Below are 143838 nucleotides of genomic sequence, written 5' to 3'. Positions count from 1 at the left end.
GAGAGGGAGCCTAAGAACCAGCAAACGGGCCTGAAGTCACATTCTTTTCCCACTCTGCAGCGCAGCATCTGCCTGAGGTCTATGGCACCACTGAAGAAAACATAGGAGCCTGGTGGGGGGGATAATAACCCCTCCCCTCAACACCTCTCAACTCCTCTAAAAGATTTTGGGCAGATCCAGCTTCCTCAACTCTCTGTTCTGAGCCCTAGTCATTGCGGGGATGTTAAATAGCCTTTCTTCATAGATTCCTGGGAAGTGACACAGTCCCAGACAAAGGACCATAAATCCCCAAGCAAATGGACCAGGCAAAGCAATCTCCCTGCCTGGGCAGACTCACCATTTCACTCTCTCCACGGAAAGGGAAGGTCAATTCAGCAGAGCCCGCAAATACGTTCCAGCTGCCCAGACCCAGCTTTGAATTTAGTGTTGATGTTGGATTGGTTTTCTTTGTTGTTGTAGTCGTTGTTGTTTTCAGTGGCATTTCTTAAGCACTTACTATGTACCAGGAACTTCACTAAGTGGTGGGATAGATACAAGCTAATCAGGTTGGACACAGTCCACTCTCAGTGGAAAGAGCCCGGGCTTGGGAGTCAGAAGTCATGGGTTCGAATCCAGCTGTGTGCCTGGGGGCAAGTCACTTAATTTCTCTGTGCCTCAGTTACCTCATCTGTAAAATGGGGATTAAGACTGTGAGCCTCACGTGGGACAACCTGATTACCCTGTATCTACCCCAGCGCTTAGAACAGTGCTCTGCACATAGTAAGCGCTTAACAAATACCAACATTATTATTATTATCCACGTGAGGTTCACAGTCTTATTCCCCAGTTCAAAGGTGAGATAACTGAGGCACAGAGAAGTTAAGTCACTGGCCCAAGGTCACACAGCAAACATATGGCAGAGCTGGGATTGGAAACCAGGTCCTCTGACTCTTAGGCCAATGCTCTTTCCACTAGGCCATGTTGCTTCTTCAGGGGACAATTGGTCATTGGATCACCCATTTGCAAGATTCCTCATTGTACTGTGGGGGCTGAGGTTGGAGGATAAGCAACTGGTCTGTAGTCACCGTCGAATATACTGTAGGTGAAAGTGAGGAGGATGGTGGAGTTGGAGTTGGTGTTGTGGGTGATGGGGTTGATGGCAGTACAGGTGGTGATGGTGGTGATGATGATGGTGATGAGGAGGGATGTAGTGGTTATCGTGACAGTGGTACCTCAGACAATTAATCAATCATATTGATTGGGGGCCTGCTGTGTGCAGAGCACAGTATTAAATGCTTGGGAGAGTAAAGTAGAAAAGCAGCATGGCTTAGTGGAAAGAGCTCAGGCTTGGGAGTCAGAAGTCATGGGTTCTAATCCCGACTCTGCTACTTGTCAGCTGTGTGACTTTGGTCAAGTCACTTAACTTCTCTGTGCCTCAGTTACCTCATCTGTAAAATGGGGCTTAAGACTGTGAGTCCCACGTGGAACAACCTGATTACCTTGTATCTACTCCAGCATTTAGAACAGTTTGTGGCTCATAGTAAGTGCTTAACAAATACCATCATCATCATCATCATCATCATTATTATTATTATTATAAAAGTATATCATAGTTGATAGACATGTTCCCTCTCCACATTGAGCTTACAATGATAGTAAATTCACAGGGAGGGTGAAATTCAGCATTCATTCTCCAGCAGATCATTCAACTCTTGGGTTTGAGATTCTAGAGTATTGGTTTGGGCATGGTGATGTGGTGAATGGATTTATTTTGATGAAATGTAAAAAAAAAAAAATGGTAGCTTAGCCCACAGGTGTGCTTGCACTATAAATATGAAGGCAATCTATGCTTTCTTTTCCAGTGCCATTTCACTGTGGGAATTACAGCATCTGTTTTTGAAATAATAATGGTATTTGTTAGGTACTCCTTATGTGCCAAGCATTGGGGTAGATAAGGTCCCTGCCCCACATGGGTCTCATTGTCACAACAGAAGGGAGAATAGATCTTTAATGTCCATTTTACCAATGAGGAAACTAAGGTACAGATAAATTAAATGAATCCCCCAGGGTCACACAGCAGGCAAGTCCTAAACTTGGGATTAGAACTCAGGTCTTTGGAAAAAAGATCTATGCTCTTTCCACAAGGACATAGTTTCTCAAAGGAGCACTTTGGTGAAATATAGAAGAGATGAGATAAGAAGGTCTGTGAACATGTGAGATCAAGCATTAATGGTCATGGAAAAGCCCAAGACTTGCAACTTCCAAAGTTGCAGGATGTTGACTGGTGAAATAGTGAAATTCATCTTACTATTATTATCATATTAAGCGCTCACTACATGTCAAACACTGTTCTCAGCACTGGGGTACGTACACAATAATCAGGTCTGACACAGTCCCTGTGCCACATGGGGCTCACAGTGTAATGTGAAATAAGAGACATTTCACTGTTTTCCTCCTCAATAATCATGTTTCTCCTCTTCCACACCTTTTCCTTTAAAAGATGCCACTGCAGGTGAGAACTGCAGGTCTGTAGGTGTTAATGTATAAATTCCCCAAAAGTGTTATTGGCCTTCAGCTCTTCCAACCCACACCCTGTGGAAAATTCATAGGCAAAATGCTGCAGCTTCCAGAATCCCCACCCCCGGCGGCCCCTCTTCCCGACCCACCGGGATTCAAAAGACAAGGTATGAGCTGACTAAACTTCAGGAGAAGGACTTCTGAACAAGAACTAAATGTGAGAGAGTTTTCCCAAGTCCTGTCTGGTCTATGGCTTGACAAGTAAAGACAGGTTCATCATCAACGGTATTTTTTGAGCACTTACTGTAGGCAGAGCACTGTTCTAAGCACTTGGGGAAATACAATACAACAGAGTTGGTAGACGCATTCCCAGTTAACAACGAGCTTACAGCCTAGATGTTCAAGTGCTGTGGCTGTTGCACTGCTTGGGACAGTGAGCTGAATCACCAGGGAGAATATTTCCATCTAAGACCAAACCAGACTCCAAAACTCTTCCCACAGCAGCCTTAGAGGAAAGGGGAAAGCAGAACTCAGGGGAAGTGATATTAACTTTAGCAGTGTTGTTTTTTGAGAACCTACTGAAAGCAAAATACTGTAGAAGCTCTTGGGAAGGTACATCAGAAGCATGAAATGTTCCCTGCCCACAACGAGTTTGCTTTCTAAATGGGGGAGACAGACATCTGGTATTTACTCTGATAATTGCCCCACTTTTTGCATGATTTTTACAACGACCCCAGCACTTAGTAAATAGTAAGCGCAGAACAAATACCATTATTATTATCATTATCTTTTCTTTCTTCTTCCAAAACTGGGTTGGGGAAATCATGCAGCAGGGGCAAGTAGTGCAAGTAACTATGATAAAAGTATTTACAAACAGTGAGAGAAGAGTGAATGCACTGAACATTCAATCACAATTCACATATGCATACAGAAGGAATTAAGGAGAGGGGATGGGGGTGGGGGACAGGTGGCCACACTAAACCTCTCCTCCCCTTGAAGTGAGGGGTTTCCAGTGCCAGCCAGTGGCAGGCACCCCAAGAAATACGCAGTACGGCAGCTTGTTCAAGAATAGGGTCAGGAATCAATTGTTACACAGTGATTCCCATTCTAGAATCGGAACTCCCGCCCCTGGATACAGGTCTTCAGGGGGAACTGCCAGAAATCCCAATTAAGAGAGTGGCGTGCCCTGATGGTTCAGTAGGCAGCGCTCCCCAGCTGGCCCAAGGGAAGGCAGGAAGATGCTGGAAGCTGGGCCGAGGGCAAAAACTGTGCAGGACTAAGTGAACAGCCAGAATACAGAATGGTACCCTGGGATCTGCCACTCCCAGGCTGAAATTTTACCTTGGTTGAAGATGTCCCAAAAACAGCTGAAATGGAAACTGAACGCTGAGCACTTTGTGTAGTGGCTGAGGTGTAAAAGACGAATCCAAATCGAGCCTATTAGCACAGGGCAAGCACACAGTTTTTGGACTCTCTTTTTCAATGGAAAGCCTGGTTTTTTGCCCCAGATCTCTAAAAGATAAACCTCCTGATGGTGCCTGCTTCACTTTCAAGGTGCAAGTAAAGCCACCATAAGTAAAGCCATGTTTCTGGATCGAGAGGTCACTGGCTCTGCCACCAACTCCCCAGGAACCCTGAGATCGACACACATATACACACAAGGTGACCATCCTGCCTGCCCCTACCTGCTCCTGCCTGCCCTTAACTACCCCTAACTGTTCCTACATGCCCCTAATAATAATTAATAATTACGGTATTTGTTAAGCACTTACTGTGTGCCAAACACTGTTCTAAGCACTAGGGTAGATACAAGTAAATCAGGTTGGATACAGTCCTCATCCCATATGGGGCTCATGCTTTTAATCCCCAATTTACAGATAAGGTAACTGAGGCCCAGAGGAGTTAAGTGACTTGCCCAAGGTCACATAGCAGACACGTCGAAAAGTCAGAATTAGAACCCAGGTCCTTCTGACTTCTAGGCCCGTGCTCTATACACTTAGCCATGCCACTTTCTTCCCTTCCCGGTCGCTACCTATTCCTTCCTGCTCTGACGGTCTCTGCCAGCTGCTGCCCACTGCATTTACCACAGGCAATCAGGGACTGCACACGGAGAAACTTTCTCACAGGACTCCAGACTTGTCTTTATCCACAAGCTCAAACTAGAATGTTCCAGATCTACAGGGATAAACAGCTCCAGGTTTTCTCCCATCCTTTGGCTAGTGGAGGAGTAGGGTCCTTCCCCTCAATGGAGGAATAGAAGGAACTCATGACCTTCACCCCCGCCTCATCACAGTGCTCACTTCTTACCCCTCTGCACATATGCCCCAACAGACGATAAAGAAAAGTTTCTCCTTGGATTCAGCAGCTGAGACCGAAGAAGAAGGAATTTCCGGGAAAGAAGAGAGGGAACTCAGCTGGCAATATCTCTGACCTTTCCACGACACTTTGCTTAGTACAGTGCTCTGCACATAGTATGTGCTCAATAAATGCCATTGATGATAACTTCTTGTATCAATGCCATTTTCTGGACTCGATCCATGAGGAAGAGGCCCTATGGACCAGGAACTCCTCCTGGTCCATCTGGATCAAAACTATTAGCCCAGGAGCCAATATATGGTTTTGATCCTGGTCTGTGAAGCAGTAGTATTCCTATTATTATTAGCAGTAGTAGCAGTATTACAATCATTATTAGTGATACCAGTAGTATTCCTATTATTATTAGTGGTAGCAATAATATTATAATTATTATAAGCAGTAACAGAAGTATTCCTATAATAATAATAATAATACTGTTGGTATTTGTTAAGCACTTTCTATGTGCCAAGCACATTTCTAAGCACTGGGATAGATAGAAGGTAATCAGGTTGTCCCATGTGGGGCTCACAGTCTTCATCCCCATTTTACAGATGAGGTCACTGAGACATTCATTCAATAGTATTTATTGAGCTCTCACTATGTGCAGAGCACCGTACTAAGCACTTGTCATATCCAATTTGGGAACAGATGGGGACAATCCCTGCCCAATGGCGGGCTCACAGTCTTGCCCAAGGTCACACAGCTAAATTGCAGTCAGGACTCAAACCCATCACCTCTGACTCCCAAGCCCATGCTTTTTCCACTCAGCTATGCTACTACTCCTTAGTAATAGGAGTAATATTAAAATTAGTATCAGTGGTGGTAGGAGTGTTGCTATTACTATTAGTGATAGCATTAAAATTATTATTGGCGGTAGTATTCCTAATATTAACGGTAGTACTAATAAGATTATTATTAGCAGAAGTATTCTCTAGACTGTAAGCTCATTGTGGGCAGGCAATGTGTTTTTTGTTATATTGTACTCTCCCAAGAGCTTAATAAAGTGCTTTGCACACAGTAAGCACTCAATATGATTAAATGAATATTCCTATGATTATTAGCAGTAGTAACTATGTTACCATTATTATTAGTGGTAGTAGGAGCATTCCTATTATCATTTGTGGTAGTAGTAATATTAAAATTAAAATATTTTAATTAAAGTTTAATTAAAATTAAAATATCTTAATTGAATTTTAATTAAAATGAAAATATTTAATTAAAATGAAAATACTTTAATTGCATTTTAATGAAAATTTAAAAATTTCATTAAAATTGGAATTTTTGACTGAATTGTACTTTCCAAGTACTTAGTACAATTCTCTGCACACAGTAAGCACTCAAATACGATTGAATGAATGAATTGAAATGATCACCAGTGGAAACAAGAGTATTCCTATTATTATTAGTGGTAATAGTAGTATTACAGTGATTATCATGAGTGGTTGCGGGAGTATTACTATTGTTATTAGTTAGTGGTAGTAGCAGCATTCCTTTTATCAGGTGTCCCTGATAGGTGGGAAGCCTATTCTTGCCGCTGTAAAAACCCACACAAGCAAGTCAATCCGTCCCTTCTCTGCTCCCCAAACCTTCCTCTCCCAAGGCAGTGGAAAGGGACTGTGTGACTTAGACTGTTTACTTGGGGATTTGGGCTGAGTGGCAGTGTTTAGTTTGTCTGATTTTGGGGGTATCTGTTAAGCACTTGCTGTGTGCCTGACACTGTACTAAATATTGGGGTAGATACAAGCTAATCAGGTTGAACACAGTTCAGGCCCCACACGGGGCACTCTGTCTTAATCCCCATTTTACAGATGAGGTAACTGCAGTGCAGAGAAGTGAAGTGACTTGCCCAAGATCACACCGCAGGTAAGTGGCAGAGTGGGGATTAGGACGTAGGACCTTCTGATTTCCAGGCCTGTGCTCTATCCTCTAGACCACCCAGCTCTTTGTTGTGGGCAGAGGACATGTCTACTAACTCTGTTGTATTATACTCTTCCAAGTGCTTAGTACAGTTCTCTGCATATAGTGAGAGCTTAATAAATATGATTGATTGATTGATTGATTGATTGAAGGGGAATTAAATGGGACCAAGGTTTTCCTTCAGACACTGATGGTAAATAGACAAGCAGAGTTAACTACCAATAGGCGTTCAGAGACAACCTGTCCCCAAATTACTTGTAGAGCTAGTGGCAGACTGCAGAAGCAGATATCTCTCAGGGCTGCTCTGAGGTCACTGAATTTTTGAGTCATTTCCCTTCCTGCCCCACAATCCCCTTTGCTCCAGCTCTCGCTCTCTGCAGAAGCGTTTGTACTCCAGGACTGTCTGATCTCCCAGACGTTAATGCAGCGTGTGTCTGCCACAGATGTTTGAACAGCATGAACCTCCTCTACATTGGAGGAGTCACCTTCCTTATTAGAAATTCAAGCAGCCCTTTGCTAACATCAAGGTCCTAGGTGAGCTTTGTCCTGTCACCTCCTTGATAGGGAAGATTGCAAGCCCAACCCAAGAGTCCAGGGCTAGGACATTCCAGGGACATTCCCAGGAGACACAATAGATTCCCCAGACCAGGTGAGAAACAGCATGGCCCAAGGAGAGGAGCATTACTAGACTGGAAATGCACTTGGGGCAGGGAACGTGTCTCTTAATTCTGTTGTATTGTACTCTCTCAAATGTTCAGCACTGTGCTCTGCAAGTCAGGGCTCAATAAATACCATTGATTGATTGTTGCCTCTGGGAGTTAGAGGACCTGGGTTCTAATCCTAGCACGGCCAGTAGCCTGCTGTGTGATCCGGAGCAAGTCCCTCTCTGGATCTCAGTCTTCCCTGAAAACTGGGGATTACGGGCAGGGAACATGTCTGCTAATTCTGTTGTATTCTCCCAAGCTCTTAGTACAATGCTCTGCACATAGTAAGCACTCAATAAATACCATTGATTGATAAAAGGAGATAAGCAATGTTAAAGCTGTCTGGAAAGCGAAAGGGTGGTTCAGATTCCAGGTCCTAGTATTGTTTCATGAACCCACCCTGCCAGGTTCAACTATCAGGGACAGTGCTTGGGAGATCAAAATTGTTCACTCTGATCAGAGGGTTTGGATGGTGTCTGGAAATCCTGGCCATCTCGCTGGAGGGAGGGGCAGGAGAGGGGGCAGAAGTCAAAGTGGAATTAATCCTGTTCTGGGAAAGTTTCCCCTCTGCTGTTTCTCCTGGGGAAGGGAGGTCTGGGGAGTGATGGTCACAAAGACTTTGCATTAAAGATCCATCTTTTGGACTTAGCAAGATCTGTCTTTCTCTGTTGATCTCTTTCACCACCCCCCTCGCCCCATTCATCCCTCCCTCAGAAAGCTAAAGTCCAGTTTGGGTCATAACTGAGGTTGATTTGGGCAGGGGTCAGGCCATAGGGTACAGGTAGGGGAACAGGAGAGATGGGGGAACAGAAATTTCAAAACAGTGCGGGATGATCAGGAATAGGGATCGAGATGGCCAGCGAGATGGATGATCAGGAATAGGGATCGAGATGGCCAGCGAGATGGCCAGGATTTACAGACACCATCCAAACCCCCTGATCATAGTGAACAATTTTGATCTCCCAAGCACTGTCCCTAATAGTTGAACCTGGCATGAGGGGTGGGAGAGACAGGGGTGAACTGGATCAGGGGACAAAGCTGTGTTTAACTTGTTTCATCTAGGCAGCCATACCCTGGGCCTGCGAGCCCTATGTGGGACAGGGACTGTGTCCAACTCAATCAGCTTGTACCTACCCCAGCGCTTAGTACAGTGCTTGGCACATAGTAAGCCCCTAACAAATACCATAATTATTATTATTTTTATTACTTTTTTAAGATATTTATAGAGGGCTTACTACATGCCAAGCACTGTACTAAGCAATGTGGTAGATATGATCCCTATTTATTTTGTTAATGAGGTGTACATCCCCTTGATTCTATTCATCATGATTATGTTGTCTTGTTTTTGTCCATCTGTCTCCCCCAATTAGACTGTGAGTCCGTCACTGGACAGGGATTGTCTCTATCTGTTGCCAAAATGTCCATTCCAAGTGCTTAGTAAAGTGCTCTGCACATAGTAAGCGCTCAATAAATATTATTGAATGAATGAATGAATATGAGTTAATTAGGTTGGACCCAGTCATGTCCCACAAGGCGCTCACAGTCTTAATTCCCATTTTTCAGATGAGGTAAATGAGGCACAAAGAAGCAAAGTGACTTGCCCAAGATCTCATAGCAGACAAATGGCAGAGCTAAGATTAGAACTCAGGTCCTAGAACTCAGGTCCTACTGACTTCCAGGTCTGTGCTCTATCAACTAGGCCATGCTGCTTAATCAATTTTTACTGAGTACTTACTGGGTGCAGAGCACTGTACTAAGTGCCTGGGAGAGAACAACATAACAAACTTGATATACCCATTCCCTGCCCATAGCTCCAGAATGTGTTGAATCAGAGCTCTTTCCCAGCCTACCGTGGCATTTCTCTCTGGGCAGATCTTCTCCAAATGTCTCTTCTTTTTCCAGGATTTCTGGGATTCGAGCTGTTTTCCATTTTGACATTGTCAAAGCTGATGACCTTTCTCCTAAATAGGTCACTTCACTGTGCAGCCAAAAAACTTGGTGTTCCGGGGATTTTAGCCCAAGGACCTTGAATGTGTTTTGATCTGGACGAACCCATATGTCAAGCGGGAATTTCAGCCTGTAGCTGCAAACCTTCAAGGCCACAGACCATTGGAGGAGAAATCAAATAATGCAATAACAGATTCCGATTTAGAGCCAGTAATAAAAAGATTAAAATGTAAATAGGATTAGGAGAAACAAGGCTTTCCAACACCATGAAATGCAATGGGAAGTAAAACTTTTCCTTAGGAAAACTCCAAATTACATCAATATTTTTCCCTTCCCTTTGAAACTCTGAAAGCAAAGATTCTGTTTGGATGTAAATATATGATATGTGCGTATGTGTGTGTGTATATGTAGGCAAGTGTGATATTCCCAGGTGCTTCTGGCTTTCGCAGTCAAAGCAATGGACTTCCCACCTTGGCTTTCTCATTTGCTCCAATGCTCAGCTCTCGTCCTGCCACCTCCTCCTCCTCTATCTCCCCTTCTCCTCTACCTCTTCCTCCAGCCCACCCACCACCAGCCCAAGATTGTTTTGGAGCCATCGCCAAACCAACCAGTGCTTGGTGCTAACCCGGGGGCACATACCCCCACAGAGAGCTCATTTCTGCCAAGCACTTAGTAGAGTGCTCTGCACATAGTACACACTCAATAAATATGACTGATTGATTGATTCTGTTACCCAGCATCCACGCACTGCTAGAAAACATGGTCCCATTCCTGAAGTGGTACCTGGGTTTTGTCACCACCCTGTTCCCGTAGCAATAGGCCATTTTGTCACCCTACCTATAATGACTTCAGAGCAGAATAGAGAGATGGGGATCACTGAGCAATCGATCAATCAATCAAGCAGCATATTTATTGACCACTTACTGATACAGGCCAATGTACTAAGCTTTCAGGAGAGAATAATATCACAATATTATAGAATTGATGGGGAGCCCACAGCAAGCTAATCATCCAGAAGAGAGAAACCAAAACCTTTCCTTGCCTCATGAATGGTTTGAACAGCACAGGTGGCCCCAAGAAGGACCAGACTAGCATAACACTGGAACTCCCAGTGTCTTTTCCCAGAATGAAATAGCCCTGAGCCTCAGAAGGTTTTGAACAAAGGAGCTATGTGAGGCTGCCTTCCCTCTGACCCTCACAGTGGGGAATGAGGGCCCAGAATCAAAATGAAGTGGAAACTCCAAAAGACTTCTATCAAGGAATTTTATTATCCTGATACGCTCCATGGAGCATCTGAGAATTGTACCGCCGGAAGAAGCCACAGAGGCCACCCTTCCAGCCCTCAGGAAGAAATGCATTTAAACTATCCTGGCCAATACCTTATCAGGACATCAACAGGGTAGCTAAAACTCTTACTCGTGTTCATTCATTTTTCAGGCCTACTATTCTACAACAAATAGTTGAGTTCTGCACTATTAAGTCCCACTTTGCCACAGTAAAATGCTAAGCCTGAACTTGTGTTTCGATTAGGTATTTCAATCAATGAATGGCATTTATTGAGTGCTTATTATGTGCAGAGCACTGTACTATGCACTTAGGAGAGTATAAGCAACAGAGTTGGGAGACAGATTCCCAGCCCACAAAGAGCTTACAGTCTAGAAGGATCTGATTTGGTCAAGAAGACTGTGATCTAATTGTACCATATCAACCCCAGTGCTTAGCAAGTGTTTGGTGGCACATAGTAAATATTTAAGAAATACCACAAATCTTAGTATTTTTAGAAGTCTGCCTGGAAGCCGAATAAGAACTTGATAAGCCACAGGTTAGAGATATATCTCCATCCAGCCAGAAGATTCTGTGAGCAGAATGGAGCTGACATCACCTAGATGCTCAGTAGCCTAGATGACCACTTCCACTGCAGACACCAAGGCCACAACTTTGTGCCCTGGTCTTTACTGTACAGTCTGATTTGTGTGGCTGGGTGTGGGGTCTGCTCAGTTTAAACCCATCGTAGGTTTACCAGTAATACAAATTATGTGGCATTTGTTAAGTGTTTACTATGTGCCAAGCACTTGAAGCAGCCAAGCAATTGCTCAGGCCCCAGAAGGAATTGAGAAACAGTATAGCCTAGTGGATAGGGCCCGGGAGTCAGAAGGGCCTTGTTTCTAATTCTGGCTCCGCCGTCTGTCTGCTGTGTGATCTTGGGCAAGTCATTTTACTTCTCTGAACTCATCTGCAAAATGGGATAAAGACTGTGAGCTCTATGTGAGACAGGGACTGTGTCCAACCCAATTTGCTTGTATCCACTCTAGTGCGTAGTACAGTGCCTGTTACACAGTAAGTGCTGAGCAGATACCACAATCATCATTATCAAAAAATAGGAGTCATTGGCCTTCTCTGTGGTCCTTCCCTCATTGAGCAGTCCTAGTGTAGATCCAAAGTCCCCTGGCCGCCAAGAAGTGTGCATCCATTGCAGTGATGAGAGAACAGACTCAGTAAGCCACCTGCTGACTGTAGCCCTTTAGAACTGAAAATGAATCAATCAATCGGTTGCATTCATTGAGAGCTTACTGTGTGCCAAGCACTGTACTAAGCACTTGGGAGAGTACAAGATAATAATATAACAGACATGTTCCCTGTCCACAAAGAGCTTACAGTCTAGAGGGGCTCTCTGGGACCCTATCCCTGAGCCCCGGTGTGGGCACTGGCCGAGCTGGGTCTGGGTCTGAAAAGCTGCAGAGTTCAAGGAGTGCCGACCAGCAGCTCTGATTTTTGCATCTTCTGCAATCCGGGCTCTCTGCCAAGCACAGAGAATCATGGTCATCGCCGAGGCCAGGAGAGGTTGAGCTCTATTACTTCAGAGGGGAATTCAGCAGCACTGGACTCTGCAGCGCAGAGCCCCGCATTGGCCAAAATCCCTATCCTTCCCCACTCTGCCCAATGACAGCCCCCACCTCCATCCAACTTGGGAACATCCAATGACCTGTTCTGAATCAAACTGAGACCAGTTGCAGTTCTACTCAGACAAGGGGAATGGGAAGCTGAGCTCTCAGTGATGGGAGGGCATCGTTATAATTCAGACGAGCAACCCCGTGTTTTTTGGAGTAGCAAGTCTGTCTGGGGCTTTGGGGAACTCTTTGCCTAATGATGGCTGTGTAGATCTGGTAAATGTGGGCCACATTCTCCCTGAAGAGGGTGCTGGAATGCTGCTGTCTCAGTTGCGGAGGGATGGGGATGAGGCTGTGGTCTCCCGGGGTAAAGAATGGATTCCTGCTCTGGCCAGGTGGTCATTGGCTCCCCTGGGAGGGAGATGGGTACATCCCACCGCTGCCCACTGGAAAACTATTGCATCCTGGGTTTTTTTTAGGCCTTGGGTTGATTCAGTAGCATTTTCTCTGCAATGTAAATCCATCCAATCCTGAGTAACATCACCCCGGATCTCCAACAGCAGGACAGGACTTCCTTTCCTCAGAAACCAAGTCCTGAAGTGAGTTTGGAGCTGCTGGGAGCTGAGGGGTGTGGGATATAGAATTCCCCCTCTAAAAAACAGGGACTGGAGCCAAAGGTTCTGGTGGTGCCGGCTGCAGCAGGGTGGACCTTGAGACAGCCTTCCTCCTCTTAGCTCTCCCTAGTCTAAGGTGCATTGTACTCTCCCATGTGCTTAGTATGGTGCTCTGCACATAGTAAGCGTTTATTACATACCATTGATTGATTGATTGTAATCTCCGATGGAGGGTGTGCCCTTCATGACCCCCACTCCCCCCACCCTCTCCAGGTCCTGAAATGCCAGTCTCACGCATGCCCCAGGCCCACAGGTGGATTCCACTCTGACCTGGGGCATTTTAACCAACCAGGCAGCTTCCGAAGAAATTGCAGATCTATTGGCTTCTCTCAGTCTCCCATTTTCCTCTCACATTTTTCCAGTGGCTCGCCTTCCTGAACTGGGAGAGAGTAAACAGGAGGCTACAGAAGTGGCTTTACACAGATGTGCATCAGGAAGGCTGGGTGGTGAATGCCTTCTGTCCTCAAAACTTCACAGGAAGAAATGTAATCTTCAGGCAATCTCTCAGGCACTTAGTAGCATGCTCTGCACACAGTAAGCTCTCAATAAACACCACTGATATATCAATTGATTTACCCCCTTCTGAGGCCCACTAGAAGTCTCTAACTGCCCTTGTTGGGGAGATAAGGGAAGGTGCCACTCTGATACCAGGGAGTCTATTTTACTTGCAGGAGAGCACATAGTAATTGCAATTTACTACTAATTTTTATATCTTCAATCTGGCATCTTCTGTATCTCTCCCTTCTTTGAAATAAGTCACCATTACACCCATGTTTCAGTGTTCCATCTGCGTTTGCCATAAGTGTGTTTAACTGCAGCTGGGACGAATTATGACAATGAAACAATAAAAGGAAGGATGGAACTCAACAATGGTCAGTGCCCACTGTGTCACCCCAGTCATCTTTAAACTAAACTGGCATTATGTGTATGTTGATTGTATAATTCATCAAGAGTGATTTCACATTCATGGATTCACTGAAAATGGTCAATTTATGCCAGAATGAATTTTTCTTTCAAAAGGGATTTACAAAATCGTTAGTAGGCCTGGCTGAGTCCAGATTGCTCTTTGGGAGAGGGCCATAGAGGTGCAGTAAAGAGGTGAGATGAACTTGGCCTGGGGTGCCCTGACTGACTGACTGGCTGGGCGAAAGAATCACATCAAACCTGCCCCATCAGTGACAAGGAACCAGATGTTCCCAAATAGATTTGTCCCTAGAAAGTGTGATTATAGTTGGACTGCCCCTGTCATCCATTTTGAGGTCAGCAGAGAGACTGGGAATTAATTGGATCAATTAAGGATATTTCCTAAGCACTCACTGTAAGCAGAACATTGTACTAAATGCTTGGGAGAGAACAATACAATAAAGTTGGTAGACACCAACCCTGCCCACAAGGAGCTTACAGTCTAGAATCTTATTTTGATTCACATGCACTACTTAATAATTCACTTGTTGGTTCATCTACTTGTCTGTGGTATTTATTATTTATAAACTGTTTATAAAGAAATAAGTATTTATACCTGTCAATTGTATTTATTAAGTACTTACTGAGTGCAGAGCACTGTACTAAGCACTTGGGAGTGAACACAGTAGAGCTACAAGGAATTTACAACCTACTGGATTGCCTAGTCTGGGCACTTGCTATTACTGTCTCTTTTTATAGTACTTGTTAAGTGCTTACGAGTGTCTTCTCTTTATTCTTCCCACTTCTTCCATTATTTGTAGATCATTTGTGTCTTCCAGTCTCTCCCTTAGATTATAAATTCCTTGGGGGGGGTTCATTTTATTTACTCTTGAATCTCAGGAGTCTAGTACAGTGCTCGGCACACAGGTGCTCAGTGAAGGCCATTGACTGACTGACTTACTGGCTGGTTGGAGACATAAATGACTCTCAGTTCTCTTTGAAATTCTGGCCTTCTGTCAGGCTGCACACAGAAGAACTTTTTCTAGTGAGGTTGAAGGGGAAAGATGCCAGGAAGGTCAAGCCAGAAGCAGGCCAGAAATCTCTATACAATTAACTTGTCTGCTGTGTGATCCTGGGCAACTCACTTAATTTTTCCTCTGACTTAGTTTCCTCATCCGTAAAATGGCGATTAAATCCTCCTCCTTCCAATACTTGACACATAGTAAGTGAAACCTGACACATAGTAAACATACTTGACACATAGTAAGCACTTAAATGCCATTTGAAAAAAAAAACTTCAGCCCCACCAAAGAGTGCAGATGAACCCATCAATATCTCAAAGCTATAATCTTGACAGAAGGCAAGCTCACTCTAATCATTTTTCTGACTATGCCTTCCACCAATGAGGGGGAAGCCTTTTGAAGTAAATAGGTCAAAATTGTGGAATCATAGGGTTCTGTGAGAAAGGGTTACAGTTCACTAAACTGCAATATAAGCTCCTTGAAGGCAGGAATTGGTCCATTAATTCTATTTTTCTAATCCCAAGTGCTTAGAATAGTGCTCTGCACATAGTAAGTACTCGATAAATGCCATAATACCATTGATCGATTGAAGGGTTCTTGGTGGGAGGAAAGCTGAGCATAGGGTTTCTCCAGTTTCTGTCCCAATAAGCACGGGTAGAGCCCTGCTTTGTGCCGTTTGGAACTGGCTCTCTTCCTGGGGACACGGGGCAGCCCTTCTATGGGAATCCACCTGATCATTTTGGCTAACAAAAGTGACTGGGAGAAAAGGTTAAGCGTGTAGTACAGTGCTCTGCACCTAGTAAGCACTCAATAAATATGATTGAATGAAAAGGCTGTTCATATTTTCAGGAAGCAACTGTGGTGATGGTGCTGAAAATGGGAATCCATTTCTGCCGGTTATGTTGTAAGAATGCTTTTCTAAACCATCTTTGGGTTTAACAAGGCTCCCCTGCTTTCTGAGAACTGGAATGGTGTATTAGTAAAACACAAGTTAGGAAGGAGTCGTGGATCTCTTTTGTGTGGTGAAACAAGTCTTCCTCGGGCCCAGAAAAAAGTATCACGACCGTCTGTTTCTGAAAGGTCTTCCCCACTCTGACCCGAAGAGATGCCTGGAGTAGAGTTCTAAAACAGAAGGGCTGGGCTCCAGTGACCTGGCCATTTGACCCTCAGCCCTGGGGCCAGCCACAGGGGGGTTACCTAAGCAGAGGGAATGTATGAAGATGGAGACAAACTCATCCCTGAAGATTTAATAGCAAAGAAGCTAATTGTCAAGGGAGAATTCAGTGCACAAAGAAGTGGAAACCCTGGAGACACAGGGACTCAGACTCTGCAGGATTGTAGACTGTCTCTAGCCTGTAAACTCATTGTGGATAGGAAACTTTTCTACCAACTCTGTTGCCTTGTACTCTTCCAAAAGCTTAGTAAAGAACTATGTACTCGATTGATGGATTGGTTGATGGATTGATTGATTGATTGATTGGAAAACAAAAGAGCAGTGGTTTGCTACTGCTCAGGGAAACTCAAATATCCTCTGGGTTTCCCCTGTCCCATGAAGGGTGTAGCCAAGATCTATGCAGACAGCATTTTGCCCATAGACTGGGTGGACTGAGTGATCTCAAGACTGTTCACATGTGTGGCCCTGTGGAGAGAGCACAGGACTGGGAATCAGGGAGGCCTGAATTGTAGTCCCTATTTCTCTGTCCCAACAGGAGCTCACAGTCTTAATCCCTGTTTTACAGATGAGGTAACTGAGGCACAGAGAAGTGAAGGGACAAGTAATTGAGCTGGGATTAGAACCCAAAATCTTCTGAGTTCTAGGCCTATGCGCTATCCATTAGGCCATGCTGTAAACTGTAAGCTTTCTGTGGGCAGGGATCGCCTCTTTTAACTCTGTTGTATTGTATTCTACCAAGCCCTTTGTACAGTGTTCTGTGCACAGGAAGGACTCAATAAATAATAATGATAATGGTATTGAGCACTTATTATGTGCTGAGCACTGTACTAACCACTGGAGTGGATACAAGCATATCAGGTTGAACACAGGCCCTGTCCCACATGGGGCTCACAGTCTTAACCCCCATTTTACAGATAGGGAACTGACGCACAGAGAAGTGAAGTGACTTGCTCAAGTTAAACACAGCAGACAATGCCAGGGCTGGGATCAGAACCCAGGTCCTACTGACTCCCCTATCCCCTAGGCCATGCTGTTTCTCTAAATACTGTTATTTGAGAATTGAGAATACCATTTTTGAGAAACTGAGAATTTCCCAGACGAGGCCCTCATTTCTCCATTTGCCCTCTCCTCTGTGTCAACTATTACCTTGGCTGTGAACCCCTTAAGAATTTTGATATTTACCCAGCTCCACAGTACTTATGTGAATATCTTTACACTCTACTATTTCCCCTACCCCTAATCTATTTTAATGTCTGTCTCTGGTATATTGTATAATCCCTGGTATATTGTACTTTCCCAAGGGCTTAGTACAGTGTTCTGCACCGATTAAGTGCTCATCCCAAGGGCTTAGTACAGTGCTCTGCACCCATTAAGTGCTCAATATTTTTGATTGATGGATGAGGAAAACCAGTGCAGGCAGTGCAGGAAGACAAATCAGTTCTCCCATTTGTACTGCAGGAGATTACTGGTTTGGGAGCACTAAGCGGTGCTTGAGAAGCAGGGAAGGACAACCCCATCATCCCGCTCATTCAGTGGTATCGACTGAGTCCTTACCGTGTGCAAACCAATGTACTAAGCACCAAGTGCCGTATTAATAAAGGCCTTGAACTTGGCAAGACCCTTTAAGGACAGACCAACCGACAGCTCCCGTATACTGGAGCAAATGCATTATCATCCTCTTCTACCTGCCCCTGGTCTTTAGCCCCAGAAAGATGACCCTTCAACCTTGTGGCTTCCTGCTGTGAGATAATGTTTCTCTGCCCAGTTCAGTCCGGTTTTAAACATATTATTCTTTCCCTCATCCAGATTTGTTGTTGCTATGAATCAGGTTATAGTTTATTTAATTAAACCAGCAATCTGTCATCCATCCTAATTAATCCATTCTATCTTAATTACTTTTCCATTTCCAAGCTGGGCATCATCCACTAACACAAATATAGGGATTTCTGAGTCATCCTGTGATGTCTCAGGTAGCCCAGAAACCCAGTGGGGCAGATGTAAAACCTTCCTACTGGAGTTCTCCTCAGGGTTGGAGAGAGGGGGTGGAAAGTGGTGGGGGACAGAGAGAGTGTCTTCCTGCTGGAACCAGAGGCTGGCAAGGGCCAGAGCACCCCAGGGAGCCATAACACTCTGCCCAAAGTCAAGCCATTTCCCCAGGTACGGTGGCTCTTGTGGTCGCACCCAGTGGAGCTGATACCAATCCTGAGAAGCCACGAGGCCTAGTGGATAAAGCACAGGCCTGGGAGTCACAATAATAATACTAATAACTGTGGTACCTGTTAAGCAATTACTATGTGTCAGCCACTGTAATAAGCACTGGAGTGGATACGATCAAATCGGGTTGGACACAATCCCTGTCCAATGTGGGACTCATGATCTCCATCCCCATTTTACAGATATGATAACCGAGCCCAGAGAAGCAAAGTGGCTTGCCCAAGGTCTCCCAGCAGACAAATGGCAGAGCTTGGATTAGAACCCATGACCTTCTGAGTCCCAGACCCATGCTCTATCCACTACACCACGCTACTTCCCTGGGTTCAGAAGATCCTAGGTTTGAATCCCGACTCTGTCATTTGTCTGCTGTGCAACTTTGGGCAAATCACTCCACTTCTCTGGGCCTCAGTTCCCTCAATTGTAAAATGGGGATTCATATTGTGAGCTCCATGTGAGAGATGGACTGTGTCCAACTTGATTAGCTTCCAACTACCCCAGCCTTAGTACAGTGCCTGGAACATAGCAAAGCACTTAACAAATGCCGTTAAAAAAAAATTGTCACCTAGTTCCATGGGTCCCAGACCGCTAAACTGTAAGCTCCTTTAGGGTAGGGTTCATGCCTACTTAATCGATTGAACTCTCCCAAATGTTGAATACAGTGCTCTGCACAGAGTAGGTGCTCAGTAATACCAATGATTTAGTTGCTTTCCACGGTATCCAGCTGGTGCTTACTCTTCACCCATTTCTTTAGGAAGGTCGAGGCTTAAGACCAAGTGGTTTCTCTAGCTCTGTTCCTGCCTTCCATCTCCATACTAAAGCAGACTGTGACATATGCTAGGTATACACAGATTCACACATATTTAGGCACTATGGAAATACACGAATAACACATGGGGAGGCACACAAACACATATACAGAAATATTTATGATGTATTTGTGACAAGAAAGCAGTGTTGCCTAGTGGATAGAACATGGGCCTAGAGTCAGAAGCCTGGGTTCTAAACCTGGCTGTGCCACTTGTCTGCTGTGAGACCTTGGGCAAGTCACTTCACTTCTCTGTGCCTCTCTAAAATGGGCATTAAGACTGTGGGTACATTGTGGGGCAGGGACTATGACCAACCTGATTAGCTTGTATATACCTGCAATTAGAACAGTGCCTGGCACATAGTAAGCTCTTAACAAATACCACACAAAAAGTACACATTTTCCCCAGAAACGCAGAGAAAGGCAGAAAAACAAGACAAGAATAGGCTTTCACCATCATTTGCACACTGACCCAGATATACTCGAAATAGCATTCCCATTTTAAATTTGCTCTGTCCTTAAAATAGTTGACAAACTATTCACTTTAAAAAAGCTATGAAAAATCTGAGCTTTAAACAATTTATCATTTACTCAGTAACTCCAACAGCCCAGTTCACTCCCCAGGTTCATTTTACACAGTGTTTTCCCAATAATTCCAAGAAATAATGATAATAATATTATTATCACTACTGTACTTTTTAGGTATGACCTATGTACCAAACACTGTACTAAGCACTGGGGTAGATTCAAGACATTCAGGGCATACGTAGTCCCTGTCCCATTCGGGGCTCTCACTCTAACATGGCGGGAGTTGGATGTAGCTCCCATCTCACAGATGAGAAAGCCAGTCTCTTGGTTTCCCCATCTTCATGAAGGTTTGGCTTAAGGGGTAACTCCTCTCTCAGTCAGTCAGTCAATTATATTTATTGAGCACTTACTTTGTGCAGAGCAGTACTAAGAGCTTGGGACCGTACAATATAACAATATAGCAGACACATTCCCTGCTTACAATGAGTATACAGTCTAGAGGGGCAACCCCCAGTTGCTGCCCACGATGCTGGTCTGTTCAACTCTGTGTTGAACTATTTGTGTTCAACAAATAGTCCACTGTTAGGTTACATTGCTGGCTAATTGTGCTTCTTCTTCTCTACTCAGATACTGGAGCTGAAAGACAAGCCCTGAGAGAAAATGTCTACCCTAAACTGAGAGAATTCTGCAGAGAAAACTATGGCTTGGAATTCCAGGTAAATGTGATGTCATCCTCTCATTTCACTCTGACAACTGACTGTGATCCTGTAATGATTTGGGGCAGTAAAAGGCAATGCGCTACAATAGATATTCACTCTGCCCCCAAACCCGCAGCACTTATGTACATATCTTTACATTTTATAAGATTAATTATTTATTCATATCAGTGTCTGTCTCCCCATCTAGACTGTAAGCTCATTATGTCGTGGGTAGAGAACGTGTCTCCCAACTCTGTTATATTGTACTCTCCTAAGCTCTCAGTACGGTGCTCTGAGCCCAGTAAGGGCTCAATAAATGCAATTGATTAATTGACTGATTGATGGCATAGTAGCAGACCTTCGCCACTTGCCTGCTGAGTGACCATGGGCAAATCACTAAAACCCTCAGGGCCTTAGTTTCTTCATCTGTAAAATAAGGATAATAGCACCTGCATTCCTGCCTACCTCACAAGGTTGTGGTGTGAGCAAAAATGTGGTAATATGAGAGCGCTTTGGCAATAAAAATGCCATTCAAAAGCCAAAATATCACTTTCATTATTGATAGCATTTATTGAGTGTGCACTTGGTGCGGTGCACTGTACTAGGTGCTTGGGAAGAACAAAATGATGAAGTGACATGCTCCCTACCCACAAGGAGCTAATTCTAACAGGGGAGACAAACATAAAAATGTATACGACTCGAGTGGTTTAGCTAATTGAGAACACATATGTAGTAAATTGGGAATACATACGTTTATAAGTACAAAGTAGAGGGTAAATAGGTTCTTAAGTACTAGAGCTAGCCAAAGGTGCTGGCAAATCAATTGGGGAAGGACTTGTTGGAAGAGATGTTATTTTAGGAAGGTTTTGGATGTGGGGAGAGCTGTAATCTGTCAGATTGGAAAGGCAAGGGAGGGAAAATAGGAATCTTTCCTCCAAACAAGAGATCACCCCTCTTTCCTAGCCTAACTCGAGTAATACTTCCATCCCATTATGTTTTTCCTGTGATATATTTCTATATCATCCAGTTTTTCTTCATCATTTCCATCCTTATCACAGCAGTCCTGACCAAGTCCTGGAGTGCTTAAGTAGGCATTTGGGGAATTGACAAAAATAACAGAACTTAAAAGTAGCATGGCCTAGGGGAAAGAGCAAGTGCTTGGAAGCCAGAGGATCTTGGTTCTAATCCTGGCTCCACCACATATCCACTGTGTGGCCTTAGCCAAGTCACTTAATTTCCCTGTGCCTCTGTCCCTCATCTGCAAAATGGGGGTTCAATATCTTGTTCCCTCCTACTTAGAATTTGAGCCCCAAATGGAACCTGATGATCTTGCATTTATCCCAGTGCTTAGTATAGCGCTTAACAAATACCACAGTTATTATCCCTGGCCCTCTGGGAGATTGCAGTCTAAAAGGAGAGATGAGGAAGCGGAAATAGATAAAAACACAAAAGTTATAACAGCATGAGGAGCCCAAGTAGATTAATAAACCAGTAACAAATAAAAAGTTGGTGAATAGGGAATCTGAAGAGGCTAAGGAGCATGGAGTGGGTATAAGAGACATTTAATTAGGGAAGACCTCCTGGAGGAGGTGACCTTTTCTGAGGTTTGGAAGGAGAGGAAAGGCTTTAATGTCAAAGTAATATAAGGCTCTTTCATTCATCAAAGAAATGCCAACCAAAGGAGGTGGTTTGGGATTCAAGAGCTCAGAGTTCAGGCAGAGATGACATTAGTTTCCATCAGTAATTCTGTTTGCCAGGGGACAAATATGGCCCACAAACTCAGAGCATATATTTGGAGTCCAATTATTTTTATAAATTAGTAAATAATAAGTCCAATTACTTATTTTATAAAGAAAATCAAACCTAAAACTGATGGCAGCCTTTTTTATGGTATTTGTTAAGCACTTACTAGAAGCCAGGCACTGTACTAAGCACTGAGGTTAATACAGCTAATCAGATTGAACACAGTCCATATCCCACATGCACTCACAGTCTTATTTTATAGATGAGGTAACTGAGGCACAGAATAGTGAAGTGACTTGCCCAAGATTACACAGCAGACAAGTGGCAGAATTAGGATTAGAACCCAGGTCCTTCTGTCTCCCAGGTCCGTGCTCTACCCACTAGACCATGCTGTCTTCTGCCTGATCCACATGTAGATCTCACATGTTCCCTAAGATCCCCTCCGCCTGGCTACTTAATGCAAAGTGCAAAGGCCACAACTGTGAGGACAAAAATGCCCTTGGAGTTTGGAGAGGAGCGTGGCCCAGAGGAAAGAACTTGGGTCAGGGAGTCAGAGGACCTCAAGGTTCTAATCCCATTTGCTTGTTGCGTGATGTTGGGCAAGTCACCTAATTTTTCTGTGCCTCAGTTCTCTCACCTGTAAAATGGAGATTAAATGTCTATTCTCTCTCCTACTTAGACTATGAGCCTGACGCGGGACAGGGACAGGGTCTGACCAATTTAACTCGTAACTACCCCAGCACTTAGAACAGCATTTGACACCTAATAAGACCTTGACTCCACTCTCAGGGACTCACCTGCAGAATTTCCAGTACTCTACCAGTCTCGACTATGGGAGGGAGAATCAAGCAGAGGCCTGTCCATTCCATTCCTAGCTTGGGCAGTGGCTAGAGAGTGGAAGGCCATCTGCTGCAAGTCGAAATTCACCTGTGCTGGGCAGCAGCCACATGGGAGAGAGTCTAGGACAGAGATTCCCTTTACTGCGCAGAAGGAGGCAATGAAACCACTTCCGTATTTTTATGGAAAATAGAAAACTCTATGGATACACTACTAGAATGATTGCATATGGAGGTGGAGCGTTTTGGGAACGATGTGCCCACGGTGTCACTATGGGTCGGAGAAGACTCGACAGCATAAGGCAAGAACTCCTTGACAAATACTTTAAAAAAAAAAAACTTGGCCAGAAGTCAATATGCTTCTTTCCAGGGAAGAGTCTCAACTTCCCTGACATTTTCCAGTTTGCTGGCTTAATATTTTAAAAGTTATGAACTGGATTCCCAGATCATCCTCCAGTGAACAGCTATCATGAAAAGCATATTGAACCGCCCATCACTAGTCCCCATTTATTTGATAAATCGGTAACTTAAATTTAATCCATTACAATATGTCTGGGGTCCCAGCATCTGGTGCTGCTGATAACTGGATCTCAATTGTTCAAAAACATCAGATCTGTCAGCTTTCCCAAAGTGTCAGATATACTCCTATAGGGCTTAGACACCAATGTTGGGGAAACAACTCAGCCTACATTAATCCCATTTCTGATTTAATTTTCCTTCGTGTCATTCATTAATATGCTTTGCCCTTGAACTATAGTCAAAAACCTGTGAAAAAACAGAGTCCTATTTAGGAGTAAGAAGAAACGGTTAGACTGACCAAAGTATGGTGGTTGTAGGTTTTAATTTGGCACATTCTATTCATCATTCGCTTAGGGGCTATTTGGGGCTATTTGTACTATTCTGGGTTTTTCCAGAAGTGAGAAGCTCATTTATAATAATGTATTTCCTCAGGATGTTTGGTCAAACTGTTAATTGGTTCATGTCCATTACCGTGTTCCTGGGTCCATGAATTCACTGGGCACAGAGTCAAACGACTGAGCAATGCCCAGTAGGCAGGGAAAGGAGTCCAGAAGACTGATTCCCATCGGGACAGTCATCACAAGGCTTGGCTTCTCATTTGCCCTGGGTTTGGGGTTCTGCCGACTTCAGCTATCTGCAGGGAACCCTGGAACAAATAAACACCCCTGAAAAGTCTTCCAAACATGGACTCCCTCCCTTTTCACCTCCTGCAGAGTAATAATGACAGTAATTGTACTTGTTCAGTCCTTACTTTGTGCCAAACACTGAAGTGAGAACTGGGGTGGAGACAAAATAAGCAGATCAGGCACAATCCCTGTCTCACGCTAGGACTGGAGAGACAACAGTATCCCCACTTTACGGATGAGGAAAGTGAGGCCCAGAGAAGTTAAATGATTTGCCCAAGTTTACCCAGAAAAACCAGGATTAGAATGCAGGTCCTCTCACGCCCAGGCCCATTAATTTTCCACTAAGCAGAACAATGTCCTCCCAACTTCATAGACCTGTGAAAATCACATCTCCTCCAAGAAGCCTTCCCTGGCTAATTATCTCATCTCCTCATCTCACTTCCCTTCCAACTGCATCATCTATGTGCCTGAGTTCATCCCCCTAAGCACCGTCATTCATTCAATCATATTTATTGAGCACTTACTGTGTGCAGAGCACTGTACTACGCATTTGGCAAGTACAATTCAGCAACAAATAGAGACAATCCCTCCCCAACAATGGGTTCACAGACTAAAATAATAATAATAATGTTGGTATTTGTTAAGTGCTTACTATGTATCAAGCACTGTTCTAAGCACTGGGGTAGATACAAGGTTATCACATTTTCCCATGTGGGGCTCATAGTCTTAATCCCCATTCTTCAGATGAGGCAACTGAGGCACAGAGAAGTTAAGTGACTTACCCAAAGTCACACAGCTGACAAGTGGGATTCAAACCTACGACTCCTAAACCCGTGCTTCTCTGGCACATATCATTAAACTCAGACACTTTCCCTAAATGGAGTTCATTTTAGTGTCTGTCTACCCAAACCACTCTGAAATCTGCCACAGTTTCCAGCCACACAATGTCCTCTGAGAATGGATTTCAAGCACCTCTTCCCACATTGGTGAAGGTGGCTCCAGAGGAAATGGAATGGGTGAGATGGTGAAAGAGGCAGGGTGGTCTAGTGGAAAGAGCACAGAGTGAGAGGACCTGAGTTCTAATCCTGCTCTGCCACTGGTTTGTTCTGTGACCTTGGACAAGTCACTTAACTTCTCCATGCTTCAGTTTCTTCCATCTACAAAATGGGATTCAATCCCTATTTTCCCTTCTCCTTAGACTCTGAGCCCCCTGTGGGGCTGGGACTGTGTCCAACCTGATTGTCTGTACCTCCCCTAGAACTTAGTACAGTGCTTGGCACCACATAGTGAGTGCTTCACCAATATCATCATCATCATCACCACCATGCGTCTTGCCAAGCTTAACCACCAGACTGGACCCATGTTTCTTATTCACTGAGTGACAGGTCACACTCAGACCACAAAAGAAACAGACTTAGTCCCTAGAGCTTCATTCAGCTCAACAATACAGCCCCATTTTTCATCCACAAACCTAAACAGATTCCTGATCTCATCCTCCCCAATACTGTACCACTTTCAGAAGTGAAAGGGTTTCTGCCTGGTGTCTGGGAAATGGATTGCCTAAAGATCTGGATATGACAATGATAACATTGCTAATAATGATATAACACTTGTATTTGTTAGGCAATGGGGCGTGGCTTAGTGGAAAGTTCTGGGAGTCAAAAGGACGTGGGTTCTCATCCCAGCTCTGCCACTTGGCTACTGTGTGACCTTGGACAGATCACTTAACTTGTCTGTGCCTCAGTTACTTCATCTGTAAAAAGGGGATTAAGACTGTTCTTAATCCCAGGAGAGGTGTCTGTGGTGGGTTTTTTCCATGCGATGGAGGCAAGAAGCAACTGGATGGTATTATCTGTGCCAGGGGGAGAAACTGAAAGCAAATCCTGGCCCAAGCTAGTTTCTCAGGACCTATGAGGTGGAGGATTTTCAAGGGAGAAAAACCTTTTGGAAACCTCCAATCTCCAGTCCCTTGCGATCAATAAATGCCGGTGGACAGTCATTTGGTTTGGTTTGGAGGGCAGATCCTTGCACTGCTGTTTCTCAGATATATGACTTTGATAGTCATAAGAATGTACTCCAGTCTACTTTAGCCACATAATGATGAGCATGAGCAATTAGGTCCCTCAGAACCATCCTTCTTGCCTTTGAATCGGCTGGATTTCAGTGAAAAGACTGCAAATCAGATTACTCTCTCTGGCTTTTGAGCTTAATGATGAGACACGCAGAGGCACATAAACTGTCCTGCCATCAACTTAGTCCTTAGTTAGATGGCGAATCAGATTTCAGCTATTATACAAGCGAGACATTAAACACGGCCAAACTGCATTGTTTAAAGATGTTCTCATAAATCTTGTCTCGGTAAACAGCTCAGGAGAGAAGAATTCAAAGTGCTTTTTTGTCCATTACTGACTGTGAGGAAATCACATGATCCATTGCCTGCCACACTAGTGCCTGAGTTTGTGGTGAAGGGGGATCACATTCAGATTCTCTTTGACCCTCTGCTGCCAGGGCTGCCCATCGGAGGTTTAGATCAATTGTAAAGCTTCTCTTGACACTTTGAAAACTTTTCCCCTCCACACTGCGCCTGCCCAGCTCTCCCTCTATCAATCAATTGTATTTATTGAACACTTACTATGTGCAGAGCACTATACCACATAATTAGCAGCTTACAGTCTAGAGAGGGTTTATCCCTCTCAAATGTGAATACTTGTTCCCTTCTCCATTAGCCAGGCTATTACTAAACTTGTTTCCTACACCCTCACCATCATCATGAATGGTGAGACATCATCATTGACATCATCATCTTCATCAATGACATCATCATCATCACTAGAACACTGGACTAGGTGCCTTATGACTACCAAATACTGTACTGGACTCCGGTGTAATAGGCAGCCCTATATTCAGAAAAGACTGTACCCCTGGGAGTTTCCTGGTTGAGGACAAACCTGCAATGCCAACAAGAAGGGAGCGATTCTCTTTGACCAAAAGAGAAACAAGGAGGCAAAAGAGAAAACAGCACCAGGCCCTACAAATAATAAGCACCAGAACACAACAGACAACATTTTTGTGTGTCCAATGTGTTCAGAACTGTAGGTCTGACATAAGCCTTTTCAGCCTCACACACACATGCACTCTTTCTTTTTAATGGTATTTATTAGGTGCTTACTATTTGCCAGGGTAGATAACCAGGTAGAACACAGTCCCTGTCCCACATGGGGCTCCCAATCTAAGTAGGAGGGAGTAAGATTTAATTCTAATTGACAGTTGAGGGAACTGAGGCCCAGAGAAGTTAAGTGAATTTCCCAAGGTCACAAAGCAGGCAAGTGGCAGAACCAGGATTAGAATCCAAGGCCTCTGATTCGCAAGCCTGTGCTCTTTCCCCTAGGCAACACTGCTCCCCTAGGTGAACTTCAGTGTCAGTGGACATGACAAGGTTCCTACCTTTGAGGAGCTTACAATCCAGTAAGGGAAACAGACAGTTATAGATTGTATAGATACAATGGGAACAAGAGGGAAAGCATAGAGACTTGGTTAGCAACAAAAGAAACAAAGAAAGAAATCATGAATAAACTTGTGGAATAAATACGTTGTTATTCACTAAGTGTTGAGGGTGACTGATGAAAATACCTGCTCAGGGAGGTGGCATTTTTAATTAAGGACAGCCTCATGGATGAGGTAGCTTTTCTGGAGACTCTGGAGGTGGGGAGGGCTGGGCTTGGTAAATTCAATGGAGAAGGAAATTTCAGGCAGTGGGGAGACTTTCCACAATCAGTCTTATTTACTGAGTGATTACTGTGTGCAGAGCACTGTATTAAGTGCTTGGGCAAGTACACTTTAACAGAGTTTGTAGACACCTTCCCTGCCCACAAGGAGCTGCAGTCTAAGGGAGTACAATGTAGCTCCTTGTCTGATCTTCTCCTGAGAAGCTGAAATCTCAATACCATTATTTTAAAAAGGAAACTCTTCAGCTGTAAGCTTTCCACAATAAAACTTTTCCCTTCACTCCATCCCTTTTTTCGCAGCATATGGAAACATGACCAGACCTGACTCTCCTTAGCTAGAGGTGCCGAGGAAATCATAGCGTGATTACCACTAAGGAAAAACACACAAGGAAAGCCTCCTCCGTTACATCATTCCAAAAGCTAAATCCATGCCATTTTGTCATTGACTTCCAGGTCATAGACTTGTACTGGGGAATCGAGCCAGAAGAATGGGACAGTCCAGAGTTGCAGAAGACACGGATGAGGCTCCTGGAAGATTGCTTGAAAACTTCTGCAGGTCCATGTTTTGTTGTGGGTATAAAAATGATGCTTTCCATTGATTCACTAGCATAGCGCTGATTGATGTTCACTGGTTGAAGTGTTTTCCTGCAAAGATGTGTTTTCTTTTATTTATAAAATGTCTTCCCCCTTTCCATCTGTATGGTGAAACATTCCCACTCCCACCTGGAGTCTCTCACGCCCAGTTCCGCAAGTCGGCTGATGCTCTAAGGGGGTCACGGAGGTGACTGTCTTTGTGAGGGGCCATGTTGGAAGATCTTTATGGGTTCATCCAGTGGGTCCCCTTGGCCGTGAATGGGGCCACAGGGTTTTCTGTGGGAATTCGGCCCCGCCTCTGGCCTGGGGGCCCAGTGGCACCTGCCGCATTGGGTTCAGAGGGAGCGGTTCCGGGTGAGGAAGGTGTAGTTGTAGTAACAGAAATAGTACTAGTGGAAGTTAGTAGCAGCAGCAGTGGTAAGAGTCATAATAGTTGCAGTGGTAATAATAATAATAATTATGTTGGTATTTGTTAAGTGCTTACTATTTGCCGAGCACTGTTCTAAGCACTGGGGTAGATACGAGGTCATCAGATTGTCCCACCTGAGGCTCACAGTCTTCATCCCCATTTTCCAGATGAGGTCACTGAGGCACCGAGAAGTGAAGTGACTTGTCCAAAGTCACACAGCTGACAGATGGTGGAGCCTGGATCAGAACCCATGACCCCTGACTCCTAAGCCCGGGCTCCTTCCACCGAGCCACGCTGTGTAGAAGATGTAATAGTAGTAACAGAAGTAGTAGTAGTAGTAGTAACAGGATTTATTGAGCACCTACTGTGTGTGGTGTCCTATACCAGGTGCTTGTGAAGTCCAGGAATAAAAAAAAAGTGGCTCATTTCCTGCTCCTAAGGAGCTTACACTCTAACAGGGGAGACAGACATGGAAATATTTACAAGTTGAGTGGTCACACACAGCAGTGAGATGGAAACAGAGGGCTTGTTGATGGCATGTACCAGACACCCAAAGTCAACTTAGTTGGGAATACAGGCTGGAAGTCAACGCAGACAGATTATGGTATTAATAATAATGATAGAAATAATAATAATAATAGTTGGGGTTTTGTTAAGAGTTTCCTAAATGCCTAGCACTGTACTTTTTTATGGTATTTGTTAAGTGCTTACTATGTGCCAGGCACTGAAGTAAGCGCTGGGGTTGATACAAGTTAATCGCCAGACTACTTGTTTTGTTTTGTTCTGTTTTGCTTTGCTGTCTCCCCCGTTTAGACTGTGAGCCCGTCATTGGGCAGGGATTGTCTCTATCTGTTGCCAAATTGGACATTCCAAGTGCTTAGTACAGTGCTCTGCCCATAGTAAGTGCTCAATAAATACTACCGAATGAATGAATGAATCAGATTGGACACAGTCCCTGCCCCACATGGGGCTCACAGTCTTAATCCCTATTTTACAGATGAGGTAACTGAGGTACAGAAAATTTAAGTGACTTACCCAAGGTCCCATAGCAGACAAGTGGCAGAGCCAGAATTAGTACCCAGGTCCTTCTGACTTTCAGGCCCATGGTCTATCCACTAGACCACACTGCTTCTTGTTCTTAGAGCTGGGGTAGGTACAAGATAATCAGGTTGCACCATCCCTGTCCCGCTTGGGGCTCTTGTAGTAAGGTTCCCAGGCACATTGCTCCTTTTTAATATGGGCTGTTCTGAGCCTGTTGGATGGTCCAGGAAATCACCAAGAAACAGAGCTGGAGTGGTAGAGAAGTGCTGCTGCCTTCACAAATCTGTTGTCATCTCCGGGGAAGCAGTATTAGTGAATAGACCAGGGGCCTGGGAGTCAGAAGGTTATGAGTTCCAATCCTGGCTCTGCCACTTGTCTTCTGTGTGACCTTGGGCAAGTCACTTTACTTCTCTGGGCCTCAGTTCCCTCATCTGTAAAATGAGGATTGAGACTGTGAGCCCTGTGTGGGACACGGAGTGTGTCCAACCTGATTTGCTTATATCTACTCCGGCGCTTAGTACAGTGTAGAAGCAGTGGGGATTAAGACTGTGAGCCCCACATGGGACAACCTGATTACCTTATATCTACCCCAGCGCTTAGAACAGCGCTTGGCACATAGTAAGTGCCTAACAAATACCATCATCATCATCATCATCATTATTATTATTATTGTTACAATGCCTGGAACACAGTAAGAACTTAACAAAAGCCATAATTATTATAATTATTAATAACTACTGACACAGTATTAGTAGTAATGAATTGCGAACATCTTGAGGGCAGGGATGGTGTCTACTAACACTATTATACTCTACCCAGCACTTAGTACACTGTCCTGCACTGAGTATGTTCCAATTCTTAATTAATAATCTGTAAAATGGGGAGTCATTTCCTCTTCTCCTTCCTACTTAAACCTTGAGCTAGTACGGGGTAGGGACTGTGTCTGACTTTTATCTACTCCAGTGCTCAGCACCTAGTAAGGACCTAACAAACAGTACAATTATTATTATAATCTGGATGAGTTCTAAGTCCAGTCCAGCGTTTCCTATATTAAATCATTTCTGCTCTTTTTTATACCTAGCAATCTCTTTTCCCTGGAAGGGAAATTACTTGCCGATTAATATGATAATTGTTGTATGGGGATGTGTGCTAATTCTGTTGGATTGTGCTTTCCCATGTGCTTCGTACAGTGCTCTACACATAGTAAGCACTCAATAAATACAATTGACTGATTTAAGCCCTTACTAGATGCCGAGCATTGAACTAAGCACTTATTACAGCACTCTAAGCAGCACCGTAAATTAGAAAAGTAACGTGGTCCCGTGGATAGAGCACAGGCATTCAGAAGGATCTGGGTTCTAATTCCAGGCCATGTGTGACCTTGGGTAAGTCATTTAACTTCTCTGAACTTCAGTTCAGTCATCTATAAAATGGGGATTCAGACTGTGAGCTCCACGGGGGACAGGGACCATGTCTGCCCTGATGAGCTTGTATCTATTCCAGCACGGCATACAAAGTAAGTGTTTAGCAAATACCAAAAAAAATTAAAAAATATTGCTGATTTATTTATTGATCGATACAAAATAATCAGGTCGGACACAGTCCCTGTCCCACACGGGGCTCACAGATTTTACCGGTCCAAAGTCCAGGAGTGTCAACTGGTTGTGGGCAGAATATGTGTCTGTTTACTGTTGTACCATACTCTCCCAAGCGTTAAGTACAGTGCTGTGCACACGGTAAGGGCTTAATAAATAAGATTGACTGATGAGGTTCAGACAGAGTTGGAAGATTTCCCTCGAGGTCTTGTCTTCAAGCCTTCCCTGGGAAAATGGATTGAAATCCCTTTGTAGAAATGCTGCGGTTCCATCTAGTGGCCTGGTTGAAGGCAGTCCCTGTTTGCGGCTCCCTAGGCCTCAATGTCCGACGGGGATTTATATCTGAGATGACCAAAAGACGGCATGGCTGGCGGGGATCTAACTGATGCATCCTTCTCAGAAAACCAATGATGTTGACGGTATTTGCTAAGCGCTTACCGTATGTCAAGTACTGTTCTAAGAGCTAGGGTAGGTACAAGCTAATCGGGTTGGACACGGGCCCTGTCTCTCATCGGGCTCACAGTCATAATCCCCATTTTACAGATGACTGAACTGAGGCACGGAGAAAAGAAGCGACGTGCCCCAAGTCACCCATCAGACAAGTGGAAGAGCCGGGATTGTTTTCCTTTGGTGTGGGAAATGTTTCCGATGGTACTGGGGAAGGTGCTTACAATCCACTGGACTGAATGACCCCCTAATAATTGTAGTACTTGATATGCCCTTACAGTGAGCCAAGCCCTATTCTGAGTGCTGAGGTAGATACAAGATAACCAGGTCGGACACAATTCCTGGCCCACACAGCGCTCACAGTCTTAAAATGGAGGAAGAACAGCTATCGAGTCCCCATTTTACAAAGATACTGAGGCACAGAGAAGTTAAGGGACATTCCCAAGGCCACCCAACAGTCAAGTGGCAGAGCTGCAATTAGAACTCAGGTCCTCTGACTCCCAGTCCCGCATTCATTTCACTAGGGCACACTTCCTTTTCTTCTGTTTTGAAATAGCATTGTAAGCACTTACTATGTGCCAGGCACTCTACTAAGCGCTGTGGTAGATACGAGCAAGTCAGGTTGGACACAGTTCATGTCCAACATGGGGCTCACAGTCTTAATCCCCATTTTACAGATGAGGGAACTGAGTGTCAGAGAGTTGTGACATATCAAGTGACACACATTTCGCTCTAATACCGAATTACATTCTCCCCATCTTCAAAGCCCTAGTAAAATCACATCCCTTCCAGGAAGCCCTCCCTGAGTAATCTTTCATTTCCCCACTATGTTTTCCCTTCTCTTGGCATCACCTATGCCCTTGAGTTCTCACCCACTAAACACTAACTTCACCTTCCACCCCCACAGCATCTATCTGTACATCTTTATATCCAGTTGCTTCCCCTACCTATAATTTATTTTAATGTCCTTCTCCCCCCACCTTGTAAGCTCCTTGAGGGCAGATCTTGTATCTATATTAAGCTATTGTACTTTCCCAAGTGTTTAGTAAAGTGCTCAGCACAAAGTAGTCAATAAATAAATAAATAAATCAACCATTGATTGTTTGACAGGGGGCGGGGAGGGGCACAAGGATTAAAGCACAAACCTGACAATCTCACAGTTCCTCATAAAGGCGGACCAACAAGTCACGGCCGGACCAACAAGTCACGGCCCTTGTGGTGGGAGACAGTGTAGTTGGAATCAGGGAGTGAGAATCAGTGGGGCCTAGTAGATAGAGTACAGGCCTGGGAGTAAGAGGACCTGGGTTCTAATCCCAGCTCCACGACTTTGCACAAGTCACTTAACTTCTCCATGCTTCAATTACTTCATCTGTAAAAATGGGGATTAAGATTATGAGCCCCGTGTAGAATATGGACTGTGTCCAACTCAATTAGCTTGTGTCTACCCCAGAGTTTAGTGCAGTGCCTGGCACATAGAGAAGCCTTCATATATACTATTAAAAAATCAGGGGATGGCTGGGAAAGTAGAGAGGAAGAGGTGAGACCAGGACAGTTTATCAGTAAGGAATAAATACGAAAGGAATCCTCCTCTCCTATAATGGGTTTCTTGAGGCATTTGCTTTTGTGCTAGGCTTGCCTCGTGACAAATAGTGAGAGTGCTCAGGTTTTCTAGTGGGATTTAGAGCAGAACTGCCCTGTAACAAGCAGGAAGCAGAGGTCAGGATGGGTGCCCCCAGCATTCGGCTACACACTCGATCCTATTCGAGGGCAAAGATTACCCAGAAGTTGACCCAAGGAAACAAGATGGTAGATGGCAGCACCGGAGAGGGTTGGGATGGCCATGGTCAAAGACTGAAGGCTTCTCAGCAAGGTCTAATGGGATGAGCACAGGCCAGAGAGTCAGGACACCTGGGTCCTAATGCCAGCTCTGCCAGTTCACCTGCTGTGTGACCTCAGGCACTTTGTTCTCCCTCCCCCACTCAATTTTGAGCCCCACTGGGTACAAGAACTGAGTCTTATCTGATTATCTGCCAAGCAAAAAACATAACAAATGTTTAACAAATGCCACAAGGGTTATCTTACTAGAAGACTAATTGGAGAACATGGCATGGTTATTTATCGATTATTTATTCTCTTCCTGATTAATGCAAGTCAGACTCCGAACAAGCACCCGCATGCAAATCTCTTCTCCTGAGGCTTGTCGGCAGCTGCTTCACGAGTCTGGTGCTGCACTGCCAAGTTGCCGAGGGCTGCTTCCCTCAGGGACGACAGTTTGCCCCTACCCTATGTGGGAGGTTCGAGAAAGTGTGGTCAAGGCTTGGCCTGGGAAACAGGAAGTGAAGTGAACATTCACCATGAGAAGCAGGGTGGCCCAGTGGATTGAGCAGGAGACTGGGAGTCAGAAGGATCTGGATTCTAATCCCAGCTCCACCACTTGTTTGCTGTATGACCTTGGGTGAGTCACTTAACTTCTCCGTGCCTCAGTTACCTCATCTGTAAAATGGGGACTAAGACTCTGAGCCCCATGTGGGACAGGGACTGTGTCTAACCTGATTAGCTTGTATCTACCCCAGCACTTAGAACAGTGCTTAACACACAGAAAGCACTTAACAAATACCATATCATTATTATTTATGATTATTATTTCAATTAAACCATTCAGCCATCTGAGACTAGCCAAGAGACAATGGCTGAATAACCGATCAGTGGAATTTACTCAGCCTTTCCCGAGTGCAGAACACTGTACTAAGTGCTTGGGAGAGTATGATAGAGTAAGTAGATACAATCCTTGCCTCTGAGGATCTTCCAGTCTAATGTGATTTCCTGCCACAGGAAGAGGAAAGATAAACGGACACCTGAGCTTTTGAGTTCTAAAGCAAAGTCATCTTTCTTGGGTTTCCAGCGGGAAACTAGGGCAGTTACCCCATCGAGTCTTCTGGGCTGGCTGGTTGACCAGTGAGCTGGTTGGACCTGGATCTCCATAGCGGAATCACATGCCTAGGGACGTCAAACCAAATCCTGAGAGTTGCAGGGCAAAGGAGAAGGGAGGGTTCTATTAGAACTGGACAACAGGTGGCAGTCGGGCAAGGAAGCATCTTATCCTCCACCCTCTCCCACAAAGTGGCAGGGGTGGGACAGGGGCGGAACACTAAACCAGCTTCCTTGCTGATCCACAGGGGCTGTTGGGGGAGAAATACGGGAATATCCGGATTCCGGGAGAAGTGGAGGCATCGGAATTCGAAATGATTCTGGACGCGGCCGTGGAGGCCAAGCTAGAGACCAAGCTTCTGGAGGAGTGGTATTGCCGGGATGAGAACTCGGTGCCCGCCACCTATTACCTCCGGCCCAAGGCGGAAATGCTGAAGATACACGCCAAGACGGTGAGTCGCTCCTGGATGCTCCGTGGGACATCCCGGATCTCTCTCCGGCTGCCTGGTTCACCAGCTCAGCTCACACTTAGAGTGCCAGACCAGAAAACCAGTGCAGGCCCAGAAAAATCAGTCCAGGCCCAGAAAACCGGTCCAGGTCTAGAAAACCGGGGCAGGCTCAGAAAACCAGTGCACAGACAGAAAATCAGAAATACCCAGAAAACCAGCACAGGTCAAGGAAACCAATACGCCCCCAGAAAGCGGGCACACACCCAGAAAACCAGTACATACCTAGAGACCCAGCACAGGCCCAGAAAACGAGTATACTCCCAGAAAACCAGTACACGCCCAGAAAACCAGTACACTCCCAGAAAACCAGCGCAGGCCCAAAAAAATGGTGTATATCCAGAAAAACAGTGCACACCCAGAAAATCAGCACAGGCCTAGGAAACCACTGCACAACCTGAAAACCAGGGCACACCTAGAAAATCAATGCAGGTCCAGAAAATCAGCGCTCAGCCAGAAAACGAATGCAGACCCAGAAAACCAGCTCAGATCTAGAAAACAAATGCCCACCCAGAAAATCACAGCCTGGAACTGCAGAAATAATCCAAATGTGAACACGTGAATGTGAACAAAATTCCAGTTCTTGTCTCAAGAGCGAGGCGGTTCTTACTGATGGCAACTAGACAGTGGTGGTGTCCAACCGGGATGCCGGCAGGGTCACAGGCATGCAACATACCCAACGCAATGGCCACCGAGCCCTCCTTACTTTTCAAACCCACCGCGGGTTAGATGGACCAGGGGCATTATGCTATTGGGTCCTTTTTAATTTTTTTTTCTGGTATTTGTTAAGTGCTTACCAAGTGCCAGGCACTGTACTAAACATGGGGGTAGATACAGGCTGATCAAGTTGTACACATCCTTGTCCCATCTGGAACTCACAGTCTTAATTCCCATTTCACAGATGAGGAAATAGAGGTACCAAGAAGTGACTTGCCCAAGGTCACAGAGCGGACAAGTGGCATAGCCGGAATTAGAACCCGAGACCTTCCAACTCTCAGGCCTATGCTCTATCCACTGGGCCACATTGCATCTCATTAAGAGTATATGATCGAGCACCCCCGAATCCACCATAATCCCAAGGACCTGGTGCTTGTTAGGGGGCTGGGGGTGGGGACAGTGACAGCTCTGATGTCTGCAGTCACAAGCCTCATTTAAGGATGTGTTTGAGAAACAGCGTGGTTTAGTGGAAAGAGCCCGGGCTTGGGAGTCAGAGGTCATGGATTCTAATCTCGCTCCGCCATTTATCAGCTGTGTGATTTGGGGAAAGTCACTTCACTTCTCTGTGCCTCAGTTACCTCATCTGTAAAATGGGGATTAAAACTATGAGCCCCACATGGGTCAACCTGATTTCCTTGTATCAACCCCAGCACTTAGAACAGTGCTTTGCACATAGTAAGCACTTAACAAATACCATTATTATTGAGAAAAAGCTGGCTCCTAGACTGTAAGCTCATTGTGGGCCGGGAATGTGTCTGTTATATTATTGTGTTGTACTCTTCCAAGGGCTTAGTACAGTGTTCTGCACACAGTAAGTGCTCCATACATATGATTGATTGATTGATCAGCCTCTTCTACTTGTTTTTCACCTTTGAATAGACCTGCAATGGTAACTCCATAGCCTGAGGCCATCCAGATGGCTGGTGCTTGGGTAGTGAAAACACCAGGAGAAGGCCCAGTGTCTCTCACAGGGGCATCATTTTGTGTGGGCGATGAGCGGAGTTCTGTGATCCTCTCATCCCGCTTTTTGGAAAACTAGCACCTGTTGCTCTGGTGTCGCCTAGTGGAAAGAGCATGGGGCTGGAAGTCACAAAACCTAGTTGTAACCCCGCTCTGCCTTTGACCCTTCGTTGTCCTTGGGCAAGTGGCTAACTCATTCATTCATTCATTCAATATCATTTATTGAGCGCTTACTGTTTGCAGAACACTGTACTAAGTGCTTGGAAAGTACAATTCTGCTACCCAGCAATCACCCTCTCTGAGTCTCAGTTTCCTCATCTGTAAAATAGGAATAAGATTCCTGTCCTCCCTGCTTCTTAGATTGTAATCCCCACGTGGGACAGGGACGGTGCCCGACCAGATTACCTCTGCCAACACCGGTTCTTAGCCCCGGGTTTTGTCACTTAGTAAGTGATTAATACACTATGCATTTACAATACTATCCCCTTCCAGGTGGATCCTCCTGGGAGTAGTGAGAGGGAGAAAAAGTGGCAGGAGGTATCGGAAGAGATCAAGAAGATTTTTAAGACAGCGGTGAAACTTCTGCAAGACAAGGGGAAGATGAAGCAAGGCCAAGCCAAGAGATACCTCTTTTCAGGTAAAAGCGGCATCTTTTCTCCCAAACATCAAGTGGCAAAATGTCAGCCAAGTTCCAGGTTCCACAGTCTTCCCATCCAAGGTCCAACCACTCATTTCTTTGGGAAAAGGTTTCCTCCCTGATCTGCTTCCCCAACCTTAATTGTCCACTGTCTGTCCCCCAGTATGTCCCTGACTCTATTACTTCCCCTACACGTAATTTATTTTACAGTCTGCCTTCCCCAGGTAGCTTGTAGATTGAGACTATGAGACCTGCATGGGACAGACTGTGTCCAACCTATTTTGTTTGTTAGTACAGTGCCTGGCACATAGTAAGCGCTTAGCAAATACCATTATCATTATTATTATCATTAATAAACATCACAGGCATGGGAGTCAGAGGATCTGAGTTCTAATCCCAGTCTGCCACACATCCACTGTGTGACCTTGAGCAAGTCACAACTTCCCTGTGTCTCACTTGACTCAAGCTCCCTCTACACTGTAGGCAGGGAACGTGCCTACCAACTCTGTTATATTGTACTCTCCCAAGTGCTTAGTACAGTGCTCTGCACACAGGAAGCGCTCAATAAATTTGATTGATTGATTGATCTCCAAAATGAGGATGCAATATCTGTTCTCCCTCCTATTTAGACTGGAAGCCCCATGTGAGACCTGATGATCTTGTATCTACCCTGGAGCTTAGTACTGTGAATGACATATAGTAAGCACTTAACAAATACAATTTTTAGTAGTAGTAGTAATATCTAGTATTTAGTGCACTGTACTAAGCTCCGGAGAAGTCCAAAACGAGCAGGTGACACATCCCTGTGCACAACAAGCTGACACTCGACAAAGGGAGTCTGAGGCCAAAGTATTTATAGTGAGATTGATTGATTATTGATTATTCGATTAAAGAATCTGCCTCTCTCCGAGAGAATTTCTGATGTCGCCGCCCTGGTAGGAGGAAAATAAACTTCCCTTACCTGCACTGTGACTCTGTTTCAGCTATCGAGGATGAGTTTGACTTTGCCCTCGGAAACCAGACCCCGGCGTTCCTGAAGAAGTGCGTGTGCTACATCCGGAAGATCGCCAACATCGAGCGCTTCGTGAAGATCCCGGAGATGGGCAAGTACATGGACCTGGCAGGGGCGGAGCCACGGGTCATCCGAGACCCCGAAGCGCTGGAGAAGCTGACCAGGCTCAGGGACGCGTTCGTTCCCACCATCGTGGCCTCGTCCAACCTGCGGGTCTACACGTCCGTGACGCATTGCGACATGAAGCTAGGCTACTCCCGGGATGTGGAAAACCACTACATCGAAGGGCTCTGCAAGCAGTTCTACGAGGACATGATCGACATCATCCAGGCCACCGTTCAGCAGAACTTCGACACGGAAACCGACGTCCTGTACGATGAAATCCTGCAACACACGTCCCTCTGCAGGACTTACGCGTCCTTCTTTGAGTACCAGTGCGACGCCCTAGCCAGCGTGCACAGATACATCCTGCCCAGGAAACCGGGCCCCGTCCACCCGCTGGTCATCTACGGGGGGCCCTGCACCGGAAAAACCCTCCTATTAGCTGAGGTTGCCAAGAAGGTAAGAGTCTGCCACTTTCCTCTAAACTGTAAGCTCGTTGTGAACAGGGGGGTTGAGTCAGCCAACTCAGTTGTTTTGTACTCTCCCAAGTGCTTAGTACAGTGCTCTGTACACAGTAAGCACTCAATAAATACCACTGATTGACTGACTGATTTTCCACAATGGCACTGCCAGGCTTTGGAAGGAAGGCAACTCGAGATAGATGGGTAATTGTTAGTTGCCATGTTTGCTTGAAGGATTGCCCCTCTTTGGGGGCAACATTTTTGCAAACCTGAAATGGGGAAGGGGCTATAACGAGGGCAGTCAAGTCTAGCAGAGGGGAGCAGGAGAAAAAGGAGAAGAGGACAATCAATTGATCGATCATATTCATTGAGGGCTTACTGTGTGCACAACGCTGAACTAAGCATTTGGGAGAGCGCAATATAACAATAAACAGTACAGTAACCTTTCTCCTTTAGACTGTAAGTTAACTGTGGGCAGGGAATGTGTCTGTTATATTGTTATTTTGTATTCTCCCAAGCATTTAGTTCAGTGCTCTGCACACAGTAAGTGCTCAATAAATACAATTAACTGACTGAGTGACCTCCCTCTCCTCTTCCTCCCCTGGAGGCTCTTAAAGAAGCAATTCCCCTTCCCTGGGTGAGCCTGCCTACTGCCTTATCAACTTCTGACCCTTCCCCTTCCTGTCCGGACCATATGCATTTTAAATAGTACTACTAATAATGATCATTGTGTTTGTTAAGCATCATGTGCCAAGCACTGTGCTAAATGCTAGGGAAGATGGACTAAAAGAAGGCACCTCCTCTTGGCAAATTACCATGTTCTCCTACCCCAGATCCCACCACTATCACAGCTGACAATTATCCAAGTAAATACAGTAGACTGAGACCCACTCTAAGTCTTTAATTAATCACTAATTAGAGTCCTAAACTCCCAGGCCATCTGTAGGGTGCTTTGCTACTGAATCAACTTTATAGCATCTTAAACAAATCCCCAAATCTTGGCTTTGACTACATCTCTAGTGTAGGATTTGGTCCTTTAAAGGGAACTAGGAACATGTGGCTAGAGATAGATTGTGGAATCTGTTGAGCACTTAGTGTGTGCCAGGCACAATACTAAGTGCTAGGGTAGATAATCAGATCCCATATGCGGCTCATAGTGTAAGTGATAGGGAGAACAGGTACTGAAATGTCATTTTGTAGATGAGGGTCCTGAAGCAGAGAGAAGTGAAGTGATTTGCCCAAGGTCACACAATAGACAAGTGGTAGAGCCGGGATTAGAACCCAGGTCCTCTGCCTCCCAGGCCTGTGCTGTTTCCACTAGACCACACTACTTCCCTATGTGAATTAACCTCAGAATACGAGACTGTATTTTATGCAAGAATTTTCCGGTAGGGCCATCCATCATTTGGCTTTCCTTTCAGGCTGCCCTGTTATTTGGGCTGAGTTAGCCTGGAAAGAAGTCATACATGGAAGCCAGGAGTTCTGGACTCTAACCTGGATCCTCCCAACTGTCTAACCATGTGACCCCAGGAAAAACCTCTTCCTCAATGGGCCTTGTTTTCCTTCTCTGACTGGTGGAAGAATGCCCCCTGCCACCTGCTACCTCCCCGAGACAGTGCGAGGACTTGATAAAATAATAATAAAACAGTGGTATTTGCTAAGGGCTGCCTATATGCCAAGCCCTGTGCTAAACACTGGGGTAGATCAATGCAATCAGGTCTACACAGTCCCTGGCCCAAATGGGGCTCAAGGTCTAAGAGTAGAGGGAGAAAAGGTATTTTTTTAAATGGTATTTGTTAAGTGCTTACTGTTCACGAGTCACTATACTAACAGCTGGGGTAGAAACAGGCTAATCAGGTTGGACACAGTCCCTGACCTACATGGGGCTCACAGTCTTATTCCCCTATTCACAGATGAGGTGACTGAGGCACAGAGAAGTTAAGCAAGTTGTCCAAAGTCCCACAGCAGGAAAGTGGTGGGGTCCAAATTAGATTCCTGGTTCTGGACCCTTTCCACTAGGCCAGGCTGAATTAAATTGGATTAAAATGGATTAAATTAAATTTAATTGGAAATTAAATTGGATTAAATTGGAAATTTGAAAGTGCTTTGCGATCTCTGGAAATGGGGGTCACACTTTAAACTCCAGCCACCGCAATAGAGAAACCACCGGAAGTGTCATCCCAGAGCAGTGTACTGAACTCGGGGGTAGATACACTGTAAAGCAGTTTGGACACAGTCTCTGTTCCTCACGGTCTAAAGGAGAGGGATGCTAGGTGATTTAATCCCCATTTTACAGAGGAGGAAATTGAGGTCCAGAGAAGTGAAGCAGCATGGCTTAGTGGAAAGAGCACAGGTCTAGAAGACAAAGGACCTGAGTTCTAATTGCAGTTCTGCCACTCGTCTGTTGTGTGGGTAAGTCACTTCAGTTCTCTGTGCCTCAGCTACCTCATCTGTAAAATTGAGATTAAGACTGTGAACCCGATGAGGGACATGGACTGTGTCCAACCTGATTAGTTTGTATCTACCCCAGTGCTTAGTACAATGCCTGGCACACCGTAAGCACTTAACAAATACCACAAAAATCAAAAATGAAGGGACTCACCCAAGGTCACCCAGCGGGCAGGTTGCGGAGCCGGGAATAGGACCAAGGTCCCCTGACTTCCAGATACCGTCACTGCCCCCAGGCTCTCACCCCCTAGGCCCCATCCCTCTCTGCAGCTCCATGACTAAGGCCTTGGACAGCAGGTATCATCAGTCAGTCACTCGTATTTACTGAGCGCTTACTGTGTGCACCGTACTCCACTAAGTTCAAGGGGGAGTGCAATATAACAATATAACAGACACATTCCCTGACCACAATGAGTTTACAGTCTAGAGGGATGAGTTTACATGTCCACTAAGTCCATTGTCTTGTCCTCTCCCAAAGCTTGGCACACAGAGGCCTGTACGGATGCCATCGAGCCATTGCTTGGTTGAAGTCTTTCCGGGAGGCCAAGATTTTATATTTCCTTTCCTGGTATTTGATAAACTCTTACTTTTCTTTTTTTTTAAATAGTATTTGTTAAGTGCTTAGTATGTGCCAGGCACTGTACTAAGCGCTGGAGTAGAAACCACCTAATCAGGTTGATCCCCATTTTCCAGATGAGGTCACTGAGGTACAGAGAAGTGAAATGACTTGTCCAAGCTCACATAGCAGACAAGTGGCAGAGCCAGGATTACACCCCAGGTCCTTCTGACTCTCAAACCCTGTGCTCTATTCCCAAGGCCAAGCTAATTACTCTCACTCTGCATCATGCACCGTTCTAAGCGCTGGGTCAGAGGTACGTGTTAATCGGGGGTCTTCCGGAGGGCTGGCAGAGGGGGCTCCGTCCCCGTGTTTGCTCTCCGCGCCTGTGTCGGTGGCCGTTCTGAACTCCGCTCCTGGCTCCTAGGCGTACAGCTGGCTTCACGAAGAAATGGGCCCCGAGTCTGACCCCGTGGTCGTGGTGCGGTTCTTGGGGACCACGGACCTGAGCACGGACCTCAAGAGCCTCCTGCAGAGCATCTGCGAACAACTGGCCGCCAACTACCGCCGCCCGGTCCAGAGCTACCCCAAGAAGCCCCACGACCTGCGCGACCTGTTCGTCAACCTCCTGAACGAGTCCTCGCTCCAGCGCCCGCTGGTCCTGGTCCTGGACGCGCTAGAGCAGCTGGCGGAGAGCGACGACGCCAGGAGGCTGTGGTGGCTGCCTGTCCACCTGCCCCGCTCGGTCCGCGTGGTCCTGTCCACCCTGCCCAACAAGCACGGCCTCCTGCAGAAGCTCAGGAGCCTGATCCCGACCGCCGACCACTACCTGGACCTGGTCCCCGGCGACCGGCGGCTTTGCAGCCGGGTCCTGAAGCAGCAGCTGCTGCGCGTCAAGAGGAAGGTCACCTCTGGCCAGCAGATCTACGTCAACGAGGCCCTGTCCTGCTGCGCCCTGCCCATGTTCGTCAATCTGACCTTCCGGGAAGTGAGGAGCTGGAAGTCGCACAGGGACGTGGACGGGTCCTCCCTCGGCGTCACGGTGCACGAGGGCATCGAGCAGCTGTTCCGCTCCCTGGAGGAGGCGTGCGGCCCCCGGCTGATCGCCCGGGCACTGGGCTACCTCACCGTGGCCAAGGCGGGACTGAGCGAGATGGAGCTGGAGGACGTCCTGGCGCTGGACGACGGGGTCATGGCGGAGCTCCGCCGGGACGGCGGGCCGAGCGACCCGCTGCGCGTCCCCTACTTGCACATCGCCCGGCTCAAGGAGGGGCTGCGCGGCTACCTGATCGAGCGCCACGTGAGGAATGTGACGCTGCTGGTCTGGGCCAACAGGCACCTGCAGCTCGTGGCCCAGAAGCGCTATCTGCAGGACGAGGCCGACCTGCGGGAGATGCACGCCGTCCTGGCCGACTACTTCCTGGGGGTCTGGGCGGGCGGGCGGAGGAAGGGCCTGGGCGGGGGCGGCAGGGGCGGCGAGGACCCCGCCGTGGCCGGGGGGAGCCGGAACTCACGGGTGATGGAGCGGGTGGAGGAGGAGGAGGAGGAAGAGGAGCAGTTCGTGGAGCGGGCCGCCTTCGACCGGCAGGCCCCGGACCAGCCCTGGGTCTTCCAGTGCAACCCGCTGGAGCCCGACATCTTCTTCGTCAACCACCGGAAGATGACGGAGCTGTCGCACCACCTGACCCGCTGTGGGAAGACGGACGACCTGCTCTACGGGGTCATCATGAACTTCAGCTGGCTGTACACCATGATCAAGATCGGCCGCTTCGACGGGGTCCTGGCGGACATCGACCTGGCCTACGGCTGCTCGCAGGAGAAGGAGCTGAAGTTCCTGGCCAGCACCCTGCGGGGCATCAAGGGCAAAGTCACGGCCCGGCCCGGCTCGCTGTCGGCCGAGCTGCAGCAGCGGCTGCTGCCCGTGGTCGGCTCCCTGCCCAAGCTGCGCCACCTACTCCTCGAGTGCGACCGGGACGGGCCCAAGTACTGCTCCATCGTGCCGCTCCACTCCTCCGTGGACGTGGCCTACAGCCCCGAGAGGCTGCCGCTGGCGGCCAGCCACGTGCACGTGACCGAGGTCCTGCCCACGGGCCGCCCGGGCACCGTCCTGGCCGCCCTGGAGGACGGCTCCATCAGCACGTGGGACGTGGAGTCGCGGCAGCTGCTCCGGCGCATCACCACGGCCCAGTCGGTGGTCCTGGGCATGAAGCTCAGCGGCGACGAGAGGTACCTAGTGGTGGCCACGGCCCACAACACCCTGCTGATCTACGACCACGCCAACTCCCGCCTGCTCTCCGAGGTGGAGGTCAAGGGCGCCCGGCCCGGGGGCGGCACCCGCCTCATCAACGGCTTCGCCCTCTCCGCCCACCACGCCCTGGCCTGGCTGGAGGCCAGCAAGGCGGTGGCTGTGGTCGACCTGCTCTACGGGTGGCCCCTCTACCAGTTTCACTGCTGGTACGAGGTGACCTGCGTCCGGTGCTCCCCCGACGGCGTGTACGCCTTCTGCGGCCAGTGCCTGAACACCACCACCATCTTCCACCTGGGGAGCGGGGAGAAGCTGTCCACGGTGACCTCCGAATTCTCGGGGGGCTTCGTCCAGTTCCTGCTGGTCCTGGATGCCGCTCGGGAGCTGGCCATGGTGGACAACGAGGGCAGCCTGTCCGTGTGGAACACCGAGGAGATGAGCAACCCCCGGCTGACCGACGACTTCGACTGCCGCCGGGGCGACGGCGAGGTGGTCGGCCTCGAGCTGTCCGAAGACCAGAGCGCCGTGCTGATCTGCAAGGCCCTGGGCCTGGAGCTCCTGGACACCGGCGCCTGGAAGGTGGCCGAGAAGTTCCGGGCCCGGCACGGCGAGCGGTTCGCCTGCGCCGTGCTCGCCCGGGACGGCCGCTGCATCATCGCCGCCATGGAGAACACCTCGGCCGTCTTCTTCTGGCGGAGGGACACGGGCCAGTGCCTGGCCAACCTGCAGGAGGTCTCGGGGAACGTGGTCAAGCTGGTCAAGTCCAGCCACCACGACATGCTGCTCTCCCTCTCGACGGGCGGGGTTCTCTCGCTCTGGGACGTGGACCTGATCACGGCCGTGTCCAACGTCGACAAGACCGGGCGGCCCATCCGGCGGCTGGTCCTGCCGGCCCGGGGCGAGTCCGTCTACTCCCTGGATGGCTCCGAGGCGGTGCACAAGTGGCACCTGGGCCACGGGTTCGTCGAGGCCGTGTTCCGGCACGAGGGGGCCGCGGAGCACTGCGTGCTCACCTCCGCCGGGGACCTCATGGTCTCCGCCGATGACCGCTGCAGCCAGTACGTCTGGCGCACGGGCAGCGGCGAGAACCTCTTCCGCATCAGCGGGCAGAGGATCTCCCAGCTGATGCTCACCCACAACGACCAGTTCGTCGTCTCGCTCTGCGAGGAGAGCGCCTCGCGGGTCTGGCGCTTGGCCACCGGCCACCGGGTCTGCCGCATCCTGGCCGCCCTGCGGGACGCCTTCGTCACGGCGGCCAACACGTTCGTGGTTGGCGTGGCCGAGAACAAGGTGCTGGCCGTCAGCCTGTGGACGGGGAGCATCACCAAGCGCTTCTGCTGCGAGGACGGGGCCTCCATCGTCGACTTCAGGCCCGTCCCCGACTGCCCGGATGTGGTGGCCTTCATCACGTCTGCCGAGACCGTGACCCTCTGGAGCCTGACCGACGAGGTGGTCTGCCGCCGGGTGCAGCTCCCCGGGGACTTCCTCAGGGACCTGGGGGACTTCGAGGTCTCGCCCAACGGCCGGCTGGCCGTCCTGTCCCGTGGCGACGAGAAGATCCACGTGCTGGACCTGCACAGCGGGAAACTCCGGGTGGTGCCCGCCTCCGGCGGCGTCTGGCGGCAGAAGCTGTCCCGCGACGGCCGCTACCTGGTCTACGTCTGCTTCCGCCACCCTGAGGAGGACGAGGATGGGGACGGAGAAGGGGACGGGGGCGGCCCGTCCAGCCTGGTCGTCGTCAGGCTGGCCGACGGGAAGACCATCGGCACCTGCTCGCTCTACAAGATGCCCACCTTCCTGGCCCTCTCCCAGAGGCACCTGAACATCATCGTGGGCTTCGAGGACGGCAGCCTCGGCGTGTACACCGTGGTGGACCGCGTGGACGCCGCCCTCAAGATCAAGATAGCCACGTCCAACAGCCGGCAGCTCTTCGGCGGCTCCACGCAGCCCGCCCGGCCCCGCCGGCGCAGGCACGGCTTCAAGGCCGCCGCCGACTGCGTCTGGCGGGAGTCCACCGAGGTCTTCGCCCGGGACAGCCCCGTCCCCGTGGCCCATCCTGGGGAGCCCCCGGAAGGCACCCCCTCCAAGAGACACAGCCACGGCTGCGACAGGGCCGGCGCCACCCCTGACGTTGGGACCTCCGGCTTCTCCGCCGACGAATGATCGGCCCGGGGTCCCGGAAACCCCGGCCCCGACCCCCCCACCCCAACACCCCCACCCCAGCTTGGGAGAGACAGTGTTCCCCTCTGAAGGAGAGAGAGAGGGAAAGAGAGAGAGAGAGGGGGATTCCCCACCAACAACTCATCAGCACGGGGTCTTGGATGCCCCAGCTCTGGCCCCAGCCCAGCCTGCCCCCCCAGCTCGGGAGAAACAGTGTCCTCCACTCTGAAGGACAGAGAGAGAGAAAGATAGAGAAATTCCCTGCCACCAATTGATCAGCCTGGGATTCCAGATGCTCCAGCTCCAACCCAGACTGCCCCACCCCCGGCTTGGGAGAGATGTGGAAGAGAAAGAGGAAGGGAGTGTGGGAAAAAGAGGGAGAGAGAGAGAGAGAGAGATTCCCCAGTGACAGTTGATGAGCCCGAGGTCTCAGATGCCTCTGCCCTAGTCCGGCCTGCCTCCAGGCTCAGGAGAGACCATCTGCACCTCTGAAAGAGAGAGACACACACATTCCAGGTGTGGAGGTGGGAAGGAGGGTGCGAGGGCCCTGAACGTGTGGGAAAGAGGCAGGAAGAGATGGGACGTGGCAAGACGTGGCAGGGAGAGATGAGTCAAGATGGGATGAGGAGGGATGGGGCGAGACGAGAAGGGACTTTCTCCGGGCTGGAGTCCTGGCTGCATCCTCATCAGTGCCTTCCCCACCATTCACAACACTTCCTCCGCAGCCTCGGTGGGGAAGCCGAAGAACGACCTCTCAACCGGTCGACCTCTCAACCGGGTCTGGATCCACTCGACCAGTTACTTCCGCCCACAGGTAGGAGTCCAGCCATGTGCCCCACCTGCCCCAGCCACGGGCCGTCGGCCCGGACTCCTTCCTGGATAAATCAGGTGCCCCCAGGGGACCGGGATGGGCCACAGAGCCTCCGAAGAAAAGCCCCGGGCTTCCCCCTTGCCGTAAGATGGCAGGCAGGAGCGAGGGCACTGGAGGCCAGCGAGTGTGAGGGCACTGCATTAACCCAGGACTCGACCCGGGCACGGATCCCCTGTGCCTTCCTGAAGTTAACACCGCCAAATCCGCAGCCTCGGATTCTCCCCACAGAACTCTCAGCGAAAGATATCTCCCGCCCTGATTGACCACAGACAAGTTTCAGATAGCCCCAGCGTGATGTGTTTTGGGTTTTTTTCGGTGACTTTCCAACCACCCCTTTGTTCAGGAATTCAGAGAGGGCATCGCAAAGAAAATCAGGCGGGCACCGGCCGGCTCCATCAGGTAAAGGGGCACCGGGGCGCTGGCCAACGGCCATTCAGAAGTCAGTCCACAGCCCCTTCAGTCCACAGCCCCCCAAAGGGCGTGAGACAAGTAGGTTTTTCAGACATGCCGTGGATTCGATTCCGAGAATATTTGCCTTACGATCATTTCTGAGCTGAATGCAGATCGGATGACCAAATTCTCTGGGATGACCAGAATATGCCTGTATCTGTGCTGAAATGTTCCAGCCCCTTTGGGGCCATTCCCATTTGTCATCGGTTTCTCACTCCCTTGTGCCGTGCGTGTGCTTTGCACCCGCTCCACTTCCTGCTTTAAGACTGTTCCCAGTCTGCTCTCCAGGGCTATCCTTTTCGAGGCAGCAGCCGGGAAAAACTGAGTAGGAAGTCTTTTTATCCCTCTCCCATCAGATGGATAGAAACGAGCACTTCCGTCTGTCCAGGTGAATGGTACCCCTTGCTCTCCTTGGCCCTGGCTGGTCCTAGGTCAACAGCACAAGGACTTAGCTGCCTATGGCAGGAGACACATTCCCCAACAGAACCCTAGCCTAGGAGTCCCAAGGCCTGGGTTCAAGTCCCGGGCCCCCGCGGTATCCCTGTGCCGAGGTTCTTAATCTCCTCTGGGTTCTGCTTCCAGCGGGTAAAATGAGGGCATTTCTTTCCCTCAAAGGCTGTAGGGAGCCAGAGTGAGGAGACGGGGAAGCACTCTATGAGCTGAAGGCATTGTTCATATTATTATCAATCACCGGTTATGAGTCTATTCTCTGCCTGCCTGGGATGTGGTCAATGGGGAGTTAGGAGGGGATGCTGGGGGTGCTCTGGGGAGGATGCAGGGGAGAGTACAACCTGTGCCAAGTGGGGACAGGACAAGTGACCTCCCTGCACCAGGAATCCCAAGTGGCAGTCTGGGGCTGGCGAGGTCTGAGCGGGGGTAATCCAGTCAACAGAGCAGATGGACCGTGGCACACCCTGCTTCCAACTCCCCAGTTGGTCCCACTGGGAACAACTCCAAGGGCAGCCCCTGGGGATAGGTGAGGAATTGGCTTGGGACAGGGAGGAGAGGGCTAGGACCTGCCCTCCCTGCAGGGGGGCGGGCCCTAGACCCCTCCTGGAACTTTGGGTACCGTGCCCAGGATCCAGGGGGTCACCGGTCACCTCGACCGATTCGGACAGGGAGTTCTCCCGTGACTTCTACTGTGGTCATCCAGGCCCCATTCCTCTCCGCCTCCCCAGGGATCCATGGGGAATTGAGAACCCAATTAGGATAGCCATCATCCTTAGTACTAGTACCATTATGGAGGTGAGACCACTGAGCCACACCATTTCCAAGAATCAAAGGCCAAGCTGCATTAGTGTGTGGGTGACTGTTTTCCATTAAGCTAGTCCAGTATTCCAAGTGACTTAATGACTTTTCCTAACTCGTTTGCAACTAATAGTTCAGACTGAATGTTTTTATGTAAACTTTGTATCGTGGGAAGCAATGACCCAATCAGAGATTTATATTTTCATAAATGTTCAATTTAGTTAAATTTTGTTACGGAGTTGTTATCTAGAAAACTATTTCAGTCTTCAAACAATATACCGTCTTGTGGATGCATTGTTTGTATGAATAAAAGACCAACGGACCACTCTGTTTACTTATTTTTTTCTCACGAAAGAGTCGGAAGGTGTAGGTGAAAAACACTGAAGAATAAAGAGTAAAGGAACATTTCCCCAAAACACCCAGGCTTCTCTTTAGTTCTGGAAGAGTAGTCCTTTCAAGTGAAAATTTCCAGAGAGTAACACGGGAAATGGAAGAGAAGTGGAACTAGGTGAACCTTGAATTTGCCTAAGTGCATTTTATTTTCCTAAGCACTTTCGCATGACTTGTCTCAGTCTCGCCTCCCTCTGAAATAGAGAGAGAGGTATTTTAACCTCGATTTTTCAGTTTAGGAAACAGAGATTTGAAGAGGTTTAGTAACTAACTTGAGGACCCTCAGCAACATAAAGGCAGAGGCAAGATTAGAATTTAGATCTCCTGACTCCCAGACGTTTTGTCTTTCCACTAGACCAGACTGCCTTTTATCTAGATGCTAAACTCATTACGGGCAGGGGATATGTCTGCTAATTCTGCTGTATGGTACTTTCCCAAATGATTAGTACAGTGCTCTGCACATAGTAAGTGCTCAGTAAATACCAAGATTTGATTGATTGATCTGTGCCAAGCTGAGGTTCATAGAAATGAATCTCTTCTTTCTTTTTAAATCTAATGTGGGGAGCAGCCCAAGAGAACTATTCAGTTCTGAGCAAGGGCAGAGTCAAGTTCAGTTGGTACTTTGGAATTCTCTTCAACTGCCCCATCCCCACCTAGACTGAGGTCATGACACTGGAAGTGATTGGCTCCTATGGAGCTCCCAGAAGCCCCGATGACCAAAGCCCTTGATTAGCAACAATTCTTTTCTCTCCCCATCCAGCAGAAACCATCCTGTGACTTAACTGGTGGTTTGCAAGTCTGATTTCCTTTAAGCTTAGCCCAGGTTCTTGAACCCTCTTCTCAGAATCTGCCTAATCCCTGGGACTAGACATACTATGACAACATTTAAGTTCTTACTATGTGCCAAAAACTGTGCTACACCCTGAAGACTCCTGCCAATCAAATTGGACACAGGTCTTGCCCCATCTGGTCTCCCTCACATCTGTTACCCCCTTTTAGACTGTAAGCTTATTGTGGGCAGGGAATGTGTCTGTTTATTGTTGTGTTGTACTCTCCCAAGCGCTTAGTACAGTGGTCTGCATACAGTAAGCGCTCAATAAATATGATTGAATAAATGAATGAATGAATAGTTCATATTAATTTTAAGAATGAGAAAACTCAGGCACAGAGAAGTTACAGGACTTGCTCAAGACCATAGAACAAGCAAATGGCAGAGGTAATATTGTTTGTAATACACAGAAGACCAAGGGGAAATCACAATGGGATGATATTAGATCAAGTACAAAGTCGGAGAAGGAGCAGGGTTTCCCTATGCTTGGGCTGATGGTCTGGATGGAATGTATCCATAGGTGGTATTTACTGAGTTCCTACTGTGTGCAGAGTACTGTACTACATGCTAGGGAGAGTACAATTCAATAGAATTGATAGACACAATATCTGTCCTTATGGAGCTGTGTGCTCTCATTAATCTCATGTCACCTCGACAGGATTTAGGGTGAGGAAAAGAAATTCCAAAAAAAATTTGCCATTCCCTACTTTGTTATCCATGAGCCTCTGGGGCCTTTTGGGGTCCTGCAAGTTTTTCCTGTTGTCAAGGTAATCTTCTGCCCCACCCCTGGGGTCCCCAGGTGGTATTACTAGACAGAAAAACTTGTGGTGCTCACTTTACAATGCCACCAACTCCCTGGACACCCCCACCCCAAGCTCCTCCTCATCCCCCACAGGCTTTTCTCTTCTTTAAACTTTTATATATATATATATTTTTTTTACTGCCACTGCTGCCTCCGGTTCCTCTGTGGTGTGAATGATTCTCACCTCTGGGTTCTCCAAAACCTGGGGGATTAAGCCAGGTTCAAGCAGGGATTGGGGGGTGGAGGGGGAGAGAGCAGCAGCAGAAGCTGCAGGGGAGAGTTGGGGGTGTGGTAACCATGAGGGTGGACCCACCAAATTAGGGTGCCAGATAGGAAGCAGGAAAGCTGTGAATCAAGAGTAGTGATGGTAATAATAATAATATGTATTAAGCCTTTACTATGTACGAAACACTGTCCTAAGCAGCGGGGAGGGTACAAGATATTCAGGTCAACACACAAGGGGCTCATTGACTAAGTGGGAGGGAGAGCAGACCAGGGAGTTCAAGACAAAGGGAGTTGCGTGGATTTAGCTTACCATGAGAATCTGCAGACACTGAAATCTGAGCAACACGATCACTGTTGCAGGAAGTCATTCTGAACAGGCTGACATGAATCCTTCAGATCTGAGCCTGTGAGAGGAGAAGGCAAGAAAGATGTAGAGACAGAGAGGGACACACAGAGAGAATCGAAAGAAAGGCAGACACACCAGCAAGGGAAAGACACATATGGATCCCAGACACATTCACACACAAAGTCAAGGGACACACCCATGGGGGACAGACACAGCCAAACTGCCACAGCTTGCTTCTTCTGCTCCTGCTCTCATGTAGCTGAGCAAGCCTGGAGGGAATCCAGGCTCCGGGCCAACTTCTCCTACTACAAATTCACACTCAGAGCCTTTTTTTAAATGATGTTTGTTAAATGCATACTGTGAGTCAGGCACTGTACTAGATACAAACTAATTAGGTTGGATACAGTCCATGGCCCACATAAGGCTCACAATCTTAAAACCCATTTTACAAAGGGTTGTAACTGAGGCACAGAGAAACTAAGTGAGTTGCCCAAGCTCACACAGCACACAAGTGAAGGACGCAGGGCTAGAACCCAGGTCCTTCTGACTCCCAGGCCCATGCTCGATCCATTAGGCCACCCTGCTTCTAGACTTCTCGCTCAGTGTCTTCTGCTCAACAACTTTTCTACTCCTCCCTCATTGACTCCAATGCCCACAGTCCCCACAAGCTCTTCCATTCTTTAATCTCCCCCGTCACCCCCTCCCTCCCTCACCCCTGATGACCCCACCAACTAATTTGTTGGCAAAACCGACTGTCCAAATTACAAACATTAAAGTAATCAATCAATAATATTCACTGAATCCTTACTGTTTGCAGAGCACAGTACTAAGCACTTGGGAGGGTGAAATATAACAGAATTGGCAGACACATTTCCTGCCCACAGCGTGCTTACAGTCTAGAGGGGGGATAAAGTAAGTATTGATAGCAAGATTTGGGGGGAGTTCCGTCAAGGTGCAGTGGGTTTACAATCCTGGGTTACAACTGCCTCAGCTGCCCCAATGCGCTAAACGCTATGACCAATTCTTAGAGCCTTCTGCAAGGGAGGCACGCCTGTCTGGGAAGTGGACAACTCCAGACAGGTCTGGGAATTAATTGTACTATATGTTAAGTGCTGACTATGTGCTAAGCACAGTGCTTGGCTGAGCACTGGGGTAGGTACAAGACAATTGGATGAGCATAATCCCTGATCCACCACAGATGAGAAAGCAGCGCTCAGCTCAGAAGACGACACAAATGTTACCGAATGAATGATCCGCCTGATCTGGAAGAAAGGGCCATGCTTACAAGTACTTACAAACTGCTTACAAATCCCATCAATATCATTAACAAGTAATAAAATAATAATAATAATAATAACAATGGTTTGTGTTAAGTGCTATGTGCCAAGCCCCGTTCTAAGCACTGGGGTAGATTCTAGGTAATCAGGTTGGGCACGGTCCCTGCCCCATATGGGGCTCATAGTCTCAATCCCCATTTTACAGAGGAGGTAACTGAGCTGCAAAAGTTAATTGACTCACCCAATTCACATAGTAGACAAGTGGCAGAGCCTAAATTAGAACCCACATCCTCTCGACTTCCAAGACCGTGCTCTTGCCATCCACTTTCAGCATTAACAAATACATGAATTCAATGATTCATTTGGTCTCTTCATCCCAATATATTGATGTTACTGACCATGACATCCTTGTTCTTGCTCCTGCTGATTGACATCTGTTGCCCCACTTCGCCCACGGCAGGAATCATGGTTTTTTGCACATGGTTGTGCATACCAAAAGAGTAAGCACTAAAATATTATCTACTGATTTGATTAACAATTAAACTCAACACAGACCAGTGCAGCCAGAAGGTCCTGCCTGGTTAGAACTTTGCTTGTGAACCAAATCTCTAAGAAATGTGACTTAATGAACACTTTAGCATTACTTAGAACCACAATTGTTTTTCTCTTGACCAAAGAGGTCATTTCTCGGCAATGAATCCCCAGTTTTCTCTTTATCTAATAGTATAGTTCAATAAACATTTTGACTGAGCCCAAATTCAATAGTCCCTTATATTCAAATTAATATCAAAGTCATCCACCTATTGAAAATTGGAATCTCAAGAGGTGACCTAGTCCTCCTATCTATGAGCCCGCTACGTTCAGCTGTTGGGTTTTATGGAGCTTCAGACCTGACCTAAACTCCAAGCATCTGCTGCAATAAGCATGTGCTTGCTTTAAAGGTCCAATACACAGCTTCTGATGACGGAAGCTTTATTTGATTTCCAGAAACAGCCTTCCATCATGGCTACACAAATTCCACCACCTTTCAATGGGAGCATGATGACCTGCTGAAATTGCATACAACTGTTCTGAGGGGCTAGATACCTGGCAGATGGAAGCAAATGAGCCACTGGGCAACCTTTCTATTTGAGTAGGACCCATCCTTCTTCATTTGGAGGACACTCGAGGAGAGCTGAGTTGGCTCCAAAAAACCTCTTCCTCCCAAATTCTGGTGAAACGAGGGACACCATTATCTAGAGCTTGTTCTCAGTCACTCAGTGAGTGACCCAGGATGGTGACCTGACCGAGCCAATTGATGGCTCTGGAGAATTGACAAGATTCTACACCTTTCAACATAAGGGTTGAAAGGAGTGTAAACCTGATTCAAAGAATTTCTCCCCAGAGTGCAATGTAATTTGGCAGTTAAAGCAGTATTGACATTGACAAACATCAATAGTGATTATGACTAGTGTACACAACTTTACACTAACCGAAACAAAAAACAAAATGCAGTATTGATACTGACAAACTTCAGCAGCTAGTGTAAACAACTTTACACTAATCCAAACAAAAACAACACCAACCCACAGATTGTTTTCTATGCTTGGATTACATACAGATCTAGCCTAAAAGTTAAAGCCCAAAAATTGTTCAGTTTAATTTATCTATCACAACACACCCGAGGTCACAATGGAACTTGGGAAGTAAAATGACTTAGCTCAGTAATAGTGGATTTCTTCATATTATATTTTATTGAAACTATAACATTATTCCCAGGGCTTCATAATTTGATTCCAGCAGTGCAAGATATGGCCTGCCTCCCAAAAATAATACAATATATTTCAGATAAGGGCATGTGTTAGGGAGAGTAATTGGTTTCCAAGAATATTTCACCTCTGGGGTGAAAGCATCCTTGGGTTCCCATTACTACTAGTAATTATGGTAATTGTTAATAGTTTATTATTTACCAAGCCCTCACTGTATTAAAATCTGGGGTAGATACAAGATACAAGATAACTCGACTGAACATGTTCCATTGTCCTAGATGGGGGCTCACAGTATAGGTAGGAGAGAGTAGGATTTAAATAATAATTATGATATCAGTTAAGCCCTTATTATGTGAGAGGCACTGTTCTAAGCACTTGGGTGGATACAAGTAAAATTGGATTGGGCACAGTCCAGGTCCCACATGGGGCTCACAATCTCAATCCCCACTCTACAGTTGAGGCAACTGAAGCCCAGAAAAGTGACTTGCCCAAAATCATACAGCAGACAAGTGGCAGAACCCCTATTAAGAACCCATGACCTTCTGACTCCCAGGCCCGTGCTCTATCCACTAAGCCACACTACTTCTGTTAAAGGTCCACTATGCATGTGGGAAAAGTCCATTTTACAGATGAGGAAACTGAGGCCCAGAGGCTAAGTGACTTGTCCAAGATCCCACGGTAGACAAGTGGTGGAGCCGAAATTAGAACCCACATCCCGTAACTTCCAGATCCATGCTCTTTCAATTAGAGCATGCTGCTAAACAACTTGAGGAAATACAAAATTTGAGAGTCAATTCCTTACAAAGGGAATTCAACCTACATGGAACAAGAGCTATTGCTCCAGCTCCCTAGAGCACGTAATTGCAGAATTAACTTCTTCAGATATCTGCCGTATTTTAACAAATCTCTAGACTATAAGCTTGTTGGGGGCAGGGAACGTGTCCACCAACTCTTTTATTCTGTACTCTCCCAAGCTTTTAGTACAGTGCCCTCCATACAGTAAGTGCTCAATAAATATGATTGATTATTATTACATGCAAATTATCAGCTATCTGACCAGATTAAGTCCATCGGTCACTTAGTGGCAGTAAAACTCTAGGGCAAGGACTCCTATTTCCTGGGGTAGTTATTCAATCAATCAATCAATCAATCATTGGAATTGATTGAGTGCTTACTGTGCACAAAGCCAAGCGTTAAGCACTTGGGAGAGTACAATACAACTGAGTTAATAATAATAATAATAATAATAATAATAATGGTATTTAAGCGCTTACTATGTGCCAAGCACTGGTCTAAGCACTTGGTAGATCTGGCCTGCTTCAGTCCCACCCTCTATAGTTTTCCCTTTCACCCCGGTCCCCACCCCACCCCTCCCACATACACCCCAGCGATGTCCTAGAGAGTCTTAGACATTTTGCTACCATCCTTGTCCTCCTGAATTGGTATAGTTGCTCCAGAAACCTCAGAACAGTCTCTGAAAAGTAGACAGACATCTTGGTCTCCTTTGTACCTAGGTTTTTTCTTCCAGCAGGATCTTGTTCCCTAAAGTTCATTTTCTCAATCTTGATGACCCCTGCCTCCTTTCCTTGAAGACTTTTAAATACAGTCAGCGTGTGCTCCTTCCCATCAGGATATCCAGGTCCCTTTAAATCCTCCTTGCTATTAAGGAGTAAATGGGGGAAAGGAGGGAGCCTTAACTGCCATCCTATTTCCTCTACTTTCTGCTCCAGGAAATTGGCCTTAAAGCAAGTAAATATTTTCCTGACTAGCTGGGCCGAGAACAGGGGAGGGGAAGTCTTCCATTCAATTTTTCTGAAAGCAAGCAACTGATGCTTATCTCACAGGGCATTGGAAATCAGGTAGCTCAGAAGGGTAAATGTTCTCCTTAAACCTCTCTGCCAAGGAGCTCCTGCCCAGGGTCGTTTGCCACCAGGAAGCACTCAGGGAAGATCTGTGAGGGTGCAGTGTGGTCTAATAAGAAGAACCTGGACCTGGGTTTCAGAGGACCTGGCTCCTGATCCCAGCTCAGCTGTGTGACCTTGGGAAACTCACTTTGTTTCTTTGTGCCTCAGTTTCCTCATCTGTAAAATGGGGGTTTGATGCCTGTTCTCCCTCCTACTTGAATCATGAGCCCAATATGGAATAAGACTGTGTTCAAGCAGATTAACTTGTATCCACCCCAGCTCTTAGAACACTGCTTGACACATAGTACTAGCTTAATCAAAGAGTGGTGTTTACTGAGCACTTTTTTTGTGCAGATCACTCTTTTAAGCACTGGGGACAGGAAAATACAACAGAGTTGGTAGACACCTTCCCTGTCCACAACAAGCTTACAGTCTAGAGCTTAACAAATGCAATAATAAAGACAAAAACAACAATAATAATAATTGTAACTGTGTTTTCGCCCTGAGGCCCTCATCCTGAACCCAGCTCTGGTCAGTGAAGACCTCTCGGGGGGATAGTGCCTTGAGAGACATTTCATTCCAGCAAAAATTCTCGGGAACTGTTTGTCAGAAGCAGCATGGCCTAATGGCTAGAGCACTGATCTGGGACCCAGAAGGACCTGGGTTCTAATTCAGTCTCCATCACCGGTCTCCTCTTTGACCTTGGGCAAGTCACTTCACTTCTCTGTGCTTCAGTCACCTCATCTGTAAAATGGGGATTTAAGACTGTGAGCCCCACGTGGGACATGGACTGGGTTCAACCTGATTAGCTTGTATCTACTCTAGCATTTAGGACAGTGCCTAGTACATAGTAAGTGTTTAACAAATACCATTACAAAAAATGCAGTTCTGAAAATCAGAACCTAGATACTTGGGCTCCCCGTCACAGAAGAAAGTAGTCATCAGTCAATCAGTCATATTTATTGAGTGCTTACTGTGTGCAGAGCCTTCTATTAAGTGCTTGGGAGAGTACAATACAACAATAAACAGAGCATTCCCTGCCCACAACAAGCTTACAGTCTAGAGGGGGAGACAAGCATTAATATAAACAAATAAATAAGATATGTACGTAAGTGCCTTGGGGCTGGAAGTGGGGGGTGAAAAAAAGGAGCAAATCAGGACAACGCAGAACGAGTGGGAGAAGGTGTATCATTTCAAGGACCATGGAAATGGAATCAGTGGCACGTTTCTTCCCTTGGGGAGTTAGGCAGAGTGACCAATTAGTGATGATGTGGGCCTCAGGGCACCACTACAGCCCTGGGCATTGCTGGCTGAAGCTTCATGCTCGGTGCTTCCGCTCCAGGGTCTGCGCTCAAACCAGACAGTGGCTGTCCAACGAGAGGCCAGCCAGGAGAGAGGAAGGTGAGCAAACTGATGAAATGTTCAGCCTGGGCTTGTGGGGGACAACCCAAGCCTTGTTTCTTTGGATTGCAGGTGGCTGGAGTGTGCCCATCTCTTAATCTGTGACAGCCCTCTGTCTGAGGCCCTGGACCCAGTCTTGATGAGTGGGAGTGCTTTGGCAGAATGGGTTCAGGGAGAGGTGGGGGAGGGGTGCAGTTCTGCTACCCTTAGCCACCACTTGTCCCCTGCCTAGTTCCCTGAGGGCAACAATGCATGACCGTTCCCACTTCCATAGCCGGATCCCATGGGAAATTGCAGTCCTGTGAGCTGGGACCCTGAAATTGAAAAACGGAAGCAGGGGACTCAATCGGGAGAAGTTCACCTTTAGAACCACCTTCCTATGGGTCCGCTAGGTCCAGAGCCTCCGTCTACAGCCCGTCCTCTTCCAAGGGGCCCCAGAGCTCAGGGTTTGGGGCGGGGGTTGGCTCATCCCCATCTGCTCACTCCCTGGGCGGGGGACACTAAGCTGCCTTTCTAGGGACTGGAGGAAGCGCTGGACCTGGCTGGGGAACAGCTCCCCTTGCTAGATTGTAAACTCCTGGAGGGCATTGCAATCAGTGGTATTTGCTTACGGAGAAAGCTCACAGTTGCCAGAGACTGTGTCTGCCAACTTGGTGGTTTGTACTCTTCCAAACACTTGGTACAGGGTGCTTTGCACACAGTAAGAGTTCAATAAATACGACTAAGTGCTTACCGTTTGCAGAACACTGTGCTAAGTGCTTGGAAGAGTACAATGCAGTAGTTAGTAAACACATTCCCTACCCACAACGAGTTTACAGTCCAGATGCAACACGGCTTGGGAGTCAGGGGACCTGAGTCCTAATCCTGGCTCTGACACCTGCCTACTAAATTTCCCAACCTCTCTGTGTCTTAGTTTCCTCTCCCGTTAAATAAGAAAAAGATTCCTGTTCTCCCTCCCCGTTAGACTTTGAGCCTGTGTGTGACCTGATCTGCAGTTACCTCAGCCATTGGGACATAGTGGAAATAACAAATTTCTCAGTGATTATTATTGTACTCTCCCAAGCTCTGCACGGTCCCCTCTAACCTATAAGCTTGCTGTGGGTAGGGAATGTGTCTGTTTACTGTTATATTGTACTCTCATCCGTTCATTTACTCAATTAATCGTATTTATTAAGCGTTTACTGCGTGCAGAGCAGTGTACTAAGCATTTGGGAAAGTACACTATGGTCATAAAGAGTGACCGTCACTCTCCCAAGCGCTTAGTACAGTACTCTGCACACAGTAAATCCTCACTAAATACAAGCGAATGAATGAAGGACTAAGAGCTCGATTCATCAGCTGTGTGACTTTGGGTAAGTCGCTTAACTTCTCGGTGCCTCAGTTACCTCATCTGTAAAACGGGGATTAACTGTGAGCCTCACGTGGGACAACCTGATTACGCTGTATCTACCCCAGCGCTTAGAACAGTGCTCGGCACATCGTAAGCACTTAACAAATACCAACATTATTATTATTATTAAGCAGCGTGGCTCAGTGGAAAGAGCCCGGGCTTTGGAGTCCGAGGTCATGGGTTCGAATCTCGGCTCGGCCACTTGTCAGCTGCGTGACTTTGGGCAAGTCGCTTCACTTCTCGGTGTCTCAGTTACCTCATCTGTAAAATGGGGATTAAGACTGTGAGGCCCACATGGGACAACCTGATTCCCCTGGGTCTACCCCAGCGCTCAGAACAGTTTTCGGCACATAGTAAAAGCTTAACAAATACCCACATTATTATTCCAGAGTGCAATGCCAACTTTGAGGGGTTTTCTGGTCCCCGGCCGTCACATGACAGCCAGGTCGCCCAATGGCACCGGGGCAGCGCCTCTCGGGCAGGTCGTGCGAAACCCTCCGACCGGCCGGGACCTCGGGCATTTTTCGCCTTGCGGTGCAAACGGCCAACGGAGGCATGAGCCGTCGCCGCGGGAGCCCGGTCCGGCCCACCGGACCCGCGTCTCCGGACCCGCTGCCGGCCTCCAGGTAGGAAGAGCGCCGCTAAATGCCCCGCCCGGGCTGGGCCGGACCGGACCGGACGGGACTGGACGGACAGGACCGGACTGAGCCGGACTGGGGTACACTGGACCGGGCTGGGCCGAACCGGGACCATCTGGCTGGACCGGACCGAACCCGACTGGACAAGACGGGACAGGGCTGAATCGGGACTGGGGTACGCTGGACCGAACCGGACGGGGCTGGGCTGGACCGAACCGGGACCCGACTGGACTGGGAAGGACTGGCCTGAATCGGACTGAACCGTGCAGGGGTAAGCTGGACCGAACCGGGGCCGGACTGGCTGGACAGGACCTAACCGGACTGGGGTACGCTCAACCGAACCGGACGGGGCTGGGCTGGACCGAATAAGGACCGGGCTCTGGCTGGACCGGACGGGACTGGGCTGAACCGGGCTGGGATAAGCTGGACGGGACCGGACCGGACCGGGCCGGAGCGGGGTGGACGGCGGTGGGCTGGGCTGCGGGGGCTCGGGGCAGCCCGGACTAGGCTGGACTGGGGAGGATGGGCCCGTTGACCTCACCTGCGTTTGGCCCCGAATCATCCCCTCGCCCCCTCTCGGCTGCAGAAGCTCCCGGCTTCCTGGGGAGAAGGAGGTAAAACTAACCAGGTGCCTCGGCATTTGTTAACCGCTTATTATGTGCGAAGCACTGTTTTAAGCGCTGGGGGGGCGGGGATACAAGGCGATCAGGTTGTCCCACCTGGGGCTCACGGTCTTAATCCCCATTTTCCGGATGAGGTAACTGAGGCCCAGAGAAGGGACGTGACTTGCCCCCAGTCACACAGCTGACAAGCGGCGGAGTGGGGATTAGAACCCATGACCTCTGACTCCCAAGCCTGGGCTCTTTCCACTGAGCCACGCTGCTTCTCAACGTGCTCGGCCACGTGGCTGGCCAGCCCCGAGCCGCACAAGTTCCCCCGGACGCAGGATCCTCGAACCCAGGACCCCCGGCTCCCGGGGGGGGGGGGGGGAGCCCTCGGGGGCGCCGTCACCGGGAGCCTTCCAGGATTGATTTTGGCCAGGAAGATGGGGGTGGGGGAGATGGGGAGGGCCGCACATGCCGGAGAAGCTCGCCAAGTATCCCAGAGTGCTGGCTGGTTAAATATTGACCGGGAGGACCTTGGCCGGGCTGGGTTGGGGGTGGGGGCAGGATTTCCGAGATCTGACCCCTGCTTTCTCCATTTCCCTCCCCATTCATTCATTCAGTCGTATTTAGTGAGCACTTACTGTGTGCAGAGCACTGTACTAAGCGTTTGGAAAGTGCAATTCTGCAACAGAGGTAATCCCTACCCAACATCGGGCTCACTGTCTAGAAAGGGAGAGACAGCAAAGGGCAGGGACTGTATCTGTTACCGATTTGTACATTCCAAGTGCTTAGTACAGTGCTCTGCACATAGTAAGCGCTCAAATACTAATGAATGAAAAGAAAACAAAACAAGTAGACAGGCATCGATACCATAATACCTTAATAATAATGTTGGTATTTTTTAAGTGCTTACTTTGTGCCGAGCACTGTTCTGAGCGCTGGGGTAGATACAGGGTAATCAAGCTGTCCCATGTGAGGCTCGCAGTCTTAATCCCCATTTTACAGATGAGGTGACCGAGGCACCGAGAAGTTAAGTGACTTGCCTGAGGTCACACAGCTGACAGGTGGCGGAGCCAGGATCAGAACCTTTGACCTCTGAATCCTAAGCCTGTGCTCTTTAAGTCATGCTGGAGAAATAGCGTGGCTTAGTGGCAAAACCCCGGGCCTGGGAGTCAGGGGATGTGAGTTCTAATCCCACCTCCGCCCTTATCTGCTGTGTGACCTTGGGCGATCTGCTTAACTTCTCCGTGCCTCGGTGACTGCATCTGGAAACTGGCGGTTAAGATTATGAGCCCCCACATGGTACACCCTTATTACCTTGTATCTACCCTAGTGCTTAGAACAGTGCTTGGCACATAGGAAACTCTTAACAAATACCATCATCAATATTATTATTATTAATTCATTTCAGTGACTAATTCTCCAGAGAAGACACTAGTGTTAGAAAAGTCCAGGGAAAACGTGGAAGAGGTAGACCGGCAGCTAGATGGACAGAGACCATAAAAACAATAACAGAAGAACCATTAGGTTGTGGACTATGGCAGAGGACAGGATGTTCTGGAGAAAATATATCCATGGAGTCAGTATGAATCGGAAATGACTCGATAGCACAATAATAATAATAATAATTCAGTGTTCATTCACAGATGGCCTCCCTTCCTGCACCCCATGACCGATGATCCCCCCTTCCGCTCCTTAGATGAGTCCAGATCCTCAAAACTGGGGTTTACCTGGGATGGGAAAATCAGGGGTAATGGGGCGGGAGCTCAAGCAGGTGGAGGAGGGGGAGGTCTTAGTTCCACACTGGTGGGAAATGCTCGGGAAGCCCCCGGAGGGTGGGAAGGGACATCAACCCACCCATCGCAGGGCTGGTGGGACTACCAGGACTGTCTGGGCCAGGGCCAGCACTGCAGATTTTGCTCTTAGATGGGAGATTAAATAGGTTGCCTCAGCCCCTCAGCCCCTCCCCCACAAAATGGCATGGCTCTGTGCATCACCCAGTGGCCATGAGTCAGTCACTGCTGCCTCCGTGATGCTGAGGGGCCCAATAAGATCGTGATGGTGGTGATGATGATGATTTTGGTATTTGTTAAGGGCTTTCAGGCACGGCACTAGGCACTGAAGTCTGTACAGGTTAATCAAGTTGGACATAATCTATGTCCCACATAGGACTCACAGTTATACTTTCCAAGCGCTTAGTACAGTGCTCTGCATACAGTAAGCACTCAAAAAATACAATTGAATGAAATACGATTGAATGAAGTAGGAAGGAGGCAGGTATTTAGTCCCCATTTTATACAGGAGGAAACCGACACACAGAGAAGTTAATCACGTCACTTCTTTGTGCCTCAGTTTCTTCAGCTGTCAAATGAGGACTAAATACCTGCCTCCCTCCTACTTAAACTGTGAGGCATTTGTGTAAACTTCACTTGATGCTCAACCTCCCAGTGGACAACAGCTGTGAGTAAAGCCTCTGGGTTTTTCCAAGGGAGCTTTCTGCCTCCTGGCTTAGCAGCCCCTCTAGAATTTCTTGGGGTGTGCAAAGCCACTGATGTTAGGTGGGGTAGGACCCCGCACCCCATGAACTGTGAGGCAAAGAATCCCATAAGCAATCATCCAATCCCATGCCATATAGGGAGTAGTCACGGTGCCACTCAGTAGCTATATATACCTCTCTTTAGTCAGTGCTTCACAATTCCTTCATTCACTCGTATTTATTGAGTGCTTACTGCTTGCAGAGCGCTGGACTAAGTACTTGGAAAGTACAATTCGACAATGAAGAGGAAGAGGAGGATGGAGAAGGGAAGGAGGAAATGGAAAGGAGTTGAACCAATGAAGTGTGAAGTCAAAGTTTCATTCAGGCAATTTGTAAACTTCTAGATTGTAAACTCCTGCTAGGTTGCATGCTCCTTGAGGGCAGGTATTGTCTCTACTTACTCTGTTGTACTCCCAAGTGCCTAATATAGTGCCTTGCACAGAGTAAGAGCTTAATAAATACCACTGATGATGACGATGATGGATGGATGGATTATCCCAGCCCAGTTTCATACGCTTTCCAAAGTGCCACCAGACTCCCCACAGATGCACCTTTTCCCTCTGGACTGATCACTGAGCCATTTACCATAACAATAACCGAAGAGCCGTTAGCGAGGTTATGGATTATAACAGAAGATAGTACGTTCTGGAGAAAATATATCCATAGAGTCGCCATGAATTGGAAATGATTCGACGGCATTTGATGATAATATCCCAGTGTTAGAGCAGTGCTTGACATGTAGTAAGTGCTTAACAAATACCATTAAAAAAGGAGATAAGATGAAGGCAGAGTAGGTTAGGTGAGTAGGTTGGCATGAGAGGAATGAAGAGTGTGAGCTGGGATGTTGTGGGAGAAGAGAGGATAAGGGGAACAGAGTTGTTTGAGTGCCCTGAAGCCAAGTTGAGTTGTGGGGAGATGTGCATAGAATGACTTTTTAGAAAAAAAAAAAAGGAAGTATGGTCTGGAGAGAGAAAGGAATCAGTGAGGGGACAGTTGCAATACTTGAGTGTTTGGAGCAGTGTGGTGGCCATTTGGATGGAGAGGAAGTGGTGGATCATGGCAGTGTGGAGAAAACCAGACAAGAATTGGCAACAGACTGTCTTTGGGGTTTGAAAGAAAGAAAAGAGTAAAAGGAAATGCCAAGGTCACGGACTTGAGGGATGGAGGTGCTACCATTTGTGATGGGAAGGGAGGCAGAGGAGAGGATTTGGGAGGGAAGATGAGCAGCTGTGTTCTGGATGTGTCAAAGTTGAGGTTCTGGTGGGGCCCCACAGATGACTTAAAGGCAGAAGGAATCGCACGATTATAGGGAAGCACACGATTGTAAAGGAGGAGCAAGGTTGCGACTAGCAAATTATATGTAGCTGGAGAACGGTAGCAGAACATTTAGCGTGCCATGTTTCAGAAATCATTCCAGCAAGTCAATAATCTCCTCTGCTTCCCAGGGCCAGACGTGATCTCTCCCAAATTCCTGAGTGCTACTTTCTGGGCAGGAGCATTGGTTCGAGAAGACATGAGCAGTGTTTCCAGACCTGGTCTTTCCCAAGAGCTTTCTTCCTGGCGTCTAGGGCTTGATCTCACATAAAGATCAGAAGCACTGAGCATGGTGCACAGCCAGCCTCTGTGCCCCAGACTTGAAGGGGACAGAGCCCTGGGGCACGCTCGGGCAATCAGTCAGTAAGTCATTTGTATTTATTGAGCGCTTACTGTGTGTAGAGTGCTGTACTAAGCGCTTGGGAGAGTGCAATATAACAATATAACCGACACATTTCCTGCCCACAGTGAGATTACAGTCTAAAAGGGGAGACAGGCATTAATATAAATAAATTATGGATAACTTATGGATATGTATGTAGTGGGACTGGGTAGGGGGATGAATAAAGGGAGCAAGTCAGGGAGATGCAGAAAGGAGTGGGAGAAAAGGAAAAGAAGGCTTAGAGAAGGTCTCTTGGAGGAAATGTGCCTTCAATAATGATTTGAAGGTGAGGCGAGAGTAAATGTCTCTCGCATATGAAGAGGGAGGGAGTTTCAGGCCAGAGGTAGGACATGGGAGAGAGGTCCAGCCACAAAATGGACAAGATCAAGGTTAAAGTTAGAAGTTAGCATTAGAGGGGTGAAGTGTCCAGCCCACAGGGAGCCCTGTCCACTGCAGGCACGAGCAGTGGACGGAATGGTCCCACTCACCCTCCAAACCCAGGGGGGTGACTGATCTGGCTCAGGGTCACTAATCAAATCCCAGCCCCATGAGGAAGAAACACTGCCGGTAGTTCTGGGGCCCTTTCTACTCAGATTAGTGAGCATTTTTTTTGTGTTTCCTTAGTTTTTGTTTTTTTGGAGTTTTTTTATGGCATTTGTTAAGCATTTACTATATACCAGGCATTATACTAAGCGCTGGGGTAGATACAAGCTTATCAGGTTGGATACAGTCCCTGTTCCACATGGGCTCACAGTCTTAGTCCCCATTCTACAGATGAGGGAACTGAGGCGCAGAGAAGTGAAGTATCTTGCCCCAGGTCACATAGCAGACAAATGTCAAAGCTGGGATTAGAACCCAGGTCCTTCTGACTCTCAGCCCTCTAGGCCACACTGCTTCTCACTAGGCCACACCGCTTCTCCGTGTTTCATCTTGGATTTCTTTCAGAACAATTTTAGAAAAATAGACCCAATTCCCAGAAAGAGAACTGCCCTGCATAGGGTGTTTGGCCAACCGGGCACCAATTCCAAATATATATGCTTTGATATAGACTACCCTTGCCTCCCCAGGCTGAAGTATGCCCAGTGTATGTCCAGTCTAGGAGCCAGGCATTCTAGGATTTGTAGCTCAGATACCAGGGGATTGTAACCGCACTGACTCCTTCCTCCAAAGCCCTGCCTCTCATGGTTGTGTAGAGGGGAGAATCCAGTTTTCAACAGCATGGAAACCCTCCTTGGAACTGAGGCACAGAAGCCATATTGTCCGCAGGGAGGGAGAGAGGAAAACTGAAGGAGAGGGAAGGGAGACAGAGAAGGTGCATAGAAGTTGTAGAGGAGACCAGAGAAGAAAAGAGCTGAGGAAGAGGGGGAGAGGGAGCAGAGAGAAGGAAGGACAGAGAGCAGCGAGCCTCCCTCTCTGGGGTCATATCACCAGCCCTGCCCTTCCCCGCCACGGTTCCAGCTCCCTCCACATCAGCCGGAAGGCCGGAGCCTTAGGAACCTGAACAAACTTCCTGGTTTCATGGAGTTCTTGCTGCAATTATTGCTAAATCACGCTCACCCTGGCCAGCTGCTTCCAAGAAAAGGAAACTTTTCCCCTACCTCTCCTGCCAATCTAGCATTTTATGAATCACTCAGATATTGTCATGGCTTCTCCTCCCCGAGCCCCCCCAAAAAGCTCGGTCTTGGGCGGTTGGCGTGTGTCGGGGTGCACGTGCTGGCTGGGTCTCAGCCCCTGGAACCACGTCCGTCTGCCTTGGCTGCCCGGGCCGCCACCCGGCTGTTTGGGGCACCACAATCTGTCATAGCCAGGGTCACCCTCCCCCTATCCCCGACTTCCTCCCTGGGCCTGGCTGCCTACATTTTCCTGTGCAGACAGAGGTCCCCTCTGAGCGGGCTCAGTCCCCCAATACAAGCTGGGGCAGGTTTAGGGTCTCTTAATGAGATTTCTGGCGGTAATCCTACAAAATGCCAACTCGGAGCAGGAAAAGGCATGAGGATCTGTCATTGAATCAGAGGCTCCCTGTAGCAGTGTGGCGGAGTGGATAGAGCACAGGCCTGAAGTCAGAAGGACCTGGGTTCTCCTCCCAGCTCTGCCATGTGTCTGCTGTGTGCTGTGTTAGGTGCAAGTCACCTAACTTCTCTGTGCCTCAGTTATCTCATCTGTAAAAATGTGGATAAGAGTGTGAGCCGCATGTGGTTCAGGGACTGTTTTCCACCTGATTAATTTGATTCCATTCCAGCTCTTAGAATGATGCTTTCATTCATTCATTCATTCATTCATTCAATTATTGAGCACTTACTATGTGCAGAGCACTGTACCAAGCACTTGGAGTGGACAATTCGGCAACAGATAGAGACAATCCCTGCCCATTGACGGGCTTACAGTCTAATCGGAGGAGACAGATGGATAAAAACAAGACAACATAATCAGGATAAATAGAATCAAGGGGATGTACACCTCATTAACAAAATAAATAGGGTAATACAAATATATACAAATGAGCACAGTGCTGAAGGGAGGGGAAGGGAGAGTGGGAGGAATAGAGGGAAAGGGGGCTTAACTGAGGGGAGGTGAAGGAGGGGAAGGGGGAGGGAGCAGAGGGTGGAGGGGGAGCAGAGAGGGAGCAGAGGGAAAAGGGGAAGCTCAGTCTGGGATGGCCTCTTGGAGGAGGTGAGTTCTCACTAGGGCTTTGAAGAGGGGAAGAGAGTTAGTTTGGGGGAGGTGAGAAGGGAGGGCATTCCAGGGCAGCGGAAGGACGTGGGCCAGGGGTCGACGGCGGGCGGGATAGGCGAGAATGGGGAACGGTGAGGAGGTGAGCGGCAGAGGAGGAGCAAAGTGTGCGGGCTGGGTTGGAATAGCAGAGTGTTGAGGTGAGGTAGGAGGGGACAAACAGATTGAGCTCTTTAAAGCCCAGGGTGAGGAGTTTCTGTTTGATGTAGAGGTGGATAGGGAACCACTGGAAGTTCTTGAGGAATGGGGAAACGTGGCCTGAACATTTTCGGGAGAAGTCGAGCTTGGGGGTGGGAGGAGTCCTCTAACACAAATCAAGCGTTCAAAACCCGGCTGTTATTACTCCTGGGGATGGGATGTCAATTGCATGGGGGGCCCTGCGCAATAAACTTGGAAACGGGAGGGAGTGTTGGCCCTCCGGACAAGCTCGTTGTGGGCAGGAAACGTGTCCACCAACTCTGCTGAATCGTACTCTCCCAAGAGCTCAGTACACTCCTCCGCACACAGCGCTCAATAAATGCGACTGATTGAGCATGTCATTTAGCCGGAAGCTGGGGTGGGTAAGGTGGCACTAACCCCGGGAGTGGGCAGAAGAGGAAACAGGTGGGGTGTTGGGGCCGGGGCCTTGGCACATAGTAAGTGCCAAAGAAGTACCATAATATTATTATTACCCACCCATCATGGAGAGGGCTGGAGACGAGAGAGGGGCTGCTGAGAACTGCAGCCTGAATCCGAATGTCCTGCTGCTCATGAGAACAAGAGTCCCACAGGACTTTGTATCATACACTCCAATGAGCTCAGTACAGTGCTTGTGTTGGTATTTGTTAAGCGCTTACTATGTGATGAGCACTGTTCTAATAGCTGGGGTAGACACAGGGGAATCAGGTTGTCCCACGTGAGGCTCACAGTCTTCATCCCCATTTTACAGATGAGGTAACTGAGGCACAGAGAAGTTAAGTGACTTGCCCACAGTCACACAGCTGACAAGTGGCAGAGCTGGGATTCGAATTCGTGACCTGTGACTCCAAAGCCCGTGCTCTTTCCGCTGAGCCACGCTGCTTCTCGCTGCTTGTGCACACAGTAAGCACTCAGTAAATACCACAGATTGATTGATTCCTCTAGAAGGTAAGCACACTGTGGACAGGGAATGTGTCTACCAACTCTGGTATATTGTACTCTCCCAAGTGCCTAGTACAGTGCTCTGGACACTGCAAGTGCTCAATAAATATGATTGATTGATTCAGTCTTAGAGCTGGACAGGATTCAGGACCAAATAATTCCAAAGCTACTCAATCAGTCAGTCAATTCCAGTTCTCCAGAGCACCTTCACCTCCCTCCCTCCCATACCTACTTGGGGTTATAGTGGTGCAGTGTCGAGGTCTGCTGTGGGTCCAGTGAGAATCAGGAAGCCGGACTGTAGTCGTCACTGAGTTTTAGGTTAAGTGTTTGCGCTTGCTGTGTGCTAGGCCAGAGGGCTGCAACCTTTTTTGTGAGGAAGAGTCACCTTGGAAAAGTTGGTGGGCCAAGAGCCAGTCCTAGAATGCAAACAGAGGGTGGAGAGAGGAGAGGAGGAAAGAAAAGGGTGTGGGAGGAAAGAAAATGGGTGGAGAGTGAGAGAGAAAGAATGAGAAAGGGCAAACATTCCTGGTTCATTGGGGGGTGGGTGCCAGAGTGACAAAGCTCTATGCCTGTTGTTGTTACCCGTCCTTGCTATTGACCCCTGTGCCTGCTGTTGTCACCTGGGCCACCACCACTCCAAACGTGACTGGTCCAGGGCAGCAGGAGGAGGGGAAGGAGAGGAGGTGAATCTTTTCCTTCAGTGCATGGGAAGGGCAAAGCCCAGCAGAGAGACTTCTCATGCCTGCCCAGAGTCCAGCTCAGAGGTGTATCGTGCCAGCTCATGGGGGGAGCAGCGCTTACCATAGGGACCCCTGCCCTTCCCTGGCCTGCCTACAGCCAACCACTTCCACCACCTCCTTGGGTGGCTGAGGAACTCTGTCTGTTTACTGTTCCTATTCTTTCAGCCATGTTGCTTCTTCCTACCTGTCATTTATTTTTGTGTCTGTCTCCCCGGGTAGATTTTAAGCTTCTAGAAGACAGGGATCATGTCTACTAACTCTACTGTACTCTTCCATACATTTAATACAGTGCTCTGCACACGATAGCCTGAAAGGTCCCTAAGGAACTATACTATCCTTTCCCAAGAAGGTGAGACCTGGTGCCCTGCTTGGCACCGGCTGCTGAGCTCCTGGGTATCTCAGGACACAGAATTTAAATGAATCAATCAATAGTATTTATTGAGCACTTACTATGTGCAAAGCACTGTACTAAGCACTTAAGAGAGTACAATACAAGCCTGATTCTCCCTTTGAATGAGACTTCCCAGTCCTGGGTCCCATTACCAGCCTGGTGATTAACCAGGGTCTGAGGGTCTGCTGTGTGGGAGTAATAATAATAATAATAATTGTGGTATTTATTAAGCACTTACTATGTGCCAGGCACTGTACTAAGTGCTGGGATGGATACAGGCAAATCGGGTTGAACACAGTCCTATTCCACGTGAGGCTCACAGTCTCAATCTTCATTTTACAGATGAGGTAAGTGAAGCAAAGAGAAACTGAGTGTCTTGCCCAAGGTCACACAGCAGATGAGTGGCAAAGCCAAAATTAGAACCCAGCTCCTCTGACTCCCAGGCCCGGTGTCTTTCCACTAGGCCATGCTGAGTAGAGAGCCACTACTGCCAAGGCAAGAAAACTTTCAGCTGGGTAGAGGCCCCGGGAGGTGGAGATCCTGGTTCAGCCACGAGGACAACACTGACAGGAAGGGCCTCTTCAGAGTCCAGGATTAGAATCCAGGTCCTCTGACTCCCAGGCCCGTGCTCTTTCCGCTAGGCCATGGTGTTTCCTCTTAAGTGGGAAAGGGATTCCGGGAGAACATGGGTTCAATCCAACCTCCACGGAGTGACTGCCCCAGCCTCCCCTGCCACCTCAACAGTGAGGGAGAGAGGGACCTCGGGAGACGGGGGCATTTCCGTGCCCATAGCCAGGGGCCGGACCCCAGTTAGCTCTTCCCTGGAGCCGGGACTGGCAGGAGAGGCCAGGTTCAAGGAGGTTAGGCCAGACACACACATATACTTTCTCACTTTCTTTGTTTCTCTCTCTCTTTTTCTCTCCCCCATCCCCCTACCCCCAGAGTGGGGACCAGCCAGAGAAGCCAGGCTGAGGGGGGCTAGGCCAGACAGACACCCATATACACACACACACATTCTCTCTCTTGCTCTCTCACGGTCTCTCTCTCTCTCTCTGGATCTGGAGGGTCCTGGATTCAGCGAGCATGAGCAGTCTGAGTCCCCCTCACTGAGTTTCCCTCGCCTCCAGCACGGGCCTGGCCTGAGGCCCGAGTCCAACCAGCCTCTGCTTGATGGGTCTTGGGGAAACTGCCACTGGAGCTGGGCCCCAAGTCGAAATGGAAAAACTTCATCCACACTTCCAGGACTTCCAGGATTGGGCTGAAAGGAGAGGGCAAGGGGAGATGGGTGGCCGGCTACTAGCAGGTTTGACTCTGAACACCATGAGGGTCAAGCTAAAGGGATGGACAGAACCTTTCCCTGGAGAGAGCCGCTCGGCACGAAAGCCATCCTTCCTCCCATCATTTCACCACTGACCTCTGCTGGGTGTCTCATAATCACTGTGTACTTGTTAAAGGATTTACTCCGTGCCAAACACTGTTCTAAGTGCAGACATGGGTATAGGATACAGTAGATATAGGAGAAGCAGCATGGCCTAGTGGAAAGAGCATGGGCCCGGGAGTCAGAGGATCTGGGTGACCTTGGTCACAACTTCAATGCCTCAGTGTCCTCAACTGTAAAATAGGGATTCATTCCTACTCCCACCTACTTAGATTGTAAGCCCTATGCAGGACAGGGATAGTGTCCAACCTGACTGACTTTCATTCATTCAATAGTATTTATTGAGCGCTTACTATGTGCAGAGCACTGTACTAAGCGCTTGGGATGAACAAATCGGCAACAGATAGAGACAGTCCCTGCCCTTTGACGGGCTTACAGTCTAATCGGGGGAGACGGACAGACAAGAACAATGGCACTAAACAGCGTCAAGGGGAAGAACATCTCGTAAAAACAATGGCAACTAAATAGAATCAAGGCGATGTACAATTCATTAACAAAATAAATAGGGTAACGAAAATATATACAGTTGAGCGGATGAGTACGGTGCTGTGGGGATGGGAAGGGAGAGGTGGAGGAGCAGAGGGAAAAGGGGAAAATGAGGCTTTAGCTGCGGAGAGGTAAAGGGGGGATGGCAGAGGGAGTAGAGGGGGAAGAGGAGCTCAGTCTGGGAAGGCCTCTTGGAGGAGGTGATTTTTAAGTAAGGTTTTGAAGAGGGAAAGAGAATCAGTTTGGCGGAGGTGAGGAGGGAGGGCGTTCCAGGACCGCGGGAGGACGTGACCCAGGGGTCGACGGCAGGGTAGGCGAGACCGAGGGACGGTGAGGAGGTGGGCGGCAGAGGAGCGGAGCGTGCGGGGTGGGCGGTAGAAAGAGAGAAGGGAGGAGAGGTAGGAAGGGGCAAGGTGATGGAGAGCCTTGAAGCCTAGAGTGAGGAGTTTTTGTTTGGAGCGGAGGTCGATAGGCAACTACTGGAGTTGTTTAAGAAGGGGAGTGACACGCCCAGATCGTTTCTGCAGGAAGATGAGCCGGGCAGCGGAGTGAAGAATAGACCGGAGCGGGGTGAGAGAGGAGGAAGGGAGGTCAGAGAGAAGGCTGACACGGTAGTCTAGCCGGGATATAACGAGAGCCCGTAATAGTAAGGTAGCCGTTTGGGTGGAGAGGAAAGGGCGGATCTTGGCGATATTGTAGAGGTGAAACCGGCAGGTCTTGGTAACGGATAGGATGTGTGGGGTGAACGAGAGGGACGAGTCAAGGATGACACCGAGATTGCGGGCCTGCGGGACGGGAAGGATGGTCGTGCCATCCACGGTGATGGAGAAGTCTGGGAGCGGACCGGGCTCGGGAGGGAAGATGAGGAGCTCAGTCTTGCTCATGTTGAGTTTTAGGTGGCGGGCCGACATCCAGGTGGAGACGTCCCGGAGGCAGGAGGAGATGCGAGCCTGAAGGGAGGGGGAGAGGACAGGGGCGGAGATGTAGATCTGCGTGTCATCTGCGTAGAGATGGTAGTCAAAGCCGTGAGAGCGGATGAGTTCACCGAGGGAGTGAGTGTAAATGGAGAACAGAAGAGGGCCAAGAACTGACCCTTGAGGAACTCCAACAGTTAAAGGATGGGAGGGGGAGGAGGCTCCAGCGTAGGAGACCGAGAATGATCGGCCAGAGAGGTAAGAGGAGAACCAGGAGAGGACAGAGTCCGTGAAGCCAAGGTGAGATAAGGTATGGAGGAGGAGGGGATGGTCGACAGTGTCAAAGGCAGCAGAGAGGTCAAGGAGGATCAGAATGGAGTAGGAGCCATTGGATTTGGCAAGAAGGAGGTCATGGGTGACCTTAGAGAGAGCAGTCTCGGTAGAGTGGAGGGGACGGAAGCCAGATTGGAGGGGGTCTAGGAGAGAATGGGAGTTAAGGAATTCTAGGCATCGATTGTAGACGACTCGTTCTAGGATTTTGGAAAGGAAGGGTAGTAGGGAGATAGGACGATAACTGGAGGGGGAAGTGGGGTCAAGAGCGGGTGCCAAAGACTTGCATCGACACCATTGCTTAGAACAGTGTTTGATGCATAATAGCATGGCTCAGTGGAAAGAGCACGGGCTTTGGAGTCAGGGCTCATGAGTTCAAATCCCAGCTCTGCTACTTGTCGGCTGTGTGACTGTGGGCAAGTCACTTAACTTCTCTGTGCCTCAGTTCCCTCATCTGTAAAATGGGGATTAAGACTGTGAGCCCCACGTGGGACAACCTGATTCCCTTATGTCTACCCCAGCGCTTAGAACAGTGCTCGGCACATAGTAAGCGCTTAACAAATACCAACATAATGTGTTCAACAAATACCATAAAAAAAAGAGACAGCCCTCATCTCTCACAGGGCTCTGAGTCTCAGTGGGAAGGAGAAACTAGTAAATGAATCCCCATTTTACAGATGAGGAAACAAGCACAGAGAAGTGACTTGCCCAAAGTCACACAGCAGGCAAGCATCAGAGCCAAGAGTAGGACTCAGGTCCTCTAACTCCCGGCCTGTGCTTTTTCCACTCAGCCTCGTGGCTTCTGGTTAGTAAATCCCCGGTGACGTGGCCCTGCCCCTCCCCAAAGCCATGGCTCTCTGCTCAGAGAAGGAGCTAGGCTCTGCCCTTCACCACCATCCCAGCCAGCGGGAGAGGAAAATGAAAACTTACCTAGGCAACGGGCTCTCTCCATGCAAATCAAGCTCCAGCATGCTGGGTGGAAAAATACATGAAAACTCCAGTCCTTGGGGAGTGCTAACTTGGGTCAGAACATCCTGGTTCAGTTATTTCCGATGTTTTATTGTGGGTGGTGCTGGGGGCTACAGAATCCTCACTACCAGGGCCAGGTCCAGAGGACAACAGGGTGCAGGCCAGGCAATGGCAGGAACAGGACTGATAGCCCCAGCTGTCTGCTAGCCTAGAGATCAGTCCCAGCCTCCCATAGAGAAAACCCAACCAAAACCCAAATAAAGAGGCAAAGGTGGTCGAAACAGCTAATTCAACATGAAGAGCCACTCTCCTGTGTGCATATGTTTTTGTGCTCCGTTACTTCCCCTTCCTGTAATTTGTTTTATTGTCTGTCTCCTGAACTGTAATCTCTGGATGGCAGGGATTGTGTCTACTTTCCCTATTTGACTCTCCCAAGCCCTCAGTCCAGTGCTCTGCACACAGTAAGTTTTCCAAGAATACCACAGACTGCAAGATCGATCGTATTTATTGAGCATCTACGGTGTGCAGAGCACTGTACTAAGGGCCTGGGAGAGTACAAAATAATAGAGTTGTTAGACACATTCCTTACCCACAACAAGCTTACGGTCTAGAGGGAATAATGTGAGATGATTACAGCTGCCTCTCCCACACACCCCTAAACCCTGGTGGAAGGTAATCAGCTTCCCCTGACCGGATGTAGGTCTTGGGACCCCGGAGGGAGAAGAGAAGTTGCAGGGATGGTTGTGCTGACTGGAATCTGTGGGGCGGGACTCTGCTTGCCAGGTTGTCAGCGCCATGAATGCCAGGGTGAAGAGTAGCCGCCTGACCCACCGGTCCCAACTTCCAGGAATTGGGACTGTCAACGGTGGGGCAGGTTTAGAGCACACGTGGGTCCAGAGCCAACAGGGGACGGACTCTTACCCTCTGACGAGGGAGGTCAAGACTTGGCTCATTCGGCCCGGCTCGGCCCCCGGGAGGGCTGGCAGGCTTCCCGGGGCATCGGCCAGGCCCGATGTGGGCTCAGGTGCCCGGTGGAGGGCCCTAAGGCTAAGCAGTGTACTCCTAGGCTCTTCCCTAAGCTGACTGATGTCTCCTGGCACCGAGGTCTCTCCGGTGAGCAAACGGCTGAGGGTGGGGCAGACTTTGTCTAAAAATAATAATAATAGTGGCATTTGTAAAACACTTACTATGAGCCAGGCACTGTACTAAGTGCTGGGGGAGATACGAGATAATCGGGTCAGAGTCCCCGTCCCACGTAGAACTCACCGTCTTAATCCCCATTTTACAGATGAGGTATAACTGAGGCATAAAAAATTGAAGTGATTTGCCCAAGGTCACATAGCAGAAAAGTGGCAGAGCTGGATTAGAACCCAAGTCCCTCTGACTCCCAGGCCCGTGCTCTATCTACTAGGTCTACCATACGCTCCCGCCGAGGAGGGGCACGGAGCCACCGGACAGCTGCCTGGCAGAGGTCACCGTAGAGACAAAAGCCAAAAGGCTCTTGTGAACAATTTCACGGGGAAAACGGGGCTTTTGCACAGAGCTGCGACACCTTCTCCGGCTTTGCTGGGGACAAGCCCCGAACCACCTTCACTCTAGCAAACGACCTCCTCATGTCCTGCTCTGACCACGAGTCATGGGAACATTTCCCGGCACCGCTTGACCGAGCTCCAGGGTCAGGGCTTTCCTTGCCGGGGTACCGTGGGCTCGCTGCCCGCCTCTCTGCCCTGCCGCCTCACCCTTGCTCCCCAAAGGAATCCACTTCCATCTCCCAGAGAGACCAGGAGGCTCCCAGGGGAACGGTGGGAGGGCCAATCTGCCCCAAACGATGGGCAGGGAAGGGTGGGCCCGGTGGGCGTGTTGGAGGGAGGTCCCCGCCAGCCGACGGTGGGTTACTCCTTCTCTGGGAGTCTGTGCCCAGACGGGGGTGCAGCTCTAGGGATGCAAATGATTTCTGGCCATTTGCTTGCAGGATGAACACGGGCGGAAAGCAGAGCCTTTAAGAGGATCCCGATGGAAACCCTCCCCAACAGGTACAGAATCTATCCTCCTTCTCTGCTCGGCCCAAAAGACACCGGGGCCTCTCCATCTGCCCACGTCTGCCAGGACTGTGTTTCTGCTTATAAAATCTGCTAAGTCGGCTCTCCCTCACCTCACAGGGAAAGTCGTTTGACCTACTGGAAAGATCTTGGGCCAGGAAGTCAGAGGACCCGAGTTCTAATCCCAGCTCTGCCACTTTCCTGCTAGGTCACCTTGCGCAAATCACTTAACTTCTCTATGTTTCCGTTTCCCCAATACTTGTCCTCTCTCCTACTTAGATGGTCAGGCCCATGTGGGACTGGTATTGTTTGTGACCTGATTATCTTGTATCTACTGCACTACTTAGTATGCAGTGTTTGGCACATGGTAAATGCTTAACAAATATCACAATAACGATAATAATAATGATAACGTGGGTCACCCTGAATAAAGGGAGGAAGGACCAGAAGAACGTGTGCTCTAGGACACAGGGGCAGGATTCATGAAAGTAGAAAGGGCCTGTAGAAAGAGGGAAAGTGTTAGATGAAGGGAAAAGTGTTTTGAATCAGAATTCTGTTCTATTTGTTACCAGTTTAATACAAGACTGGTCCTTGCAAGTGGTCTACTGAAACCCACCCAGGTCTGTAACTGAGGTGTCTGATTGTGTTCTGAGCTGGGAAGCCCCAGGGAACCGGAAACCAGGGGGAGGGGAGACCCTGTAGCCAATCTCAGGGGTGAGGGCAGTGGCTGTCGAGATTCCAAATGATCCCCTTGCTTTCAGAGGAGCACTAGGCTGAAAAACAAGGTGGTGATGATGTCCAAGGGGTACAGGAGTGGGGTTCTCTAGGCAGGGTGCCCCAATTTTGCCCATCCTGGAAGCGGAGAGATGGAGATCTTTAGGACTCGGGGCATGCTATAAGAGGTGCAGGGACTCCTGAGTGACACCCCGTGTTCTCTCAGCCCAGATTTAGGGTTGAGAGGCTTCAGCACACATAGCATCCAGAAGGCCTCTGCACCAGCCACTGCTGACTTTGGGCCAGTTGACTACAACCTGGGGCTTAAGGCTGGGCCACCCCCAAACCCAGCCAAGCTGGGACATAGAATCTGAGGGCACTTAGGGGGCCCCCCATTCTCTGGGCCTGCTGGGAGTTAGCAGCAGCCAGCTAACAGGACAGCACCTAAGGGAGAGACACAGGCCCAGCTCCTGTCAGGGACCAGAGATCAAGAAACCAATTAGAAACCACCTAGGAAAGGCCAAGGGGCCTTCTGTGGAAAGTAGTGTGGCCTCCTGGAAAGAGCACGGGCTTGGCGGGGCCAGGGGACATGGGTTCTAATCCCAGCTCTGCCACTTGCTTTCTGGGTGATCTTGGGCAAATCACTTAACTTCTCTGGGACTCAGCTTTTTCATCTGTAAAATGGGGATTCAAAACCTATTCTCCCTTTGCCTTAGACTGTGAACGCTATGTGGAACAGGGACTGTGTCCAACCTGAATATCTTGGGTCTACTATCTCAATGTTTAATAGCATTTTGCACGGAATAAGCACTTACATAACCGCAATCATTACTTAATCTAACATCCCCACATTGCCGCCGCATAACCTGAAACCCATCTTGAGCTTTGAGTGGCAGGCAGAACCCCCAAAAGTCTGGCAGCCCTTCTCAGAGAGGGACACGTGTGCACCGTGCCACAATTCTAGCATTCTATACTGGTATCAAGGGTCAGGAGTCAAGAAGATCAGGTCTCTGATCTCGGTGGATGGGAGCTCCCTGATTGTCCCTAGCAGTGGAGGTGGGTGTTTATGTGGATTTCTAGTTTTGGGGGAGCCGGGTCCAGGGCCCACACGAGCTCACAACTCCATTGCTAGGGACAATGAGGGAGGTCCCATCAGTTGAGACCAGAGACCTGAACTGAAACAAGGGACTCATCAGAATCAAGATCACTGCGTGAAAGAGCCAGGACACTTGGCATAGGGACCCAGCCTGCTTCCTGGGCAGGGAAACTACGAAGCAGCATTCCGGGAACCCCCCCCCACCCCCCCGCCCCGGCCCCGTGGCGATCCACACATTTCACAAGATAATTCCTCTCCAGGAGGAAGCTGGCGTCTTCGTTTCCCCGAACCCTGAGCTGCCCCAGAGCTGACCCTCACCTTTGCCCTTTCTCTTCCAGATGTTAAGCAAGAATCATCCAGATGGGGTGCAGGTGCTGCAAATTAATACAAAGGTAAAGTAACAATCAACCAGTGGTATTCATTAGGTCACCTACTGTGTCCAGAGCATTGTCCAAAGCACTTGAGAGAGTACCATGCAAGAGAGTTGACAGCCATGCTCTCCACCCCGCAAAGAATTTTCAGTCCGGTCAGGGGCCGTTGGGGGATGGTGCAGACAGAAATGTTGTTCACTGAACCGAAGCCCGAGACCCAGCCATCAATCCCTGAGACCATTTGCCCAACTGACCCCTCTGTCCATTCAAGTCAGGACATTCGGAGATGAGCAGAAGTTGCTGGAGCGAATGTGTATGTCAGAGCTTGGCCTAGGAAGAGCACTGAGGGAAAAGTGGACAGAGTTCTCCTTCTGGCTCCATCAGCTATCGGGACAGCAGCTCTGGGCAGCCAATGCTGCCACTAGGCATGTGACACTGCATGCCCAAGCTTCATCCACAACCAGAGGGCCCAGCCCCCACACAGACTGCCTCTGCAGTTCACCCCTCTCCCCTGCCCCAAAGGCCCTCCTTCCTCCTCCTGTCCTACAACCCAGTCAGCCCCACTGGCAAGGCCCAGAGGGTGACGACAGCAAGTATTCCCAGCTGGTGGCATTGAACTCTTTGTGTGCAAGTGCCTATGTCTGCACGCATCTGCATTTGTCTGTGCCTGTATCTGTGTGTATGTCTGTGCATGCAGCTGTGTAATAAGTAAATAATAATTATGGTATTTGTTAAGCACATACTATGTGCCAAGCACTGTTTTAAGCACTGGGGTGGTAGATTCGAGTTAATCAGGTTGTCCATGTGGGGCTCATAGTCTTAATCCTCATTTTCCAGATGAGATAACTGAGGTAAAGAGAAGTGAAGTGGCTTGCCCAAGGTCCCACAGCAGACAAGTGGCAGAGGCAGGATTAGAACTCACATCTTCTGACTCTGAAGCCCAAGCTCTGTGGGTCTGGGCCTGTGTGGGGATGTCTGAATGCACATTTGTCTTTAAATGGATCTGTGCATCCCTGGGTCTAGGGACACATTTTTGTGTACAAGTGTGTGTCTATGTGCACCTATATACACACATATGGGTATTTGTCCTGGGGGGACAGGTGGCTAGTTTGGACCAAATTTAAGTTTCCAAGCAGACTGGCCAGTGCTGACACCCCAGCTAACAAGTTTTCCAAACATGTGCGCTCAGTGCAGGAGCAAGAGAATGCAATTGATGTCACTTCCAAGGGTTCAGCAAATAGGAGAGCCAGGACACTGGGTTAGACACTCCCTGGGGGAGTTACAGCAAAGCAATTCAGAGCCTCCCTGCCACTCCTCCCTAGGCCTGGGGCACTCCGACCGGTGTCAAAGATGGGGAGGTGGGGCACAGGGGATGCACAGAAGGACAATGAGAATCTTTCAAACCCAGTGCAAACAGGTCCCAATTCCTCCAGAAAAATCCCAGCAAGAAAACCCCCTGGGTCAGCGCTGCTCAGACAGAGCTTTGCCCGGAGCCTTGCCCGGCCACAGGGGAGAGGCTCAATTAAGATCCAACTCTGGGGGCTGGATAGGGGCTGGGGAGAGGCAGGATGGAACTGGTCAGTGGTCAAGTGGTTACCACCTTTGTATCCTTGCAGTTACCTGCTGGACCCGGTGCAAGCGCCATCGCCCGCCTACGTGGCCGAGCTGACCAGCCGGGGTCCCGCAGAGTGCATCGTGCCAAACCCCAAGGCCCCGCAGTCCGGAGGAACCCAAGGACACAAAAGCCAGCTCTATATCGAGGAGCCGGCGAGCACTGACATCCAGGAGGAAGAGCCCTCCCCACCGGGAGAGGTGCAGTTGTCCTGGGTGCCTGCTGCCCCAGAAGAGGCCACCGGCACCGAGGACTGGACTGAGGAGGCCACTAATGGCATCGGCCTTTGCCTGGGCGGACTCCCCGGGGGGGACCCCAGTCACAGCCCCGCCGGCTCCCCTACAAACAGGGACAGCCCCACGGTGGGCCAGGGTCAGCCCGGAGCGAACTTGGAAGGGTACAGTGGGCCCCGAGTCCTCAGCGGTGCCCAAAGCCCCCAGCCGGGCACATCCCAAACCAGGGGAGAGGACGTTTCAGGCCATGACGCCGGGCCACTCCCAGCCGCGGACCCCCCTGGCGCCTCGCTCTCAGCTGATGGCCGGCCCGAGGGCTCCTTCGACTGGCCCCGCCTCGCGTCGGGGCCGGCGACCCTCCCCATGGTTGGGGATCACTTCTCTGGTCGGCCCAGCGCCAGGAGCGGGAGGCAAAACTCACCAGGGGAAGTTGTTGAGGCCGAGGTCGTGATGGTCTCACTAAGCACAGAGGGGCCCAGCCGGGCGGGCAGAGGCCAGTGGGAGCGAGCGGGGATGGGAGAGGAGGAGGATGATGTGGCCGTGGCGGAAGCCCTGGCAGCACTGGAGGCTGCTACGGCCGGTGAGGAAGTAGGAATGGACAAAGAGTAGATTGCTCCGACCTGGACCCCGGCCTGTCCTCCCCTATCAAGGTAAGGCCGCACCTCTTGGGCCACAGTGAGCCCGGTGGGGGTGGACACAGGCCCTAGTGCACTCTGGGACAAATACGCACCCAATCCAGCTGTAGAGGGCTGCGCCTGCTCCATATGCAGAGAAGTCACACGCTAGGATTTCTAGCAAACAGGTACTGGAGAGAAGTGGTAATAGCCTTTTCCCACCGTGCCCACACCGACTGGACCCTGCAGCCAGCCTGACACACCCTTGACCCTGTGGGTTGACCCCCCCCCCCGGGACGGGGAGGGGATTCCTCCGCTCTCCCCACCCCCATTTCAACAATTAATTTCCCCCTCCCCGGGAGATTAAATTCAGAACCAGTTAGCTCCAGTCAACGTCTACTGGAAGCCATTAGCGTGACCCCGAGACCCCTTTCCCTGTTGGTTTTTCCACTAGCCAAGGGAGGGGCCGGGTGGCTGTTCAGGATAAAGCTGAGGTGCTCCCGTGCCCCCAGCTTTCAGGGTGCCAGAGGTCCTGTCCATCACAAATCGCCACCCTGACCCTCGCCCCACTGTTTCAACCGACCATGCAACTAAACCACACAATTCTGAATGGCTGGTTTCTTTTATCTTCTTACCTCAAAAGGGAAGTAATTTGGGTCACTCCAGACTGTTAGCTCCTTGTAGGCAGGGAACATGTCTACCAACACTTTTATATGTACTTTCCCCAATGCTTAATACAGTGCTCTATGCACAGGAAGCACTCAATAAATACTAATGATTGATGGATCAATTGGCCCAGCCTAGATGTGGAGGCATCCACTAAGCTCACTACTAATCGCTCTGTGACCTTACAGAAGTCACTATTAAATCGGATTCCCAGAATAACTGAGTGCCAAATCTGGGAAGGGAAGTCAGAGCAGAGTGCCACAACCGGTCTGATATCTGGACAGTGATCTTTGGAAGACGGAAAAAAGTTACCCTGCTGACAGAAATCTGTGCAAAGAGCAATAAACAATGGAATGCCCCTTTCACACCTATGTAAAGGTGGTGATATCAGACTCCTGCACCCCAGAATGCTCAGTGAAGTCACTTGGCTCTGGAAAGAAGGAGCCCCAGGGAGGAGTCCTCCCCTGTCCCCAGATCGGGGGACATAACTGAGCCCATTTGGAATTGGGGAAGTATGGGTGCAGCTCCTCTCCTGGGATCCTGCTGAGGAAGGTGGGGGGCGAGGGGGGAGAGGGCAGCATCATAATAATTACTTCCAGGACTTGGGAATGACATTTCCACCTAGGTTCCCTTCTCTCAGCTCCCCTGTCCTTGTTGGGCTCCACACCCTTATTTGAGAGCCCAAAGGGGCAGGGGCGCTGCAAGCTGGAAGCAGAAATAAAGGCTGGGAGGAAAGGGGTCTGCCTGCTAGGTCGCCATCCCTCGACCCCTTTTCCCTATCCCTACACTGCCTCCTAGTAGCTTGGAGCTCTGCTGTTCTCAGGAGCAGAGGATCACTCTTCCAGGGAGGGAAGGGTTAACAAGAGGAGCCCACTAGGCCCCAGGCCTGGCAGGAGGCTGGATGCAAGCAGTCGCAGAACAAGTGGGAAATCGCAAGACTTTACTCGGTTTGAAGGTCATTTGTGCCCTGGACAGAAACAACGTAGGAAGGGAAGTGGCTCTACGTTTTGGTTTGGAACAAATTTATCCCTGTGGAAATGTGAAATTAAATATTCATCACTGCACAATGCAGCTTGCTGCTGGTCTGGGGTGGTGATTGCCTCCGAAAAGCCAGGAAACTGGAAGGACCCTAGCCCATCTTTGGATGATGACCCCTCACACTCCCCTCCGGCTGACTGAACACCGGTTCCAAAACACACACCAGACTAGCCACCCTGTACCTCAGCTGCGCCTGCACACTGTCCACCCATTATACCCACACCTGACTGTCCACTCATCACACACAGTACTCACACCCAACATTCACCCATTGACTGTCCACCTTTTACCCTCCCACCCAACCCTCACCCTCAGACTGCCCACCTGCTCCAACCAGCACCCAAAGACTGCCCACCCACCCCGACCCTCCCCCACTGACTGCCCACCCACTCCAACCTGCAGGCCTCTGGTTGGAATACTTAATACTTGGAATACTTAATAATACTTAATAATTATGGTATTTGTTAAGTGCTTACTATGTGCCATGCACTGTACTAAGCACTGGGGTGGATACAAGCAAATCAAATTGGACACAGACCCTGTCACACATAGGGCTCACAGTCTTCATCCCCACTTTACTTTCCAAGTACTTAGTACAGTGCTCTGCACACAGTAAGAGCTTAATAAATAAGATTGAATGAATTTTACCGATGAGGTAACTGAAGCAGAGAGACTTGGCTTGCCCAAGGCCACATATCAGACAAGTGGTGGATTTAGGATTAGAACCCTTGACCTTCTGGGATTCGGTGGTGCGTATAATGGGGGATCATGGAGGATGACCTTGGGAGGAGCACTGTAGAGCACTATGGGGGGCAGGGGAGGGACAATGTGGGTTTAAGACTGAATCAAGTCCTCAGCCTGGGAGGGGGCAAAAGAAAATGTCCCAGATCCAGTATGGAAAGACTGGAACAAGCACCCAGACTCCCTGACCTGGCCTAGATTCTCACAGGGAAAGCGGGACCCCCAAGGTCTCATGAAGGGCGGCTTGGGGTGACCTGTCTTTTGAGGGACAGATAAGGGGCAGAGAATTGGTTTAACTGACTCAAGCCCTGCCTCCCCTGCAGGGAGACCTGGGGAGAGGAAATGGAAAGGAACAATGGCACTCCACTTCCTTTCTGACTTGTTAATCAGCCACAACTTAGAATGTAGAACTTCCTGTGAGACGGACTGTTCAGCCAGACTTTTCTCTCCTTGGATTCCTCATTCCACTGAGTCAATGCCCAGACCTCCAGAGACATCGCTCAGATCCCCAAGGACAACATCTGGACTGCAGAAAGACAGCTTGGACCCCTGAGACACTCCCTAGACCACACAGAGACCACCCAGACCCCTGACTAATCTGGGTGACGACGAGATGATGCCTGGACCACAGAAACACCACCTAGATTACAGAGACATCACCCGGACCCCCAGAGACTATATCCAGCCCCGCTAGAAACACCTCCGTGCCCATGGCTCCAAGAGCTGGATACTGGTTGCTCACCTGGGCCTCCTTTCTCCCTGGTTAAGAATGAAACAACCAACTTTCCTAACGTTCCCTTCTACCTCCATAATATTTCCCCCTAGTGACAGATCACAGATCCGTTGTCATTTAACCTATCCAGCCTCCCTTTCTCTCGTACCTATCCAAAAGGAGACTTGGGTTCTAGTCCGGCTTTGGTCACCGCCTTGCTGTGACCTCAGATAAATCACTTAACCACTTGGGCCTCAGTTTACTCATCTATATATTCGGAATAATAATACCTTCCTTCCCCTATCTCACAGGGATGTTGTGAGGGTAACTAAAGGGGAGGCGCTAATTGAATTCAAGATATTATTATGAATCTATTAAAACCCAGGAAAACTGGAAATTCATTCTGGAACAGCTTGAGGTTTATAAGTAAAAATCAAGTAACGAGTTTTTTTTAAAAAGCCACACACCACCAAAAGAATTTAATTATCTATTTTAGCTTTGCTTTGGTAGTACAAAAGTCTTCAAGTACAAACCACAAGGTTAAAAATACATTTGACAAGCAAAATAAGAAAAATCACCTTTACCAATTTGACACCTGATGGGATCTGACTCACTTCTATCCAGTGATCAGACTATAGTGTTATTTCTTGAGAGGCTTGTTGAGGGTTTCCATCCCTCCAGGCAGGCAGAAACTCCTGAGTTGTTGTAAACTGTAGCTTTGAGCACAGTGAAAAACGTCTGCTGGCCCAATGCTACAGACCAATTAAATTCCTCCTGCCAAAGGAACAGGTGCTTCCCTCCGGGCATATTTGAAATCGGCAGGCTGGGTAAATACAGATCTTAAATTGAGTGTACAAAATGGCTTTAATATTTAAATGAACCTCAAAATATTTCAGACTCTCCTGCCCCACTTAGGACCGAAAAAAGCACTCCATCCAGAATAAACTATGGGTATTAAAGTCGTTAGATGTTGAACAGCTTATACTTACCCCTTTGGGAACAAAGGGAATGATATTTTAAAAAGCATTTAGAAAACACCTGTCGCTTGTGGGTTTAACAAAACAAAGACTTTTCAAACTGAGCCTTGTTTTGAAGGAACTATCCAAGACTCCCCCCAACCCCAAAGGATATTTACATTGAGCGAAAACAAAAATACTCCTTGAATCCCAGATCCGTGGAATTCTGGGAAGTTTATTTCCTGCCCATTGGCAGGTACGTGTACACACACACACACACACACACACACCCCTGTAGGATTTCTTATTAAGAACAATTTAGAAAGAGACCACATTGTGTCTTCCAAACCTGCCCCACTGTTTCCTGAGGCAGAAAGACCTCAGTTTGGCGGGGACTTGAAGACAATAATCGTGTTTGCAGGACACCGAAGTGGATGGGTTGAGGGTGGCCTTGTTTGCGATCTTTCTTTCTCAGAAACAAAGACGCTGTCATCCCTGCAGAAGTGACATACAACATGGCAGTGGGAGTTGGTGAGTCCAGGAGCCCAAAAAGCTAAAGCAGCTACACCACCACCCACTGCCTCAGTCCCCAGACAGGCCGAGCAGGCTGGGCCAACCCTCCTCCAACTGTTGAAGTGGCTGTTTTTGGTTAACTTTCTGTGACTTGCCCCTCTCCCAGGCATCAGCTTACAGAAAAGGAAGTCCCTCACTCCCCTAGAGTCTTCTTCCCAACACATCCATGCTACGTGGCTGGAAACTGACACAGTTCACCGGAGAAACCATCTTAGAGAGCGGCACCTTCATTCCAGCCTTGTTCTGGCTAAACACCCTTGGATGTCCCAATTTTACCACCTCTGACCAACGTTTGGTTCCTTCAGGTAGCTGCCCCGGGAATGGCTACAAAAATCACCCGTGGTCCCCTTCCTAATGTTGTTTCCCGGGAAGGACAAGGCCTTTTAGATGGCAGCAGGGGAGGGAAGTGATGCGACTAGCCCACCTCCACAGAGCAGGTGGTCTCAGGAGAGGGGACAGGAGCTTGGGGAAGGTCTTTGTGGCCACATGTAGTCACACAGAGAAATTCTGGGCCACGCTCTCCAGAAGCAGAAAGGTTGTCTCCTCCTAGGGGCTCTCACATGCCTATGGGGCAGATGTCTGCCATGGGCTAAGACCTTGCTGGGCCCAAGATTATACTGCACAAGTCCAAAGGCTAGTAGGGGAGACTGCTTTGGTGTGGATTTTCCCTTGGGATGGAGTGTGGCATCCAACTGCTCTCTGGGATTAATTTCTAGATAATGCTGGGGGTAGGTGATATCCTGAATCCTGACCACAGGAGAAAGTCTGCAAGAAGAAAAATGGGCACTGGCAGGATGAAATGTCCCATCTTCTATGATCGAACCGCTTGGTTAAGATGATAGGCTAAGGAGCTGCTGACATTATTGAATGGTATCATGGCTACACTAGCTTGAAAGCAGGGGATCATTACCAAAGACAGCCAAGTGGGATGGGTGGACAAGGCAGATGGACAGATGGACACACACACGCATCTCACACACACAAGCAAATGGTGAAACTGCACTTTTTTCCATTGTGTATATTGCCGCCATTGTGTAACTAGCGTACCTTCACCAGGATGGAGATGACATTGGGTCAAGGGTGTCTGATCTTGGTCTTTTCTAAAAACGAGATGCTTTCCACCGCTGGGCATTGGTCCAGAAAAGCCCCAGGGCTCACAAACCATCTTGCAGCCATCAGCCACACACTCCGTCTTTGACCCTTCTCCTAAAGAAACTCCCCTCCTAAAAACAGTATCCAAGATGTATGAAAATATCCCAGAGTAATTTGCACTGCAGGATTGCCGATCTCCCGGTTTTCAGTCTCTCCAACTTCTCCGAACAAGGAGTCCTCCTGAAAGAAAAATACACGACAATGCTGACTCCTGACCTACTTTTTCATGGTATTTTGTCGTTAAGCACCTACTATGTGCCAGCCACTATACTGAGCACTAGGGTAGATACAGCTTGAAGTTTATCCACTAGGCCATGCAGCTTCTATTTACTATTGACATTGCCACCTCTCCAGGTCACTGTTTAGACTTAACGTTGAGCATTTAAAAAAAAAAAGTCTCCTGGCGGTATTCCACAGAACCCAAAGCTGCCTGACCCTTGGGCAGGTCTGAGCCTGGTCTGAGCATGGCTTCTAGACAATCTTGGGGAAGCCGAAGTGGCGGACCACACTGGCTTGTTACTGGAAGGCTACATATGGTTTCGAGTGGAAGTCGGTATCAAACAACGGTATTTATCGAGTACTTACCCTGTGCAGAGCACTGTAGTAAGTGCTTGGGAGAGTTCAATATAACAGAATTGGTAGACACGTTCCCTGCCCACACCGAGCTTACAGTATAGAGGGGGAGTAATAGAAGTAATAGTTGCAATAGTAATAGTATTTATTAAGTGTTTGCTGGGTGCAGGACACTGTACTAAACACTGGGAAATAATTTACAGTTTATCTAGAGTCTGACTAGGGTCTGATCCCACCTCCCGCAAACATGCGACTCGCAGGAAGTTCTCCCTGATTTTCAGGGGATCCTAGAAGGGCTGCCCACTCCAGGCATCGTTTCCCAGGGCCGAAGTCCGCCGGAGCATTCTGGAAGGGGATACTGGTGACGCGATAACTAAGTCATAACCCCTGGTAACTCTGGCACTGAGCCAAGCCTCCTGGACAGGGGCCGGCTTGCTCCCCCCTCCACTAGGGTGGCTCGGTGGAAAGAGGCCGGGCTTGGGAGTCAGAGGTCATGGGTTCTAATCCCAGCTCCGCTGCTTGCCAGCTGTGTGACTTTTGGCAAGTCACTTCACTTCTCTGTGCCTCAGTTACCTCATTTGTAAACTGGGGATTAAAACTGAGAGCCCCACGTGGGACAACCTGATGACCTTGTATCTCCCAGTGCTTAGAACAGTGCTTTGCACATAGTAAGCGCTTAACAAATACCACCATTATTATTATTAATGTGGTCGTGCCCAGCGGCAGACTCTGCCTTAACGTGGCCCAGTGCCCGCTCGAGCCCAAACTCAAGCCGACGGCTCCCGGCCGAGTTGGCACGGCTCCGTGAGGCCCGCGGCCAAAGCCGACCAGCACACCTGCTTCCCCGGCTCGTTCGGGCAGACACGCCCTCGGCGGCCCCTCAGATACCTGGGACGCAGGCTGAGCCGGACCTACTCCCCCCCAATGCCACCGATGCCGCCTCGGTGGTAAATCCCTCGCCCTACGCAATGCCTAGTCTTACCTGAATGGTAAACAGTTAAAGCACCACTACCTTTCCCTGTTTCAGTCCCACATCGCAATCAGTCAACCAACAATAACATTTACTGAGCGTCTACTCTGGGCAGAGCACTGTACAACATGTCTGGAAGAGTACAACAGAGTGAGTAGACAAGATTCCTGCCCTTAAGGAGCTTACCATCCAGCGGGGGGAGGCAGACTTAAGTCAACTACAGAGAAAGCAGCAGCATAGCTTAGTGGAAAGAGCATGGGCTTGAGAGTCAGATGATCTGGGTTCTAATCCCAGCTCATCCACTTGTCTGTTGTGTAAACCCTGGGCAAGCCACTTCACTTCTCTGTGCCTCAGTTTCACTCTTCTGAAAAATGGGGACTAAGACCGAGCCCTATGTGGGACAGGGGCTGTGTCCAACCTGATAATCTTGTAGTTTACCCGAGAACTTACTACAGTGCCAGGGATACAGTTAAGTACTTAAGTATCATTGGGAAGAAAAAGTAGAGGAAGAAACAGATGTTAAGATGCACACAAAAGTGCTGAGAAGGATGAGGTGACCATCATTCTCGCAAGGGTCGATTTTCTGCCTGGACAAAGCTGAGATGTGAACAGGAGTAGGCCTGGTGGCTGGGATGAGGGCTAGTGGGAAGCAGCAGGGCCTAGTGGAACGAGCACGGGCCTGGGGGTCGCTGGACCTGGGTTATAATCCCAGCTCTGTCAATTGCTTACAGTGTGACTTGGGGAAGTCAATTTTCTTTGCCTCGGTTCCCTCAAATGAAAAATGGGAATTCAATACTACTCTCCCTCGTACTTAAACTGGGAGCCTCATGTGGGACAGGGACTGTGTCCAATCTGATTAACCCGCATCTAACCCAACACTTAGAAGAGTGCTTGACATGTAGTAAGTGCTTAGTCAGTCATCCAGTCAATTGTATTTATTGAGCGTTTACTATGGTGCAGAGTACTGTACTAAGAGCTTGGAATGTACAATACGCAAAAGAGAGAGACAATCCCTGTCCAACAACAGGCTCACTGTCTGAAAGCAAACACTTTTTTTAAAAAAAAAAGGGGGTACAGAGGTACCGGGTCGATCTGACAGGGATACAGTTCAGTTCTGTCCTCTCGGGGTCGCACCCAGAGAGTTTCCAGTCCTCTACCAGTCTCGACTACAGGAGGAAGAGTCAAGCAGAGGCCTACCCGTTCCATTCCTACCTTGGGCAGTGGCTAGGGAGTGGAAGGCAATCTGCTACAGGTCAAAATTCCCCCGTGCTAGGCAGCAGCGGCATGGGAGGAGACTCAAGTTGACCGCGCAAAAGGAGGCAATGGTAAACCACTTCTGTATTTTTACCAAGGCAACTCTATGGATACACTACCGGAACGATTGCAGATGGAGGTGGGGAGTTCTGGGAGAGATGTGTCCGTGACTTCGCTGTGGGTCGGAGACGACTCGACAGTGTAAGACGACAAGACATCTCTGCCCCTGTCCTCTCCCCCTCCCTTCAGGCTCGCATCTCCTCCTACCTCCAGGATGTCTCCACCTGGATGTCGGCCCGTCACCTAAAACTCAACATGAGCAAGACTGAGCTTCTCCTTCCCTCCCAAGCCCGGTCCGCTCCCAGACTTCCCTATCACCGTGGATGGCACGACCATCCTTCCCGTCTCTCAGGCCCGCAATCTCGGTGTCATCCTTGACTCGTCTCTCTTGTTCACCCCACACATTCTATCCGTTACCGAGACCTGCCGGCTTCACCTTTACAATATCGCCAAGATCTGCCCTTTCCTCTCCACCCAAACGGCTACCTTACTGCTACGGGCTCTCGTTATATCCCGACTAGACTACTGTGCCAGCCTTCTCTCTGACCTCCCTTCCTCCTCTCTCGCCTCGCTCCGGTCTATTCTTCACTCCGCTGCCCGGCTCATCTTCCTGCAGAAACGCTCTGGGCATGTCACTCCCCTTCTTAAACACCTCCAGTGGTTGCCTATCAACCTCCGCTCCAAACAAAAACTCCTCACTCTAGGCTTCGAGGCTCTCCATCACCTTGCCCCTTCCTACCTCTCTTCCCTTCTCTCTTTCCACCGCCCACCCCGCACGCTCCGCTCCTCTGCCGCCCACCTCCTCACCGTCCCTCGGTCTCGCCTACCCCGCCGTCGACCCCCGGGCCGCGTCCTCCCGTGGTCCCGGAACGCCCTCCCTCCTCACCTCCGCCAAACTGATTCTCTTCCCCTCTTCAAAACCCTACTTAAAACTCACCTCCTCCAAGAGGCCTTCCCAGACTGAGCTCCCCTTCTCTCTCTACTCCCTCTACCGCCCCCCCCTTCACCTCTCCGCAGCTTAACCCTCTTTTCCCCCCATTTCCCTCTGCTCCTCCCCCTCTCCCTTCCCATCCCCTCAGCACTGTACTCATCTGCTTGACTGTATATATTTTCATTACCCTATTTATTTTGTTAATGAAATGTACATCGCCTCGATTCTATTTAGTTGCCATTGTTTGTATGAGATGTTCTTCCCCTTGACTCTATTTATTGCCATTGTTCTTGTCTGCCCGTCTCCCCCGATTAGACTATAAGCCCGTCAAAGGGCAGGGACTATCTCTATCTGTTGCCGACTTGTTCATTCCAAGCGCTTAGTACAGTGCTCTGCACATAGTAAGCGCTCAATAAATACTATTGAATGAATGAATGAGCTCAAAAAATGGAACTGGAAATGTCAGTAGGGCGGCAGGAACTGGGCACCACAGGGAGCCACCAGGGGGCGGCAGGCAACCGTGTCTCAGCCCTGGAGCATTCATTCATTCAATCATATTTATTTATTCATTCATTCAATAGTATTTATTGAGCGCTTTCTGTATGCAAACCACTGTACTATGCGCTTGGAATGTACAATTCTGCAACAGAGAGAGACGATCCCTGCCCAACAGCGGGCTCACAGTCCAAACAGCCTCCACCCCTAACAGGGTGAACTCAGGTCACGGCTCAGGCATTCTTCCACTCGTGCTTGGAAAGGGGATGTAACCAAGTGATGGGCAGGAAGCTCACAACTCCCAGCCAGCCAGATATTGGGGTAGGCCTGTCTGTCTCTCTGGGTCTCTCTCTCCCCCTTTTCCTCTCTCACATATACGCACATAGAGTTTCCTAGAGGATATGTCACACACACACACACACAGATGTATTACAGATTTTCTTAGGAGACAGTTCACACAGACACACACGCAGACTTTCTTAAGAGATGATACACACACACACACGCTCATTCGCTTTCCTCGTAGATGTACTTCAGATGATGGTGAACATTAGCAAAACGTAGATTGTGTACAGGAGTGCCAATAGAAAGAAAAAAACAGGAAGAGACTTGCTCAACCCATGGAAACCATTTTGACAAGCAAATTTCCCCACATTTCTCCCTCCTGGACGGTGATTAGCCGAACCACTGACTCTACCATGGATGCTTCAGGCACTGGCAGCATGCCGACCCTTAAGGGAACAGAAAGGTCAGACTCCCAGTTTTCTTCCCTCTAGATTTTCAACTCCATACTGGAGTTGAAAGGGAAGCATAAGGGAAGCAGCGTGGCTCAGTGGAAAAGAGCCCGGGCTTGGGATTCAGAGGTCATGAGTTCGAATCCCAGCTCTGCCACTTGTCAGCTGTGTGACTGTGGGCAAGTCACTTAACTTCTCTGTGCCTCAGTTCCCTCATCTGTAAAATGGGGATGGAGATTGTGAGCTTCATGTGGGACAACCCCATTACCCTGTATCTACCCCAGAGCTTAGAACAGTGCTCTGCACATAGTAAGCGCTTAACAAATACCAACATTATCATACTGAGGCCGTAAATCTGCTTTTAGCTCCGATGGGACCAATACAAGCACAGAAATGTACTTTCAGAAGGACTAGGAATCACCTTCCACCACTCAACCACCAGACTCTCAGCTGAGCAATAATGCTCATTCCTTGGGGGGCCAAACGCACCCGATAACAACTTTGAACTAAATTTGTCTCTCTCCCCAGCCTGATTTGGAACACGGGAGACAGTGTGAATCTTGCGGTCGGCCTATTTAGCGAAATAAGCTGGTTACCTCGATGCCCTGTCTTCCTATTGGGGATTTTGGCGAAAAACACCAAGCACAGAAATAGCAAATTCTGGTTGGTTTCCTCCCCCCCACTAGAGGGTGAACAATCTAAGGGCGGCTGATGGAATCTTCTTCTGGCAGCCATGTTAGAGGGCCAAAAAACAATAAATTATAGCTGTCCCAGCCCCACCTACTGCAGTGAGGAAACTGAGGAGAAAAGATCCAAAGTCATGCTAAACAGAGGCTTAGGCCAGCCCCGGGGGGGGGGGGGGGTAAATGTGGCTCATTTCACCTCCCAACTCTATACATCCAAGGGAGCCTGTCCACTCTGGTCATCGAGGGGTCCCCACAGACTTTGTGTAAACTGCAGGAAGCTTCATTGACACTCATTAGGAAACAGGCCAAGTAAACCAGACCTAATGTTTGGGGTTATTTTTGGAAAGGTTTGGACAGAGAGTCAGCCCAGATTCCTTTCAAACACTTCATCCCATGACCCCCCCCAGGCGCCTGGCTGTGGGGCCTAACATCGCTACAGTGCAGTGATTAACTTTTGGAGAGACTTAGAAAAACTCCTCATTCCAGGACCCTATTCCCAGTTAAGTGTTCAATAAATACCACTGATTAATTACCAGCTACTCTGGCCTCCAGTTGAATGTGGGCGGAGAGTCGGTGGTACGACTGGTTCCTGTTAACACTGATACGTATTTTCCAATCCGGCATGAAATATGTCTATACCATCGAAGGCAGTTCCTGTTTAATTTCAAAACAGAACAAGTAGGAAGACGGTAGCAGTGTAGCCCAATGGAAAGAGCAGTGTTCTGGTAGTCGGAGGACTTGGGTTCTAATTCCAGATCGGCCATTTACCTGCTCTGTGACCTTGGGTGAGCTACTTAACTTCTCTGTGCCTCAGTGCCTTCTTCATCTGTAAAATGAGAATTTAATACCTGTTCTTCTGCGAGACTGTGAGCTTCTAAAGTTACTGTTGAACTAAGTACCCAATATTCTCTTCTGGAATGTCTTGGACTCTGACACATCCAGACCCTTTAAGATCCTTAGACCTTTCTCTGGATTCCTCAAGCTATCTCCTTGCTGTCATAACAATAACAACAACAACAGCAGCACTAATTGGGCATTTAACTTAGACCAAGCACTGTGCTAAGCTCTGGGGGAGATTCAGGGATTACTAAAGTCCCTGATCTATACAGGGCTCACAGTCTAAGGGGTAGGGAGAACATGTACATTATCCTTATTTTACATATTAGGAAACTGGGGTACTGAGAAGGAAAGTGACTTGTCCAAAGTCAGAGAGCAGACAAAAGGCAAAGGTCCTCTGACCCCCAGGCCCATGGTCCTCCACTAGGCCTGGCAGTTTTCCTGTCTGAAGAAGTAGAAATTTCCAGTTTCCCACCAGAGAAGATTTCAGTTACTGCTTCCACCAAGCCACTTGGACATGAAGAAAAGTGAATGCTTGCTTGTTGGTCTTGCCTAAATGCGCCAAAATATCCATCTTTTTTTGGTTAGGAGGTGTCTAGACTGGGCCTTGGTATTCTGGGTTCTGGCTTGACCCAGGTTGGGCAACAGTCAGGACTCGTCTTTTGCCTGCCCACATGTGTGGACTCAAGCTCCTGAGCCTCTGGATCCACTCTTCCAGCGGCCCTCTCCACCCACCATTCATTTTCACTGCTGTTCCAGACTGCAATGGCTCGCAGTGGGCAGGGAACATTTCTGCCAACTCTGCTGTATTGTACTCCCCCAGGTGCTCAATACAGTGCTCTGCACACAGTAAATGCTCAATAAAAACCACTGATTGATGGCTTCTTCGCTCCCTTGTAGATCCTGAGTCCACTTTTGTTTTCAAAACGGAAACTCCTCATGCGGTTACTTGCTAAGTCCTGGCTAGGGGAGCTGCGCCAGCCACATGCACTAGAATCCATTCTTCCGCACAGGTTCTCACTCCTTCCTTCCCAGGAGAGGCCCTGTCTGCCGTTCCCAACGGGAGATTCGCTCATCATCAGCAACGTCATCAAATGAGGCCTTCCCCACCTAAGCCCTCATTTCCTCTTCTCACTTCCTCTTCGTTTCTTCTGCGTCGCCCTAACACTTGGATTTCCCCTATTTATTCACTCCTCCCTCAGCCCTATGGCACTTATGTACATATCCATTGTTTATTTTTTTATATATTAATGTCTGTCTCCCCCCCCAGACTGTAAGCATGTCACAGGCAGTAGATCCATTGTATTTATTGAGCGCTTACTGTGTGCAGAGCATTGTACTAAGCACCTGTGAGAGTACAATATAAGAATGAACTTTCACATCCCCTGTCCTCAACGAACAGAATGGATCTACCAACTCTGCTATATTAGATGCTCCTAAGCACTTAGTTCCGTGCTCGTCACACAGTAAATAAATACCTAAAAACGACTGATTGAATGAAATATGTTCTTACATCAGTAAGGTAGGGCACAGCAAATCTTAATCCAGTCTTTCCCCTCTTGCTTCAAAATGCTGTCTTTTTTGTGATTCCAAAAGTTATCAATCCCTTTTCCAACCCATGTTCAGTTAATCCTGCAGACTTTATGAGACTCTGTTTTGAATCAGCACAATCCTGGAATCAAAGTGTGGTTCGACCAGTATCTTGTCTTTTGCTTTTCAAAAGAAACCCGTACGACAGGTTTAATTTTTCCCTTGATAATGACTTCTTTATCAATGTTCCCTGTCCCACTTGGAAGTCTAGCTTGCACTCATTCTTCCAGCAGCATTTTGTGGCTGAAGCACACTGGGGTGGCCTTATTTGGTTCTGAACATTCCGTGATTAAGCTCCTTGGCATCATCTTTCTTACCACTCTGGTCCTCTGGGTTCAGGGCTTTGGGTGACAGAGAGATAGCCAAGCCAGATAGCAGGTTGAGCTTGGTGAAGCAAGAAGAAATCTGCTTTTCTTTCTTTTGACTGCCTTTTCTGGAAAGGAGGGAAAGTGGATGGAAGGACTGACTTCTTTTTGAAGGGGGGGCAGGGGGTGCTGGGAAACCACAACTGTGCTTCTCCAGGAAGCTGGAAAAGATGGGTTCTCCCAGGAATGGCCAGCCCTCCCATGATGAGGATGAGCGGGAGCTGGAACAAGATGGATTTCCCCCTCAGTCTCCCACCCAGAGTCCTGTCCCACCCTCTTTGCTCATCTCCCAATTTCCTGCTTGCTGTTGAAGCACAGGCTGAGCTGCTCACTCTTTAGTAATTTTTCCCTCAGTTTCCTGGGGAGGGTGAGATGGGGGGACAAATCAGAGGCTTTTCCACAAACATTTTCCTGTAGATTATAGGCTCCTTGTGGGTAAGGATCACATCTACCAACTCTGGTCTACTGAACTTTCCCAGCGCTTAGTACACTGCTCTGCACACAGGAAGCGCTCGATAAACACCACTGTCCGATTGATTTCCCTTTGATCCACCCATCCAGCCTGAGGAGATGGTGTAGTGGATAGAACATGGGCCTGGGGTCAGAAGGTCATGAGTTCTAATTCCAGTTCCATCACCTGTCTGCTGTGTGACCTTAGGCGAGTCACTTTGTTTTTCTGGGCCTCAGTTACCTCAACTGTAAAAAGGGGATTGAGACTGTGAGTTCCATGTCGGACAGGGACTGCATCCAATCCTATTTGCTTGTACCCTCCCCAGCACTTAGTAGAGTGCCTGGCACACAGTAAGCGCTTAACAAACACCACAATTATTATTATTAGATCCACCAAGCATGTGTTGTTGGGCACCCACAGGCACATTTCTCCAGCTCCAAGTCTCAAGTCTTTGGTCAGTACTGTAATTTCAACCAATTCCTTCGGAAATCAATTCTCCGAACTAATGTTGAGGAAGGAAACTTCCAGCAGCCAGTGCTGCACTCCTACCCGACCTAGATGTCCCAGGCCGAGGGGAGCGAGGGCTGCGACACCACTATGCCCTAGCTTGATCCCGCCCACGGCCGGTGGGATCCTCTTCTTCTCAGAGGCCCGGCCAGCGGATAATCCTGCAGCCAATTCACAGCCCAAGGGAGCCTGTCATTCGGTCCTGCCCGTTTTTCCACCAAGGCTCCAGAGGACCTGCTCCCCTCTCTTCATCCAAGCTGCCAGCGCACTGGTCCAGGCACCAGCGATATCCCAGCTTGGATCTCCCTGCTTCCAATCCCTACTTCTCAGATCACATTCCTAAAAGGGTATTCTGCACCTGTCCCCACTCCTCAAAAATCTCCAATCGTTACCCATTCTTCTCTGCATCAGGCAAAAACTCCCAACCACTGGCTTTAAGATACTTGATCTGCTCTCTCCCTGCCTTCTTATCCACTCTTTTCTCCCACTACACCCCAGCTCACAGTTTTTGTTCCTCCTAAGCTAACTACACTATGCCTCGCTCTCATCTCTTTCATCTCTGATTTCTTCCTCATTGCCTTTCTTCCCATCTAGAACTCCTCCCCAGCCTTTTATATCCACCAGACCACAACTCGCCCCATCTTCACAGCCCTTCTGAAATCTCATATCTTCCAGCAGGCCTTTCCTAATTAATTCTCCTCTCCCACTGTTTCACCCCGCAACAACCAGACCGGTCCTTGGGTGAGCCAAGCACTTATGAATTCACAACAGTAGCACCTCTGCCCCCAAACTATGATTTAAGCACAGATTCACCTACATATCCACCTTCCCTCTTCCTGCTGTCTGTAAATTATCTGTCTCCACAACTAGGCTGCCAGCTCCTCAAGGGCTGGGATCTTGTCTACTAACCCGATTGTGCTCTCACAAGCACTCAGCAAGCACTTAGTCCAGTGCCCTGCCCACAGTAAGCACTCAGTAAGTACCAAGGATTGATCGAGTGCCATGTCAGGCTCACCGGATATGACCGGTTCATTCACTCATATGTACTGAGCGCTTACTGTGTGCAGAGCACTGTACTAAACACTTGGGAGAGTACAACATAACAATAAACAGATACATTCCCTGCCCACAACGAGCTTACAGTCTAGAGGTTGGCCATGAGGAATTCCACTGGAGGCTGGAGTAATACAAGAGCTCAGCCCATATCTTTAACTCCCTTCAGCTCTCACACTTCTTCCACTCTAGCACATCTTCTCTCCCGCCCTCCGCCTTCAGTACATAGTAGGAAGGGAGAACTTGGTAGACGTGCATCTTCTTGATTTCAAAGATGCTGTCCTGCAGAGAGACTGCTTACTCTCTCTCCTACCAGTGGGGATCAACTCCCCCGCTACCTGGAACAACGATTCCCTGAAGGCCAGGATACCCCCATATAACATGCCCCCATATGATAGAAAAAGCTCCATGGTCACCATGGTCTTTTCCCCGGAGGCTCCTGAAACCCAAACCTTGCCATATTTACTGTTTCCACCAGAGGCTATTACCTGGGCCTCTGGCAGTTTGTTTTCCAGTGTTCTGCTCCCCTCACATACTCACCTGCTACTCTGTGTCACTTCTCTCCCTCTTCACAGGGGTGGAAGGGACTTCACCGTTCACGCTCTCTCCTCCGCTGACGGACATCAAACTCCGGCGCTCCTTGGCATTAGCCTTATGTTCCACCTTCGTGACTCGGAACCTGGAGGGTGACACGGAAGTGAGTTTGATGGGACTTTTTCAGCGAGGCTGTGGCTGAAAAGCTTGAACAAGAGAAGGAACGGAAACATGACAATTCACAGTTACTCGATGCTAGTGGCTCATGAGTCACTGTATTCCCCCCTCCGGCTCTCTGTTCTCCTTCCTCTGGCCTGCGGAGCACTCAGCAATGGTGGATAGCATGTCTAGTCAATTGCAAATCGGAAGTGCAAGCCACTGACTCTAGATTTAGTTAAAAACCCAAATCCCCCTAATATTCGTGCTTGCTAGAGCAGCCACATGTATCTGGAGGTTTCTGTTGGACAGCCCTCCCCATATATGATGCAGGAGTGACAGGAAAAGAATCGTACAGGACCCCAACTACTCTGGCTAGTGGAAGCAGGTCCCCTTCCTCCCTGGTCCCCGCAAAACAGCTTGATGGCATTGAATTGCCTTCATTTCCACAAAAGTGGGGGCCAGGGCCGTGGAAAGAAATATGAGGAAACTCAACATAAGCTCAACCATCATATCAGAGAAAGATCTCTCTCTGCATCTCTCTCTGTGTCTCTATTTCTCCAAAATCCCTTCTGAAATTCTACTTTCTTCAGGAGGCCTTCCCTGATTAATCTGTCTTCTCCCCAGATCCCATCCTCCTTAAAATCATCTTGAGCCATTCAAACTCACTACTTCTTTTGCATTTTACTGCTTTACTCACTATACTGTTTGAGCACTTCTTCTTCCTACTGGTAATTTTTTTTTGTGGTTGGCTTCATCACTAGATTGTAAGCTCCTTAAAGGACGGGATCATATCTACTAACCTTCCCCAGTGGTTGGTACAGTCCTCTGCATACTGTAGGTGTTCAGTAAATAGTACTGAATGAAATAATGGGTTGAATCTCCAAATGATGAGAGAGGAGGGCGGCAGAAAGGCACAGCATCAGTGACCAAGTTGACTTTGGGTCTGGGTATCATTATTCATGCCCCAAAGATTTGGAAAGAGTCCAGGAAATGATCCTACTGAAAGGTGACTTAGAGCTTTACCTCACCTAGAAAGGGGAGCCAGGAGTCACAGCTATAAATTTCCTCCACTTAATGGATCACTGGATGAACAGTTAGCAGTGGGGTGGAGAGAGGGTGAGTGACCAGAGGGTAACCATGAGGGTGGGTATCCAGGGAGTAACTGGCACCCGATTCCTCCAAGCATCTCGGTGTCCCCGTTAGAGATGGGAAACCTGAATTGGCTGGATGACGAGGATGAGCCAGTAATGATGTTCCTCAGAGCCTTATGTTCTAGGGCATGATTTCTCACCGGGGCCATACAAGGCTATGCAGAGTGAACTCACACACACCTCTTTAAAGGGACGAAGCCCTCTCCAGTCCATCTTGAAGCCAGAAACGGTAGCTGGAGCCAGAGCCAGGGTGAGCAAGCAGCCGGGCACGTTGCTCTGCCCTGAAGGCCAGTGAGATTCCCACTGATTAAAACAATGTGGCACTTGAGCCCAGAAGGTTCCTGCTGGATGGGTGCGTCCAGGGGTATGTCTGCCAGCCACCTCTCTTCTAATAATACACCCTGACAGCCAAGCCCCTCGACTCCTAGCCGTTCTTGCTCAGGGCCCAAGATGGACAGAAACGCCGAGTGCCAGGAGTCCGGAGGTGGGAAGAGAGAGTGGGGGAAAGGAGAGGGCGCAAAACTCTGCAAATACCCCCAGACGCATCCAAGGGTGCGACTTGCCTTCCCACCGAGAGAACGGTGACCTCTCCTTGCCGTCGACCCCTCCCTTCTTTGGCTCTGTTGGCCGGCCGGATGAAGTGCCACCTCTTGTGCCGACAGCGGCTGCAGATGTCCTGCTCCACGGCTCCTCCGACGGTGTGCAGGTGGTGGCCACAGACATGCTTCCCTGGGGTCCCTCCCGGGGACAGCGGCCCCGGGCTGAGGGGAGGGCTACCTGGTGTGGTCGGAGTCAAGGGGCTAGGAGAGAGAGGAGACATTAGAGTTAGGACTAGTTCCCCAACAAACAACCACCCGAATGATACTGTTTAACACTAACATGATTTGAACTGCAAAGAAAAGCTAAGTCAACTTAGATAAAAAGCAAGGCTGTGAAGATCCCTTGGAGGGCCAGGGACTGTGTCAAATGCTCACCTGTCTTTTTTTCCCCCAGCGCTTAGCTCAATGCTCTGTACACATTGAGCACTCAATAAATACCACTGATAGATTGATTCATAAAGTGTTCTCAGATCGCATAGGTATCTGCTCAGAAAGGCCCACGGCCGCCTATGAAAGCCAGTCAGATTTTCCCTTTCCCTCACCCATATGCTATAAGTGAGCTGGAAACTAGTAATTCATCTTCCAATAATCTTTCGTTACAACGTTCCTAAACCCAAACCAACCAAGATTTGGTTGTCCCTAATCCCTCTGGGGTTAGCTTTCTCCAGCTCCCAGACCAACCTCAGCGAGAGCAGGGAAACCGGCAGCTTAATCCGAGAGACAGTCTGAAAATGACCCCGGTTCGGTTTGGAGGGGCAGACAAGAGTAGGCTCGCACCACATTCCCTGTGCCTTGAAAGGGTTAAATAATTCTCTAGTCGGCATCAATGGCTCACTCCCAGAAGGGGAGAGAGCCTGGGCTCAAAGTGAAGGGGTTTTGTTTATTTTTTAAATGGTATTGGTGAAGCACTCACTATGTGCCAGGCATTGTTCTAAGTACTAGGGAAGATACGAAGTAATCAGGTTGGACACAGTCCACATCCCACAAAGGGCTCACAGTCTTAATCCCCATTTTACAGATGAGGTGACTGAGGCACAGAGAAGTTAACTGATAAATACAATTGGCTGGCTGGCTGACTGACCGACCCATTCTGTGACCCTTGGGAGTTCTCTCAGGATGTCCAGGGCCTTCGTGCCCTCCCAGGACCTCCATAAATTTGGGCCCTAAACATAACATCACCATACCACACCTAGCCTCTCTGTGGCCTGGCAGATACAGCACGGGCCCGGGAGTCAGGAGACCCAGGATCTAATCCTAGTTCCTCCACTTGCCTGCTCGGTGATCTTGAGTAAGTCCCTTAATTTCTCTGAGCCTCAGTTTCCTCATCTGTAAAATAGGGACTCAATACCTGTCTCCTTCCTACTTAGGCTGTGAGTCCCAGGTGAGATAGGGATTGTGTCCAACCTGATTATCTTGTATCTACTCCATGCTTAGTGCAGGGCTTGACACAGTGTAAAAACTTAGCAAATACCAAAATTATCGTCATATCGTGACCCACAGCATCATGGAGGCAGCAATGACTGGCTCAAGGTTATTGGACAATGCAGGGAGTCTTGGCAAGTTGTCGGGGAGGGGATGGATGGCTGAGGCCCAAGTGGGACAGGGACTGTGTCCAATCTAATTCCATTGTAGTCACCCCAGTACTTAGCACAGAGTAAGGGCTTAAACAGCAATCAGTGGCACTGAGTGCTTACTTTGTGCAGAGCAACGTATTAAGGACTTGGGAGAGTACAATAGAGTTGGTAGACACTATCCCTGCCCTCAAGGAATTTACGGTCTAATACTAATAACTAATACTAATACAATCCTAGTATTATATGACATGCTAAGATAGAGAATGCTCAAAAGGTTTCGCTAAACTAAACGAAAAGGAAAGAAAGTGAACAGAAGGAAGGTCGCTTGGGAAGCAAAATCACTGATTCTCGGGTACCGAAAAAATTAGTGGGGTTCCCCAGGCTCACCTTTCAGGATCACACACACTCTTATCAGCCACCATGGCCTTCAGTATATCTGCGTTGGCTGAAAAACAAAATCAGATATTCTCAGCAGAACAGAATGAACCAGCAACAATTCCATTGAAGCAGCATGGCCTAGTGGATAGAGCACAGGCCTGGGAGTCAGGAGGACCTGAGTTTTAATCCTGGGCTCCATCACCTGTCTCCTGTGTGACCTTGAGCAAGTCACTTCACTTCTCTGGGCTTCAATTACCTCATCTGTAAAATGGGAAAGAGGACTATGACCTGTATGTGGAAGAGGGACTGTTTCCAATTCGATTATCCTATACCCATCTCAGTGCTTAGTACAGTTCCCGGCACATCGTAAGTACTTGATAAATGCCACAATAATAATAATAATAATAATATATAATATATAATTATCGTCAATTCTAAGAGATTTCATTCTTGAAGCAAGGATACCATCCAGTGGGCCCCTCTGTCCTATTCTTCTCTCCACACCTCAACTCAGCCCAGAAGAAAATATCCCGGCACCCTTCAAAAGCCGAGGAGCCTTTTAAGGAGAATCTGGAGTTGCTTCCTTGCATCCACCTAGTGGATAGCCCCAAGTGTCTGTCTGGAGACCCCCATATTGTACCTGGTACCCCAAAGAAGGATAATCCAAAAACTGAAGAAGGGTACGGTCTATGCTAGATGCAAATTAGGTCTGAAGGAACAATATCATGCAAATTATTAGGAAAAGAAGCACGTGCAGGGTCTTTAGCTTTTAGTTTAAAACATTTTTTACCCCAAATTCCCATGTTTTACAAAAAGAATGACTTCATTCCCTCCCCTCACCCCCAGGTCACCCAAACTTTGTATTGTGCCTCGATAAGGAGGTTGTCCTAGGTGAATGGAGTCTCTTGGGTGAGATCTCTGCAACAAACTCTATTATGCAAAACTTGTGGGAGGGAATATTTCACGTCATGGGAGATGGCTAGGGAACACTGGGCTTGGTTCTGCCCCAAGGCTGAGTTTAGGGAAATGCTTTCATCACTCTCTCTGGGTCAGAAGAGCCTCAAGTCCTTCTGCAGTCACTTATCTCACTCACAAGCCTGTGAGCATACCTTCCCTGCTCGCTCCTGAACACTGCGCAAGCCATTCTCTAGACCGTAAACTTGTTGCAGGCAAGGAAGTGTGTCTACCAACTCTGTTATATCACTATATTGTACTCTCCCAAGTGCTCAGTACAGTGCTCTGCACAAAGTAAGTGCTCAATAAATGATTGATTCTGATCATGGCCATTCCCAAGACATTACCATGCTACCCGGTGGAAGGCCATTGGAGTGATCAAGGGAGAGGCCGGCTGAGGTGCGCAAGTGGGGAAGTCACGAAAGAAATAGATCTTATTAATAGATATGAGTTGGCGGAAACTCACAGGGAACCTGTCAAAAGGAAAAGCAGACATACGAGGGAGAGGGAAAAGCAGCCCCAGCTGAGCAAGGAGATCAGTGTCAGCCTCAAGTAGGGCTGTAAGCAGACAGACACTCCCAGAGAGAGGTGTAATAGACAGGTGGACTATGGTGTTGAAGTGTGAGCCCAGCAGGGTAGCAAGCTTTTAAATCTTTTCTCATCCAGTGGCCTGAGTTTACCTTGATGGGGGCAGGGACAGGGAAGGTCAGTATTTGGTCATTCCCCTGCACCGATGTGGCAAGAAGCCACACCACCTGTTTTTTTCCCATCTGTGCCCCAGTAGGGACTGAGTGAGGCCTAAGGCAGAGCCAGTGGAGGGCAGGGGAGGTCAGCAGGGGAGGATGGAGGAGGGGTGCCAAGCTGTCCAAAGTGCAGGCAGTCCCCCGCCAGCCCTCATGGCCCTCTGAGCTGCTCAACTAGGGGCAGCTCAGCAGGTGACCGGGACAGAGAAGAACACTCGCATGTGCCTGCCCAACCGCAGCCGTGTCCCATTCTTAAGGGAGCACTTTTGAACCCCAAGGAAGCAGGCTATTCCAGCCACACTATCCTCCTCCTCTCCCTCCTTCTCCCAGTCTTCTACCCCCAGTAGTCACAGAAAGGACCACCCAGCACCTAGATCTCCCTCACCATTAACCGCAGAGTTCTCTTCAGCCCTGCTGCTCCCCTGGGCCAGACGAAAGGGCCGGAGGGGGTCTTGGGCGATGCTGCTCCCCTGTATCAAAGCAGGGGGACAGAGAGGGGCCCAGAGAAGGGGTTAGGGAAAAGGAGGGGACCAAATCTCCTCGAGCAACAGCTCTGTCCCCAGGGACTGGCCTGGGGCGGTGTGACCAAAGGGGGCCGTCGATCAATCAAGTGATGGCATTTATTGAGCTCCCACAGTGCACAGGGTACTATATTAAGTGGTTGGGAGCATACAGCAGAGTAGGTAGATCCCTGCCCTCATTAGGCTTATGATCCAGCAGGGGAGATGGACACCAAAATAAATGACACATATGGAAAGCAACAGAGTACAATGATACGGACGTAAGTTTGTGGCGGGTGCTGCTTAACTGCTCAGAGGATCTGGACTCAGCTCATCTCTAGACTGTACGCTCACTGTGGGCAGGGAATGTGCCTGTTCATTGTTATACTGTTCTCTTCCAAGTGCTTAGTACAGTGCTCTGCACAAAGTAAGCGCTCAATCAATACAACTGACTGACTTAATTGCATAAGCAACTCAGTAGGGAGGAAAATAGGGTGGGGAGATGAAAGAGTAGTCAGGGAAGACCTCTGGGAGGAGTGTGATATTAGGAGGTCTTTGAAGCTGGGGAGGGTGGTGATCTGTCGGATGTGAAGGGGGAGGGCATTCCAAACCAGAGGGAGGATATAAGCGAGAGGTCAATGGTAAGAGAGAAAAGAGAGAGCAAGGCACGGTGAGCAAGCCAACTTCTGGCAAGGGTGCTGACACTGCCTTAAATGCTGACACTGCCTTAAATCATCCTTTCAAGGTGAGGCTTGGGATTCAGAGTTACGTATAGTCCGAGAAACTCATCTGAGACCCAGATGAATCTGTTAGTTCACCCCAAGAGCAGTGACAGACGAGTCAGCCACTACCATTATGCCGGGAGACGGCTCAGACAGGAAACACTTGGCAGAGCATGATTCCAGAGCACGAGCATGCGCCCGGCGCTGCCATCTTTAGACCCAGGACCGGTGACCCAGACCCCAGCCCAGCCTGGGCTCTCCACTTTGTCCTACCTTCGTTCCTCATGATGAAGTTAACAATTTGCCCCACGGTGTCACTGTTGTCATTGATGCTGTCGTTCAGTTCTGGGGAAAGAAAGAGAGCACTGAGAATGGGAAGAAAGAAAACACTGAGAATCAACTGTGAGCTTCCCACCCTGGGGAACATCCCCATTCAGCTGTGCACCTAGATCGGCTGAGCAGGGACCAGGCAGCCTCTCGGACTAGACGACAAGTCGGTCATTCCAGAGCCCAGCATCAAATACCCCAGCCTGGAGGCCAGAGAGTCACTGTGGCTCCTTCTAAGTCAACTCCCTCTTGGGAAACTGGGTGACTCAATCAAACAATAACATTTACTGAGCACTCTTATTCTATGCAGAGCTTGGATGAGTACAATAGAATTAATAAACATGATTCCCTACCCTGAGAGAGAGCTTACAATCTAGCAAAGGAGACAAACACTCAAATATATAGGGCATTTGATATTTTCCTCACCCTCAGTCCATCACTTTTGTACCAATCCATAAATGCTAAATTATTTATATTACTATCTGTCCCCTCCGCTTTAAACTGTAAGCTCACTGGGGGCAGGGAACCTGACAACCACCTCTGTTGATCAAAATCTCCCAAGTGCTCAGTACGCTCGGCACACAGAAAGCACACAACCAATACCACCGAGGAGGCTGGTGCAGTAGTCAGGGCTGAATATGACGAGTATTTGAACCAGTGTAGTAGTCTTTTGGATGAGGAAGATGGGGCAGATTTTAGAGATCTTGTGAAGATAGGATAGGTGCCTGGACCAGGGTGGATGAAGGGGGAAGAGGTGGATTCTGGAACAACCAAAAGGCTCTGACAATGGACTGACTATAGGGGTTGAAAAAGAAGGAAGAATCAAGGTTAATTTCAGGGTTACCGATTACAGGCTTGTTGTTAACTGTGATGGGCAAGGTAAGTGGATGAGATGATTTGGGAGAGAAGATGAGGAGTTCAGTTCTGGATATATTAAGCATGAAACCTTGATAGGACATCCACATAGAAATATCCTGGGGGAAGCAGGAAATGTGAGCTTGCACAGAAAGGGAAAGGAGAGAATTGGGAGTTACACCCATACAGGTGGTAGCTAAACCACAGGAGTAGATGGGCTCCCTAAGGGAATTGAGAAAAGGAGACTCCGAAGAGACCCCTGAAGGGCACCCACAGTTAGGGGGAAGGAGGCAAGGGAAGACCTGGCAAAAGAGACCTTGAAGAAGGACTGGCTACAGATAAGAGGAGAGAATTGGGTCAGTAAAACCAAGGTTAAATTGTGTTTCCAAAAGAAGGCATGCGATCTACAATGTCAAAGGCTACTGCGTAACCCCAGCTCATTCTGCAGAGCTCCCAAAGGCCTAAAGTTTCTGATTTTCCATGCATTTGCCAGTATCCACAGAATTCTGCTACTGGCGCCCAGAGGATTGCAGGGTAGCAGTAATCCAGAAACAGACTGGAAGCACCCCCAACCCTGTGCTCTGGGGGCCTCTGGGTGGTCCCTGAGAGGATAGCTCCTTCCCCACTCCCTCCTTGCCCACTGATGCAGGAGAGACTCCTCACCCCAGGGAGAACGAGTGCAAAATCCAGAAACAACTGCTAGAAATCAGGGAAGCATCTGACTAATCCCACCCAAGGCAACACAGCAGGAAAAAAACAGTGCAGCCTAGTGGAAACAGCACAGGACTGGGAGTGAGGAGACCCGGGTTCTAATCCCGGCTCCGTCACTTGCCTGTTGTGTGTCCTTCAGTAAGTCACTTAACTACTCTGTGCCTCAGTTACCTCATCTGAAAAGGAGGGTTAAATACCCATGCTCCTCTGCCACTTGCCTGCTGCATGACCTTGGATTAGTCACTTAACTTCTCTGTGCTTCATTTCCCTTATCTGTAAAATGAGGATTCAATGCCCATTCTCCCTTTTACTTAGACTGTGAGCTCCATGTGGGACAGGGACTGTGTCCGATCCAATTACCTTGTATCTACCCAGTGCTTAGATAGTGCTTGACACATAGTAAGTCCTTAACAAATACCAAAATTATTATTTATTATTATAATTTTCATCACTGTATGCAGATCACTATGCTAAGCAATTGGGAGACTACAATAAAGTACAGTAAGTACATAGTAAGTCCTTAAAAACTCTAAAAAATTGACACTATCCCTGCCCTCAAAGCACTTACAAGGTAGTATCTAAACTTATGCTTAGCCAGGGCTTGACCCACAGTAAGCAGATAACACATCCCACAGATATTACTAGAGGAACCTCAGGATCACTCCCTCCAGCAGGAATCCCTGGCTCCTTCTCTTCTTGTTGCTCATTTGCCTAATTTGATACCTTTGTACCTTTCCCTGGCACTCAGCAGTACAGTGTTAGGCATGTAGCAAGCACTTATCCAACCCCAGAATAAATGCTAAATCGATTTCTCATCCTCTTTGCGTCCCGGTTTTTAACTGCACAAAACCCTAAGGGCAGACTTTCTCAACAGGGCCACGCAATATCACCCTGCCCAAAACTTTCCCCCCCCAAAAAAAAAAGCATTGCACCACCCTCTGCATGCCACCAATGGTCTTAGGAAAAAATCAGCAGAGGGAGTAACCTTGTGAGCCCTCTGCTGTTTTGCTGAAACTCAAATAGCAAGGAGGGGGAGGAGACAGAGGGCCTCATTCCTCTCCCACTGTGTTGACAGTCATTTTTCAAATCTCTTCCGAGCCACCTCAGGGGCTGCCAACCAGATCTGGTCCCCATTTTCCAATTTCCACCTGCGGAGGCTCAGCCAAAGAAAACCAAACCGGGATTGAACTCAGAGCCGGCAGTCCTGGTGGGAAAAGGACCTTTTCCCATCAAAGCGTCTGCCTTGGAAGGCGGCACAGGCTTTGGCTGGAGACGAAGCAGCGAGGAGGAAGTGACTGGCCGTGCGGATTCGGAAACCTCAGTGTGTGTCCAGGGCCCCTGCTGAGTGCGTGCTTGAGGCGGAGGAGAAGCCAGCCCACACGGTAGGAGGCCTCGAAGCCAGCCTCCTGTCAGAAGCGGGCACCCTCAGATGGATGGTGGAGATTTTTGTCGGCCAGTCCGGCCTCCCCAGATGGGGCACTGTGTGTGTGTGTGTGTGTGTGTGTGTTTGTGTGTGTGTGTTGGGGGGGGACCCAGGGGAGGGGGAACAGCTAGCCTCACTGCTGACGAACTCCGCCTCCGTGTAAGTTTACTCCCAGGCTCTCAGATGACTCATTATGTCAGTCTTGTTCTTTTGCCACCTTGAAAGGGCAGGGGGGGCGGGAAAAATCAACAGTGCAGGAAGCGGAATGGCTCCCTCTCAGTGACTGCTTCAATTGGGACCCTTTAGGAAAGTTTCCGGAGGAAAAGGTGCCACGGGCGGAGGTCGTGGCCGTGCTTTCTGTCTCTCCTGGGGCCTCGGCCTGAGCCACCGCTGAAGAAGCCCCTGGAGCTACTGAAGAGGCTTAACTTCCTGCCTGCCACCTGTTCCGGCTCACTGACGGAACGATTTCACATCCAGGATTCCCGGCTGAGACCCAAGCTAGGGCTGTGACCTTGTCGCTGGACACCAATAAAACTGTTTTAGTAGCAGGGTAGTCTCTTAAGCTGCCCAAGCTAATACGCTCCAGGCCGGTACAGTCCGGCACAGTCCGGCCCAGCACAGAAATGCAGGGTAAACAGGCTCAAAGCCCATCCTTCTCAGGGAACCAGCCCTGCGGCTTTCGTCAGAGGCTGGCCAAGGCTAGGGCCAACACTGCCTCTTCCAGTCATCGTAAAACTTTTACTGGTTCAATGGCTTTGAAACAAAGACACGACGTTCCTGCCGCTGGGCCGTATTTGACAATAATAGTAATAATAATTGAGGTATTTGTTAATCAATCCATTTATTTATTGAGTGCTTACTATATGCAGAGCACTGTTTTGAGCACTTGGAAGAGTACAATACAACAGAATAAGCAGACATGTTCCCTGCCCATAATGAGCTGCTTAGTACGTGCCAGGCACTGTACTAAGCACTGGGGAGGATACAAGCAAATAGGGTTGGACACAGTCCCTGTCCCACAGTCTTAATCCCCATTTTATAGATGAGGTCACTGAGGCCCAGAGAAATGGAGTGACTTGCCCCAGATGTCAAAACAATAAGCGGCAGAGCAGGGGTTAGAATCAGGTCTGACTCCCAGGCTCGGGTTCTATCCACTAGGCCATGCTGCTTCTCTTTACGATCCCATAAAGAAGGAATGGCAAAGGAGAACTTTGGCATCTAAATCGAGACCCAAGGGACACGTACCTATTTTCTCTGCCTTTTCCTCCTCTGGGCCTTGTTCCGCCTCCGTAGTACAGCGATACCCTTTCTTCTGGAGCAGATGGCAGATGAGGACGCCCAAGAGGCCCATGATGAAGAAAACTGGAACAAGGGCAAAAGCGATGTACTCTGGATGTCCATTCCCAGAATGAGCAGGCGACGTCGTCGCATCTTCTCTGTAGCTTGGCAAAGGGCTGGGGTAATAGCCATCTGGAATGAAGGGCACATGTCTCAGTATCTGACAGCAATAACACTCAGTGGCAGCTGGGCCTAGTGGGAACAGCCCAGACATGGTAGTAGGAGGACCTGGGTTCTAATCCCAACTCTGCCACGTACCTGCTAGGGTGTAAATTGGGTGTAAATACCTGTTCTCCCTCCTCTTAGACTGTGAGTCCCATGTGAGACGAGGACTATGTCCAACCTGATTACTTTTTATCTACCCCAATGCCTAGTAGTCTTGGCACATAGAAATCACTGAACAAATACCACAATTCTCATTATTGTCACCTGTGATCAGGAACACTCAATCTTTGGAAAGGGCCCAGGGTGGTTTTTGTTGAAGCAAACCCCTCTGTACAGAACTGGGAACTCTGGGCAGGGAATGTATCTACCCACTCTGTTGTATTGTATCTCTGTTGTATTGAAGCTCTGCACACAATAAACTCTCAATAAATGCCACTGAATAAAGTTACCAATCAGTGGTATTTACTCACTGCTAAGCCCTGTACTGAGCACAACTAAAACAGGATGCATGTTTCCAGTCTTCAAGGAGCTTACAATCTAACAATCTCTCAATGGAATTTATTGAGCTCTTATGGGGTGCAGAAAAGGGCTCAACAAGAAAGTGCTTAGAGGGGAAACAAAACAGACCAACATGATTTACAAATAAGGGGAGCAAGAGGAAGGGCAAAGATCTTCCAAGAAACGGTACAGGCATATCAAGATGAAAGGTCCCAAATACAGCAATACACGAATAAATAAAAAGAGTAGACATGCACAAAAGAGCTAAGGATACATATAAAACAACTAAGGGTAGGCTTTGGTTGATGAGACTGGGGGGTCGTCAATCAAGCAATGGTAGTAATTGAGTGCTTATTGCGTGCAAAGCACGCTACCAAGCACTTGGGAGATACAACAGGATAGGTAGACACAAACCCTGCCCTGTTGTGAACTAATCAGGGAAAGACTTCAGGAAGACTTTGAGGATGGAAATAGTTACAGTCTGACAGACTGTAGGGGTACATGGAAGGAGGGAGGGAGTTCCAGGGTGGGGAACAGCTGAGAGGGTTGGAGGTAGGAGCTTTAAAAGCAAGAGCCAGTTAGAAGCTGAGCTTGGGAGACATGGAGTTCAAACCAGGTAGAAGTGGGTGACTTGAGTGAGTCTAATTATAGGGTGAAGGATGAAATTCGTGGAATGAAAAATAAAAGGATTAAAAGAGCCCACAAAATACACAAAGGTTATCGATCCACCCAAACATCCAGTACGATTAATTTCTGTTTAAAAGAAAAGTTTCTTCCCCATCTGACAAGTGCTTCGTACAGTGCTCTGCACACAGTAAGCCCTCAATATATACCGTGGATTGACTACTCTGATCTGCATCAACAAACACTTGTACCCTGTTTGCACAGCCCTGCAGAGCATTCTTTGTACTTTTCATGTTTTAGGTCCACAATGACCAACTCTCCCTGTTAAGAATCGGAAAAAACAGGGAAGACACCCTGCAGATCCTTAAGCCACAGAACCAAATTTTGATCAGCGAGTCCACAAGGGTCATGAGTATGATTCTTCTAGGGAAATGCGGTATATCTTATAAGCTGCGCTCCTGAAAATGGGGCTGTCTGAAATGGAGAATGATTCTGAACAGTGGACTCTTTAAAGATTTCATTTGCAGACTACCGGCTCAGAAGTACTGAGGATTCAGCTGCCCAGAGAAGCAGTGTGGCCTGGGGATAGAGCACAGGGTTAGGAGTCAGGAGACCAGAGTTCTAAACATGGCTCTGCCATTTGCCTGCTGTGTGACCTCGGGAAAGTCACTTAACTTCTCTGGACTGTTTCTTCCTCTGCAAAATTGAGATTAAATATTTTGATTTTTGAGCCCTACGTGGGACAGGAACCGTGTCTGGTCTGATTCCATTGTATCTATCCCAGTGGTTGGCATGGGGCTTGACACGGCAAATGCTTAATGAACACCACCACAGTGAACTAAATGCAGGGGGATCAAGAGAAAGCTTCTTTACCCCTCACTGCGGGGGGTGTGGGATCTAGCAAGACACAGCTCGAATCCTCCATCTGGGATGTCACGACAGCGGATTTTGCTTTGTGACTTTGACATAATGAAAGACAGGTGTGTTGACTGAACCTCTGCCACCACCTCAAACCTAGGCCTTTGTGTCTCCTTCCTGGGTGCCGGAGGGCAGACAAGGAGATTCCTGCACAGATAGGGGCTGGGCCCTGCTTAGCTTCCATCCATCTAGAGCAGCGGTGTTGCCTAGTGGTTAGAGCACGGGCCTGGGAATCAGAAGGATCTGGATTCTAATCCTGGCTCTGCCATTTGTCTGCTCTGTGACCTTGGACGAGTCACTTAACTTCTCTGGGCCTCAGTTACACCATCTGGAAAATGAGGATTAAGACTATGAGACCCATGTGGGACAGAGACTGTTTCTAGTCTAATTTTCTTCCATCTACCCCAGAGCTTACTACAGTGCCTGGCACATAGTAAGCACTTAACTAAAATCACAGTTATATAATTATTTTTATTATCACCATTATTATTATTTCCAGGGCTCTTTTTGTCCCTGGCCAAGCTAGGGAAATATGCTCTAGCCTGGAGTGAATGGGAGGCACTGCCATGGGAGCAGCAGAGAGAGGGTAAGGGGGCGAGAATTAAGATGGGGAGAACAGATGATGACGACGGTAATTTAGGTAGGACTTACTCTGTGGCAAGCACTATGCTAAACACTGAGATAGATAGAAGGTATCCGGATCAACAAGGCCCTAGTTCCACATGGGGTTCCCAGCCTCAGGTGGAGGGAGAGCAGGCACTGTATTCCCATTTTACAGAGGAGAAAACTGAGGCACAAAGAAGCTAAACAACTGGCCGAAGAAGCTGTGTGGCCTAGTGGAAAGAAGAGGAGCCTGGGAGTCAGGACAGTCGGTTGTAATCCCAACTCTGTTACTTGCCTGCTCTGCGACTTTGAGCAAGTCACTGAACCTCTCTGGGCCTCAGTTTCTTCATACAAATATGCCTTCTCCTATCATTCCAAACTGCTACTGTGATGCTCCAAACACCCCATCCCACCTTGATTACTCCATCAGCCTCCCCACTGATCCCCTGTCTCCTGTCCATACTTGACTCTGCTTTCTGGATCCTTTTTCAAAAAAAAATAATAATAACCTATTCAGTCCACGTTTCCCCATTCCTCAAGAACTTCCAGTGGTTGCCCATCCACCTCTGCATCAAACATAAACTCCTTTCCATCGAGTTTAAAGCATTTTATCAGCCTGCCCTCTCCTACCCTACCTCACTCAGCTACTACAGCCCAGGCCACACTCTTAGCTCCTCTGGTACCACTTGTTCACTGTGCCTTGATCTCATCGCCAACCCCTTTCCCGCATCCTCCCTCTGGATTGACATGCCCTCCCTCTCCATATATGCTAGACCACCACTCTCCTCACCTTCAAAACCTTATTAAAGTCACATCTCCAACAGGCCATCCCCAATTAAGCCCCCTTTTCCGTCTCTTCCCTTCTGCATCCTGTATTCACTTGGATCTGTGCCCTTTGGGCATTTGGTATTCACCCCACCCTCAGCCCCACAGCACTTATGTACACATCTTCAAATTATTTATATGAATGTCTGTCTCCCCCTCTAGACTGTGAGTCGATTGTGGGCAGGGAACACGTCTGCCAACTCTGATGTACTGGTCTCTCTCAAGCCTTAGTACAGTGCTCTGCACACAGTAAACACTCAAATATCATCAATTGATTTGTAAAATGGGGCTCGATTTCTGTTCTCCCCCCAACTCAAATGGTGAGCCCCATGTGAGATAGGAATAGTGTCTGATGTGCTTATCTTCTACCTACCCCTTTGCTTGGCACATTGAAAGGGCTTTTAAAATTCCATTATGATTATTATTATTATTATTATTATTGCTACCAAGCAGGTACGTGGTTGAGCTGGGATTTGAGCCCAGGTCTCCTGGCTTCCAGTTCTGCGCTCTATCTACTAGGCCACACCATGAGAAGCACTTCATGTCCTGCTCCACATATCCCCAAAAGTCCTTTCTCTCACCCAGGATCTGTGGGAGGCTACACCCAGGAGGCCGGGGATTTCCCCACACCGACCCCACGGCCCCTTACTAGCCGGCCAGACGCTGAGCGGTCCGCCAGACACCGGCCAGTCGGAAAACTGGTGCCTGAACCCACTCCCAGGGAATGGTCACCAGTTCGGGGCCACTCCGGCCCAGCCCAGAGAGCAAGAACACCTCTGGGTGCAGAGGGTCACTCTTCGGCCCGGGCTCACGCCTCTGGGGAAGAGAAGCGGCCAAGCCCGGGCTCAGGCTTGGTCCCAGGCGGAGGTAATGCCGGTTGTTATCAGAGGGCCGAAGGTAGTGGGGGCACCGCAATGACCAGCACCCCACAGAGAAGCAGGAGGCCAGTTGTCAGACAGGTTTGGCAGACCTGTTTAACCACCTCTCCTGCCACCCCCCAGGCAGTCAGAACAAGGGCTAGCGGGTCCAGAGGAGAAGGCTCTTCCTTACCCTAGCTGTGGCTACTGCTCTTTTGAAAGGGCAGAGCCCCCAGAGATTGTGGGCAGGGGCATGGATGGCAATCCTCCCAACTCCTCGCCCTTTCCCCTAGTCTGGGAACGAAGTGGCCTGAGGGGGTGGGGACAGGGTGACAGTGCACACCTGACCCAGCCTGAGCCGGAGACCTGGCCACCATTCAGAAATGACCTGGCCACCATTCAGAAACGACCCTGCCCACCTTAAGGGCAGGACTCACGTCGGCCACCTCTATTGTACTCGCCCAAGTGCTTAGAACAGTGTTCTCTGCACACTATAAGTGCTCAGTAAATACCATTGACTGATCTCGATCTGTCTCTCTCACACACACACAAACACACACAAAACATGCAACCCCCTATGGCAGGCAGGGTCCCAAGAACAGCTGCCAGCCTACCCCACCACTGATGCTTCACCACTCCTGGGTGGCAACACCAAGAAGAGAACAAAACAATCCATTAAAAGCATATTAATCATGGGAACCCTAAGAGTCTGAGTGTTTATTAGCCTAGAACAGGCTCAATTTTAAACCACACGCTTACAGACGCAGAAGCGGACCATCTAGGGTTAGACTTCACAGATTTTCAGTTTGGAGTTACTCATTAAGTTAAGTGGAGGAGAGAGAGAGAGGAATACCTTGAGCGTGCCTGCTCATTTTAGGTCCATGCCTGACCCAAATATGAATTGTCACAGGGCCTCAGCCAGGTGTCACCTCCCTACATCAAGCCAAAACTCCTGATCATCAGTAAAGAGTAGAGGATGGAGCACAGGCCTGGGAGACAGAGGACCTGGGTTCTAAACCCAGCTCCACCACTTGTCTGCTCTGTGACCTTGGAAGTAGCTTAACTTCTCTGTGCCCCAGTCACCCAATCTGTAAAATGGGGATTAAATCTTCTTCCTACTCAGACTGTGAGCCACATGTGGGACAGGGACTATGTCCAATCTGATTATCTTGTATCTCCCCCATCACTTAGTACAATGTCTGGCACATAATAAGCACTTAAGAAGTACCATTAAAAAAAAAAAAGACATAACCTATGCTGCTGACAGCTCCCCTGGACAGGCATGCATGGAGAGTGTGGATCTGAAGAAATGAAGGTAATGAAATCACTCAGAGTACCTGTCAGCCTGTTTTTCCCCAGCCCCATTCCCACTGTCCCCAGCAGCTCTGGACTGGAGAGACGGGATGGGAGGGTGGGCCACAGAAACATTTTTTATTTAAACTGTAAAACACCACTTCAAACAATATGGCCTATAGGTGTGGGTCACTAGTAAACCAGGGCAGTGGACTGTCTGCTTTGCCTTGGAGCAGGCAGCCATGAAGACAGCTGAAGTTTAAGGCTGGCAGCAAGTCAGGCAGGCAGAGTCAAAAGCAAAGGTCACATTTATGCAGGTCCAGCCCAGGACCGGTACAGGTCCACTCCAGCTTCGGCGACTGCTGGCCACCACGTTTCAGGCCACCACCCACCTTAAAGCTCAGGGAAAAATCGTCACCACAGGGAACCCCTTGGTCAGATACAAAGGGCAGCTCTGCGGACAAAAGCTGCATCTTGGGGCTGGCAGTGGTAGTCGTAATGATAGTAGAAGCAGTGTGGCTCAGTGGAAAGAGCACGGGCTTGGGAGTTAGAGGTCATGGGTTCGCATCCCGCCTCCGCCACTTATCAGCTGTGTGACCTTGGGCAAGTCACTTCACTTCTCTGTGCCTCAGTTACCTCATCTGTAAAATGGGGATTAAGACTGTAAGCCCCACGTGGGACAACCTCATTACCTTGAACCACCCCCAGTGCTTAGAACAGTGCTTGACACATAGTGCTTAACAAATACCATCATTATTGGTAGTAGTAGTGATATTGTACATTCCAAGTGCTTAGTACAGTGCTCTGCACATAGTGAGCGCTCAATAAATACTATTGAATAAATTAGTAGTTAGAGTAATGGAAGTATTAATAGGAGTATGGTGTTTCTATGGGGTTTCCAGTGACAATGTATGGATCCGAAAACTGGACAGTGAAAAGAAAGGATAGAAAGAACGTCGATTCTTTTGAAATGCAGTGTTGGAGAAGGCTTTCGCCAATACCATGGACGGCTCAAAAACCAAACAGATGGATTTTGGAGCAAATTGAACCAAAGCGGTCCTTGGAAGGCCAAACGATTTGACTTAGATTAGCATACTTTGAATACATAATCAGGAGGACTAATTCTCTGAAGAAGACACTGATGCTAGGAAAAGCCCAGGGAAATTGGGGAAGAAGCAGACCGGCAGCTAGATGGATAGAGACCATAACACCGATAATGGAAGAGCCATTAGAAAGGTTGGGTATTATGGCAGAAGGCAGGTCGTTCTGGAGAAAGCATATACATGGAGTGGCTACAAATTGGAAACTACTCGATGGCACTTAATAATTATGGTCTTTGTTAAGCGCTTACTATGTGCTAAGCACTATTTTAAGCACCGGGGTAGATACATGGTAATCAGGTTGTCCCACGTGGGACTCACAGTCTTAATCCCCATTTTCCAGATGAGGTAACTGAGGCACAGAGAAGTGAAGTGGCTTGCCCCAAGTCACATAGCAGACAAGTGGCAGAACCAGGATTAGAACCCATGTCCTCTGCCTACCAAGCCCGGACTCTTTCCACTAAGCCACTCTGCTTAATAATAATAATAGTAGTCATAAGTTCGTTATGGGCAGGGAACATGCCTGATAAATCTATTGCATTGTATTCTCCCAAGTGCTTAGTACAGCGCTCTGCACATAGTAAATAATAAATACTATTCACTTGAGGAATAGTAGGAGTAGGAGTAGGAGTAATAGTAGTGGTAATAGTAATAGTAGTGGTAAGTATTAGTGGCATTTACTGAATGCCCCTTGGGTGCAATGCACAGTACTAGATGCTTGGGATGTACGGAATAACCAAGTGATATGCTCTTAGGGCGTAGGGAGCTAATTCTCTACAAGACCAGAGAATTCCCTCTGGGGAACCTCACCTCTGAGGCCAGTGAGTCTCTGGAGCCTCACGTCAAAGGCTGGTCAGCCCCTGGAGACCTCACTTCCTTGCCTGGTCAGCCTCTGGGGAGCTCACCTCCGAGGCCGAACGGTCCTTGGGGAATCAGCTTCGGCCTTAACTCCCAGCCCCTCCCCGCAACCTCTGACCTTACAGGTGACTTTTCCGCCTCTTCCTGCCTGCTCTTTCCTGCTCCCCTCCATTATCTTCCTCTAACATGGTCTTTATCCTATCTCCAAACTTTCTATGTACGTCACCGGGGTGGGGTGGGGGGAGCTGTGTGAGGGGAAGGGCAAGAACCCACGGTTTGGTGTGTCTTAATAATCTGACAAAAATGCCAGCCCGACAAGCGCCTGCATCTCCCTCTGCTCTTAGGGAGTCAAAGCATTTAAGCCGACGTGTCAGAAGCGATTTCGTCTGGCGACCCCTTAATTAATGAGCTTTCAGCTCCCTGCTACGCTGACATGGAGTCCAACACTTTTCAACAGATAAATTCCTTGATCCTTGGCTAAAACTGAGCTCCGCGCTAGTTTGTCTATTTAAATACTGTCTATTCTCACATCTGCACTCTCCCTCATCACATGCACGTGCCAACTTTTGAGTTGAAAAGCAAATGAATATTTTCCCCACTATGTGAAAACTACCATTAGCCAAAGAACGTAGCATGAACAAGATTTCTTGGATCAACCCCAGCCTTAGGAGAGTGCTTGGCAGACAATAAGCACTTAACAAATACCATAATTATCATCATTATCATCAATATTACCGTAAACCAGGGCTGGGAATCCCCAACCTTGCCCTCCTAATGTACCCTGTTGTGCCTCAGGCTGGGGCTCAGGAAGCTGGCATCCCTGGGCATAAGAGGAACAAACCCCATTGCTAATTATTTCATTCATTCTTCTTAATGTCTTTCTCCGCCTTTAGACTATAAACTTGCTGTGGGCAGGGAACGTGTCTACTTCTGCTGTATTGTACTATCCCCAGCGCTTAGAGTGATCTGCACATAGTAAGCACTCAATAAATACCACTGATTGATTGATTGACTAGTTACTTGAGCACACAGGGTGAAGGAAACCTGAGTAGGCAGTGTCATTACTGAAAAGAGCAAAGATTGGGAGTCAGGTTCTAATCCTGGCTCTGCCACTTACCTTTTGTGTGCTCTTGGGGAAACCACTTAACTTCTCTGGGCCTCAGTTTCCTCAACTTTAAAACAACAGTAAGAAAGATTGTGAGCACTGTATGTCCAAGCTCATAACCTTGTGTCTATGCTAGTAATAAGTGCTTAATAAATGCCATGATTATTATTAATATAATAAGTGGGCAATGGGGGGAAAGATTAGCAGGGATCCCTTTAAAAAAGAACCTAGAAGACACCAGATTGGGAAGCATTTTCTGTTTCCTATCTGTCTTACAAAATACCACCAGCACTTCTAATAACAGCGTTTACGATTCCGATAATAATACGATAATAATTGTTCTATTCCTTAAGCACTTACTGTATGCCAAATACTGTACTGAGTACTGGGGTAAATACAAGATAATTGGGTGACACAGAGTCCCTGTTCCACTCAGGGCTCGCAATCTAAGTAGGAGGGAGAACAGCTATTGAATTCCCATTTTACAGATGAGGTAACTGAGGCACAGAGAAGATAAGTGACTTGCCAAAGGTCACAAGTAGGCCAATGGTGGCCGGGATTTGAACCCGAGTCCTCTGACTCCCAGGTCTGTGCTCTTTCCACTAGGCCACGCTGCTTTCACTCTAGCATTTAGAAGAACTTTGTTGAAATACTATTTCGTAAATACAAGAGCCACACTTTTCAGAGACCTCCCATGCCACGAGGCTTTGTTCCAGCCCTAGACTGAAAATCTAAAGTAGTTCAAAGTCAAAAAGTAAACAAGAAACTCAAGATACAACTTTTGCACAGATAAATGCAGATATGGGTGGTTCCTCAAAACAAGTTACGTCATTTTGAAAAAAAGAGAAGGTGGTGGTTAGGAAATAGCCCCTATCTTGATTTTCCAGTAATTCCTGTGATTCGGATGGCCAGCTATCCGATTCTACCTCTTGACAGTCTGACTTGTCCCGTGTGGTACCACTGTGGTACCAGATGCTTTCACAACCTCTTAAAGAACGTTTGTTCATCTCCAGATATTCAACTCCCGTCAAGTTCCGGCCGTTCAGAGGCCACAGCAGGGCTCATTCACCTCTGGAAGGGGGACACAAAGTCCCTGGAAAAAAATGGGGGGGTCTGGGGTGTCACCCCCACACACACAACAGAGAAAAGCTCTGGGGCCACGTGAAATTGGCACAATTTCGCAACACGGCTCCATGGCTTCATCACTTGAGGCGGCAGGCCCAACTTAGGGTGTGTGATGTCTTTAAGGCAATCGATCAGCTCTCTCCCTTTCACCCACTATATTCTAGCTTGAAGGCTCTCTTCCCCTTAAGCTATTGATTGATTAGGCCAACCTACTTACTATGCCCCCTTCACCTCTCTCGTGCAGTCAATCCCTTGGTCCCACTCCCTCTGCTGACTGCCTGCAACTCCCTCCCCCTTCATATCTGGGAGAACACTACTCTCCTTATCTTCAAAGTCCTTCTGAAATCACATCTCCACTTCTCTATCTCTCTTCTCCCCACCCTGTTGACACTCCAACATTTTCCCTAAGCACTTGGGTACTCCTTCCCTCCCCCCTTCTCCCCCCATCCCCACTCAACACTTATGTACACATCTTTAAAATGATTATAATAATTATCGTGGTACTTGTTTTAAATGCCAGGCACTGTCCTCAGCATTGGGGTAAATAGAATTCAATGCGATAAGACACAGCCCTTATCCCACATGGGATTCACAGTCTAAGTAGGAGGGAGAACGGGTACTGAATCTCCATTTTACAGATGAGGAAACTGAGGTGCAGAGAAGTGAATCGCCCAGCTTAAGGTCAACTAGCAGGCTGGTGGCAGATCTAGGATTAGAACCCAGGTCCTCTTTCTACTTGGCCAGGCTGCTTCCAGTTTGGTTGGTTCTTTCTATCTGTAACTGACTTTAGTGTCTGTCTTCCCCACTATCATGTCTAGTGTCTCCTGTATTCTCCCAAGTGCTCAATATAGTGCTTGGCACACAGTAAGTGCTCAATAAATACCATTTTTATAGCATTTATTGAGCACTTTCTATGTGCAAGGCACTGTACTAGGCACTGGGGTAGAAACAAGCTAATTGGCTTGGACGCAGTCCATGTCCCACAAGGGGCTCAGTCTTAATCCCCATTTTGCAGCTGAGGTAACTGAGGCCCAGAGAAGTGAAGTGACTTGCCCAAGGATACAAAACAGACAAGTGGCAGAGCCGGGATTAGAACCCAGGTCCTTCTGACACCCAGGCCCATGCTTTATCCGCTAGGCCAGCCTGCTTCTCAGTGATTGATGTCATCTGTGCTTCTGGCTTGGGATTTGCAAAGCCCATCAGGGACCACCACACCCTCTGATCCAAAACAATCAAACCCAGATGTAGAGACCAAACTACCCTCAGATCAGAGCTGTCTACCCCGACAGCTAACTATATTTCTCCGTCCTCTCTCAAACAGACTGACCTGCAAGAGGACAGTGGGCAGCGTTTCAAAAGTAATATTACTGCCTGTCTCCCCTTCTAGACTGTAAACTCGTTATGGGCAAGGAACGTTCTGCCCGGTTGTGGGCAGGGAATGTCTGTTTATTGTTATATTGTACTCTCCCAAGCGTTTAGTACACTGCTCTGTACACAATAAGCGCTCAACAAATACAACTGAATGAACGAGGTCCCCAGTGCTGAGTGTAAGGTGTGCATGTTTAAAACCAGGAAAAGAGGCGGATGGGAGAACGTCAAAATAAACCAAATAAAGAATCCAAAAAAAGCAGAACCAAGGAACAGCACTGACAAAGCAGTGGGGCCGGGAGGCCTCAGCAACAGACGCCCAATCTCTAGGACACTTGGCTGCTACAACAGTAATAACTGTGTTTACTGGTTAAGTGCTTACTCTGTGCCAAGCACTCTACCTTCTAAACGTTGTAGATACGAGTTAACCAGTTCCCACATGGGGTTCACAGTCTAAGTAGGGGGGAGAACAGGTATTGCATTCCCATTTTACAGATGAGGAAACCGAGGCCTGGAGACGTTAAGTGCCTGAGGTCTCAGAGCAGGCAAGTGACGGAGCTGGGATTAGAGCCCAGGTCCTCTGGCTCCCAGGCCTGTGCTCTTTCCATTAGGCAACAGTGCGGTGAAGTGGAGTGGTGTGGGGGTGGCCTGGGCTCACTGCAGAGCCGGGCTGTTTTCCATTCCTTGGGCGTGGCAGCAGGGCGGACAGCCCAGCCAGAAAGAGCAGCCAAAGCCGCCATCAGACCCACACCCAGCTGGAGACCCCTCTGGCCCCCCAAAGAGGATGTCTCCGGGAATGACGACAAGGCAAACATTCCAAGGCCGGGCCCTCTCTCCTCCACACGGCCTGCTTAACCCAGGCCACCCTCCTTGGCCAGAGGAGCCAGGTCTCCTGCTGAAACCCTGCCTCAGACACGTCCCGAGGGATGGAACTGACCTCTGGCCCGACTCTGGGCAGCACATAGCTCTGAGTCCTATCTGGTGTCCAGCCCATGCTCTCCCCTGGACTCCAAGATGGAAAAGAGAGAAAAAGTGGGAGAGGAAAAACAAGGTCACTCCAGGCCATTAGAAGCAGCATGGCCTACGGGATGGAGCACAGGCCTGGGAGTCGGAAGGACCTAGGTTCTAATCCCAGTTTTGCCACTCGTCTGCTGTGTGACCATGGGCAAGTCACTTAACTTCTCCGTGCCTCAGTTACCTCATTTGTAAAATGGAGATTAAGACTGTGAGCCCTATGTGGGACAGGAACTGCATCCAACCCGATTATCTTGTATCTATCCCAGGATTAAGTAGAGTGCCTGGCATATGGTAAGCACATACATACCACAATTATCATTATTATTATTATCATCTGCCCCAGATGGGGCAAGGACCGTTTCTGTCCCAATGGTGTTATATCCCTTCCAGTCCTTACCACAGTGTTTGCCACAGAGTAAGTGCTTAACAAATACCACATAATTATTATTAGGAAACTTGTTCATGCTAAGAGATCCCTGAGACGAAGTATCTCCTGCCTGAGAATGTCAAACCCAAAGCCACTGTGGCTGCTGCAGGGTTGGAAGCCTGTGAGCCCAGGGCCTCTGGAGAACATTCTTCCCCCGCCCCTGTCTTCCGGGCTGCCTGCTGCTCCCGGGGACCACTTTCCCAGAGGGGCCTGGGTTCAGGAAGATGATTGTGGCCCTTGGGTGTAGGAGGAAGGCCCACTCACCAGGGCACATGGGAAGAGTGGTGGGGGTGAAGAGGGTGGGGGGGAGTTCCTGGGCTCCAAAGTTCACATCCCAGGTGGGACAGGATCAGGGCTGAGGATCAGGGTGGAAAGGAGACAAACACGGTCTCAATCTGGGTGGCCACAGATTCTGCATAGGCTGCCCCCTGTCCTCCGTAGATCCCTGCTGTGGAATCATATAGGTACTCTGAAGAGTCCATGGGAATTCCATCACTGAAACGCATGCACGCACACACATATAAACGCAACCTCGCCTTATTATTATTATCAAGTGCCATCGCTTCCGATTCATAGTGACTCTATGGATACATTTTCTCCAGAATGTCCTATCTTGTGCCATAATCCGTAACCTTTCTAACGGTTCTTCTGTTATTGTTGTTATGGTTTCTAACCATATAGCTGCTGGTCTGCCTCTTGCACGTTTTCCCCGGACTTCTCCTAGCATTACTGTCTTCTCCAGAGAATTAGTCCTCCTGATTATGTGTCCAAAATATGCTAATCTAAATTGAGTCATCTGGACTTCCAAAGACCACTTTGGCTTAATTTGCTCCAAAATCCATGTGTTTGTATTTTGGGCCGTCCTTGTTCACTCTCTCCTGGCAAACAGGCAAGAGCTGCCTAAAGCGCAGGTGGGATGTCAGGCTGGGTCAGGACCCCCCCCAGTTTCATCAGCCATGGGGCGGGTCCTTGGAGAAAGGCTACCATTCCTCCAACCTGCTATCACATGTGTTTCCAGAAGTAATTACTCCCTGGGAGACTTCAGCCTCCGTGGGCCGCACCAGCTCTGAAGGCCATCCGTCCAACAATTAATCTTGAGCCTCTACTGTATGCAGAGCACTGGATTAAGTGGCTGTGGGGGAAGGGTATACCAGAAGCTAAAGTCATTGTCCTCGGAGGACTTAGTGGGGAAATCAGGGAGAGAGATTCTTCAAAAATAGCAGGAGAAAGAAAAAGATAAAACCAGGGAAAATGGCAGAATACATCATGGAACATACACAGATACATTCATACTAGGGGTAAGTGCTAGATTAACGTAACTTGGAGTTTAGGAAATTGATCAGTAAAGACTTCTTGGAGGAGAGAGGATCTTTAGGAGCCCGTGGGTCAGGGGACTGAAATGATGCTGGTGGGAGTCCAAGGTCAGCAAAAAGCCAGGTGAGTTGGCTAAACCGGAGCTAGCTTGGATCCAGTTCCTGACCCACATAGGGCACACAATCTTAAGAAGGAGGAAGAACAGAAATTTAATCTCCATTTTACAGATGAGGACCCTGAGGCACAAAGAAGTGACTTGGCTGAGGTGACACTGGAGGGAAATGGCAGAGTCAGGATTAGAACCCAGGTTCTCTGACTCCCAGGCCACTGGGCCACACAGCTTCTTTCCCACAGGCCACACTACTTCCTAACAACTGGGCCACCATGCCAGGGGAGCTTTGGAGTAAAAACGGGAAGTCCACACCATCTTCCCATCCCTAATCTCTGCCCCAGGACCAAACCCCTCAATCAAGATACCTGAAGCTGAATTACACCAGAAGCTGAAGCAGCAAATCCTGCCCCATAACACGCACTTCTACCTTACCACTAACTGGTCGGTTGGATAGTGCCTACTCCTTGTCAGTCACTCCGGCACCTAATCATCACCGAGACTGACCACAGCCACAAATGGAATCATTACTGTGGACAGTCTGGCAGCAGCACAGGTGACCCAGCAGCGATTTAAGACTATAAGGAAGCATCTCAGCCCACAAGACATTTCTAATCCGGCTTTTCCAGCATGAGGATTCAAGGCTCTTTTCACTAATCAAGAGCACACATACAATGTCACTTAGCATGACCGCCCGCCCCAAGAGCAAACAGCCTACCTAGTAAGAGACCGTGAAGGCACAGTACAATCTGATGGCTCCCAGAAATTCCAGGAAAGAATGAGAAAAATACAATGCTAACTGCCAGGTGAAGGGGGTGGTATTTCTGCTCCAATACTACTTTATTTGCTTTCCTTCAATGATTTGGTATGCATCAGGGTGCCCATTTGATCTTTAGTAGAGTAGCCAGCTGCTCTACCATATGGCCCAAAGGAAGAAACAAAGCCCAAATATATTCTTAAATAACAAACTTTACTTTCCCTTTTCAGTCCTCTTTCTTTGTCTTCAGGTACTGAAAGAAGTCTAAATCTTTTCCTATTTATACCATACTCAGCCCCACAGTAACACTTGATATTTTGGGTTGCAGCATGTTTTGCCTGGAAGCCGTTCCTCTCAGTATCTTAAGATAAGGAACATCCCATTCCTTGGGAATGAAAACTGAGACCCAGAGAGGCTAGTGACTTGCCAGGTATGAAAACAGGATGAAATGACCTGGATTCTGAGGTTTGTCACCCTCAGTTGACCAGCAGTTTTGTGACTCTTCTGCAGGACTTCTCCGAAGAAACCATGCCAGCAATTAAGAGGGATGAGGAACGCTACCTATGAATATGGACAAGGAAAGGTATCCTTCCTAACCAATATAATGGACAAGGCAGGGAACTTGCCTACAAACTGTTATATTGTACTCTCCACAGTGCTTAGTATAGTGCTCTGCACACAGTAGGCATTCAATAAATACCACTGATTGATTGATTGCCTACCCATCTCCATTTAAAGCAGAAACTCCTAACCATCAGTTTTATGGCCCTCAATCAGCTCTCTCCTCCCTATCTGTAATTTATATTAATATCTCTCTCCCCCTCTAAACTGTGAGCTCATCATGGGCAGGGAATGGGTCTGTTTATTGTACAGTACTCTCCCAAGTGCTTAATACAGTGCTCTGCACTCAGTAAGCGCTCAATAAATATGACTGAATGAAATAAATACGATTAAATGAATATCTGTCCTCGCTCCTCTCACAAAGCAACCCAGCCCACACCCTTTGCACTAACACCAGCCTACTTGCTATGCTTGTCTGTTGTGTGACGTTAGGCAAATCACTTGACTTCTCTGTGCCCGATACCTCATCTGTAAAATGGGGATTAAGACTGTGAGCCCTTTGTGGGACAACTTGCTTACCTTGTATCTACCACAGCGCTTAGAACAGTGCTTGGCACATAGTAAAAACTTAACAAATACCATTATTATTATGCTCACTACGCTCATCTCTCTCACCTTTGACCCCTCTTTCCTTCCTGCCAAGAACTCCCCCCACTTCATATCCAATAGACCACTATTCTCTCCATCTTCAAAGCCTACTTAAATCACACCTCCTCCAGAAGCCTTCCCTGACTCATCTTTCATCTCCCTACCTTATTTTCCTCCCTACTTCATCACCTATGTCCTTGAGTCCATACCCTCTAGGTACTTAAGTACTCACCACCACCTCCGCTCTTATGATAATAATCATAATCATCATAATAATAGTATTTAGTATACACTATATGCCAAGAACTGAGCTAAGCACTGGGGTAGATACAAGATTATCATGTCCCACATTGGGCTCACGGTCTAAGTAGGAGGAAGAACAAGTATTGAATCCCCTTTTGCAGATGAGAATGACGAGGCACAGAGAAGTTACTTGCCTAAGATCACACAGAAGATACATGGAGGAGCCAGAATCAGGTCCTTTAACTCCCAAGACCATGCACTTTTCACTAGGCCATGCTGCTTCTCATATCCTTATGCTCTGTTGCTTCTCCTACATATAATTTATTTTCATGTCTTTCTCCCTAGATTGTAAACTCCTTCAGGGTAGGGACCATGTTTACATGTCTACCACTTCTCCTTAGGGCTTAGTACAGTGCTCTACAAACAGTAAGCACTCAGTACTATTGACTGATTGATCCTGCGGACTACTTAAGCCAAGGAAGCAGCTTTTCTTGACTTCACTGAGTTGTTCACCTTTCACTGGGCTATCTCCTTGTCATCCTCTCTCCCGCTTTCAGTATTTTGATTATGACTGTGGTCATCTCATTCATAACCCCTCCACTCCGGAGATTATTGAGACCATTAAAAATACCTTTAGGTGGCTGTAAAACTCTGCAGTTGCACTCTCTTACCCATCCTTTCAAAGGAGTTCAAAAGTCATTTTCACTTTGCAGGACAGAGGACATGATCCACCCCAGGCATCAATCATCCAGTTGGCATCAATCAGCCTCTGCCATCAAGGAAGGTCTCTCTCAAATACATAGGACTGTAAAACCAGTTGGATCACCTGCCTCACTACAAGTCTATTATAGATTTTATCATGCCCGCACATTAAATGATAAACTTTTAAAATAATCACACTGGATTAACAGGTTCAGTATGGTTTGACTTCTAATTAGAGTGCATTTCATTCTCTGCTTTTGTCGGTTAAATGGAGAAGACGGGCTGTGATGTTAAAAAACAGACAGTGGGGGGTAAAGACTCTACCTGCTCTTAGTTAAGTTTGGACTTAACATGCCCGTTCCCCTTAAATGAATCTCTCTCCCATTGCTCAGCTATTTGACCAGCGCGTGCTTCAACACAGTGGCCAAGTCTTTGGGTGAGGAAAACTCAATGCTCATTTGAAAACACCTCAAACGCACCTGCTTCTCCCCGGCCCAGACAAAAGCAATCTTGTCTTCGATCCAATAGAAGGGGGATTTGAAACCAGTTGGGCATGGAAAGTGTTTGCTTCGAGTCTCGACAGGCCGGGTTGTTTTGCTGGGAGGACTCATTCTCAGCCAACTCCTCAGGACCTCCTGATTGACTGGGAATCTAAGTGACTGACAGCTCCTGCCTGGGCACTGGAAGTCCTGATGCACTACCCAGAGCCCACTTTTCAGCTCTTTAACACGATGCCACTCAGATTTTTACAGTGGAAGCAGAGTTTGAAGACTAGACAAGCAAATAACCCAACTCCGTCAATCAGACAGACATTCTGAGGAGATATTCCAGGATGGTTTTGGGGCAGGATCAGCGATGTGGCTCTGACACCGATACACTTCTCTCTACTAATGTTGATTTACGACAGAGTGGTCTAGTGGAAAGAGTCAGGGGACCTGGATTCTTCCGCCTCCGCCACCTACTTGTTGTGTGACCTTGGGCAAGTCACTTGACTTCTTGGTGCCTCAGTTTCCTCAGCTGCAGAATGGGGATAAGATACCAGCTCTCCCTCCCTCTTATACTCCGAGCCGCAGGTGGGAAAAGGACCATGTCAGATTTGCTTAAAGAGCGTCTGTCTCAGTGCTTGGCATGCTGTAAGCCCTTAAGCACCACGATTATTATAGTTGGTACTTTTGGGACCCAACAGTTAAGGTGTACTTGAGATGAATCTAGTCAGAAATGGAAATTCCCAGAGACGAAAAAAGAAAATCAACTCTCCAAAAATATTTGTGCCCAACACATTGCATTCTCAGCTAATATGACAGGAGTCCTCCAGCTCTGAGAATTCTTTGTTTCCCAGCAGTTTTTTTTTCCCAACCAGAGAGAATGGAGGGGAGGAAGTGAAAAAAAAAAGAAAGCGGAAGCAGCAGAATTGCTCGGGCACAGCCCAAAGACTCAGAGAAAAGGCAAAGGAATGCTTACCCCGCAGCCATCGGGCCCTGCCACCAATGCCAGGAAGTCTAGGAGTAGTGTTTCTGGTAATGTTAATAATTCACATGATTTTCCTAGGGACTCGGGCTCCAAAACCGAGCCTTGGGGAATACTTCCACTTGAAAGCTTTGTGCACTCCAACAGTCTAAAATAAGTTTTGTAAATTCAGCTCTACTTCTTGGAGCCATCGCAAACAACATAGGGTTTCTGGGCCGGTGTGGGCGGAGAGAGACGGAGGCTTGACGTTGGCCCTCTCGCACCATTCCGTCTAACAGCCCCGTGGAAATGATGGTGGGGGAGGTGTGTGCTGGGGAGGAGATGGCGAGAGTCGGTCCAGAAGAGCATGGTGGAAGAGGGACAAGGAATGAGGGAACCCTCCTGGGGGAGATACACCTCTGTTGGTCTTTCACAGGCCTCCCGCAGAGACAGCTCCCTCCATTTCACCCTAAGATCACCAGGGCTGCTCTCTCTCTTCCTGCTCCTCAGGTGGAAGCTTCAATTCCTTAAGGACAGGGATCTCATCCTTCCTTATGCTCTATGTTCCCAAGCAACCAGGACAGTGTCTTATAATAGTGGTATTTGTCATGTGTTTTCCATGTGTCAAGCACTGTTCTAAGAACTAAGATGGATATAAGATAATCAGGTCCCACATGGGGCTCACATTCTAAGTAGGAGGGAGATCAGGTAACGTATCCCTATTGTGCAGGTGAGGGAACCGAGGCACACAGAAGTGAAGTGACTTGCCCGTGGTCACCCAGCAGGTATGTTGCGGAGCCGCGACTAGAACGCAGATCCTCTGACTCCCAGGCCCGTGCTCTTTCCACTAGGCCACACTGTTTCCTAGTTGATTGTTCTTCACCCCTGGGCATCCAATGAATGTGGCTGATGACGATGGGGCAGTGAGTCAAGCGGGAGAAAAGAGACCCCGAGAGCATTTGATTAGTCAAAAACTCTTGGCAAGAGTTTTTAATAAACAACTACCACCATTGCTCTGTTAATTCAGAAGATGACAGAGATGAAAGTAGGAAACCATGACCGCCCAGAGTTAGCTATGGAAAAGGCCGGGTGCAAACACAGCATGGCCTAGTGGATAGAGCACGGGCCTGGGAGCTGAAACCTGCCGGTTTCACCTTTACAATATCGCCAAGATCCACCCTTTCCTCTCCACCCAAACGGCTACCTTACTGCTACGGGCTCTTGTTATATCCCGGCTAGACTACTGTGTCAGCCTTCTCTCTGACCTCCCTTCCTCCTCTCTCGCCCCGCTCCAGTCTATTCTTCACTCCGCTGCCCGGCTCATCTTCCTGCAGAAACGATCTGGGCCTGTCACTCCCCTTCTTAAACACCTCCAGTGGTTGCCTATCAACCTCCGCTCCAAACAAAAACTCCTCACTCTAGGCTTCGAGGTTCTACATCACCTTGCCCCTTCCTACCTCTCCTCCCTTCTCTCTTTCTACCGCCCACCCCGCACGCTCCGCTCCTCCGCCGCCCACCTCCTCACCGTCCCTCGGTCTCGCCCATCCCGCCGTCGACCCCCGGGCCGCGTCCTCCCGCGGTCCCGGAACGCCCTCCCTCCTCACCTCTGCCTAACTGATTCTCTTCCCCTCTTCAAAACCCTACTTAAAACTCACCTCCTCCAAGAGGCCTTCCCAGACTGAGCTCCTCTTCTCCCTCTACTCCCTCTACCACCCCCCTTCACCTCTCCGCAGCTTAACCCTCTTTTCCCCCCATTTCCCTCTGCTCCTCCCCCTCTCCCTTCCCATCCCCTCAGCACTGTACTCGTCCGCTCAACTGTATATATTTTCATTACCCTATTTATTTTGTTAATGAAATGTACATCGTCTTGATTCTATTTAGTTGCCATTGTTTTTAAAAAGATGTTCTTCCCCTCGACTCTATTTATTGCCATTGTTCTCGTCTGTCCGTCTCCCCTGATCAGACCGTAAGCCCGTCAAACAGCAGGGACCGTCTCTATCTGTTGCCGACTTGTTCATTCCAAGCGCTTAGTACAGTGCTCTGCACATAGTAAACACTCAATAAATACTATTGAATGAATGAATGAATGAAGGACCTGGGCTCTAGTCCCGGCTCTGCCACTTGCCTGCTGTGTTACCTAGGGGAAGTTAGTTCTCTGAACCTCAGTTTCCTCAGTTGCAAAATGGGGATTCAATTCAACATTGAATTAGGAAGCAGTGTGGCCTGGTGGAAAGAACACAGGCCTGGGAGTCAGACGACCTGCGTTCTAACCCCAGCTCCGCCACATCCCCACTGGGTGACCATGGGCGAGTCACTTCACTTCTGTGTGCCTCAGTCTCTCATCTTCACAATAGGGGTTCAATCCCTGATCTCTCTCCTCCTTAGACTGTAAGCCCCATGTGGGACCTGATTATCTTGTATCCGTCCCCTTCTTGATTGTGAGCCCTATGTGCGAAAGGGACTGTATCCAGCCTGATTAACTTGTATCAATCCCAGTACTTAGAACAGTGCTTGATACATAGTAAGCCCTTTCAACGAAGAGTTGGCTTTTAAGGATAGAGCGATGAGTACTGTTTCTAAGTCACATTTCAACATCAATGGCATTTATTGAGCACTTACCGCACGCAAAGCACTGTAAGAGCTTGGGAGCATTCATTTCATTTGTCTTTAGGTGAGATACGGCTGATACTTCTGCCTCCTTCATTAAAATCATCCAACAAGAGTATCTGCAGTCTAATTTCCAAATTTGGCCCATTTTCCTCAATACTAAATACAGACACAACAATGGAATGTGGGAAAGTTTTTCGATAATTCTCTGCATTGCTTTTAAAGTATTTCTTTTAAGAGCAGTTTAATCTGTGGGACTTTGTTTTAGGTTTGTTTTTCGTTTTTAAGCAGAGCTGCTTTCAACTCGGTAAAGAGCAGTTGGAGAGGTATAATTGTTGTAAATCTAGTCCGGTCAACTGGGTAGATAAGCAAAACTTCCCCGAAGACTCACAAAGAATCTGCAGATCGGGTGATTTCTTCAACTCCCTTCCCACCCCTGACCAGCTGACACCACTCCCACCACAATCCCTCCCCTCTCCATTTGATAGGGCCCCAGAAGTTGTTTATGGCAAAATTCTCGTTGCCCTCCAGCCTGATTTCTGCCCTGCCAGGTCAGGTTTCTTCCAGGAAGAGGCCTAGATAATTCCACCCCCAAATAAAAGTCACTGGTTTCCTTGCTGGATTGCAGAGGCAACAGGGAGGAGAACCTGCCTTTGCCTGCTGTAAATGAAGAAAGCGGAAACCGAGGCAGGTCCCAGACGAGAAGCAGTGTCCCAGTGGATAGAGCATGGGTCTGGGAGTTAGAAGGACCTGGGTTCTAATTTCCGCTCCGCCACTTGTCTGTTGTATGTCCTTAGGCAAGTCACTTCACTTCTCTGGGTCTCAGTTACCTCATCAGTAAAATGGGGAATAAGACTGTGAGCCCTGTGTGAGACAGGGACCGTGTCCAGCCAGATTAGATTGTATCAACCCCAGAGCTTCGTACAGTGCTTGGCACATAGTAAGAGCTGAACAAATACCATTTCAAAAAAAAACCCGAGAGGGGCACGTTGCCCTGAGGCCTGTGGCTGGATCAGAAGAGCTCCCCCCCTGCCAGGGCCAGTGATGTAGGGTTCCTGTCTCTAGGTCAGAATAGCCACTTTCCACTTAACCCGGAGCAAAAGTCAAACAGCTCTTTGTCCCTGCCAATTTGAACCAAGTGGAGTGCCAGGGATGGATGGAAAATCCCTTCCAGGAAGCACCCTGGATCAATCAATCAATAGTATTTATTGAGTACTTACTGTGTACAGAGTGCTTGGGAGAGTACAATATAACAGCATTGGTAGACACGTTCCCTTCCCACGGTCAATTTATAAGTTGTTAAAGGGCCTCCGCCAGCAACAAAACGGCAGCACTTTTTTTCAAGGGGCTCTACCATGGACTCAGCCCTCCTCAACTGCCCCAAAAGGTCATTTCCTTCCCAGAAATTGGGGCAGAGGCTACAAAAAATAATAATAATAATAATTGTGGTATTTGTTAAGTGCATACCATGTGCCAGGCACTGTACTAAGCACTGGGGTGGACGCAGGTAAATCGGGTTGGACACAATCCCTGTCCCACATGGGGCTCACAGTCTCAATACCCATTTTACAGATGAGGTAACTGAGGCCCAAAGAAGTGAAGTGACTTGCCCAAAGTCACACAGCAGACAAGTGGAAGAGCCGGGATTGAAACCCATGACCATCTGAGTCCCAGGCCCATGCTTTCCCGAGATGCCTTTAAAGACATCCATGAACACATCAATCCCAAGCAGTCACTATTTCCACAGATATGGTGGTATCGTGGGAATGAACTATACATTAACAAATAACAATAATAATCGGGGAATTTGTTAAGTGCTTACTATGTGCTAAGCACTGCACTAAGCAGTGGAGTAAATGCAAGACAATCAGATTGGATTCGGTCCCTGTTCCTCATGGGACTTACAGCCTAAGGGAGCAAAAGAACAGACAAGGAAATGGAAGTTTAGAGAAACAGTGTGGCTTGCCCAAGGTCACACAGCTGGCCAGGGTTTGTTTTGTTTGATTTTATGGTATTTGTTAAGTGTTTACCATGTGCCAGGGACTGTATTAGGAGGTGATATAGATACAAGATAATCAGGTTGGGCACATTCCATGTCTCTCATGGGGTTTACAGCGTTAATCCCTGTTTTACAAATGAAGTGACTGAGGCACAGGAAAGTGAAGTGACTTGCCCGAGGTCACACACAGTAGACAAGGGGTAGAGCGCAGTTAGAACTCAGGTCCTCTGACTCCCAGGCCCGTTCTAGCTGTCTGGTTTGCAGCCCAGAGGGTAGTTAATCCTTTGTTAGGTGATTCCCCGCTCCTCATAGTCTTATTTTATGACTAGACAGTAACAATAGGCGCTGACAACACTCCATGCAAATCTGGCTCAGAGCAGCACATCGCGGCCAGTTCCAGATTCCCAGTTCCAGATTCCGCACTTTCACAATACAAGCATCCCATCAGTCACCTTTCTTAAGATTTGGAAGCAATGTAGCCTAGTGGAAAGGGCACGAGGCTGGGAGTCAGAGGACCTGGATTTTTAATCCCAGCTCTGCCACTTGCCTGCTGCGCGACCAAGGCCAAGTCACTTAACTTCTCTGTGCCTGAGTTTCCTCCTCCCTAAATTGAAATATCTGTTCTTCCTCCTCAGATGGTGCACTCCACGTGGAACAGGGTCTATGTCCGATCTCATTATCTTGTATCCACCCTAGCCACCACAGATATCATTATTATCAACCAGCCCTTCCCATGAGTCCACTTGGTCTAGTGGATCTCGGAGCCTAAGCTGTGACTCTGCTCACTGACCACTCCTCATCCTGTTTCGTGCCCCTGCTATGATTTGGCTTAAAATCCAAAAAGAAAAGAGAGAGAGAGATAATGAAAGACAAAGGAAGAAAAAAAAGAAAGGAAGGAAGATGAAACCATAGAAAAGGATAAGAAAATGACCACTACCTGCTGCCAAAGCCAGGATCTTCCCTCTCCCTGATGCCAGATCTGTGCCCTTTAGGCATCTGGTATTCACCCCACCTTCAGTCACACTCACATTGTACATATCCATAGATTACTTATATATATATATGTCTGTCTCCCCCTCTGGACTGTAAACTCGCTGTGGTCAGGGAATGTGGTTACTGATGCTGATGTATTGTACTCTCCCAAGCGCTTAGTACAGTGGTCTGCCCCTAGTAAGCACTCAATAAGTACCACTGGATGATTGATTGTTCTAATGGGGCCCAAGGCCTCTCTAAATCCAAGGCCCTCCCACAAAACACGCTTCTTGGGATTCGGTCAGGTTGAGCCCTGTGCTTTTCAATGGCCACGAGCAGGGTGGTACGGACAGTCCTCACGGACAGCAGATAGCTGCATGCCCCATGCAGAATAATGCCGTGGCACCACCTTGCAAAACCCCGTCCGAGGTCACCTGACCCTAGAGTGATTCTCCGGTGGGGACCCGCGACACCCCACCTCTTGTTCCAAAGCCTCTGCACGGCTCCCCCAGGTCCCGCCAACACTGGCACTGCTCCCGAGCTGTGGCACTCGACGGCAGGAGCCAAGGCTGAGGGAGGGAGGCTGGGAGCTTCCAGAAGAAGAAAGAGTCCCAGACACAAAACCGTCCCACGCCGTATCGGGAACGAAGAGGGGACCCTGCAGCTGAAAAACAGACTGTCCGGTATAGAGCTTGAAGAACGGCTTCCCTTCCTGTTGGCCTCAGGTCCTGGGGGGGCCTGGCTTGGTTGAAGTTGAAAATTCAGCCTGAACAGAACTCTTTTCATTCATTCATTCATTCATTCAATAGTATTTATTGAGCGCTTACTATGTGCAGAGCACTGTACTAAGCGCTTGGAAGAACAAGTCGGCAACAGATAGAGACAGTCCCTGCCGTTTGATGGGCTTACAGTCTAATCGGGGGAGACGGACAGACAAGAACTCTTCCCTTTTCCCACCCTACTTGATTCAACCGGAGCAGCGTGGTCTAGTGGAAAGACCACAGACCTGGGAGTCAGTGGATCTGGGTACTAATCCCAACTCTGCCACATATCTGCCTGTGGGCAAATCATTTCGCTTCTCTGTGCCTCAGTTTCCTCATTTGCAAAATAGGGATTCAATGCAGTTCTACCCCGCTATCACACTATGAGCCCCATCTGGGACATGGACTGTATCCAACCTGATTACCTTGTATCTACTCCAGCGCTTAAAACAGTCCTTGACACATAGTAAGTTTTTAACAAATACTTTTTTAATGGTATCTGCTAAGCACTATGTGCCAGGCACTGTTCTAAGTGCTGGGGTAAGATACAAGGTAATCAGGTTGGACGCTCCTTACCATCGGCTTTAATGCAGTCAATCATCTTGTCCCCTCCTACCTCACCTCGTTATTCTCCTACTACAACCCAGTCCACACATTTAATTCCTCTAATGCCAACCTTCTCCCTGTACCTCGATCTCTTCTATCTCACCGCCGACCTCTCGCACACGTCCCACCTCTTGCCTGGAATGCCTTCGCTCTTCATAACCGATAATTATTTTCCCCCTCGTCAAAGCCTTATTGAAGGCACATCTCCTCCAAGAGGTCTTCCCTGACTAAACCCTCCTTTCCTCTTCTCCCATTCCCTTCTGCATCGCCCTGACTTGCTCCCTTCATTTATCCCCTCTATCCCAGCCCCACAGTACTTATGCACATATCTGTAAATGTATTTATTTACATTTAATGTCTGTCTCCCTCTCTAGACTGTAAGCTCACTGTGGGCAGGGAATATTGTTATATTATACTCTCCCAAGCTCTCAGTATAGTGTTTGGCACATACTGAACACTTAGCAAATACCACAATTATTATTATTGTTGTTGTGCACACAGAAAGCGCTCAATAAATAAGATTGATTGATTGATACAGTCAGTGTCCCACATGGTGCTCACAGTCTTTATCTCCACTTTACAAATGAGGTAATTGAGGCAGAGAGAAGTTAACTGACTTGCCCAAGGTCACATACCAGACAAGTGGGAAGAGGCAGGATTAGAATATACTATAAACAATATCATAAACAACCGGACTGGGGGTGGGGCACCGTTACTAAGTGGACCCCGTCCTCCCTCTGGCATGAAACTCCCTCCCATTTCATATCTGTATCAATTGATCACAATGCTTTACATCTCAACCAAAGCAGGAGGTTTCTAGCAAGTGAAACAGGATTTTTGCAGCCGGCTCAGCGAGAACTTCCTGGCCTTACACAATGATGTTCTAAACTCACACTGGGCCTCAGTCAGCCCTTCCGCTTCACGTTCATGTCAGAATTGAAGCACAGTTTTTTTTAGAACGCGGAAGTATTTTTATTCTCTATGGGTGCCACTGTGCACCCCTGATTTCACTCTGTGTTCTTCTCTAGCCACAGCTACAGTCACTCAAAACCTATTCCTCTGCCTGCTTTGGGTGCTCAGCTTTCTTATATGATTAGCCGTTTCTTTCGCTTTCATAACACATCCTGTGAGCTCACCAAGTAGCACGATTTAGTTTTCAGTATCATCTCGTTCCAATGACATCTGACATTCCAGATGTGCGAATAGCAACCACAGGTCAAATCAGATGCAGAGTTTCATGTCTCCCAAATACCAGATTGAAAAGTCAGAAGAGTCAAAGCATCTAGGAAAACCCCTCCTCACAGAAACTTTTCATTTCACCACCTCTTCTCTACTACTTCCCATTGGCAGAGGTGACGACGGCTTCTGGAAGTCGGGGAAGGTCTGTGCTTGAGAGGATTTTTCAACAATCAAAGCACCAGGTCCTGTTTTAAGATGTCCAGAACAGAACTCATCTTCCACTCAAACCACTGATCATAACCCCAAAGCATCGGGTCTTGTTTTAAAATGTCAAAACAGTACTCATCTTCCCTCCCAAACCACTGATCATATCCTGCCTTGACTACAGCTTCGGCTTCCTCACAGACCGCCCTGCCTGCTGTCTCGCTCCACTCCAGTATGTACTTCACTCTCTCCTGAACGGATCATTTTTCTACCAACAGTTCAGATCACATCTTTCCACTCTTCAAGAAACTCCAGTGCTTGCCCATTCGCCTCTGCGTCAAACAGAAACTCCTTACCATCAGCTTTAAAGCACTCAATCACCTTTCCTTCCTGCCTCACTTCATTGATCTCCTACTGCAACCCAACCCACACAATTTGATCCTTTAATGCCAACCTGCTCACTGTACCTCAATCTCCTCTGTCGACCCCTTGCCATGGCTGGCATGGCTCTCCCTCCCACTTCACATCTAACAGAACGCCACCCTCCCCACCTTAAAAGTCCTCCTAAAAAATCACATCTCCTCCAAGAGGCCTTCCCTGACTGACACCTTAATCCCCCCATTCGCCATCTCTCCTACTCACACTTGCACGTGGATCTGTATACCCTGTAAGCACTTTGATACTCACCCCAGCCCCACCACGCTTTTGTACACATCCTTATGCTCTACCATTCCCCTATCTACAATTTACTTTAACGTCCATCTCCTCATCTGGGTCGTAAATTTTTGAGGACAGGGATCGTGTCTACCAACTCTACTGTACAGTTTTCTCCCACATGCTTAGCACATAGAAAGTGCTCAATAAAAAGTGCTCAATAAAAACCTCCAAGGGCTACCCATCCGCCTCTGCATTAAGCAGAAACTCCTCTCCTCTGGCTTTAAAGCACTCAATCACCTTGTCCCCTCCTACCTCACCTAGAGGCTCTCCTACTGCAACCCAACTGGCACACTTCGCTCCTCTAATGCCAACCTACTCACTTTACCTCACCACCGACCCCTCACCCACATCCCTCCTCTGGCCCGGAAGGCCTTCCCTCTTCATCTGGGACTGGACAATCACTCTCCCACATTCAAAGCCTTACTGAAGGCACATCTCCTCCAAGAGGGCTTCCCTAAGCTCTCATTTCCTCTTCTCCGACTCCCTTCTGCATCGTTCTTGCAATTGAATTTGCTCCCTTTCTTCACCCCTCTCTCAACCTCACAGCACTAATGTTCATATCCATAATCAACTTATATTAATGTCTGTCTCCCCCTCTAGGCTGCAATCTCATTGTGGGCAGGGAACATGTCTACCCACTCATACTGTTCTCCCAAGCACTAAGGACAGTGCTCTGTACAAGGTAAGTGCTCAGTAAATATGACTCATTAATGGATTGAAAATGAATATAATTGATTAATAGATTTATTGATCGGGGCAGTTGAACCTCAAAGGCCAGTCTAGGCTTCCCGAAGACGATACTGACCCTCTAGGATTCCACGTAGCAGTACGCCCATCCCCGAACCACCCCAGGATCCTGGAGTCTGCCCGTCTACCAGATCGGCAGCATTCCTGGCCTTACTAGGTGCCAAGCCCTCGCCTACGCTCCCCCCTTCCCCCTGCCTACTACTGTATATACATCCAAATGCTACAGCCCCATGGAATAATAATATTAATAATAATAACCATTGTGGTATTTCGCTAAGCCTTCTAAGCCAAGCACTAGGCTAAGTGTTGGGGTGGATACAATACAATCGTTTCATACACACTCCCAGCCCCACATAGGGCTCACGGTCTAAGGGAGAAGGAGACCAGGTATTGATTCCTCATTTTACCGATGAGGAAAGTGAGGCACAGACTTGTCCAAGGTGACCCAGTCATTGTGGGCAGGGAATGTGTCAATTTATTGTTGTATTGTCCTCTCCCAAGCACTTAGTACAGTGCTCTGCACACAGTTTGTGCTCAATAAATATGATTAAATGAAAGTGGCTGAACCTAGGCCTCCTGACACCAAACCTTGTACTCAGCAAAATATTTTGACAAAATGATCTCTTTGCCTTCTTCTCTTCATTCAGATGTAAAAGGGGTTGAAGGAACTCTGCACCCGTCAAAACATCTGGATTTGGGGGGAGGGGCAGAATAAGGGTGGGATTGCCCCATCCAACCTCTGGAGAGAAAAAAAAAAGGGGGCAGAGCTTGGACAATTAACAAGCTCAAGAACTCTTTCCACATAAATCAGGGTTGACTGGATGCGCCGAACGCGGCAGTTAGGTGAGAGAAGTTTGAGAAGTGAATTCTTCTGTGGGAGATGAGGAAAGCCTTGCTCCTGAGAGAGGAACAGATCCTTCTTTTTCTCCCATTCTCCATAATGTCTGTAATTCATCTTTTCAACCACTTTCTCAGGCCCCCAGATTTCCACTTTACACGGGATTGTCTTTTTGGGATTCATCAGCCCTGGGCATGACAGCGTGGCGCAGTGGAAAGAGCACGGGCTTTGGAGTCAGAGCTCATGAGTTCAAATCCCAGCTCTGCCACTTGTCAGCTGTGTGACTGTGGGCAAGTCACTTAACTTCTCTGTGCCTCAGTTCCCTCATCTGTAAAATGGGGATTAAGACTGTGAGCCCCACGTGGGACAACCTGATTCCCCTGTGTTTACCCCAGCGCTTAGAACAGTGCTCTGCACATAGTAAGCGCTTAACAAATACCAACATTATTATTATTATTATGACGGTCCTTCTCCCATCCCTCTCACAAGTCTTTCACAAAGCACACTGCTCTTGGGGCTTTCCACAGCATCTGGTGGCAAAACCCCCTGAGCGGACATGAACGTGAACAGGTCCGTCTCACTGTTGAGGCAGATCCAGCCCTTTCCAATTCACATTTAACCATTCCGCCCCTTCAACTCCAGTCGGTCAAAGGCCCAGGGGCCTTGAGCTGCAGCTTGAGGTCACCTAAAACTTTTCAGTCAAATAAGCAAGGGATGGCAGGAGTGGCTAGCCGCTCTACAGCTCTGCCCCAGCTAAAAGTCCTGGCCCCCGGCCACACTGGAATAGAACATCAGGGCACCCTGCCACGTATGCATCGTTGCCCGTTGGGCATCTGAGACTATTCCAGCCACGGGGTACAACCAAAGATGCACAGGACCGCTGAGCGTGCGCAGCAGCAGGGCCAGGCAGGCATTAGCTATTTGGGCAGGGCAGGCGCAGCCCACCCCACCTCTCAGGGCCAAAGGGGGAGGCATGTCTCTGGCCAGCAGGACACAGCTCCCTGACCAAGCCCTGACACTGGTGGGCTTCATCTCTGGTTCCCACTAGGTTTCAACAGATTTGGGATGGGGATCTTGGGGAGGTACGGCTGGGGAAAACACAACACAACACACACACACGCCAGGGAGGGAGACAAAGAGATCACTCAGAGCTAGGAATACACAGAGACGCAGTCACACATGAGCCAGGGATGGAAACGCACAGATCTAGGTCTGTGAGCGTATGCGTACACACACACACAACCCCTCCCAGGGAGGGGACACACAGATACACACAGGGCAGGAAAAGGGCCAAATCCTCATCCAGGGAAAAAAGTAGATAGTTGGCAGGGAGCCCGGTGCCTGCTGAGGCCCGGGGCCTGAACAGGAAAGGCCACATCCCAGCCCAGAGAAGCTCCAGCTGTCAGCTGCTCATTCTTCCTATCGAGGCAGGGCAGGGCCGGGCAGGGTCGGGCCGCCCAGCAGGCCCAAAGTTTAGAGGAAGAAGCTAACGGCTTCACCGGACGAAGCGTAGGCCCAATTTCTGAAGTTAGTGCTTGGCTGACCTGACCTTCCTGGGGCCTGGTCCCTACTGGGCTCTGGGGGCTTCTTCCTCCAGCCCCCTCCCCATCACCTCCTGCCTCCGGGGTTGGCAGGGGGCTTTGTCCCCCCAACTAGGGACAAAGTTAGACTTCCGCCTTGGGAGCCCCCAGATATAACACCCCGGAAGCCAAGCCCTTGAGCCCCACACCCCTAAAAGCTCCAACCCCGCAAAAGTCTGCAGCCATTTGATCCCCGCTCTGGGCCTGGGTGCTCAGACTGAAATCCTGCAACTTCTTCCATTCCTCCCACCCCTCTCCCAGGGGTCCTTCGGGGTTCTCTTCCTCCCAGACTCATTCATTCGTTCAATCGCATTTATTGAGCGCTTACTGCGTGCAGGACACTGTATTAAGCGCTTGGAAAGTACAATTCAGCAACGAATAGAGACAATCTCTGCCCAGAAAGTCTCCGGCGCCCAAGGGACCTGGGGCTTGGGGGAACCGGTCAGCCGCCTTTCTGGCTGGGATGAGCGGGTGGACATAATCCGCGGTGCGCACGGCGACTTTTGTTAATTTGGTCTTCCTCGGGACCGGAAAACGGACGACTCCCCTGCCCAACTGTCACTAGGAGTGTGTCTTAGATGGTTTTCCTTCCCCCACTGCAGGTCAGATAAGTCGTGCAGGCCCGGGAGCTTGCTCGAAGGGCAAGATGCAAGAGGAAGACCGATAAGGGTCGGGTTGACCCCCCTCATAGCGGGGAGGAGTGTGTGGAGGAAGAGCGCACCCAGACCCATGGAGAAAGGCCCCAGAGACACGGCTGCACCCCTCCCACCCCGGCCTGCCCCGGCCTGCCCCGGCCCCGGCCCGCCCATCTGTTCAGGGAAATTACGGCCCAGAGGGCCAAGGATGTGGCTCTCCTGGCAAGACCTGGGCGCCCCGGGCAGGGAACGGCCTCCTCCATGGGCGGCAGAAGCTGGGGACGGCGGCTGGGGAGCGGGAAAAGGGAGGAGGTTGGTGGAGGGAGAGGAGGCTGATGGGGGGGAGAAGAGAGAGGAGGCTGGTTGGGGGGAGCAGGAGAGAGGGGAAGTTGGTTGGGGGAGAGGAGGCTGGTTGGAGGGAGCAAGAGGGAGGGGAAGTTGGTTCGGGGAGAGGAGGCTGGTTGGGGGAGAGGAGGCTGGTAGGAGGGAAGGGAGGCTGGTAGGAGGAAAGGGAGGCTGGTAGGAGGAAAGGGAGGCTGGTGGAGGGAGAGGAGGCTGTTTGGAGGGAGAGGAGGCTGTTTGGAGGGAGAGGAGGCTGGTGGAGGGAGAGGAGACTGGTTGGGGAAAGAGGAGGCTGGTTGGGGGAAGAGGAGGCTGGTTGGGGGAAGAGGAGGCTGGTTGGGGGAAGAGGAGGCTGGTTGGGGGGAGCAGGAGGAAGGGAAAATTGGTTGGAGGAGAGGAGGCTAGTTGGGGGACAGGAGGCTGGCTGGCAGGAGGAGAGGCTGGTGGAGGGAGAGGAGGCTGGTTGGGGGGAACAGGAGGCTGGTTGGGGGGAGGGAAGGCTGGTGGAGGGGGAGGAGGCGGGTTGGGGGGAGCAGGAGGAAGGGGAAATTGGTTGGAGGAGAGGAGGCTAGTTGGGGGACAGGAGGCTGGCTGGCAGGAGGAGAGGCTGGTGGAGGGAGAGGAGGCTGGTTGGGGGGAACAGGAGGCTGGTTGGGGGGAACAGGAGGAAGGGGAAATTGGTTGGAGGAGAGGAGGCTAGTTGGGGGACAGGAGGCTGGCTGGCAGGAGGAGAGGCTGGTGGAGGGAGAGGAGGCTGGTTGGGGGGAACAGGAGGCTGGTTGGGGGGAACAGGAGGCTGGTTGGGGGGAGGGAAGGCTGGTGGAGGAGGAGGAGGCGGGTTGGGGGGAGCAGGAGGAAGGGGAAATTGGTTGGAGGAGAGGAGGCTAGTTGGGGGAGAGGAGGCTGGTTGGAGGGAGAGGAGGCTGGGTGGAGGGAGCAGGAGGGAGGGGAAGTTGGTTGGGGGAGAGGAGGCTGGTGGAGGGAGAGGAGGAAGGGGAAGTGGGTTGGCGGAAAGGAGGCTGGTTGGGGGACGGGAGGCTGCTCGTCAGGAGGAGAGGCTGGTTGGCAGGAGCGGAGGCTGCTGGAGGGACAGAGTCCGGTTGGGGATAGAGGAGGCTGCTGGAGGGAGAGGAGTGTGGGGAAGACGCTCTTTGTGGGAGCGGGCGGGGGGGGAGGCTGTTTGGGGACAGAGGCCGTGAGGGGCGGGGGGACGAGGAAGCCAGTGTGGGAATGGAGGCCGCTGGAGGCTGCGGGGCGGGAGGGGGGGGGGGGAGTTGGGCGGAGGCCCGGCGGGGCGGCCGAGGCCGGGCACCGGAGGCTGGCACGGGACGGCCCGCCCCGGCCCGCCCCGCCCCGGCCCGCCCCGGCCCGGCCCGCAGAACAGCGCAGCGCAGCCCTCCGCGCCGCCCCCGTTCCGGCCGCTCCGGCTCCCTGGGGGGCGGCAGGGTCCGCAGCCCGGGCGCGCTCCAGACCCGGACCGGGGCGGACCGGGCTGACCGGGATTCCGGGCTTCCCGGCCGCCAGGACCGGCCGCCGTTGGACCCGCTTCCCTCCTTGCTTCCCTCCTTGCCTGCCTCCCTGCCTGCCTGCCTCCCTCCCTCCCTGCCTGCCTCCCTGCCTGCCTCCCTCCCTCCGGCCCTCCCTGACTCACCCACGGCCCTGGGGGTCCTGGACGGAGCCATGGCCGACCGCCCTGCCCGCCGAACGCCCTGCCGCACCAGCCCGGCCCGCGCCTCCGGGAGCCCGCCTGCCCGCCCGCCCGCCCAAGGCAGAGGCCCCGCCCACAACCCCCGCCATTGGTTCCTCTCCCAGCCCTCGATCCCGCCCAAAGACTAGAGGCCCCGCCCACAGACCCCGCCATTGGCTCCTCTCCTCGCCCCGGGTCCCGCCCACCGCCATAGGCCCCGCCTACCCCCGTCCTCATTGGCTCCTCTCCCCTCCGGGGATCCCGCCCCCCACCGTGGCCCCGCCCCCCGGCCCCGCCGCCTTAGGCCACGCCCACAACCCCCGCCATTGGCTCCTCTCCCGGCCCTCGATCCCGCCCACCGCTCGACCCCGCCCACCCCCGTCCTCATTGGCTCCTCTCCCCTGGCGGGATCCCGCCCACCGCCTTGGCCCCGCCCCCACCCACCATAGGCCCCGCCCACCCCGCCCCCATTGGCTCCTCTCCCTGCCCCCCATAATAATAATTTTGGTGTTTGTTAAGCGCTTACTATGTGCCGAGCACTGTTCTAAGCGCTGGGTTGATACAAGGTAATGAGGCTGTCCCAAGTGGGGCTCACAGTCTTAATCCCCATTTTACAGATGAGGGAACTGAGGCCCAGAGAGGTGAAGTGACTTGCCCACAGTCACACAGCTGACAAGCGTGGCAGAGCTGGGATTCGAACTCATGAGCCCTGACTCCAAAGCCCGTGCTCTTTCCAATGAGCCACGCTGCTTCTCATAATAATAATTTTGGTGTTTGTTAAGCGCTTACTATGTGCCAAGCACTGTTCTAAGCGCTGGGTTGATACAAGGTAATTAGGTTGTCCCACGTGGGGCTCACAGTCTTAATCCTCATTTTACAGACGAGGTCACTGAGGCCCAGAAAAGTGAAGTGACTTGCCCAAAGTCACACAGCTGATAAGGGGTAGAGTCGGGATTAGAACCCGCGACCTCTGACTCCCCAGCCCGGGCTCTTGCCACTGAGCCACGCTGCTTCTCTATCCCGCCCACCGCCATAGGCCTCGCCCACCCCCGCCCCCGATCCCTCCCACAGCCTAATAATAAAAATAATGTTGGTATTTGTTAAGCGCTTACTATGTGCCGAACACTGTTCTAAGCGCTGGGGGAGATACAGGGTCCTCAGGTCGTCCCACGTGAGGCTCACAGTCTTCATCCCTCTTTTACAGACGAGGGAACTGGGGCACAGAGAAGTGAAGTGACTTGCCCAGAGTCACACAGCTGACAAGTGGCAGAGGCGGGATTCGAACCCATGACCTCTGACTTCCAAGCCCTTTCCAACCTGATGATCTTTTGTCTACCCCGGCATT

The 143838-nt window shown here is 49.0% G+C and overlaps 3 protein-coding genes across 4 annotated transcripts in view; 2 read left to right on the top strand and 1 right to left on the bottom strand.

Annotated features, from left to right (window-relative positions):
* The window catches only part of NWD2 (NACHT and WD repeat domain containing 2), a gene marked incomplete at its 5' end in the record, with an annotated part of 50881 nt that extends 4239 nt beyond the window's left edge, over nt 1-46642 (top strand). The window contains 6 exons of the mRNA XM_029046803.2: nt 20255-20343; nt 28228-28344; nt 35037-35240; nt 37464-37608; nt 38592-39181; nt 42615-46642. Coding sequence (XP_028902636.1) covers nt 20255-20343; nt 28228-28344; nt 35037-35240; nt 37464-37608; nt 38592-39181; nt 42615-46595 — 5126 coding nt within the window. The remainder of the gene's footprint in view (nt 1-20254; nt 20344-28227; nt 28345-35036; nt 35241-37463; nt 37609-38591; nt 39182-42614) is intronic.
* Nucleotides 46643-59952: 13310 nt separating this feature from the next.
* On the top strand, nt 59953-82481 carry C18H4orf19 (chromosome 18 C4orf19 homolog). Of its 2 annotated transcripts, none has more exons than XM_029082999.2 (4): nt 59953-60099; nt 76038-76098; nt 78253-78306; nt 79902-82481. In XM_029082999.2, the coding sequence occupies exons 3-4, from the start codon at nt 78275-78277 to the stop codon at nt 80737-80739; spliced, it is 870 nt and encodes a 289-aa protein (XP_028938832.1). In that variant the 5' UTR covers nt 59953-60099; nt 76038-76098; nt 78253-78274; the 3' UTR covers nt 80740-82481. The 2 variants fall into 2 exon arrangements, with proteins under 2 accessions (XP_028938832.1, XP_028938833.1); XM_029083000.1 differs by lacking the exon at nt 59953-60099 and adding an exon at nt 68762-68803.
* Nucleotides 82482-84361: 1880 nt separating this feature from the next.
* RELL1 (RELT like 1) lies at nt 84362-142537 on the bottom strand. The gene is made up of 7 exons (XM_029046502.2): nt 142458-142537; nt 108964-109188; nt 104676-104747; nt 101493-101550; nt 99496-99732; nt 97629-97767; nt 84362-86762 (listed from the first exon to the last, which is right to left on the bottom strand). Exons 1-6 carry the CDS (start codon nt 142486-142488, stop codon nt 97632-97634), a joined length of 759 nt encoding a protein of 252 aa, XP_028902335.1. The 5' UTR covers nt 142489-142537; the 3' UTR covers nt 84362-86762; nt 97629-97631.
* Between the last annotated feature and the right edge of the window lie 1301 nt (nt 142538-143838).

The sequence above is a fragment of the Ornithorhynchus anatinus genome, chromosome 18 (genome assembly GCF_004115215.2).
Source record: "Ornithorhynchus anatinus isolate Pmale09 chromosome 18, mOrnAna1.pri.v4, whole genome shotgun sequence".
Lineage (NCBI taxonomy): Eukaryota > Metazoa > Chordata > Mammalia > Monotremata > Ornithorhynchidae > Ornithorhynchus > Ornithorhynchus anatinus.
Note: the sequence above shows the minus strand (reverse complement) of the source record. Positions and strands in the feature narration are given on the sequence as shown.

What these genes read in the sequence shown, in the direction of transcription:
- C18H4orf19 (XM_029082999.2), top strand. Translation starts at nt 78,275, where the DNA reads ATGGGGTGCAGGTGCTGCAAATTAATACAAAG. An exon ending in TGCTGCAAATTAATACAAAG is followed by an intron (nt 78,307 to 79,901) that starts GTAAAGTAACAA and finishes GTATCCTTGCAG; the next exon opens with TTACCTGCTGGACCCGGTGC.
- RELL1 (XM_029046502.2), bottom strand. Translation starts at nt 142,488, where the DNA reads ATGGCTCCGTCCAGGACCCCCAGGGCCGTGG. An exon ending in GGAAAAGGCAGAGAAAATAG is followed by an intron (nt 104,748 to 108,963) that starts GTACGTGTCCCT and finishes TTCTTTCCCCAG; the next exon opens with AACTGAACGACAGCATCAAT. An exon ending in AGTGTGTGTGATCCTGAAAG is followed by an intron (nt 99,733 to 101,492) that starts GTGAGCCTGGGG and finishes TCTCTCTCCTAG; the next exon opens with CCCCTTGACTCCGACCACAC.